General features: G+C 43.0%; 1 protein-coding gene across 2 annotated transcripts; it reads left to right on the top strand.

Moving 5' to 3' along the window:
* The first annotated feature begins 40700 nt into the window (after positions 1-40700).
* On the top strand, positions 40701-130097 carry GLRA1 (glycine receptor alpha 1). Of its 2 annotated transcripts, none has more exons than XM_061149463.1 (9): positions 40701-40756; positions 82422-82549; positions 87805-87872; positions 107462-107685; positions 110397-110479; positions 111797-111934; positions 114033-114247; positions 123097-123243; positions 129807-130097. In XM_061149463.1, exons 1-9 carry the CDS (start codon positions 40701-40703, stop codon positions 130095-130097), a joined length of 1350 nt encoding a protein of 449 aa, XP_061005446.1. The 2 variants fall into 2 exon arrangements, with proteins under 2 accessions (XP_061005446.1, XP_061005445.1); XM_061149462.1 differs by having other exon boundaries at positions 129783-130097.
* The last annotated feature ends 14082 nt before the right edge of the window (positions 130098-144179 follow it).

The following is a 144179-nucleotide window of genomic DNA, read 5'->3' as shown; positions in this document are numbered from 1 at the left end:
CAAAATAAAAAGCCTAAAGATAAATTCATACACCTATGGACACCTTATCTTTGACAAAGGAGGCAAGAATATACAATGGAGAAAAGACAATCTCTTTAATAAGTGGTGCTGAGAAAACTGTCCAACCACATGTAAAAGAATGAAACTAGAATACTTTCTAACACCATACACAAAAATAAACTCAAAATGGATTAAAGATCTAAATGTAAGACCAGAAACAACAAAATCCCTAGAGTAAAACATAGGAAAAACACTCTGTGACATAAATCACAAAGGGATCCTCTATGACCCACACCCCAGATCAATGGAAATAAAAGCAAAAATAAACAAATGGGACCTAATTAAACTTAAAAACTTTTGGACAATGAAGGAAACTATAAGCAAGATGAAAAGACAGTCTTCAGAATGGGAGAAAATAATAGCAAATGAAGCAATTGACAAAGAATTAATCTCAAAAAATATACAAGCAGCTCATGCAGCTCAATACCAGAAAAATAAATGACCCAATCAAAAAATGGGCCAAAGAACTAAACAGACATTTCTCCAAGGAAGATATACAGATAGCTAACACATGAAAAGATGCTCAACATCACTCATTATCAGAGAAATGCAAATCAAAACCACAATGAGGTACCATCTCACGCTGGTCAGAATGGTTGCAATTAAAAAGTCTACAAACAATAAATGCTGGAAAGGGTGCAGAGAGAAGGGAACCCTCTCACACTGTTGGTTGGAATGCAAACTAGTACAGCCACTATGGAGAACAGTGTGGAGATTCCTTAAAAACCTGGAAATAGAACTCCCATATGACCCAGCAATCCCACTGCTGGGCATACACACCGAGGAAACCAGAATTGAAAGAGATGTGTGTATACCCCAATGTTCATCACAGCACTGTTTACAAGAGCTAGGACATGAAAGCAACCTAGATGTCCATCAGCAGACGAATGGATAAGAAAGCTATGGTACATATACACAATGGAATATTCAGTTCAGTTCAGTTCAGTCACTCAGTCGTGTCCGACTCTTTGCGACCCCATGAATCGCAGCACACCAGGCCTCCCTGTCCATCACTAACTCCCGGAGTTTACTCAAACCCATGTCCATCGAGTCGGTGATGCCATCTAGCCATCTCATCCTCTGTAATCAGCTATTAAAGAGAATGCATTTGAATCAGTTCTAATGAGGTGGATGAAACTGGAGCCTATTGTACAGAGTGAAGTAAGTCAGAAAGAAAAACACCAATACAGTATATTAATACATATATATGGAATTTAGAAAGATGGTAATGATGACCTTATATGTGAGACAGCAAAAGAGACATAGATATAAAGAACTGACTTTTGGACTCTGTGGGAGAAGGTGAAAGTGGGATGATTTGAGAGAATAGCATTGAAACATGTATATTACCAAAGGTGAAACAGATCACCAGTCCAGGTTTGATGCATGAGACAAGGTGCTAGGGCCAGTGCACTGGGATGACCCTGAGGGATGGGATGGGGGAAGGAGGTGGGAGGGGGATTCAGGATGGGGGACACATGTATACCAGTGGCTGATTCATGTCAATTTATGACCAAAACCACTACAACATTGCAAAGTAATTAGCCTCCAATTAAAATTAATAAATAAATTTTAAAAAGAAAAGAAAAAAAACCTTTTGCTAGAAAGTATCTATCTGAGGGTCTGTTTTGCCAGTTTTCCCAGAGCACAGAGCACCTCATTCCTGACCTCTTCTCTGAACTCCTTTCAGGAGATATTGAACATTAGCAAGTGCAGTAGCCAGTGACTTGACTCTTTCAGAGCTGAATGGTGAGTAACATTCACTGGTTATCAAAAACATTCTAGAATCCTAAGGAGGGAGAGATCAAGGAACTTGTCCAAGGTCCCAAACACTGGCCATCCTTCTGAAGCTTCAGCAGCTAGTCTCTCCTCTCCTGGTCCTGGATCCAGACACAGAGGACCCCTTGTCCTGCCTTATTAATCCATGCTCTTGTTTCTGGCTGAGGCTCCCAGAGCTTGGAGGACCTCTGCAGGTCAGAAGGTTGGAGTGGGCCAAGTCACATCCCCTGCAGAGAAAACCAATCAATCTCATGTCCACCCACCTGTTCTCCACAAGAGCAGCTGATCAGCCACAGCTGATAAGAGGGAGATAATTTAAAGGTCAAATGAAGGCTGGATGTCTGTCTGCCCTTCTTTCATGACAAATGTGTCTGAGACATGAGCACAGTGAGATGGTGATATTTTAAGATGAGTAGCTTATCGGGAACACTGAATTCACCCAGTCCGTGGCAGTCCCATTTTATCAAATGTGGTGTCCAGGGGTTTCAAAAGGCAGAGCAATGGAATGAAAGCAGTGGAGCCCCAGAGGGCAGGGGAAACCCAGGACACAAAATCCTGGCATCAGCTGCTGGTCTTCAGACCTTGTTGCTTGGGCCCTTTGAATCTTGATTTGCTCATCTTTTTTTTCTTGGTCATTTCCCTTTTTTTATTGAAGTCTAGTTGATTTACAATGTTCTGTTAGTTTCAGGTATACAGCAAACTGATTCACTTATATATACATATATATGTATATATATTTATTTTCCTACATATATTCATATATATTGTTTTTCAGATTATTTTCCCTTATAGGTTATTATAAAGTATTGAGTATAGTTCCTTGTGCTGTACAGTAGCTCCTTGTTGGTTCACTGTTTTATATAGAGTGGTTTGTGCATGTTAATCCCAAACTCCCAATTTATCCTTCCCCCCTTCCCCTCACCTTACTCATCTTTAAAATGAGGTCACTGTTTGAGCTATCATCATAATAATACTGTGACAAGAACACAGAACTGCCCCCCCTGGATTTCTAATCGCATGCTGTAAAGTGCTAGAGTTGCAAAAACCTTTAGAAAGCAACTAGCAGAGTGGGTTATTAGTGGACCCTACTCTCAAAAGGACTCATGTGGAACTCCAAAACATGAAACTGATCAAATCCAAACTTCTGCTCTGGTTGTCACAGAATTGAGGGGCACAGAACAATCACCAGCACCTCTTTGAAACCTGAGTGCACCAAGGAACAGTCCAAAGACCATCCATTTAGGAGCCCATTTTACAAATGAGGAAACTGAAGCCCAGAGGAGTGAAGAAACTCAAAGTCTCAAAGTGAGTTTAGGGCAGAATCCAAACTAGAGTTCAGGACTCACAGGTTCTAGTTGAGGGCACTTCCTACTTCTACACAATAGAATGCTCAGTCTTTGCCTCTGTGTAACCATAAATGCCTGACAAAATATACAGTGCCCTAGAAAGTAGCATCTCTTACCTTGGCTTCTACCAAAGCCAGTCTTCACACCTGTTAATAGCATCAGCTAACATTTACTGAGCACTCACTCTCTATCAGGCATGATTCTAAGCATTTTCCTGTGCATCATGATCTCATTTAATATTCCCAATGAGCCTGTAAGGTAGCTGTTATTTTATTCCCATTTTAGACATGAGGAAACTGGCAGTTGGTTGAGTAACTTACTCAAAGCCATACAGCCAGCAAGGAGGTGAGCCAGAGTCAAGCCCTCAGGGCCTATACCGAGGGGCGTATACGCAGTCACTGGGGTCCTCAGCAAGCTTGATGAGTTGAGCAAGACCTTTAAGCCAGAGTGTACTGACTAGACTGCTTCTGAAATAGAACCCCAATGCCTTGGCACTTATAGATAGCCTTTGTATTCCTACCTCTTTTTGAAGAAAGGGACCATCAGCCACCTGTTACTTTTTTTCTGTTTCTTTCTTCTCAGTTTGAAAGGCCCCTGCTCTAAAATGGAGAATCAGCCCCTTGGTTCCTTTCTCCCCAAGCTCCTCACCTTGTGTCTGAGATGGGTGAGTCAGCAAAAGGGTCGACCTTTACCCAGAAATGAAGTGGACAACCTTTTGCGTGGCCACCAGGTGAGGGTCTCAGCAAACCTGTGTCCTCCGCTGACCTGACACAGACTAGTGACCTGACAGGTCTCCCACGACCACTGAGGCCACCAGCAAGTTCAGTCAGGGCTCCTCAGAGCCCAAAGCCCACAGTGGTTACTGCAGCTACCCTACCCTCCCTCATTTTACCTGTGGCATTCTCATCTGCAGTTCTGCAAGGTGGATGAGGGAGCTGCACCCTTGGTATGCACACATCATCTCTGGAGTCTCACTAGGTCATCATCAAGCCCAAACCCCAACCTCGGCTTTGAAAGAAACTACTTTCCACCAACCAATTTCTGCAACTTTCATTTGTCCCTGATCTTTTCTGCCTTGACCCCAAAAACGCCAGCTCTGCACAAGGCTGCTGAGACAAAGGCTATATATAAATGCCAGGGCATTGGCGTTCCTATTTCAGAAGCAGTCGATAGACTCCTGCTTAAAGGTCTCCCTCAACTCCTTAAGCTTGCTGGGGACAAGAGTGACTGGGTCCCACAAGAAAGGACCAAAAAGGAAATGAGAGGTAGATACCCTCTTCCCTGAAACACAAGTTAATAGGAATAGCTGGGATGGCAGAGCCCAATGCCAGCTCAGTCAGCACTTCCCCAACTCCAAAGGAACCCAGGTGTCAGCTGAATCATTCTACAATCACATAACAAAATACAGTCCCAAGAAGGATAGTGCAGGGTGATACTAAATGGCAGGGGAAAATGTTCATGACTGTCAAATGGAAAACCCTCTTCCAAGAAAATAGCACATTTTGTTTTTATGCTTTCAAAGCATATATATTTGTTCATGTACAGATAGAATATACACTTAAAAATTAAAGTGTTATTGTATGAACTGTTTTCTATCATGGTCTTCTATTTTTTACTTAATGTAGAATAAACATCTTTCTGCACGTGTGTGTGCATGAACAGCATTAGAGTACTAGTGATTTTGTTCTTTCTTATGTCCATACTTTTGGCAGACAGCTATTGATTTTGCACACTCACATTCGACTTCTCCTTTGGGGAACACCCATCCTGCCCACCCTGTTGCAGCAGAACAATCATAGTATTCCCATTCCTGCCTCCATCACCACCACTCAGCCCAGAGACTGGCACGTGACTCAGGCTAGCCAAGCAAAGTTGTCTATCCTTCTGCACAGAGTGGATAGTTCCAGGAGTGCCCTGGCCCAGTCTGAGCCTCTAAGACTTAATATCTGAATGTTGTCAAAGAGAGAACCTTACTCTTCTGCTGGAATTTCAAGCTTAAAATATAATAAACTGAGAATTGTTGGGAAATGTATTATGCTGCTTCCATTACATAGACGAAATCGTGCCTTAGAATGAAGGCAAGACAGTGTGGAAAACAGAGCCAAAAAAAATGGAGAAAAAGCCCAAATGATTGAGATTCTGGATCCAGTCATGCCTGAAGCTGAAGTGATTCTGAAATTTTCATGTGCTCCAACAGATCTCCCCTTTAAACTCATTGAGTTGGATTTCTACAACAGACCTAACACATGTGTTTTCTAAACAACAACTTCATGTATGTGTGTATTACTTTTTGTGAACAATAGTAAACAACCTCACTCTTTCTTGAAGCTATCAGTGTGTTCCTTAGAGCTCATTTCTCTCACTTTATAGCACCAATTTTCTACTCCATATTCCCACATATTGTTAATCAGTTCATTTTTCACATGTCAATTCAATTTAAAAATAGAGAACTAAATAAACGTTTCTCCAAAGAAGACATCCAAATGTCCAACAAGTACATGAAAAGTTGTTCAACATCACTAATCATCAGAGAAATACAAATTAAAACCACAATGAGATACCTCCTCAGACCTGTTATAGTGGCTATCATCAAGAAGATAAAAGATAAATTGGGGCAAGGATGTGGAAAAAAGGGAATTCTTGTGAGTTGTTACAGGGAATATAAATTGGTGTAGCACTATAGAAAGCAATATGGAGGTGCCTCAAAATATTAAAAATAAATCTATCATATGATCTAGCAATTCCACTTCTGGATACATACCCACAGGAAATGACAACAGAATATTGAGAGATCTTAAGCTTTCCCACATCTACTACAGCATTATTACAACAGCCAAGACATGGAAACAACCTATGTGTCTGTCAAACGATGCATGAGTAAAGATGCAGAGTGTGTATATGTCAATATGTGGCTTATTATGGCTTATTATGATATTTTTAGCTTGAAGTTTCAGAGGAAGGGCAAGGCTTTCTCTCTGACAACATTCAGATATTAAGTCTTAGAGGCTCAGACTGGACCAGGGCTCTCCTGGAATCATACACATATTTATATGTATATACACACACCCACACACCCTGGGATATTATTTAATCAGAAGAAAAACAGATGTCTGCCATATGCAACAACATGGATGAGCCTTGCAGATGCTATGTTCATTGAGGTAAGTCAGACAGAAAGACAAATACTGTATGATATCATATATATGTGAAATTTTAAAAAGCCAAACTCATAAAAACAGAAAGTGAAATGGTGAATACCATTGGCTGGAGGGTGGGGGAATTAGGGAGATGCTGTTTAAGGGTATAAACTTGCAAAGAGTCATTAAAAAGTCTTAGAGATTTAATGCACAATATAGTGAACATAGACAGCAATACTGTATTATAATCAAACTTACTAAAAGACTAGATCCTAATTATTCCAACCACTAAAAGCAAATGATCATTATGTGATGTGATAAAGGTACAAATTATCGTGCAGTGGCAATCATATTACAACATATAAATGTCCCAAGTCAAAGTCTTGTATACCTTACATTTTCACAATTTTATATGTCTGATGTGTTTCAATTTTTAAATAAAAGAAGCTCGCCAAATAAAAGGTGCCTTCCTTGAAAAAAGGAGCTATGTCTGCCTGACCCCATGATGCCTAGTTCTCCACACATTGTTCAGAGTAGGAACTCAGAAAACCCTGCCTTGCTACTCTCCATCAGCAGCTGTAGACATGCATTAAGTTTAGATTTCAACTTGGGGGGTAAATTGCCTTACAGCTTTCTCATTCTCATTATGTTCATAAGAAGAGCCCTGCATGGGATTTAAGTCTGTGGTCATGTATTAATATAGAAGAATCAAACCCAGAATCACTGAATGTTAGAATGCAAAGAAACTTTAGCCATCAGAGGTTTTCAAATCAACTCTACAAAGGCCTAGGATTGTGCGTGGATGTAAACAAGCAGAGTTTCAAAATCTGATGAGAGAAGCAAGTAGTTATATTGAGTGTGCTAAACCCACACCCCTGTTTCTACTAGAAAACCCCCCATTTAATCTATTTTAAAATTGAGAGTATGAAAACACTCTTGTGCTTTAAAAAAATCTTTGATTGCAGATCTAATCAATGCTCTTATTCTACACAAGGGCAAGTAAGGGCTAGGGAGGAGAACAGCCTGCCCAGTATCCCTCGGAGGTCACTGACAGAACTGGGTTAGAACTTGGTCTCCCAATATCCAGGTCAGTATGTGCTCTGCACTACTGTCTGCTTCTCCAGATGCCTTTGAGTCTCCCATCTCCCAAGGCTTATGAGAGTCCATGACAGTGACTCTCCAAGGTCCATGACCCTCATACACCAAAATCACCTGTGTGTGTGTACACACATGTGCACACACACCCAGTCGCTCAGTCATGTCCAACTCTTTGCAACCCCATGGACTTTTGCCCACCAGGCTCCTCCTTCTGTGGAATTTTCCAGGCAAGAATACTGCAGTGGGTTGTCATTTCCTACTTCAGGCGATCCTCCCAACCCAGGGATCAAACCCACGTCCCCTGCATTGGCAGGTGGATTCTTTACCACTGTGCCACCTGGGAAGTCCCCAAAATCATCTGAGTTTATTAAAAACCCTAAAGGCTGGGTTCCACCCCAGACCTACTAAAACTTACGGTCAGGTATGGGGTTCCAGGATGGGGTTTTTAACAAGCATGCACTAAAGTTCAGGAAGCACAACTCTAGAGTCCATCCAGAAATGGAGGCTCCTGTCAATCTTCTCTTGAAATCCTATTCATCCCTACCAGTTCCCTGCCTGGCTAACCCCGGCCTCCTGGGGAGTGGTAATTGAATGTCACATGTTGAGAATAATCCTAGAAAATCCTCTGTCATCATGCTCAAGTCCCAACAGCTCAGAGTAATTAGATCTAGACAGGGGAGAGGCACAAAGGAAGAGCATATTAATGCAATTTGAAGTTTCTGAGGCTCATGCAATGAGGGAGACCAGGATCAACAAAGGAAAGCATGCCATAAATCCCAAGTGAAGGGCAGCATGGGGAGCCACAGTAAATCTGGAATATCCCAAGTTCATTTCAGCCTCTGTCACCCTTGCTGTCTGTCCCCAGTCTGGTGTCCCATCAAACAAGGACATGCATACATGTTGGCAAACATGGTCCCTCGCAATGTTAAGCAGTGATGGATTTAAGAGTTTCCCTCTCCTCAACTGGCTACGTTTCAGCAACTTGGTTTCTAATAAAAACTAAGAACACTTCCTGATCCTTCTCCAGATCTATTAAGTCAGAAACCCCAAGAGTGGACTCCTCAGTTCAGTTCAGTTTCTCAGTTGTGACTGACTCTTTGCCACCCTGTGGACTGCAGCACTCCAGGCTTCCCTATCCATCACCAACTCCTGGAGCTTACTCAAACTCATGTCCATCGAGTCAGTGCTGCCATCCAACCATCTCATCCTTTGTCATCCCCTTCTCCTCCCGCTTTCAATCCTTCCCAGCATCAGGGTCTTTTCTAATGAGTCAGTTCTTCGTATCAGGTGGCCAAAGTATTGAGTTTCAGCTTCAGCATCAGTTCTTCCAATGAATATTCAGGATTGATTTCCTTTAGGATAGACTGGTTGGATCTCCTTGCAGTCCAAGGGACTCTCAAGAGTCTTCTCTAACACCACAGTTCAAAAGCATCAGTTCTTTGGTGCTCAGCTTTCTTTATAGCCCAACTCTCACATCCATACATGACTACTGGAAAAACCACAGCTGGGACTAGACAGACCCTAGGATCTGTATTTTTATAAAGATCCCCACTGATTTTTACGTAGCTAGCCCAACTCCAAATTACTGGGGACCCCCATACAGGTCCACATTTGAAAGTTGCTGGATACTATATAAAAAAAAAACATTAGGGTAGAGAATGCATTAAAAAACAGGGCCTGAAAGGATGAAAGAATTAAAAAGTTGCCATCTTTTAACTACTAATGAGAAGATGATCTAGACAAGATTGTCAGTATATGAAACCCACTAGGTGAAAAGTTGTCATGGTGGGAACCAGGCTGACATCATGGAGCTTAGGACAACTTGACATTACACACCTGGGATGTGGTAGAAAAGAAAAAACCCATTCACCATACCTGCCTATAAGGTCATCTAATTTAAAATATTGAGTCTGAATATAATCATATTCTAGACCTTATACCACTTTATAGGAAATACTGGGGCTAAAAGAACAACTTAAATAACCTAGGAAGAAGTAATCAACTAAGTTCTTAAAATGTGATCATCAACAAAAGAACCCAATTTCTCAAACAGGCCAAGGTGATATCAACAATAAACTATTCAAGGACAGCTTTGAAACAATCTGGGAAATTTAAATGTGACTGGTTATAGATGATATTAAGGGGTTATTGTAATTACTACTAACCATAATATTTTAAGTCATTATCAGTTAAGCTAGTTAGGAAGAATTTACTGCTAAAATGACATGATTCTGGCATTTACTTTTTTTTTTTTTTTTTTTTTTTTATTAGTTGGAGGCCAATCACTTCACAACATTTCAGTGGGTTTTGTCATACATTGATATGAATCAGCCATGGATTTACACGTATTCCCCATCCCGATCCCCGCTCCCACCTCCCTCTCCACCCGATTCCCCCGGGTCCTCCCAGTGCACCAGGCTGGAGCACTTGTCTCATGCATCCCACCTGGGCTGGTGATCTGTTTCACCATAGATAGTATACATGCTGTTCTTTTGAAATATCCCACCCTCACATTCTCCCACAGAGTTCAAAAGTCTGTTCTGTATTTCTGTGTCTCTTTTTCTGTTTTGCATATAGGGTTATCGTTGCCATCTTTCTAAATTCCATATATATGTGTTAGTATGCTGTAATGTTCTTTATCTTTCTGGCTTACTTCACTCTGTATAAGGGGCTCCAGCTTCATCCATCTCATTAGGACTGGTTCAAATGAATTCTTTTTAATGGCTGAGTAATATTCCATGGTGCATATGTACCACAGCTCCCTTATCCATTCATCTGCTGATGGGCATCTAGGTTGGCATTTACTTTAAAACGCTTTTCAAAAAAGGAGAGGGATAGTCAGAACAAGATTAACAAAATGTCAATAACTGCTAAAACTGGGTGTTAAGTTTGTTATATCATTCCTTACTACATGTACTTTTAAACAGCTCCAATTTTTTAAAAAATTTATATATATAAATATATATATACATATTTATATATATATATATAAATTCTAGGCACAGTTACTCATCCCTAGTAGGAAATGAGTCCTGGTAGGAAAAGGTGAGTGGGTGGATATGAATGAAAAAATGAACAAGCAAATAAAAATATAGTTTACTAAAGCATGAGGGGCTGCTCAGCATTGCCCCATATAAATAATGAGAATATCTCTTTAGACATTCATTCATTTTTGTGTCAAACCTTATTTCAGGCCTGATATTTAGATTCTGTGAGGTGAAAAGTAACTTGGAGTGGGGGTGGGGGCAGAGAAGGGGTGAAGTGAGCATGTAGTACAGTGACCAAAATTCTGAAATTAAGACAAAATATAAAGTACAGAATAATAATTAAGAAAAGCTAACTATGGGTTTCCTTCATGATCTAGTGGATAAGAATCTGCCTGCCAATGCAGAGGACATGGTTTGATTCATGGTCCAGGGAGACCCCACATGCCCCAGAACAACTAAGCCTGTGTACCACAACTACTGAAGTCCATGCGCCCTAGAGTCCTTTGTTGCTCTGCAACAAAAGAAGCTACTACAATGAGAAGCCCCATACACCACAACCAGAGAGTAGCCCCTGCACAACTAGAGAAAGCCTACACACAGCAATGAAGATCCAGCACAGTCAAAATAAATAAATCTTAAAAAAAAAAAAGTTAACTAGATTGAGCTCTTACTCTAGGAACTTAGTATTATCTTATTTAATCTCACAACACCTTTAAAGGTAGCTAACATCACCCCAATTTATAAAGAAATTGAGTCTCAATAAAGTCAGGTAACTCACCTGAAGTCATGCAGGTTATGGGGTTTTGCCAGGGGAAGTTGGGCCATCACAGGGCAAAGGGAGAACATGTGCTTGGGAAGATGGAATCAATTCTTGCTTGCTCCTCACAAAAACAACTTTAATGATGGAGAAGTCAATGTTCTTGCTCTGAACAACCGGGCAGCCTGAAGGCCCAGGGGGCATATAGAGGGTTTTATTAGTACTACCTGTTTTCTTTTGTCTCTGGAAGAAGAAGGAAGCCTGACACATTTAGGAAAGTGGCAACTTCTGCAGAGGCTCAATCCCTGAGATTATTTCCTCCATGATTTGCCTACCCTCAAAGTCACTTCCCACCAAAAGAGTCATGTCTTTGGGGATTGAGACCTTGGAGTCAAAGAGACATGGGACTTGACCTGAGCCCCATCACTTAGCAGCTGGTGACCCAGGAGGGCATATGGTTCTTTCTAGGTCCATGAGTGAAGTGGGATGACAACTGTCCCTCACTCACAGGGTGATGACAAGGTTTCCACATCACGTGTTTGACCCCAGGTGATGAATGAGTATCAGTTGCTGTTGGGATGATGAAATTTCACATTCCACTGACATTTTCCCTTCTTCCAGACCCCTTGAGCTCACTGACCAGTGATCTACAACCATAAGACACCAACATCTGGCATACAGCAGGCAGTCAATAAACATTCATGTCTCTCCCACAGGCTTCTAACATTATTGACTTGTGAACATGCTCCTCAACCAGGGCACAAGTACAGAAGGTCAGACTGGGCTTTCAATTCTGTATCCCCCATTGCATGCAGAAGAGCACTAGGGTTTCAACAAATGCTTCCTGAAAGACCTAAATGAATAGCAAAGGGTTGGCTGTGTCTATGGAACAGAGTGACCAGGGCCCCAGGCACTTTTATAGCACAGCCTCCAGTCGAGTCCATTCCTACAAGAAATACTGCAAAACCTAACCAGTCCAGTGGGAGGTGATTCAAGCCCCAGGTGACCAGAAGCAATTTCTCCCGACTCTGCAACACCCACCTCCTCTCTCCGCTCTGCCAGGCCAGGGGGTGGACACGTCCCTTCCGGTGATTTGCGATGCCTCTGCTGGGATGGAGGGAACGCAGCAGCGGTGACAGTGCCTAGCGGGGACGCATGCAGCAGGCTGTCCTGCTGGAGAGATGCAGGCTGGCCACAGAGCCGAGCACGGGCTCCCCCAGGCAGGGCGTGCTGCCGCGCTGACCACAGCAATTCATCATGCTTAAAAACCTGCCCACAGGAGGGGCCCTGCACAGAGGCTGGGGAGCCGAAGCCGCAGGTTCTCAGGGAAATTCAGGGCTGGGATCACTTTTTGGTTTTTTGTGTTTCTCTTTTTCACCAAGCCTAAAAGGAAGGTGAGAAACATCCAATCTGCAGGATCCTGGGAGGAGCACTCATTGCGGACTAAACAATCAAAACAATGTATGAAAACTCAACCTCATCCACGAGACAAACTCCCTTTTTCCTGCAAAGTATTTCCTCCTGTCCTTCTGCTTTAGACACCATTCCCTGTGCCCAAAAGAGAGCTCAGTTTCGAGACCCAGGTGGTCTAGCCCAGCCACTGTGTGACCTTGAGCAAATCACTTCTGCCCTCTTGACCTCAGCTTCCTCGTCTCTAAGAAGAAAGGGACAAGCCAGATCAGGGTTCACAAAGTTAAATGATTGGGTGGAAGCAGTTTATATCTATATCTGTATCTATATCTATACCTGTATCGCTATTGTTCTTTAGTTGCTAAGTGCTGTCCAAATCTTTGTGACCTCATGAACTGTGACCCACCAAGGCCCTCTGTCCATGGAATTCTCCAGGCAAGAATACTGGAGTGGGCTGTCATTTCCTTCTCCAGGGGATCTTCCTGACCCAGGGAAAGAACCTGCATCTACTACATTGGCAGGCAGATTCTTTACTGCTGAGCCACCAGAGAAACCTATACACACACACACACACACATATTTATTTATTTAATGAGTGGCAGATGGCAATGGTGCTAAGCTGTTTACACTGCCACTTGACTAAAACCCTGGAAAGGTGTAACAAAAAAACACAGCAAAACAAAACTCTCACAAGTCTACCTGTTTGCAACCCACATTAATTAAAGAGCTACTGAGGACTATTTCACTTCTATGCATTCTCCTCCACTTTCTTTCAAAGGTGTCTACAGTTTTCTCCCATGGCTCCATCTGCGTGGTGCCCTACCAGAGTTGGCAACAAGTGCATTCATGGGAAGTAGCACTGGAGCCCCCAAGAGATTCCTTCTCCCACAAAGTGAGTGGAGAGAAGTGAGACGGAGGGGTGGGGACCAGATGGAGAGGCATTGGGGGGATGGAGAGAGAGAAAAAGGAATCTCCTCCTTTCAGTCATTTCTCAATATTCCTACAAGGGAGAAAACTGAAACTCAAGGAGGTTACATAATTTAGCCCTAAGTACCTCTGTGTGGAGCAGAGATAGGATTTAAACCCAGGCCTGACTAAATGAGAAGACCCTGCTCTCTTCTTTCTCCCCCTCTCCCCCAAAATGGGGTCAGTGAGAGCCTGGTTCTGACTGAGCCAAACAAAAAAGCACCCACCACACACACATGTGGGATTCAGGGGCGAGAAAAAAAAATACGTTCAGCAGCTAAGCATTTCAGAGGCAGACGCCTCCCTAACGCACCTTACTCTCCCCAGGACCGCTGGTTTCTAGCACCTGCCTGCATTCTTCCCTTTGTCTAGAAATTCCCTGCCTCTGACCAGGCTCGAAGCACCAGTTAAAGACTTCCTCCTCCAGGGAGTCTTGCTGATTCATCCCTCTCTGCCAGCCCTTGAAGTTCCCCCTCTACACAGTTGACAGCCCATATTACCGGTAATAAAAATATGAATATAAGGCACAGCAGTAGTAGTTTTTATTTAATTCTAACTCTATGTCAAGCTCTGTTCTCAGTGAGTAATAGATGTAAAGTTCAATCCTTACAACAACCTGTGAGGTGAGTATTTTCACCCTCTTACTCCAGCAGTAAAGTTGGTAATTTGTCACAGGTCACAAGTTCAGAAGCCACACGGACCACAGGGACAGGATTCACACCCAGGCAAGTCCAGCCGTGGGTCATCCCTCACCATCCCCTTGCACAGCCTCATGGTCCCAAGCTTCTTTACAAACAGCCTCCTCATTTTTCATCACATGTCAGGCTCATGGCAAACTTCAATTATAAAAGGAGAGGAATCTTAAAAGAAAGCAAAAAACCTGTCCAGTTAGGAAACTTGCCAAAGGAACATACTGGGTACATGATCATTCTGAGAATCCAGGTCCCATGGACCCCCACCCCCACGACTGGACTTGTAATTAAGTCTTGCAACCAACCCTGAAATGCCTCCCAGAGGTGGCCTGGCTGGGGCCAAATCTTAGGTTCCGTTCCCATGATTCTTGGAGGGCATCAGTTCAAACCGCATAGATTTCAGGATCAGGACAATGCAGTTCAGTACTCGCTCTGCTATTTAGAGGCTGTATGAACTTGGGGCAAGTGTTCCTGACCTGTGAAGCATGGCTGACCTTCCTCTACCTCTTTGGGTTATCAGTGGGGTTGACAATTGGCAGGGGGAGAGGGGCTGTACCCTGCGAGTACACGGGTCCTCAGCAAATATTAATTCCCTCCCTCCCTCTAAGGGAGCGCAAGGAATTCCAAGATCCCCTGATCCTAAGACTCACAACATTTCTTAAAGTCTGATTACAAACAAAATAGGACAAGCAAAACATTGATATGGAAACCTTCTTTCCTCTCTCTCAAGAGCACTGAGGCAATCTCCTCAACCTTTGAGATGATGCCCATGTTGATTTTTATTTCCAAACTTGCAATTTGGCACCCTTCTCTAAGCTTTTTTTTCCCCCCTTTTCCTTCAAGTGACAGGCTGAGCTGTTACTTTAGCCAAAAAAAAAAAAACAGGCTGAAGTCTGCACCCTTCCTTCCAGAAGATAAATTATGTTGGTTTTTGCAGTGAGTGAATTGGGGCAGGAGAGAGATTTCACTAGAATAAAATGTTCTGGCTGAAGAGGTGACTTGAAGTGAATCTGCTTTGTTTGCAGAGGTTTCCAGGCCCCTTGATGTCCTAGGGTTGCTACTCATTTCCAGGCCATCTAGTGTGGCCTTGGGGTGGTGGGGTGGGGGTGTGTAGGGTGGGCAGAAGACTTGGAGCACAGATGGCCCTGGGTGGAAGGGTCCCAGCCATTGGTAAGCTTGCCTTTCTCCTCTCCCTTCTCTTGGGAACAAGCTATAAGTAGAGATAGGAAGGAATCCTATTTCTTGTTTCTTTAGGAAAATATCACACCCAAGGAGAGAGAAGGCTTCCTTTCACTGACTCAGCATTTTCCAATCAGTGCAACACCCGCTTCATGCGGTACAGGAGATGATTTTGGGCAAGATACGGACACGACGTTAAATCACATTGAGTCATTTTGTGAAAAAGTTATTTCCTTTCCAACTCTCCTTAAAACCTTCTCATTATGAAGAAGAAAGTCTCCGTTTGGTACCAGTGTGTCTTTCTAACACTCTTCTGCCACTTCTTAATCATCCTGTTCAACAAAAAAAGCAGGCCTTGGCCAAGGTCCCTTAGGCAACAATATCTGCAAGAATGTAATTACTTTTTCTATTTTTGTTATATTTACTTCCACATCGCCTACTTCTTAAAGCAAGTGGTAATGGCTTTCCATTTATCGTAGTATATAAAGATCCTTTTAAAATAAATATACATATGCTTTTTAAAGGGAATTGATTTTTTTAAATATTAAGTAAATAATATAGCTGGTTCCCCGATATGGCAGCAATCATAAAGCTAGGATACAAAACACTAAAACTGAAGAAATACTGGATTAGTGGGAAAGAAATACATGACATGCAACTTTTTCCTCCTTCTTAAATTAAATAATATATCTTGTTGCCTTGTTTTTTCCAACTGAAATGAAAACTGAGGCTAACTTCCTTTTTCCTTTGTTTTCCCAAGGCTTCCCTAGCAACAGAGGAATCTGCAGCTGAAAAGAAATATGACTGCATCATCTTCCTTTCCCTTAGATTCTAGGTGAATGCTTTGAGCAATATAAATGCTCACTATACTCATCTACTTATTCATCTATTTGATTAACATTTGCAGATGCCCACTCCTTTGAGCCCTTCACCTGATACAGCAAAGAAGAAAGCCAGGTCCCTGCCTTCCTCAGGCTTCTAGGCTTGTTGGGGAGACTGACTCTAACTACACAGGCAACTGCAATGTAATTCATGAGGACTGGAATGGGCTAAGTGCATGATGCTCGGAGCACCAAGAGGGGCTCAGAGGTAGCTTGCTGGCAAGGGTAGCTGTACAGTTGACCTTGAATTGCATGGGTCCACTAATACGCAGACTTTTTTAATAGTAAATACTACCTGTCTGTGTGCTCAGTCATGTCTGACTCTTTCAAGACCCCACAGACTGACCGCCAGGCTCCTCTGTCCATGGAATTCTCCAGGCAAGAATACTAGAGTGGGTTGCCATTTCCTTCTCCTGGGGATCTTCCAGACCCAGAGATCAAACCCACGTCTCCTGCCTTGCAGGCAGATTCTTTACCAGTGGAAAGCCCATGGAGCAAAGTAGAGGGGGAATGTTTCCATATACTGTTAATTCATTCAGTAAAGAAATACTGATAGAGATTTTATTATGTGACTTCCAGGCACATTGGAAGATAGTGGGTTTAGACTTTGTTCTCCAAGGACTACAACACTACACAATCCAGGATTGGTTGAATCCACCAATATGGAAAAATATGGAACAAAGGAAACTGGTAGATGATGAGCTATATATAATTTACACAGATTTTTTTTTTTTTTATCAGTTGGAGGCTAATTACTTTACAATATTGTAGTGGTTTTTGCCATACACTGACATGAATCAGCCATGGATTTACATGTGTTCCCCATCCTGAACCCCCTCCCACCTCCCTCCCCATCCCATCCCTCTGGGTCATCCCAGTGCACCAGCCCTGAGCACTTGTTTCCTGCATCCAAGCTGGACTGGTGATCTGTTTCACACTTGATGATATACATGTTTCGATGCTCTTCTCTCAGATCATCCCACCCTCGCCTTCTCCCATAGAGTCCAAAAGTCTGTTCTATACATCTGTGTCTCTTTTTCTGTCTTGCATATAGGGTTATTGTTACCATCTTTCTAAATTCCATATATATGCATTACTATACTGTATTGGTGTTTATCTTTCTGGCTTACTTCACTCTGTATAATGGGCTCCAGTTTTATCCATCTCATTAGAACTAATTCAAGTGTATTCTTTTTAATGGCTGAGTAATATTCCATTGTGTGTATGTACCACAGCTTTCTTATCCATTCGTCTGTTGATGGGCATCTAGGTTGCTTCCATGTCCTGGCTATTATAAACAGTGCTGTGATGAACATTGGGGTACACGTGTCTCTTTCAGTTCTGGTTTCCTTGGTGTGTATGCCCAGGAGTGGGATTGCTGGGTCATATAGCAGTTCTATTTCCAGTTTTTTAAGAAATCTCCACGCTGTTCTCCATAGTGGCTGTACTAGTTTGCATTCCCACCAACAGTGTGAGAGGGTTCCCTTTTCTCCACACCCTCTGTAGCATTTATTGCTTATAAACTTTTGGATAGCAACCATTCTGACTGGCGTTACACAGATTTTCAAACTGTGCAGAGGGTCAGCTCCCCTAACCTTCATGTTCAAGGATTAAATGTATATTGTTACTGTTAAGCCTATCAGCTCTAGAGTAATCAGACACAGACACAATTCCCAGTACCATCTCTCTCTTGCTAGGGGAGAGTGGGCAAGTGACTTCAACCTCAGTCCCAGTTTATTAAGTAGGGATAATCAAGTTATCTTCTCTTAATACTATGGAGAGGATTAAATGAGACAATGACTATAAAATCCTTTAGCATGCATCCAGCACATAGTAAATGCTCAATAAAGGCCAAATAATTTCTTACAGCATCTTTCATCCAAATACTATCTCTTACATACACACATACACACACACACACAATTTCATGCAAATATCCCTGCGTGAGCAAATTCTATGTGAAAAGGCAAAGAGAAGTTAAAAATGTTCTCAATGACTTCCCTGGCAGTGGCGTGGGTTTGACCCCTGGCTGGGGAACTAAGATCCTGCATGCTACATGGCATAGTCAGAAAAAAAGAAAATGTTCTTAGAACACACAGCAGATCTAGGACAATACTAAGGAAAAATACTTTCTTGCTTCAGATCTGATAGTATTTTCTTAAGCACAGTTTGGTCTGGAGGAAGAATCCTGGGTTTGTAGTAGAGTTGATTACCAAGGTCAGGATGAAGAAGTTCAAAAGAAAGAGGAAAGAGAGTGCTTCTCAGTTACCAGTGAGAGAGGGGAAGAAAAAAAGCACCTGAAATGGTGGTAAATAACCAGATAATAAATGTTAGAAGCAAAAAAATACAATTGAATAATCCCTCCTTAGCTTAGAAAGACCCAGATTCCACTAGAAAGCATGAGGAACTGGAATGGGTATTTATGAATGCACACTGTCTATGACAAAAGCTAGAACTATTGAGGGAAATCAAAATATCTCATTTTTATAATGCTTTCATGCTTATGAAGCAGATTCAAATGCTTCCAGTCCTTACAATGGTCCTAAGAGGTAGGTAGTATCATTAGCTCCATCCATAATAAATGGAGACCGGAAGGTGGGACAAGGGATTTGGTGTGCCCAAGGTCACCTGGAGACTAAGTAAAAATGCCAGGGGCCCACGTCAGGCCTCCTGAGTCCAGGGGTTTGTGAAGTTTTTCTACAAAGGGCCAGACAGTAACGTTAGGCATGTGGGCTGTGCCATCTTTGTCACAAATGCTCAACTCTGCCCTTGTGGCATGAAAGCAGTCATAGACCTACATAAATAAATGGAAGTAGCTGTATTTACAATAGAACTTATATTTGAATTTCACATAATTTTCATGTGTCACAAAATATTATTCTTTCAATTGTTTTTAACCTTGGTAAAAAATGTAAGAGCTGTTCCCAGCTGGCGGGCCACACAAAACCAGGCAGTGGAACAGATCTAACCTACAGAAGGTACCTTGCCAGCTCCTACCTAGAAGACCTCAGATGAATGAGACATAACCTATGCCCTCCCAGACTTGAGAGAAGAGGATGCATAATCAATTCTCCTCCTACAGAATTCATTTCAGTTAAATTTTGGTCACTGTGTATGACTTCCACGACACTTGCCTCAGCTGCAGAAAATTTCTATTACTTAATCCTTTTTGTCCATCAACTCATTTTCCTTACTCCCATAAGCTTCTGTTCTAATATTATAACATTTTTATAAACAGAAAACCCATATTACTGGCCAAAATCAGAAGATGAACCGAAATAAAAACCATGTAATTAAATGAGTGCTATTAAATTCTAGCTACCTACAACCACTCTGGGCCTGAGGCCTGCTCTGTCCCCTGCCGTTATTTCAAAATGAGAAACTGGTGAGTGACAAAAAGGTGTAAAGTCATAGCAGCACCAACAGGAGACCTTCTTGGTATAATCAGAAATACTGAAGTGGAAACAACTGGCTTACCACATACTTCACTTCCACATGTTTGGCCATGTAAAACCATATTCCCAGACACCAGGCCCATGAAGCCCAAAGTCTGGAAACTGCTCTAACACAAGCCAAGTGCCCTAGGTTTGAACAGCAAGAGAGAGCAGGACAAACTATAGAGAGGATGTGGTCTTTTTCAGCAGGACTTTGAATGATGTCTAACATTTCATTAGCATCACATTCAGAAAGAATACTTTAGATCGACTGAAAAAAAGGAGTAAAGAAAGATGGAACAAAAGAGACGTGACTTCTAAGCTATGAAGGGCCTGGAATCGCATGCCACAGGCTGTGGATACCAGCCTTCTTGTTTTCTCAGTGTTGCCCAAATCAATGGATGCTTGAGGCTATATGTTTAGGTTCTTCTCTGAGAGGCAGATAAGGAGATTGGACCAGGGTTTCTAGAGAAGACCCCTAGGATCAGAGAGAAAATGAGGACCAATGGCTCTTGACTTTTGTACCACTGAAGACCCATTTCTCATTTACCTTCATGCATATCTGGCTTCAAAATGCTTCAGTGACTTAAGTCCTGAATGATTTAAGTCTCAGTAACTGTCCTTCTGTTTGCTTAACCAATGACATACATTCTTGCTAGTTACCATGACAGATTAGTATTGACCATACTGAGTTGCTCTAGTTCCGGCCAAAGTGAAGGGAAGTAAATCGGGTGGTCTCATTTGGGTGGCTCTGTCTGGCTTCAAATTAAGTGCTCTCAATGCTCGACCCTGCTGCCCTGCACTGAGCCCACACATACCAATGGAGGGCCAGTTCTCCAAGGCCACCAAATATATTACACCACACAGAACTGGCCCAGGACTGGAACAGCACTGATGGTAATTTTTAAAGAGAAAGAAAGAAGAGGGTATCATACGCTCAATTGTTTGCTCTCACTTCCATTTGGAAACCCACACATAAATATGGGAACTGTTCTCCTTTACAGACTGCAATGTAATCACAGAGAAGCAAATGCAGTTTGCGGGAGCTGCCTCCCACCTGCAGTGCTCCCAGAGTGTTCGATAACTCGATAACCTCACAATTGGTTGGTGGAATAACACTGTAAGGTGGTGTGGCTGCAATGCAGCTGCAGAAATCAACCAGCGGGGCCTCTCCCAGGAGCCCCATGGAAGCAGCAGGACTGGCCCTCAGCAGACTCATCAGAGAGACCCAGCCCATCCTTTGCCCCCTTAGTTGTCGTCACCATGCAGAGCACACGGGGCTTTGAGGCTTGCACACAGTTCACCTTATCTCACTGCATGTGCACATTCCCCAGAGAGAGAAGGGGGACAAGACAGCTGAGACCCTGTGTCTTATGCGAGACGACTCCAAACTTCCACTCTCCTGACCCAGCCCACCTACCTGGCATTCACAGCTTCCTTTCCAGCATGGAAGATGGTCTCCAAAAAATAAAAAATGGTTCAAATTCATTGTGGCTTTCCCATGCTCTAGCAGATAATTTCTGTGTGCGAGCTCCCACATTTTCAAGTCTGTCAATTTCTAACTCAACTTGGCCCAGCTTACCTTAGCCCTCATTAAGCTGCTCTTGAACATTTGTGCAGTTCGGCCTTCACTTAGCTCTTACCCTTTATTCCCCACTGCTCTCTTCCATACCCTCTGCGGAGACCCAAAGGTCAACTCCCAAGGGAGTTCTGCCCCTACTCCTGGCCCTAGGTAAGCTTACTCTCTAGCACACCTTCCTCTCATTGGTCTACCATTCACCCATCTCCAAAGCCTGAATTCCATCTCCTCCAGGAGCTCAGACATTAAAGAATCTGCCTGTATTGAGGAAGACTCAGGTTTGATCCCTGGATTGGGGTGATTTCCCTGGAGAAGGAAATGGCAACCCACTCCAGTATTCTTGTCTGGAGAATTCCAAGGACAGAGAAGCCTGGCAGGCTATGGTCCACAGGGCTGCAAAGAGTCAGACACGACTATCAGTGGCTATCACTTTCACTTTCCAGAAGCCAACAAGTCCCTCTGGAGTGTGCTCACAGCTCTGGTGCTGCCCTCTTCATGGACCTTGTCCTCCCTTCCCATCTTACTGGAGTCCACTTCCCAACTGAGCAATCCTTTTGGGGAGGGACTGTGCCATCTTAGCCACTGTATTGCCAGGACAAGATCCAGCATCTCTCCCAGGAGAAATGTTGCGTGACTGAAGAACTCACTCCTCAAATTAGATGGTGAACACAGGTTTGGGAGGCAGATACCACCATGACTCTAGTAGTATGTCATCTGTAGAGGTCATCTTTAGACTGCATGTGACCATGAATGATGAACTCTCCAAACCTTAGCTGTAAGAGGCCCAGAATACACTCCTCGGGGGTTGTTGGAGAATTAATTGACATAAGGCACACCAAACTCTTAGCATATTCCTGGAGCAAGAAAAGCATTTAATAGGTGATACCCATTGATATCGGGGGCTTCCCTGGCGGCTCAGTGGTAAAGAACCCACCTACCAATGCAAGAGACAGGAGTTCGATACCTGGTTCAGGAAGATCCTCTGGAGAAGGAAATGGCAACCTACCCCAGTATTCTTACCTGGGAAATCCCATGGACAAAGGAGCCTGGCGGGCTACAGCCCATGGAATTACAGAGTCAGACACAACTTAGCAACTGAACACACATAAGTGAAATCTCAGACATAGACCTAGAACCTCAATTTTACGCCAGGTCCTGAAATAGGCACTGGAGATTCTGCAGTTGTTCAAAGAGTGTCTGCTTCATATCTGAATTGTTTTATGTAAGTCTTATCTACCCAGTTAATGGTGCTACCATTTATTTAGCATTTATTATAGTAATAAAATAACACATGCCTTGTGTTCAACAGTTTATATTAGTTAACTCCTATAATCTTCACAAGGTTACACTATAAATTGGACACATTTACTAGATTGGGAAACAAGGCTAGAAAGATTTAACTAACTTGCCTAAGGTCACACAGCTAATAAGGGACCACACAGTATCACACATTATCTGACTCCAAAGACTGATCTCATAACCTCAACATCAAGTTCTCTCCTCATCTCTAAGAACTTGCTATTGACGTTTTCCCATTCTCACACTGACCTCTGTTACATGGGGATTAACACTTTAGGTTACCATCAACTTAAATGTGTATCTATAAAACCCTTAGGGGTAGGACAGGTACCAGTAAATAGGTTTCAGAGAGATAAAAGGAGTGGGGGAGTGAGGGGTAGGCAGGAGAACTGGTTTTCAGGTCAACTCTTCTTCAGCAACTACCTGGCATTCAATGTGTGGACCAAATGAGTGACTAGAAAGATGAAGACCAAGGAAGCACTGGACTGGAGATCCTGAGTGGTTAAAAGAAACCTAACGACTCAAGGGATGGGGAAAGAGAGCAAAGCAAAAAATGAAGTGGAGGAGAACCAGAGCAGAACTTCACATAAGTGAGAAGAGCTGCTTTTAACCTTTCTTGCCCAATCACCCTCTTGTTTGACAAGAGGCAAACGTCCTGGCCTCAGGCCAATCATTACTAAAACAGGGTATTGAGAGTCCACCCTGCTAGGCTTGGTGGATCATGGAGAGACCCCATGAAGATTCCTCAAAGTGCTTTGAAAAAAGTTAAAGAAGGTATATTTTGAGGGTGATTTTTTAAAATTTCTTTCTTGGAGGGCTATAACTGTGATGTGATGTGATATGACAAAAAATGCAACACCTAAATGGTTTAGGCGGGGCATTTTGATAACTCCGTTGGTAAAGAATCTGCCTGCAATGCAGGAGACCCCAATTCAATTCCTGCATTGGGAAGATCCGCCTGGAGAAGGAATAGGCTACCCACTCCAGTATTCTTGGGCTTCCCTTGTGGCTCAGAGGGGAAAGAATCCACCTGCAATGTGGGAGACCTAGGTTCAATCCCTGGGTTGGGAAGATCCCCTGGAGAAGGGAAAGGCTACCCACTCCAGCATTCTGGCCTGGAGAATTCCATGGACCATATAGTCCATGGGGTCACAAAGAATAGGACACAACTGAGCAACTTTCACTTTCAGATGGTTTAGGAAGCAGTGTTTGGATCCTGTTTTGCTTCTTGAGGCTATTTTACTACTCTGAGTAAACTTCTTCACTTCCTGGAGTCTATTTGTTCCTACTTACAAATCAAGGATATGAACTTTGATGTCTTGGGTTGGCCTGAGTGATAAACATGAAGATGTACACATTAGCTCATTGTACGGATGGGTCATTATATGAGTCTGGGGTTTCTACAACTGTGTTCTGTTCATTTGCTAAATGCATTATATAAATAATAAATAATAATATAAATAATAAATCCTCCCTTACAGCCCTCCTAGTAGAAGACAGCATGATTCACCTTAAATTATCTGAATTTTGGGGGTCAGACTTAGAGTCTCAACTCTATCCCTTACTAGCTGGGTGGACTGAGTTACTGTTAACTTTTTCCTGCATATTTAAAACAGAAACTAAAACACTACTTCATTCCTCTTCTTTAAAATGGAGATATCATGTAGATAAAACATTTACTAAGCACCTACCGTATGTAATCATTTCTTATCAAAGAGCTTATATAAAAGAAAAATTATATAAGAGAGTCTTTGAGTCAATTTTTTCCACACTTGTTAAATCTCAAGAGGGTTTCCCTGGTGAATTAGACAGCAAATAATCTGCCTATAATGCAGGAGACCTGGGTTCAATCCCTGAGTCGGGAAGATCCCCTGGAGAAGGAAATGGCAACCCACTTCATTATTCTTGCCTGGAGAATCCCATGGACAGAGGAGCCTGGCAGGCTACAGTCCATGGGATTGAAAACAATTGGACATGACTTAGCAACTAAATTATTAAATCTCAAATCTCTCAGGACAGAGAATGACTCTGGGAGCAACCTTGTTCTCAATCAAAGAATGGGCTGGAAACTGGAGATCTCCTCTTGCCCTGTTCTAAATGGCCAAAGGACAAGAATGGACTTTCTGATCCCAGAGTACATGTTTTGTTGATGCACTAATAACCCAAGCACTGGAAATTCAGGTCAGGGATTTGGGGGGAAACTGAAGAAACTGCCAACAGCCTTTTGGGAGCCCAATGTTAGACATGAAGCTTTTAAAACAAAAAAGGACCCCTTGCTTCTGAAATTCAGGAGAAAACTTCCTTTGATAAGCGGCAGCAACCAGGATCCCAGGAGAGTAGAGAAATGATATTGTGTTTTTATCTTGCACTGTTGGCTTTGGAAAGTGGCTGGAGGCCTCAAAGGCTCAGATCTCCAATTGCAAAGTCAGCTGTCAGCTAACTGCTCAAAGGCAAACACTCCAGGGTCTCTGAAAGCCCCACCTGGACCTCTGAGATATTACCAAGAGGAAGGATGGACACAGCCCCCAGGAAATGCAGATCATACTCAGGCTAGGGATCATGGTGGAAGGGGAAGAGTGGTGGTAATAGCAATTATAATAATAATTGGGCACTTTCTCTATGCCAGGATATGTTTCTTTTTTGTGTGCATGACTACACAATCTCCCAATGAGGTGAGTATTGTTACCATCACCATTTTACAGATCCCGGAAACCAAGGTTCAGAGACATTAAGGAGCTTTGCCAAGGTCACACATTGGCAAGTAGCAAAACCAGAATTTAGACACTGAAGCCCACATTCTTAGTCATTGTGATCACCATCTATGTGGGTATCAACTGAGTAAGATTTACCTTTTGAGTACAAGTTTTTCTCCCTAGAGCATTCCACGACCAACCACACTGAAGATCTCTTGAACCTCGAAGCCTAACCCCTCCTAAGATGCTGGAATGTTCTCTGCACTCATCATCACCCCAAATCTGCTTTCATGCCTTCAATTACACATATTAACTACCTTATAAGGCAGATCCACCACCTTTCAAGAGCTTTGGTTACAGAAAATCCTATGTTAAGCTGAAATATGTTCCTCTGAAATGTCTACCCACTGGGCTTATTTCTTTTAGGGTGGCAAGAACAAGTTCAACCCTTCTTCCACCTAAGAGTCCTCTAGGTACTGAAGAAACAATTCTGGTCCCTTGGGATACACCTTACAGAAGTGGTCACCTCCTGCCACTCCTATAAAAAAGAAAAAAAAAATTAAGCGTGTATTTACTTGTTCACACTCTTAGTAAACATTCCCCAAATACCCAGCATAGAACAAACACTCTGCTTTCTATGTGCTGAGGGGACAAGGGAGCTTAAATTCTCAGAAAGAAGATAAAACTATACACAGATCATTATATTACAAGGTAGAAAATGATGAAAGCATAGGAATACCTAGAGGAGTGCCACACAGGTCCCGACAAGAGATCTTTTCCAGCTAGGTCATATGTGAGGACAGCCTAGAAGAGACACCATCAGAGCCTGGTCTGGAAGAATGAGAAGTATTACTGATCACCTGCTGTTCCAAAGACCTGGGTGGTCAGAGGGTGCTGGTGTGATAAGGAAATGAGAGCACTGGTCTTGGAATGGATCTGCTGTCCTGTAGCTCTCTCTCTCTCTCTCTCTGAACCCTATTTTCCTCTTCTGTAAACTGGAAGTAGTAACACTTAACCCTGACTATCCCCACATTGCCATAAGGATCAGGTGTCAGGGTTTTGAAATAAGATGACAACAAGGGGAAAATGCCCTGGGTGTGCAAGGAACTGATAAACCCTATTTTCCTGTTTGAGGATTCCTCTGACCCTTCTACAGTTTGGTGAGAGCTGGAGGAATCAGAAGTTATGTGCTTTGGTGAGAATGCCAGTGAAGGGTTTCTATTCCAGCACCAGCAAAAGGAGGAGGAAGAAAACTGAAAGGATGGAGTGAAGCAACATGGCCTAAGCATGAACACGACAACCAAATCACAGCCTCACTTCCTCGGCACCATCTCATTACAGAATAATCCTATAAGGCGTGATCAAAGAAAGGATCAGCAGCTCAAACTTATTATCAGCCACCTAAGCCTTTAGAGGAGAAGGCCTACTGAGAGATTAAGACACTTAGGACCTGTCTGAGAGGTTTCCCTGCAGTTAGAGTTTCACTAATTGACATCCAAGCATCAGCAGCCATTCCATCTGACTCATTATTACCACCACAAGAGAAAGAAGTGCCCGCCCTCACACAGAGTCATGGCCCCAGAGCAAAGAGCAGAGGGAGGCACATGGCGAGATTTTCTTCAAGGCACACAAGACACGATTCTGCCTCTAGTCAGGCTACATGGATGCACTCTTGGGTTAGGAACAAGGTGCATGTCCACATGGCCAGTCGACCATCAACAGGCATTTATGGAGAACTGCATGAATCAGGGCTCTTTCCAGTGAAAAGGGAAGAGGAGTACAGCTGAAACTGGCTTAAGCACAAAATAAATGGATTGGTCCATTTAACTGAAGGGGGCGGAGGAGGTCACGGTTTGAGGCTAGCTCGATGCAGGTGCTCAAACAGTATTATTGGGAATCCGGCTTCTCTCCAACTCTCCATTCTGATTTCTTCAGTATTGGCTTCATCTTTTTTGTTTCCTTTTAATGGGAGTGGGGAGGGGGGGTGCAGTGGGAAGAGGAGTGGGCTCTCCAATTTACATCCTCAAGGCATTAAGTCTAACTCATTATGATTGGATACATTTGAGCCATATGTTTAATCCTGAGCAAGTCACTCTTCAGGGACTGGAGCAGATTGATTATACAGTTCTGCATCAGGCTCTCCCACTCTTGGGTCTTGGGATACCTCCACCCAAACCACCTGCAGTGACAGTGGGTGAAGTGCCAGGGCATTCCTCAAGCAAAATTCAGGCACTGATACCAGGAAAGTGAAAAGATACTGGTAGGTCAAAAACAACAGACACCTATTCTCAAAACTCCTCCCGGCACAAATCTACACAGAAAGTGTGAAAGTGAGGTCGCTCAGTCATGTCCAACTCTTCGAGACCCCATGGACTGCAGCCTACCAGGCTCCTCCGTCCATGGGATTTTCCAGGCAAGAGTACTGGAGTGGGTTGCCATTGCCTTCTAAAATCTACACAACAGAGCCACATTTTTGTCATCAAGGAAACTATTATCTAGTTGAGAGGAAATTGCAACATATAAAATTAATAGAAAACCTAACTGATTATAACAAATAACCTAAACTGTACAATACAAAGCATCAGTCTAAAAAGAGATGGTGGGAGTTTAAAGTGCAGGCTTGGAACCAAACCCCAGTACCACCAATTACCTGCTATAACTGAACACTTGATCTCTCTGTGCCTTAAACACTAACCCTCTGTAACATGGGGGCAATAATAGACTATCCTCCACAATGTTATTGTGATAACTTAATGAGAGAGTTTATCAGGAGAATGAGCAGAGTGCATGTTATATAGGAAAAAATTCTTGTAGGATTTCATTCATTCATTTAATGCTTATGATGTGCCAACAGCTTATAGGCATTGGCCATATAGGAGAGAAGAAGAAAGTTCCTATTATTGTGGTGCTTACATTCTAACATGAAAAGGTAAATATGTAAATGAGCAAAAAAATTTAGATGAGGCTAAGTACTAGAAAGAAAAAAATGAGTGATAATGATGGGGGAGAGGGACTTCAGAAAGGATGGTCAGGGAAGGCTTTATTGAGAAGGTAACATTTTAACTAAGATATGAATGAGGAAAAAGCTAAGCATAGGAAGATCGGAGTTCAAAGACAAGAGGAAAAACATCCGTAGCTTGCTGAGATAAGGGGAGAGAGGCCGGAAATGTGGTCAGAGAGGGAGGTCGGGCTGACCATGATAAGTCCATGGTGAGGAATTGTATTTCATTCTAGAAGCAAATGGAATTCAGTGTGAAGATTTAATATTTTAAAGATTGCTCCACTGCTGTGTAAAGAATGGACTATGATTTGGATGTAAAAGTAGAAATAAGAGCTAGCAAAGAAAAACTGCTTGAGGGAAAAGAAGTAGAAAAGTAACAAAGGCTAATCCCTGAGGAAAGCATCAGGTGAGATAGAAAGATGGGACCAAAAGTGAGCCCATTAAAGAAGCCAGGCACATAATGCAGAGTGTTTGTGGGACACTGTCAGTGGTTCCCTATTGCCTCCTGGCTATGAAGAAGTAATTTGTATCTGACAAACACTCCTACTGAGAACAACTATAAAAACTGGATCAAAAATAAAATCAGGAGTTGGAAGGCAATGGGAAACAACAAGGCAACTGTGCCTTGAAGGGCCAGAGGAAAGGAAACATATTGAAGTGGGTCCTAAATTAGTGCTTTCTCCACTCATTGTATTTTCCGATACTCACTGCAGGACAAAAAAGGCAAAACAGAAAACAGGGGCCTAGCAGTTCCACTAGGCTGAAGGGACAAAAAAAATTAGTTACAGGCAGCCAGAAATTACAGTTACAGAAGAGCCAATATCCTAGAGAAAAAGGAGCCACAGAAAAGCGAGCTGCATATTTTGCAGTTTCTGTTGTTATTGTTCAGTCGCTGAGTCGTGTCCACCTCTGTGCAGCCCCATAGATTGCAGCACACCAGGCTTCCCTGTCCTTCACCATCTCCCGGAGTTTGTTCAAACTCATGTCCATTGAGTCGGTGATGCCATCCAACTATCTCATCCTCTGTTTCCCTTTTCTCCTCCTGACATCAATCTTTCCCAGCATCAGGGTCTCTTCCAATGAGTTGGCTCTTTGCATCAGGTGGCTCTTTGCATCAGGTGGAGCTTCAGTTTCAGCCTCGGTCCTTCCAATGAGTATACAGGGTTGACTTCCTTTAGGATTGGGTTTCTCCATGCATTTGCCAAGTTCTCAGATGCACATGTATGTGGTGAGAGTCTCAGGAACCAAGCAAATCTAGCTGATAACCTCCTCTAGGAGGTGAAGCTCATTTTCCAGTCCTTGAGTAAGAGCTGGACTTAATGACTGAGTTACTTCCAAAGAACAGAATATGAGAATGGACAAATAGTGACTCTGCAGTGCAGGAACCTGCCAGACACTACCTTGCACAAATGATCAAGGTTAACATCCACAGTGATAAATCATGGTAATATCATGTACCTGATGATATTACATGACAAGAAGGGCACTTCACCACTCTGATATTCCTCCAAAAACTCATTATTTCAGTCTAATCATGAGAATAAACTAAAATCATTCAAACTCAAATTGAGAGACATTCTCCAAAATATGTGACCAGGACTCTTCAAAACTGCTAAGGTCATGAAAAACAAAGACTGGGAATGTGTCACAATTCTGAGGAGATTAAAGAGATGTGATGACTAAATGTGATATGGTATCCTGGACTGGACCCTGAGACAGTAAACAGATGATCAGGGGAGAAAAATGAATTGGAAAAATCCAAATAAATCCTATAGTTTAGTTATTAATAATGTACCAATATTTATTCCTTAGTTCTGACAAATGTGCCATGATATGTAAAGTATTAACATTAGGGAAAACTGAATGAAGGGCATAAGGGAATTTTCCATAAATCTAAACATAAAACAAAAAGAATGATAGTGATAGGAGATACCATAGGGAAGATGGTCAGGGAAAGCTTCATTACAAAATAAAATTAAAAGACTTGTTTTGAAGAAGCACCTGCAAAGAGGCTTTAAAAAAACTGAAGCAATGATTTTAGCAGTCCCACAGATTTGGGGAAACAAAAGTTGGAATTTAGGGCCCATCAAAGGGAAAGTACTGGTTTTCAGCTGAGACCCTGATAGGTTATACCCAAGGATAAAGGGAATCAGAACAGATGCTCCTCACAAAGCCTGAAACACAGCTTCAGATCACCTCAACCCACAGCTGGATCAAGGTGAGCTGTCCAAACTCTGTCAGCCACCAGGAAATTCAATCCTTTCTAGAAGATAACATGATTCAAAGCCACTATAATTTTTCATAGGCAATTTAAGGTGTTCACTTCAAAAGTACCAGGCATGGCAGTATACAGGCACAAATGACCTAAATCCAATTTTAAAAATACCAGGCAACAGAAACAAAGTAATAGATAACCCAGATTTTAGAATTATCAGACAGGAACTATAAAATAATTATGATTAATATCTTCCAGAAAATAGGTGAAAAGATGGAGAATTTCTTCAGAGAAGTGGAATCTATTTTTAAAAAAGAAAAAAGAAGCAAGTGGAAATGCCAACCTGAATACTAAAACAATTGAAATTAATTCAATAAATAAGTGCAAAACCAGATTAAACACAGCAATGAGAAGATTAATCAAGAGGGTAGAAAACATCCAGACTGAGGTGGAGAAAGGGGAAAGAAGAATATCAAAATGTGGAAATAAGCATGAGCAACATAAGGCATATAAGGAAAAGGTCTAACCTGTGAAACTGGGATTCTAGATGGACAAGAGAAAGTAAAGAAGCAATAATTAAAGAAATACTGACTATTGATGAAATACATCAAGGCATAAATTTAAAAGACTTTGAGCTTCAAGCAGTATACTCAAAAAGAAAATCTGAAGAGATGCGGGAGGAAAGAGAGGCCTCCTACACACTTTGTGGGAATGTAAATTGGTACAGCCATGTGGAGAACAGTAAGGATATTCTTTAAAAAACTAAAAAATAGAGTTTCCATATGATTCCGCAATTCCAATACAGGGCATATATCCAGAGAAAACTGTAACTCAAAAAGATCCATGCACTGCAGTGTTCACTACAGCGCTGTTTACAATAGCCAAGGCATGGAAGCAACGTAAATGTCCACTGACAGATGAAGGAATGAAGAAGATGTGGTACATATATACAATGGAATATAACTCAGCCATAAAAAGGGAATGAAATAATGCTATTTATAGCAACATGGATGGACCTAGAGATTATCATACTAAGTGAAGTAAGTCAGAAAAAGAAAGACAAATCCATATGATATCACTTATATGTGGAATCTGAAATATGACATATATGAACTTATTTATGAACCAGAAATAGACTCACAGACACAGAAAACAAACTTATGGTTATCAAGGGGGTAAGAGGAGACAGGAAAAATTAGGAGTTTGGAATTAACATATACAAACTGCTACATATAAAACAGATAACAAGGTCCTATGGTATAACTCAGGGAACTATATTCACTATCTCATGATAAACTGTAATGGAAAAGAATATATATAACATGTCTAAATCACTTTGCTGTACACCAAAAACTAACCCAATATTGTAAATCAACTACACTTCAATTTTAAAAAGAAAGAAAGAATCCAAATGTAGGGAGCCACTGTGATGTAAGGCAGAAAGAATGAAACGATATCATTGAACAATACACTTCCAAATACCTTAAGGATTTAATATTTTAACTAGGAAATATTTTGAACTGAATAATATTGAAAATATAACAATTTGTGAGATGCATCTAAAGTAAAAATCAGGAGAGAATACAAAGTTATATATATGCATGTATATTAAATACATTGCATACATACATTATTAGAAAATAAGAAAAGTTAAAACTCAATTATATAAGCATCCATTTCAAGAAGCCAGAAAAACAAGCAAATTAACCCCCCACCAAAAAAATGAATAAGTTGAGAGGGGAAAAAAAAAGAACAGAAAACAAATTTATAATATAGAAAAAAATTAAAGCTGGCTATTTGAAGAGGCTAATAAAATTGCTAATATGCTAGAAAGAGTAATCAAGAAAAAAGAGAGAAAGTACAAACTACCACTATAACAAAGACATCACTACAGACTCTATAGACTAAAAAGATAAGATGACAGAATTTTATGCAATTAAATGTGAAAATTTACCTAAAATGGACAAATGCTCAGAGAAAAACACAACTTATTAAAACAGATAGAAGGATAAATATACAGTCTTAACAGTCCACCTATTAAATAAACTGAATCTTTAAATTAAAACCTACTAAGAAACCACTGGACCTAAATGGCTTCACCAATGAACACATCTAAACATTTAAAAAAGAAATAACACCATTCTTACACAGACATTTCTAAAGAAAAGAAAAGAGGAAACATTCACAACTCGTTGATGAAGCCACCACAATCTATACCAAAACTTGAAGAAGAAATTTTAAAAAGGAAAGTTTCAGGTCAATTCCTCTTGTAAACAAATGATTTTAATTAGACAAAAACAAGCAAATTAGAAGCAATAGAAATTAGAATAACATTAATATATTCCCTTCAGTAGATATAAACTTCCCTGGTGGCTCAGAGGGTAAAGCGTCTGCCTGCAAGGCGAGAGACCTGGGTTTGATCCCTGGGTCGGGAAGGTCCCCTGAAGGAAATGGCAACCCACTCTGGTACTCTTGCCTGGAAAATCCCATTGATGGAGAAGCCTGGTGCAGAGGCTACAGTCCGCGGGGTCGACAAAGAGTCGGACACGACTGAGCGACTTCACGTTCACTTGATAGATAATGCCTGGGAGGGGATATGAGGCAAGCAGGTTATGTTCTCTGTCATGATATGGATAGCTTACTTTTTTTCCTCAATATCTTTTTTTAAATTTATTTTTAATTTGGAGGATAACTGCTTCACAATATTGTGCTGGTTTCTGCATTACATCAGCATAAATTAGCCATAGGTATACATATATCCCTCCCTCGTCGCCCTCCCACCCACAGCCCACCCCACCCCACCCTCCAGGGTGTCACCGAGCACTGGGTGAGCTTCCTGTGTCACACAGCAAATGCTCATGGCTGTCTCTTTAACCCATGGTGGGGTATGTGTTTCCATGCTACTCTCCCAATTCATCCCACTCTTCCCTTCCCCCACTGTGTCCACAAGTCTGTTCTCTGTGTCTGCATCTCTACTGCTGCCCTGCAAATAGGCTCAACTGTTCCATTTTTCCAGATTCCATCTATATGCATTAATAAATGATATTTGCTTTTCTCTTGATAGCTTCCATTTTGTAAATAGTTTGTATATATATATGTTTTCCACATTTTAAACAGATTTTAAATATGCAGTACAAGAATCTCTTTTCATCACCTCCTCCCTTCAGGCAACACTGTGTAGGCTCTTCTTGTTTTATTGTTTGCCATAGTTTCTAGCACTGAGAAGGTACTTAAATACTTGTTAAAAACTGAATGAACAAACCTTTGGTGAAACACGTAAAACCACAGCACTGTGTCGCACACACAGCCAGTGTTCAAACTACATGTCCTTTTAAAACAAATGAATGGATCCCTGAGTGAAAACTCAGAAAAAAAGGTGCATCCTCTGCTGAACCTTGTTGATGCCAAAAGTCCTTATGGAGGCAGTAGAAAATGAGAGACCCAATAAGAGGAACAGACTGAATCAACGTGAAATCAGAGTCAAGGGCAGATTGAGAAGAAAGCAGGGGAAAAAGAGGCAGTGATAGCTTGAGGGAGAGAAGAAAATAAAGCGTGAGGGGTAATAAAAAGTCTCACATGGATGTCAAGCCGCTAGAGCCCAGGGTAGAAGTACAGACCTGGCAGTGAAAGAGAATCCAGAGTCTTCAGGCAGAAAGCCAGGGTCTGATCAACATATGAAGCTTTTGTTCTCTCTCATCCAATCTTCTCTGCTTGTGTTTTAGGTCTCTGAGTGAAGGTGTTGGGAGCCATGACTTGAGAGGCAGGAGTTTTGAGATCTAGATTCAACTTTGTGGTGGAACATTAAGTCAGTCATACCACTTTCCTGGTCCCTGGGTGACCAGGCTATAAAGTAGAAGGAAAGCTCTCTCAGTATTTTATGTATCTGCCTCCTGTGAAACCTGTATGCAGGTCAAGAAGCAATAGTTATAACCAGACATGGAACAATGGACTGGTTCCAAAGTTAGGAAAGGAGTATGTCAAGGCTGTATATTGTCACCTTGCTTACTTAACTTGTATGAAGAATACATCTTGCAAGATGCCGGGCTGGATGAAGCACAAACTGGAAACAAGATTGCTGGGAGAAATATCAATAACCTCAGATATGCAGATGACACCACCTTTACAGCAGAAAAGTGAAGAGGAGCTAAAGAGCCTCTTATGAAGGTGAAAGAAGAGAGTGAAAAAGCTGACTTAAAACTCAACATTCAAAAAACTAAGATCATGGCATCTGGTCCCATCACGTCATCACAAGTAGATGGGAAAACAATGGAAAGTGACAAGACTTTATTTTCTTGGGCTTCAAAATCACTGCTAATGGTGACTGAAGCCATGAAATTAAAAGACACTTGCTCCTTGGAAGAAAAGCTATGACCGACCTAGATAGCATATTAAAAAGCAGAGACATTACTTTGCCAACAAGGGTCTATATAGTTAAAGCTATAGTTTTTCCAGTAGTCATGTATGGATGTGAGAGTTGGACTGTGAAGAAAGCTGAGTGCCGAAAAATTGATGCTTTTGAACTGTGGTGTTGGAGAAGACTCTTGAGAGTCCCTTGGACTGCAAGGAGATCCAACCAGTCCATCCTAAAGGAGATCAACCCTGAGTATTCATTGGAAGAACTGGTGGCTGAAGCTGAAGCTCCAACACCTTGGCCACCTGATGTGAAGAGCCAACTCATTAGAAAAGACCCTGATGCTGGGAAAGATTCAAGGCAGGCGGAGAAAGGAATGACAGAGCATGAAATGGTTGGATGGCTTCACTGACTCAACGGACATGAGTTTGAGCAAGCTCTGGGAGATGGTGAAGGACAGGGAAGCCTGGTATGGGGTCACAAAGAGTTGGACGTGGGTGAGCAACTGAGCAACAACAACCACTGAGACTTCCCAAGGAGCTTTGAGTTCCCTTCTTTAAAGCACAAAGAACAGAGGACTTTCCTGGTGGTCCAGAGGCTAAGACTCCACACTCCCAATGCAGGGGTTCCAGATTTGATCCCTGGTCAGGGAACTAGATCCTATATGCTGCAGCTAAGACTTGGCACAGCCAAATAAATAAAAGATCTTTTAAACCACAAAGAACAGACTACTGCTTTGTGACTAAAAATGTTTCAAAGTAGCAAGTGCATTCTCTAAGTTGGGTTAGGAAAGGCTGGCAGCAAGCTGGCAGCTCCTTGTAGGAAAGTCTCTTCCATAGTCCCATTTTCAGACCCAAATTCATCGTAACACTTCAGCACAATTAGGCAAGCTGCTTAGTTGCTCCAAATATCCATCTCTCTTTACAAAGTATCACCAGAGCCTGTCAAAGCAGCACAGAAGTCTCCAGCACTCTCCTCTGTGAATGTCATTCTGGACAGAGGCTTGCCATTGTGTTAATTACATTAGCTGGCTCAGGACAACATAATCTCACCTGATTAACACTGTTCCTTCCTCTTCTGTTCCTCCCTTCGGGTCCTCTGCCTGAACCTTTTTGTTCTTCTTTCATTCACTCAGTCATTTATCCTTGCAAGAAATAGTTACCGAGCATTTCCTATATGCTAGGCACTGTGCCAAGTGCTGGGTATATATCAGTAACAAGCCAGGTAAAGCTCTTCCCTTGTAGATTTCCTTAGCCTTCATCTTAGTTGGAATTTTAAAAAAAAAAAAAGTGGGAAGATCCTTTAGCCAAAATTAGGGTACCTGTATTCTTATCCCAATTCTGCTAAATTTCCTCTTCAATATATAAAAGAGTGGAACAGGAACAGTAAGAATCTCACATGGATTTTTTTTTTTCAGTAGCTCCTAACTAGTCTGCAGCTTTCATTTTGCCTCTCTCCTCCCTGCACATTTATTCTAAACACAGCAGCCAAACTAGCCTTGTTAAAATGTTGTCAGATATCGTTACTGCTTTGCTCAAAACCTTCCAGTGGGTCTCACTCAAAATACAACTCAAAGTCCTTACTATGCCTTGGAGGTAGAATACAATCTAGTCCCTAACTACTTTCTAAACTCTTTTCAGGCACCCTCCCCTTCACTCACTTCACCCAGGCACACTGGTCTCCTTGCTGTTTCTTGCACACTCTAAGCATACTCCCCCCTCAGGGCCTTTGAATTTGCCTTTCTGATGCCTGGAAAGCTCTTTCTCCCCTCCCTGAAGTTCACAGGGCTCATCTCCTCACTTTCTTCAGTCATTTTTTCAAAGTTCTCCTTTTCAGAAGGCATTCCCTGATCTGCCATGCCACAGCTGCTGTCCTCCAATGCTGCTGCTTAGTCGCTCAGTTGTGTTCAACTTTCTGCAGCCACATGCACCGTAGCCCGCCAGGTTCCTCTGTCCATGGAATTTCCCAGGCAAGAATATTGGAGTGGATTGCCATTTCCTTCTCCAGGGAATCTTGGCCATCCAGGGATCAAATCCATGTCTCCTACATTGCAGGCAGATTCTTTACCACTAGCATCACCTGGGAAACCTGATCTGACCACCCTATATAAAAGACCATCTCAGTGATGGTCTCTGACCCTTTACCCTGCTTTTTTCTTTTTAATCCTTATTATTGCCTGATACATCATAATTTACTTATTTATCTTCTGTCTCCATCTGCTAGAAGATATTCTTCCATGGAAAAGGGATATTTACCTGTTTTATTCTCTGCTGTATACCCAGTGCCTACAGCAGTGCTTGACATAAAGCAAATGTTCGATAAGTGTTTGTTGAGTTAATGAAAGAATCTGTCTCCTCTAGTAATAAAATAAGGTTTCAGCACATGTCATAATTTAGTCATATTTAGAGGGGTTCAAATCTGGCTACTGGAGCCTATAATGGACAAATCAAGTACTGGACTTAGGCTACAAAGGATGTTCACCAATAGCAATGGACCATCAGCTGAAGCCAATCCATTCCATTCCATTAAGAGTTATGTTTCATAGTATGGTAGTCATCCTAAGATTAGACTGGAATGCCATTGCTTCTTTGCAGCTTCTTATGGGGAGAAGAGTGGGCATGACTATCTTTGTTTGACTTAGGCCAGAGAGGTTTGGTCATTTATCCAATGTCATCCAGGCTTTTTAAAGCCGAGAGAAAATAAGAACAAAAATCCTTGACCATGGAGGTCATGATTTTTATTTTCAAAAGTGACATACACAAGACAGGAAGATCTGGGTTTACTGTTTAAGGCATAAGAAATATGGGAGGTATGAAGTAAAACATGAGAAACTTTTACCACTGTAAATCTGAAGTGACCATATGTCCCAGAGATACAAATTACTAGTTATCTTAAGTATTATTATATCCCCAATGCTTGGCACATACTCAGGTTATGTGTGCTGGTTAAATAAAAGTAGAAGCCTCACATTAAACAGAAGCCTACTAGAAAACAGGCAATAATTACTCTCATCTCCTGCAGAGGCCACAGTCTTAGAGCCATTCACACCCATAAACAGCAACACCACACACACACACACACACACACACACACACACACACAGAGCATCTCTTAAAGGAAAAGAAAAACTAACTGTATACACTGCATCCCCACCTATCTACAGATTCATAGCCAGGTCAGGAGCAAAAACAAAGTTGCCAGCTCACAGTTTATACTTCAGTACCTCCAGGGGCACAGCAATGACACAGATAGATGCAAACATACATGCCTATGTGGACAGAAACCCATTCACAAACCCAAATGTACAAATACACATATACATTTCACATTCACTTCAGAATTAGGCAGGTGGTGTAAACCAGTTTATATCCCCAGAAATATGTGTGCTTGTCTTTCCCAAGCAAACTCACTAGTGGGCACATAAACAAGTATAGAAACACATTCACAAAGATAAAATTTGTTTCAAGGTATGACTGTAAGAAGTAAACGAGATTATGTGAAGTGCACAACAGTGCCTGGTGCATTGAAGGCATACTAATCAAGGCTAGTGATAGATAGATAGATAGGAGTAGATAGATAACAGACTGACAATATAAATTTGTATCAGACTCATGTGACTATTCACCTTTAAAGCAAAATTTCCTACTCAGTCACTAGTCAGAATTTCATGGAAGATTTAAACAACTTATCAGTGTTCTGGTGTGGGGGAGCCAATAGAAAAGGAAGTAATGAAGGGTGTGCTGTAACAGCCTGCAAAGCAGGGGGGGAAAACCCCTGCTGATAGGAGACTAGTGGACAAAGTTTTCCAGACGTCTTTGCTCAGAGAAAGCCTGAGCTTGGAGAGAAATAGGCTGTTAAGAACAATTCTAGGGAGAATTTTGGAGGCTATTCAGCCTCAAAAAACTCAAAAGAAGGAATTCCTAAAGCTACTAGATAAGAGGGAGGGGTTACCTCCTTTCAGTAGAGAGAGAGAGATCCCAATGTCCCAGCCAGTTCAAATCAGCCAGAAAATCCTGCAGAGGCTATTAATCCACTAAAGTCCGATAGCTTGGAGAAAATCTGATTAACTCCACCTCCCCAGCTGGGCTCTAGAGTGAAATGTATAGCTGGTTTCTGAGATTTAAATAAGCTGGGGAAATAGAGAAGCAGGAGGAAGAAAAAAACAGAGAATGGGAGCAGTAAGTACTGGATACCTGTATTTACAACTTGGCACTACCGTTACTTTGTAGCAAACCGCAGCTCTGAGAGGCTCTGTTTCCCAAGCTTATGAATGTAAATGAAACTGTCTCCTGCCCGGTAGAAAGAGGACATATCTTGCAGTGAGGCCAGGACTGCTCCCTCTTGACTGTGTAAACCGCTCAAGGAATTTCTTCTGTCTTTTCCTGCTGCAGTGTTCCTGGGGAGAGAGGGGGTGGGGAATCTTTCTTTATAGATCAGACTTCTTTCTGAAACCTCTCCTCCTTTCTTTTTTTTTTTTTTTTTTTTTTTTTTTTTGTCTTCTGGAGCCAAACCATACTACTTCAGAGCTCTAAAAAAACTCAGAGATCAAGTTCAATTCTTCCCTTTCAAGATGATAAACTGAGCCCAAAGGCACGTCTGAACTGGGACCCGTTGTATTTGCTTCACTAACATACAACTACATTCTCTGAAAATAAAGGCAATATTTTGAAAGACCTCGAGAGATTAACTCTATAACCTCCCCCACTCCACCACCAACCTGCAATGGAGAGGGGAGACACGGATCTCATTCAGCACTCTAAGCGTTAAACTCAACCCAGAGTCTAACACGCGATTGGCGGAACACTGGGAAAAGATCTGGTTTTGGCAGCCACGGGCCAATGAGCGCCTCTAGTGGGAGGGTTTGAAGATACTAAGGAGTTTTTCCCCCCTTTTTTTCTCTCCACCTCCTCCCTTCAGTCATCGCCCCCCCCCCCCCCCCCGCCACCACCACCAATCCCCCACGCCGCCAGTTTGTTAAATTAGTGCAGTAAGAAAGTCTGAAGACCTGAAGGAGTCCTGGCCTGAGGAAGATGGGCGAGCTCAGAAAGCCGAGATGCATCTGAAGCCTTGGGCTCCTGAGCCCCGCGGGGTCGCCATGGACCCCGGCAGCCCCTGAAACTTGCCCTGAGCTCTCTCACGTCTGCAGCCCAAGCAATGGGACACCTCTTCTGCAGCAATCATAACTTATTCGGCGGGGACCAGAGAACAGGGATCGCAAGGCGACAGCAGACGGGTACGCAGGCAGGGTAACGAGATTCCCGGACTCGGTGGTGATGCACCAGCCTGGCACATTCTCCAGGATTTAACTGAAGGCAACACCGTCAATCGCTTCCCCTCGCCCCTAACCCCCTCAGGCCAGCCCAGGGGCATAACGCCCTGATCTCCCTACCCAGGATGCTCGCCCAATCTAGCGGTCTGAGGCCAGCGCTCTGATCTCCACAGATTTTTTTTTTTCCTTTCACGGGGCTGGCCGTTTAAACAGAAAAACAGGGGTAAAAAAGAAAATATACCCACCCCCAAACGTGCCTCCCCAGCGCCGCAGGGAGCCAACAGACACGCTGGAGTTTAACAAACAGCAATACTCTCCGCGCTCCTGAAAAGCAGGGCTGGACGCTCTCCGTGGTGCTGAAACGCTTAGAGGCTGCCTCTGTCCGTGGTACCTACAGCCCCCTCGCCCCGATTTCCCCTGGGGCTCTCCCTCCGCGCCCCTGTTCCCCACCTCCCCTTAGGATTTGGATTATTTTTTTTTCAGCAGCGCTCGCAGGTTTTGTAAGTGCCAATTTGAAACATTTTTGCCCCCATAACTCGTGGACTACAAAGCACAAGGACCTGAAAAATGTACAGCTTCAATACTCTTCGACTCTACCTTTGGGAGACCATTGTATTCTTCAGGTATGCAATTTTTTACTGACCACATCGCTCTGATGGAAATGGGGGAAAGGAGCATGGAGGCTGACTCTGCCCGTGAACCCCTCATTCGGGGGGAGGAGGGTGCTGTATACCGCGGCAATCGGGTCCTTCCATCCCCTGCTCCCTCACTCCCCCTGCCCCCCCACCCCACCGCCCGCAGGGTGTCTGGCTTGTGCGTGGAGGTCTGAGACAGTGGCCGCCCTGGCAGCTGTTTGCCTGTTTCTTGCGATTTGTTTGTCCTTCTGCCTGCTACACTCCCTGCCCCATCCCTCTCCCCCAAACCCCCTGCATATCGACTCTCACTCGGCGGAAGACTTTAAGGGGAAGCTTTAGGAGTTACTCAGTTTAATTAGGACTGCATTCTCCCTAACCGCAGTGCCGAAAACCTCGGCTCTCCCGTCTGGGAGCCAAGTGACAACTAGCGGTGACGGGGAAGGTTGCACTCGAACCCACTGGACATAGAACATATTATTTTCTCTCCTTTTTTGTTGTTGTTTTGTTTTTCTGCGGTGTGGGGGTGGGGGGTTGTTGCTGAGGCTCAGTGATTGGAAACAATAGCGTTATGACCTCAGGTTGTAAAGCTCTGAACGTGGGTGCAGAGGGGAATCTACTCAGGAACAGCCTCTGGAACACATTTCTCTTTCGAAACTTTGACTCCCTCCTATCTCCCATTCATCTTTCCAAACTCTGCTTGCTAGCTGCAGATCTTGAACTGATGGACAAGTCTAATTTTTTGTTTGTTTTTTTAATTTATGTCTATCTCCAACTCAGAAATGAGTTCCCTCAGCCACCACCTCCCAGGTTAAAATTTTCTGCCCATAGGCTTAGCATTCTTACGTTAGCAGAAGTGAAAAGTGAAAAATCACCTCTTCAAGAAGCATTGAAATAAACAGTCTTTTCGTAAGTGGGTGAATCATGCCATCTTCAGAGATGGTTATGATAAATTCCATTTACATGAATTGAAAAAAATTAGTCTTCTCCCATGACCTGCAGGGATCATTAATCTTCATTTTAGATGTCTGTCTCTCATGTTTTACCATCACATTGGATTAACAGTCACTTGAAACATCCACTCTAGGTTATTTTTTAAAATAAGTAAACCAACACATATTAGTCTCTCCCATCATAAATCTGCAGCAAATATTTCTTGTTGGATTTTTTTTCATTTTTACATTATAGTGAACTCTGCATATGAATTGTTGGTTTGATTAATCCAGTAGTTGGTTTATTAAATGAATGACACCTCTGTCCAGATTGTAAGGGTCTACACGTGAGCCTCTCTTCATGCATTTCTCTTGGGATGAAGAAAAGACCTCTCTCCTTCTCTGAGATACCCATCATTAAAGCTTCTAATCTCCAGTTCAAATAATTATTTGATAGGCCATGGTTCTGCCCATAGCTCAGAATACAAATACTCAAGGAGTCAAATTTAAAAAGTGCAACAACCCAGGGCCTTGTGAAATGTAGCTACTTTATGGGCTAAAGGGCAGGAAGTATCCTCTGAATAATACCAAATTCTTTCTTTTCTACATACACAGTAGAAGTGGAAAATGCTGTGGAGGTGGGGTACTTGGTAACATTTGTATGCAAATTGATTCTGTTTGGCTTTCTGAGACAGAAATGAACCAGAGAGATTAAAGAGCAAATTAATAGGACCAAGCACATCTTCCCTTCCAACTCCTTTTTTTCTTGATGAACAGTATGTAATGCTTGATTTTTCTTCTCCCAAACATTGTCTTTCATAATAGGAAGACAGTCTGAAAGGTTAGCACTGTAATCATTTAGATAAGGTTAGGAATCCACTGTGTTAATTTTTTAAAGCATGGGTGGTGGCTTATCAGGACACATAACTCCACATCCCCTTCCCCTACCTGCGACAAGGCAGACATGAGCTACAATGGATATGGGATATAATGCCATGTGTTTATAAGGAAAGAAGAGTCATAACTATGGAGATCTGGGAAGGGAATTGCGCTATTGCACTTTCAAAATACAGAAATGGCTATGTTATTTGGGGAATAAAGGTTGTTTTAGAACATGAAACATAAAATAGGAAATATAAGAACTGAACTAGGGAAATGCCCTCAGCAATTTTTCAGAAAGATGAGAAAAATTAAAAGGTCACAAGGAGAGAAAGTACTGTCTATGTCTAATTGGCATTTCCATTACTAACTCACTCATTTTTTAAAGTTTAGGTGAAAATACAGAAGCGTTAAAATCTGGGGGCTCAAGAGAATGTAGAGGTAACTGGAGACTGGTTCTCTAGCAGATTCCATGTGAATAACCCCTTCTCCCCCAGGGGACAGGTACCGTGTTGCAATGAGCCAATCCAATCATCTCAGGCACCCAGGTAGTCCTTAGATTAAATGAAGGCCAGCTGCTTACCTTGTTGGGGAAATCTGGGGGCTAGGAAAGGAAAGGCTCTTGATGACAGAAGTGCTGCTGCATCCACACATAACCAGCAAAATGACAACAATGAAAGCAAAACAAACAAATCAACACTCAAAGTGAGTGAGGGAGAAATTTCACAGTGCCAACAAAGAGAATGAATTGAGGTCTTAGAAAAAACTGAGGGGAAAGAGATAAGAGGGTACAGGGGCACACACAGCATCGCAATGCTTACCAGTTCTGTCCCTATAAGTAAAATGAAGTGAGTTGACTGAAGTTCTTGTCCAGATATTTTAAAAAACCTGCAGTTCTAAAATTCTATGAGTGATATCCAAGTATTCAATAAATTAAATGCTGTCTCTTTGATTTTAGTTTGGGATGGGCCTTTGTATCCAGACTGGTCAAAAGCAATAAGCAAAGATATGTTTTTATTTTTGTTTTTAAATGGAAGCATATTCCTTTCAAACCTCTTTTGAAGTAGAAGGAAACTTGATTTGATTCCCAGAGCCCTTACACTGCCTTATGGCTGGGAAAGGGCTCAGGGTGATCCCCATATTTTCTCACCTTCTGAGTAACTCAAATAGAGCCATGGTATATAATCATGTTTCTCAATCTTGGCACTACTGACATTTTGAACATTTTGGAAAATTCTGTGATATGAGGGCTGAATTATGCATTATAAGATGTTTCACAGTATCTTTGGCATCAATAGCCCTCTCTCCCTTAGTCATGACAGTCAAAAATGTCTCCAGAAGTCTGGGAAGGGAGGAAGTCACAAAATTGCCCACAGTTGGGAACCACTGGTATAGAATGACCAAATATTTAACCTAAGACTCTGATGAACCAATTGTAATGAGGAGGAAAGTCCTTTCCTTAAGAAAATGCCCCCCTGGAACATAATAGGCACAAGAGTGAAGCAAACAAAGACCTAGCTTGTGCTTGAGACGGGAATAAAGGCAGAGGAGATAAACCAAGTCTAACCCACGGGTGATTTCCCCAAAAGATGATCAGCTTTCCTTTATTATCACTTCTGTCTGCCAACCCATAGGTGTTTCCTTGCACAGGGTTTTGTACTGAATATGGTACTCACTGGCTAAGAAAGGTCATCGAAACCTTGAAGGAAAGCTGTCTCTGCCTCACTGGGGTCAAAAGGAGCATGGTAAACAGATTGCTTTATATCTCAGTCCTGAAAAACCACCCAGCTGAAAGGTAAATGAGCCTTCTTCCAGGGTGGCTCTTCTGGCTTCCCGTTCTCCAAGCTTGCCAAGAGGAGCAAATGACAGCCTGGATCTTTATTCCTCCTCAAATCTGACCTGCTGCATTTTGGGCACTGCGGAAGGGTCTAGGAGCTTCTGGAGTGGGCCAAGGACTTTTTCCCAAGGAAAGATGCCCCTCGGGCAACTTTGCATTAGGGTCAATCAAAATGTCAGTCTACCCTCTTTGAGGACTCAGGAAGCTTGAGAAAGAGAAAATGTCATGTTTTTCGTTCCTGAGGGACATTTTGGAGGAGAACGTCAACCTGGTAAATGGAGTCATGAATCAGCATATAACTTCTGCATGCTTACAAAACTGGGAATGACCTATCAGGGGAAACAGAGGGAATTTGAGACCACCTTATGAAAGAGGCTGCGACCATGCGGAGCCGTGGAAAGAGCAGTTAGGCTACAATTTGAGAGACTTCCTTGGAGAGTTTGGCTCTTCTCTTATCCTGCAGCACGGCTGTGATGAATCTCTTTCCTTCATGGGGACTCAGTTCTCTTACCAATCCACTCAAACAACTAACTCCGACACCTCTAATATACCTCCCAACTCAAATAAGGTCTTCATAAAAGACAGAGGTCCATTCCCACAAAGGCTCAAGCTGAATTTACGTCAGTGATAATACTACCTTCTTTTCTATACCAGGCATTTATTTATCTTGTGTTGACGTGCCCAGTCCAAAACTAGGCACTCTGCAGGGGAGACAGAGGTAATAGATGCCACAGTCCCTGTCCTTGCAGAAACGGGAAACACTGCTCCTTTTAAAGCTCCATTAAATACTTTTTTCCTTCGTCAGAGGGCCCGCAGAGCTCCCCTCCAGACAGTCTGTGCATGCGGCCTGCGACAGCATCACATTTATGTGGGCGTCATTAACTTTATTTCCTTCATCAGCTGGCAGAAGCCAGAATGATTTTTAAGATGGATGGCACTGTCTCCTGCCTGGCCATCTTGACACTATTCTTCAGGTTCTCTGCTGCTTTAGGCAAAGTGGCCTTGGCCCCAAGGGTAGAAGACCCAGGATCCAGAATTTAGCTAGTGGCATGCCCTTGAGAGGGTTTCCTGACCTTTCCAGCCTCTGTTTCCCCAGCTATAAAATAAAGGGAATTGACAAATCACTGTCTCTAAAATTAATTTTCCCTGTCCCAATCAATGATTATCACCTCCCGATCTCCTTCACAATAGAACAGTTTTGATAGCAGGGTATTTCAATTATTATAAGAATTATATTCAGGCTCAAAGGTCTAAAAGAATTGAGGACCATACTAAATAACCTCACTCCCTGGAAAGTTATCCCAATCTGGACATGATTATTGACAGATTCCATAAATATGTCAGTTTTGCCAGAAAATGCTTTGCATGATGAGAAAATATGAAGTCTGATCACTATCCTTAGAGATCTGAAGAGAGGCCTGAGAAAGAGACCAAAGGCATCTATACTTTTGCCAGTGACTCTGTTTAGGTTTTTCCCTCCCCTATAAGGCTAAGTTTTTAAAAGTTTGTTTACCAAACCCCATCCATTGTTAACTTGTTTTCCCCGTCTTTATTAACCAAAGACAAACTGCCAGAAATACTGAACATCATGTGATAAGTAATGCCACCACAATGAGTTAACCTAAGAAAATACAAAAGGAAAGGTGTGATGCTTTCTTGTTAGTCTATAGAGCCTTGTCAGAAGTAAATATGCAATTTGATAATCTCTGAAATGTTTAAAATGGATTCTGAGTCCTCATTACTATTTCATAAACCCTCTAGGTACCTCAGGGACCCCATTTGGGAAATATTAGATTTGAATTATTCTATACGGCTCCAAGAGAAGAACTGGAATTAATAGATAAATATATTTTTAATGCACACACACAAATTCTGTTTTAAAGTAATTCAGAACCTTCTGGCAGATCTGTCAACTGTGTACCAGCTTCCTCAGTTATAGTGAGGGTCCCTGTCAGTGGAGGTATGCAAGCAGAGACTGGAAATCCACCTCCCAGGAGGGATATGGAAGGAATTCAAGCTACTTTTGTGCATTGGGATTTGTAATTTGCTGCAGAAAAGTAAATGAAATGCAGGTCAGAGACAAATCTTCACGATACTCATGCCCCCCCGCCCGCTCCTGATCCCCAAATTATCATCTGATCTCTGTAAATTTTCTGAGTCGGGCCATAAATACCCATCCACTCATGCCTTTTCCTTCTCTGAAATGGACTGGATAATAAATTGGGCAATGAACACGCACATAAACACACAAACTCATATGCGACCAAGGATTATTAAAAGGAAATCACCTTGGTTATGTAAGACTCTGGCTTTAAGAAATGAGAAGGACCTCAGAAATAAGACAATATCAGAGCCAGAAAGACCACCAGAGAATTCACTGGTTCACGGACCAGTCCTCAGGCACAGATGGTGTTCACAGGACTGAATGGCTGAAGGCCTCTCAGCCCTGAACTCCAGCTGTCTCGCCTGAACCAACTCCCTGTTCAGCCGCACACAACTGAAAACACCATCAGGCCAGCCAGGAAATTCATTCAGAAAGCACATTAGAAGGGAACAATGCCCTGAGATGCTGGGGAGAGGGGCTTATATGCACAGTGCCTATGCTTTGTAGTGCAAGCCCTTATGAGGGGTGCTGAGGCCCTGATGCTTTGGAAACTCCTTATAAAGGATCCCTTTGTGGTTTTCTGAAGTTGATATTGTCCGAGGCTAATTCAGTGCAATTAGATTACCACTCTCTACTTTTGAATTCGGCTGTTTTTCAGTGTCTGTTGCTAAATGAGTTTACCGTCTTAACAGGGAGCTGCTGACAGTCATTATCCCAGCCGTGAAATGGGCAGCGTTCTCTCTTGCCTCGTATGCTGGGCAACCCCAGGCCCCTAGAGAACAAGCCTCTGCTCCCTGGCTTGCGAGGTCCAGTCTCCATCTCCCACCCATTCACCCCCAGAGAATCATATTTTGCTAGAACCGTGGAGACTTAGGGCAGTTCTGTAATTCAACAGCTCTCACATCTAGCTATGAGGGGCTTGTCAAGCGTACAGCTTCCCACCGTCACACTAGACTAACTGAAACAGCATCTCTGCAGATGGGGACCCAGAAACCTCTAAGGGTAACAGGAGTCACTAAGTCAGAGCTTCTCAAACTTCAATGTGTGTGGATCCCCTGAGGATCTCAGTAAGATGCTGATTCAGACTCAGGCGGTCTGGGGTGGAGCCTGAGAGTCTGCATTTCTAGCCCCCAGGTGACGCTGATGCTTCTGTGGACCACAGGTTTGAGTAACAAGGCCCTAAACCATTCTGACTGTGGACTCCAGACGGACATAGAACAATCCGTTTATCTTGCAGATGGGGAGAGAACAAATGACTTCCTCAAGAGTGAACATCAGCCCGCCCGAGGCCCTACACAAAAGTGCTCATCCCCCAAACTTATTCCTCTACCACCCCTTGTGCCCTGGACTCTGCTGCTGTGCTTTCCTCCTTCGACCCTCTCACATGCTGTGCTCCCACAAAAACATAAACATGCACCTTAAGAAGGGTTCCTCAGGGAGCTATTTGCATCTCCACACCAGGGTGGGGGGTAATCCTAGTGCACCAAAAATTCTCATTCACACAGCTGGGAAGTACAATTGTGTGATGACTGGATGAAGAGAAGGGGCATCTGAGGAACTGGCTTTGAATGCTGGCTCCAAGGGGCCCTGGGGCACAGCAGTGAGAGTCCATAGGGATTGATGCAAGAGGTAGATCAAAGGTGGTCAGAAGGAGGGAATCTGTGGTTTCTTTCTCCAAGGATGATCTCACTGACAAGTCTTCTGTGGACATTGTACTATTAACTCTGCATAACTGGAGGCTTATTTAGGACTCCCCAGATCTTCAGAGACTGCTGTCTCTTCTGTCATCTGTCTGATCTCAGAACGATGTCCTTCCTTCCTTCTTCTCTCACCCTTTAACCTGTCATCCTTTCCAAAAAGCATATTAGTATCTTCCACATCTAATAGAGTGACTGTCAAGATCTTCAGCCTTTGAGAGCTGCATGTTTACTGCTCTGCGCTCAGTTCTGCAACACTCCCCAGCTCCAGAGGAATGCGGCAAGGCTGCTGCAACCCTGGCTGCCAGGAGACTTGCAGGGTTCCCTTACAAGAGCACTTCACAGTCTACAGAGTGTTTCGCACCTGCATTCCCATATGAACTTTCCAACCACCTTAAAAAAATAGATACAAGGCAGTGGCTACTATCCCCATTTTAGAGTCAAGAAAACTGAGACTTGGAAAAGTGACTTCCCTAAGACACACTGTTAATCTCAGGGTTAAGTCAGATTCAAATACAAACCTCCTTCCTCCTAGCTCACCACATTGCCTCTTTCTTCTTAAAGTTGGAATATATATATATATATATCCATATATATATGTATATATATATATCCATAACCTACAGCTGGAATATCTACATCCCTAACATGTATATACACTGCCCTCCTTAATAGGTACCCCTCTTTATATATTCCTCTCAAAGTTGCAGCCCCTATGAACTGATATGGCTATCAGGTTAATAGTCTCCACCCTCTGCCAGGGGTCCACAGGAGTCATGAGCTGGGAATTTCCCATCAGGGTTTTGGTTTGACAGAGTCATTGTCTTCAGATTCTTAGCTAGATAGGTATTTCTTTCTCTCTTCTTAACCTTTTTAAATTGTACTATATATATATATATATATGTTCTCTTTTTTAAAATGCTAATACTAGACTTAAACCTAAAATCCCCTTTGATGATGATCTCCAGGTCCCTCCTAGCTTTTGTTTCTTTAAGAGGTAACCTACTTGATAACTTTTATTCATATATATATATATATATATACACACATATATATAAATATACACACACAAAGTGATAGTATATATAGTTCAGTAATTATATATGCATATGTTGAAATATATATTGAAATCTATTGAACTATATATACTATCTACTGAACTGTATATACTATTCATTGAAATATTTATGCTATCATTTCATGGAATCAAATTGCCTATATGATTCTGCAACTTACTCTGTTCACATATCAGCATGTCTTGGAAAGCTTTATCTGTTGAGGCAAACATCTTCACCTCATTCTTTTAGCTACTGCAGAACATATGTTATGGATATCCCACTGTTTTCCAGCCACTTCCGTACTGATGGACATTTCTACTTTTTTCCAATTTTTCCACTGAAATCAGTGCTGCAATAATCACAGTGAACCTACATCTTTGTGAATGAACACAGGCCATTTTTCCAGGCAGATAACAAGAATAGAAATGGAATTGCTGGGGCACAGAGCTTGCACATCTTTCACATTAACAGATACTGCAGGCGGGCATCCCTTCCTTCCTTCCCTTATGATGCTCCATCTCAGCCTTGACTGCAACCACTCAATACCAATCGTTACTATTTATCAAGTGTTTATTGAATGCTAGATACTGTGCTAACAACATCATGTGTCTCATGTCACAAATCCTTAGACATAAGTATTATTATATTCCCATATTACAGGTGACAAAACTGAGGCATAAACAGGTTATGTAGTGTACCCAAGGTAAGGCAACTCATCAGAAGCAGAGCTAGGATTCAAAGATAAGTCTGACTGCAGAAAATATTCTCTTAACCATTGTGCTGCCACTGTTATTCCGAGAATGAACCTGGGAGGAAAAGTGGGAAGGAGACTGAACTGGAAGAGGAAGATGGAGGCAAAAAAGAGATGAGTTTGCATCTTCAAATAATCAAAGGCTCATCTCCTGCAGGTGGTTCTAGATATAAAGTTAACATACATCCATAAATGGATCTGAGTGTTTAATCTCCACCCTTCACAGAGCAGGAATATTACACTACCTTCCACCCTGGGCAGAAAGTGTGTGGTTAGAGCTCTGTCTCAGGGTAAAGTTGGATCCCTGCAGTACAGCCTTTCTTTGTCCCCTAATCACTCCACTGAAGGAGCTATCGGGGATGATGGGAGAGAATGACTGAGCAGGGAGGCAAGGAAGAAAGGCAGCATAATCTCAGGCTCATCTTTTTTTTTTTTTAATTGCCGGTCCCTGGAATTCAGACCAAAGACCTTTTCAAGCCTCATGCTGTAACATCCAAACACACAGGATTGAGAATCCCCAGTTTCCCTTCACCTTCTGTATGTAAGGTTGGAGAGGCAGCCCAATCTCCAACATCGGAGACCTCGCCACAAACTCAGGACCTGCCACTCCCAAAGCAAGACACCAAGGGCTTCTCAGAACACCTCTAGGCCAGGAAAACATACCCAGATGAGGTCAGGGAGCAGAATGGGGGGAGGCAGCAAGGACCAGGCTAGCTCTCCTTTATAAGCAGGCGCATCACTTCTAGACAAGGCCTGTGGGAAACCCAAACAACGCATCTCAGACACCTGTTCCCAGCAGCCATCTGAGTGATGCCAGAGAGAATTCTGAATGTGTCACTAGCAGGCCTGTTGCCAGTAGGAGAAAAAAACACAATAGAAATAAAGTCTTCTCATGTCAACCTCCTAATGTTAACTTTTGAAATAAACTTGCTGGTTTGTCTGTTTACATTATAAACATTACACATGTTTGCCATAAAATATTTAAACCACAAAGGGAGATATGTTTAAAAGACACGGAATTCCTACTCCCTAAGGTAAATTCAATATTCATCTTTCCAGATAATCTTAATAACATGATAATGACAAGAATGCCATTCTAAAACTTGAATATGCATTAACTCATGTAATCTTCAGAACAATCCTGTAAGGATATACTATTATTCATCCCATTGTACAGATGAAGTTACAGATGAGGAAACAGAGAATTTTAGTAATTTTCCAAGGGCTCCCCAGCTTAGCAATGGCAGTGCCAGACTGAAATCCAAGCAGTGTGACTTCAGAGTCTAACTGCTGTGTTACAATCACGAGCTGTTTCTGTTTTACAAAAATAGGGTTATACTAAATGCTATGCTCTGCAACTTCCCTTTTTTCACCCAGCAATACCTTGTCAGTACACATACAGATGGATCTCATTCATCTGTGCATTTATGCTGCCCTTCCCTGAGAACACCAGACTCTAGTATGACCCACTCTAAGCTTGCCACAAAACAGCCACCACTTCCATTTCCAGCTCCTTCACTTCACACCAACCAAATTCTACCTCAACCGAATTTCTCATTGGTCTGTTACATGCCCATTGTTCTCATCTCTGTACTTTTCTCCCAAAGGTCCCTAATATTCCTTAAATCTAGAAAAACCCCTCCCTCATTTTTTCCCTGAAAGGCACACCCACCAATTCTGGATTCAAGTTCATTTGATTTTTGAAACCTGTCTCTGTCACTTCCTAGCTGTATTATCTTGGCAGTTTGCTCAACCCTTCTGAGCCTCAAGTTCATCATCTTAAAAAATGGAGAAAACTTGGCCAATAGACAAATGCAGTCACCTTAAGCACTTTTTCTGAGCAGAGCACAAGCCCTTAGTGAATTCCCTCTCTACTTCTCTCAGATCCTATCCACACCTCAAGAGCCACCTCTAACAACACTTCCTCCATGAAGCAACCCGACTGCCACCATTCCTACCCAGAACTGGACATGGATTCTGCGTCCTAAATCTCCTTGGAAATGTAGGCATTACCTTCAGCACTCAGTTTACACACTGCGGCCTTACAAACATTAGGTGCCCTTCTACTTGTTCAGTTGGACTATAAGCCCTTCAAAGACTAGGGACTTAATGGGTTTCCTGGTTGATGTGAAAGGCCAACATGAAGAGAAGGTGCTCACCAGGGTTTTCAGCTTGCTCCATTCCCCTCATTGATAGTATTACCCCAGTGGCTCATGTATGTTAGATATTCAGATCTTGTTGAATTGAATTGTTTTGTCCCCATATACCTGCTCCCATCCTTCTCTTATTGGCTCTGCTGAAGCCCAGGACCAGAAGGCTTCCAACCAGCCAATGCAATGCACTGCTATGTCTCACAGTGACACCTTTTTGCTCCAAGAAATGAGTCACAGTGAGAGTGAGCTAGACACACAGCTCAGTCCTGGCTCGAGAGCTGTTGCAGAGTTGTTTAGCCTTATTCTTACTGTCTGGTCACGGATGTCCAAATTCTGGGCCTCTCAAAACATCTATGCCATTGCACATATGGCTGCTTCCCACTGTGGCCTAGGTCCACAGAGAAACCCCCTTCCATAAGACAAGGCAAACTTTTGAAAATGGCTTTCAGTTGTGCAGAAAACACAGACCTCACTGGAGACAGTTTTTGTGATGTGACCTAAAACATCTAGTAGAAGACAAAAACTCTCGACAGGAGCCAAGAAAAGATTGCATCATGCCCAAAGGAAAGGGTCTTGGAGGAATTCACTGAAAATGCCTTGGAATATGAAAAGCTACACCTCCTGACAAAGAGGGTGTCAGGTCCAGTAAGAGTCAACCTCCATGCCACGTCGATTGGACAGCCTAGAGATTAGAGCAGAATTTTCCTCCCTCTGAAAGCCCCGCTCTGACTTTGTAACTGAGTCTCAGTTTCTCTATCCCTAAAATAAGATTGGACTTCATAAAAATCCTAGGTCTTTCCAACTGTCATTGCATAATTCTTAAATTGACCCCAGTAGTTAAAAACTCTGCCTTGGCATCAGTCAAATATGTTCTGGAATCCTCGTTAAACCACTTGCGATGGTATGAAAGAAAAGAAAGTGAAGTCGCTCAGTCATGTCCGACTCTTTGAGACCCAATGGACTGTAGCCTACCAGGCTCCTCTATCCATGGGATTTTCCAGGCAAGAATACTGGGGTGGGTTACTGTTTCCTTCTCCAGGAGATCTTCCTGACCCAGGGATTGAACCCAGGTCAACGCTTTACCATCTGAGCCACCAGGGAAGTCCAAATGCGATGGTATACTACTCTATGACTTGGAGCAAGATTGTTTTTAAGATGTCTAAGCCTCAGTTTTCCTCATCTGTAAAATGGCAATGATAATTATCCTTCCCTGCCAAATCACCCTAAGCATTCAACAGGAAAAGACATGTAGAGTGATAGCAGTGCAGGTGCAAAGCATTGAGGGGCCATAAAGAAGAACCTGACCAGCTCTGCCTGGGGGCTTCCTTGATGGCTTACACGGTAAAGAATCTGCCTGCAATGCAGGAGACCCAGGTTCAATCCCTGGGTCAGGGATTGAAGATCCCCTGGAGAAGGAAATGGCAATCCACTCCAGTACTCTTGCCTGGAAAATCCCATGGACGAGGAGCCTGGCAGGCTATCGTCTATGGGATCACAAAGGGTTGGGCATGACTGAGCAACTAATACACACACAACTCTGCCTGGGGTGGGGGAGGGGGCACGGTGCAGTACAAAGTTGAAGACAATTTTATTTTATTTTATTTTTTTTATTCTTTGTGGAGGAATAACAATTCCACATGGCTTTTATTTTCTTTTTTTTAATTTTTTTTTTTATTAGTTGGAGGCCAATCACTTCACAATGAAGACAATGTTAATAGGAATCAAGGCACTTAAACTGGGCCATAAAGAATGACTAATTCACCAGGTGGCAAAGAGGGCCAAGAGAGGATGATGCAGCAGAGGAAAAGGGCTTACAGAAAGGGGAAACTGGAAGCTGGGGAGTTTAAGAACACTGGATGGGCCAGCCATCTACTGTGACCTAAGACTCAGCCCAGTCCTGCTCTGCCCTGGTCTCTCCCTACGGGTCTTTCATCATTCGGAAACAAGGCTAAGCATGGATAATTTCTTCATCATCTAAAAAATATTTATTGACTTCCTACCATAAACCAGTAATCTTTCTACATTTTGGGGATAGATACAGTGATGAGCAGAAGAGATGTGGTCTTTGCTCTCACACAGCTTAACCTCTAGAGGTGGTACAAACAAAGAAACAACCCGGGAAATCACAGAATTTCAGGTCACGGTCAGTGCTCCAAACCCAGTCGAACAGGAGAATGGGACAGAGGAGGGCTCATTGGAGTCCACCACAGGCTGCCTACACTTTCACATGCTCTCTCCCTTAAAGCTTATATCAAAGGGGAGTGGGAAAGGGCTGTTTCCTTTCACTGATGAGGAAACTGAAACCCTGAGAGGAGGAGTGATTCATCTACAGTCTCACAGTCAGTAAGTGCCAAAGGCAGGTGACCTCATCCCATGCAAAAAAGTCAAAAATACCGAGGAAAAAAGATTAAATGGGGGAAAGCAAGAAGCAAAACAGTATGTATAGTAGGATCCCATTTTTTATTTTTTTTAATGTTTCATTGTTCTCACATGGGAAAAAAGTCTAGAGAAATGGACCCAAAACTGTTTATAGTTGTTATTATCTATTGAGAATGAGACTACTGGGTGCTTTTATTTCTTACATTAAATATTTTAGTAATGCTTGGATGTTTTACAACAATATTTTTACTTTGGAAAGCTGGAAAGTATTTTTTTTTAAAAAAGAAAGAAAGAGGATATCAGAAAGCATGGGCACAAAAATAAACTTGGAGCTCACCTTAATAAAAAGACAACCTGCACCAGGTAGGAAAAAAAGACACGTGAAGAAGGGTGAACCTGGGCCCAGTTGCTTGGTATCTTCCAAGTAAAAACGAGCCTAGGGGCTGAGACAGTTTGGGGTTTCTGAAGGAATTTTCCAAGCAAATGGAAGTTGCTTTTCCCACGGAAGTCATTGTGCTGGAAGCAAAATGTCATTGGAAAATGGAAGCCAGAGTTACATTAGAGATTTGGGTTTTTACAAGTGATGGTTGGAATATATTTTCATCAGAGTGACTAGAGCCCTGCACAATTCTGCATGTAATTTCATAACATCCTCTAGGTCATTAAAAAAAAATTTAGGGAAAGAATTTTCTGACCCCCATTCCTTCAATTCCCAGGGGGAAACCGAGGCCAGAGGGAAAAGTCAACCATGAATTAATGTCCAGCCCAGTCAAAGACCAAGACCTCTAACTCTCTTCACATTGGGATGATTTTCCCTAAAATTTCATGATTGTCCCACTGATAGTATGCAACATAGATTTCAGTGGCTCATGATAATTTTGTAATACTTATCATGAATTTTGTTTTCCTAGGTACTAGAATTATCAATTTCATTATAATACTGAGAGTTTATTTTAAACAAAAAAAATCAAATTAAAAAGTAATTAAATCACAGTATATGAATTGGGCAAAACCTGTCAGACGATATGCAACTGATTTGGGCTTGGGGAGTACTGTACCCTATCATTCTATCTTGGACAGTGCTATTGTTTTAACTGGAAAATGCCAGTAAGACTTGTGAGATTGGGTAGGTTCTGAGCAAGGCTTAACCTGAAGTCCCAAACAGCTTCTCAGAGTGAATCATAGACATGAGCTGTTATTTGAATTCAAATGGTTGGGAAAAGATGGCATATTTGGGTAAAAAGTAGGCATATTCACCGTACAGCAGGGATGAGGTCACCAACGAGTGTCTACTGAAGCTACTTTCATAGGTTTCCATCCCCTTCTTCTGTAAGAATGACATTTGTGACTCCCAATCCTGTGCCTGACAGACAGGAATTCCCCTAAATAATATCTATAATGAATAATTTTATACAAGACATGCATTAAGAACCTACTATATGCCAGGAGCTTCTCTAAACACTCCACATACATTAACTAATATTTACAGCAATCCTCTGAAGTAAGTACTATTTTCATACCCCTTTTGTGGATGAGGAAACTGAGGCAGGGATCTTCCCAATCTGGATGCCTGTAGGCCAGCCACCTTGCCAATCCAATACAAAGTCTTCATAAGACATTGTACAAACCTCTCCAAAGATATGGTGGGGCAGGGTGGAAGGAACAGAGCCTCTGAGGAAGAAAACTGGGGCTTACTCCAAACACAGCCTTTGTCAGTGAGGAAGGGAGGTTAGGAGAACCTGACAACACACTTCCCCTCAGATCTGCTACTCAGCCCTGATTTCCTTTCCATCCATCACCATGGGGTTTATGAAGAGATGAGAGAAAATAAGGAATAGTACTGGGCAAGGAATAAAAAGAAGAGGGGGGTGACAAGAAAGGAGAGAAAAAGAGAGAGAGAAGAAGAAAGAAGAAAGAGCATTCAACTCAGGTCTACTCAGGGTGGGTTCAGCCAAGAACTCACATGGGAGTCTCTTTCCCTCCCTGGACCACAGTATTCTAAACTGTAAAATGGATGGAGGGACTGTACTAGATGACTTTTAATATCTCTCTCAGCTCTATCATTATAGGATTTAGAAACAAATGAAGGGAAAGGAAAACCTAGAAGACCAGGAGGAGAGAGAAATGTTGGTGGGAAGAAGCAAATGCTAAGAAGGAATAACGAAAGGAGGAGGAAACAAGAGGAGGAGAAAGGAAGGCATTTCCCAAAGTGGGTGACATCTGCTTATTTCATTGAAAGAGGAGAAGGAAGAACTTTCACACCAAGAATTACAATAAAAGCTTTATTCTCAGGCAGCCAACTCATGTCTCCCACTAGTGAGTCATGGCTGATGTTGGTGGGGGCCATGGCTGATGTTGGTGGGGGCCACGGCTGATGTTGGTGGGGGCCATGGCTGGTGTTGATGAGGGGCATGGTTGGTGTTGGTAAGAGGCATGGCTGGTGTTGGTGAGGGGCATGGTTGGTGTTGGTGAGGGGCATGGTTGGTGTTGGGGGCCATGACTGATGTGGGCGGGGGAGTCATGGCTGATGTTGGTGAGAGGCATGGACAATGCTGGTGAGGGGCATCACTGATGTCTGAAAAACAGGGACCTAAAAGGAGCCCTGAAAGGAGGGAGGATTGGCTTGTTCTCTGTGTCTAAAAAGGAGGACAGCCCTACCTTAACAATGAGCAACAATGATCAGTATATACCCAGGTTCTGGGAGACATCCTCAAGAAATGACTAGAGAATATGCCCAGGGGAACTACAACTGCAACATTACCACACAGTGCCTATGAGGATGCAATCCTGAGAACCATTGAACAGAGAAAATCCCAGGCCAGAAAGAAATCTTCCTAGATCATTTTTTCCAACCTCCTGCCTCCAAGCATCCCTTCCCTAGCTGCCCTGTGCCCAAGGACTCAGCACAGAATGACATTCAGTCCTATTCTTTCATCTTTTCATAGCTGTCTGAGCCAACCCACACACTGAGGCCCTGGTAGACAAAGAGAGTGCCCCCAACTGATTAGATATATGCTTAATCTACATGGCACATGCTGGGCACACAGTGGGCCCTTCACACCCATCTGATAATTAACCAATAGGGTAAAATGGTTCTAGTCTCTCTCTCAATAACATCTATATTGTTGCTTAAGATTACAGTCTAAACATACTTCATTTCATTCACTCCACTACCTACCCCTGTTCCAAAGTCCAATCTGTCATTTGCTTGAGAGGACACCTAGGTACCTGCCTCTGCAGAAGTGAGCTAGAGTAACCACTCTGCAGGTAACATCTCCAAATCTGGAAGTGACCTCCAGGAAGAAATGAACAGATAGGCTCACTCTATAAAATGAGAAGCACAGGCCCAGATAAATTTTTTAAAAACCATAGATAATTGTTCACTTAACATATAATGAACAGATTTCTGGCTAAGCAATTGATATGAAAGTTTTACTCTTCTAACAAACCTAAAATTAGAATTAAGCATTCCCAGTTTCCAGATGAAGAAACTGAAGGTCAGAGAAGATAAGCAACTTTCAAAGTCATACAATAAATAGTAAACTCATGACTCTAGCCTACTCCCTGACTGATTCATCCTTACAGTATGATACTAAGAGTTCAGCCTGTGTGTGAACACTTCCAGAGGCAAGAAACTCACCATCTCCTTAGGTTCAGTTCAGTTCAGTTCAGTCGCTCAGTTGTGTCCAATTCCTTGCGACCCCACGAATCACAGCATGCCAGGTCTCCCTGTCCATCACCAACTCCCAGAGTTTATTCAAACTCATGTCCATCGAGTCGGTAATGCCATCAAGCCATCTCATCCTCTGTCATCCCCCTCTCCTCCTGCCCCCAATCTCTCTGAGCATCAGGGTCTTTTTCAAAGAGTCAACACTTCGCATGAGGTGGCCAAAGTACTGGAGTTTCAGGTTCAGCATCAGTCCTTCCAATGAACACCCAGGACTGATCTCCTTAAGTCTGGAAGTTCACGGTAGTCTCTTCCATTACCTGATAGCTCGAATGGTTAAAATATTCTTTCCTCACATTGGGCAGCCACTTCCCACTCTGAAAGTCCCAACTGCCTTCCCTAGTCACTTGGAACAAGTCAGTAGCCTACAGAAGGTACCTAAACTGTGGAATCAGAAGGATCAGGTTCTATTCCTACCCTACCACCTACTAGCCATGTAACTTTCACCAAGTCACTTCTGCCATCTGTGCCTTGGTTGCTTCATCTGGATGGCAGGAACACAAAGATATATCTCATGTAGTGCTTTGGAGAAGAAGACATAAATAATATCTGCAGAGGGCTTGGTTTAGTGCCTGGCAAACAGTAAATATCCAAGAATATTATTTTACTAAGTTGAGTCTCTCTTCCCATGACAGTCCTTCAGAGATTTGTTAAAAAATGATCTCTCTGTCTATGTTTTCTCTGAGCCAAACACCCACAGAGTCTTTAATTATTCCTTATAGGTCAATTCCAAGTTTGTTTACCAGCCCAGTTGTTCCTTTCTGGACCTGCTCCAACCTGTTAATGTCCCTCTTAAGATGCAGGACCTGTGATGGAAAATAATAAATTAGCCAAGATGTGAAGTACAGCCCTCATCCAGTATTTCCTATCATATTGACTTCTTTTAGTCTTTAGGTTTTTCTGAAGTTCTTCAGAATTGTCAGGTGTAATCTAGACTAGCATAAGATTTTAACGAAGCATATTTGAGTCTTACCAACAAAGATTTTTATTTTTATTTGTAATAATGGCTAATATACTAAGCAGTTTTTATCCAGCATGACATCAACACCTGATTTTCTCCTTTAATTCCAACAACCCTAGGAGCACTATTATTAACACTATTTTACTGACAAAAAATTTAAAAAACAGATTTGAAGAGGTTAAGTACCTTGCCCAAGATCACACAGCTACATGGTAGAACCAGATTTGAGTTTGCCATGATATCCTACTTCCCAGTGCAAGTGTTTATGGGATACTTATTATATATAAATACTTTCAGGGATAAAAATGGAATACGACTTAGGCAAAAGACAGAAGCAGGGCAGTTTAATAGCAAATGAAATGTATTGCACCAAACTACGCTGAACTGCCAAATGACACTGTCACAAAGATCTCTCCTTCTCCCCTCCAGCACATTCCAGTGTCTAGGGCTTCTTGGGTAATATGCATTAAAACAGAAAAAGGAAAAAGAAGTGGTCACCGCTCTTCTTCAGCTTCCACTTACTCACCATTGCCTTCAGCGCTGGCCACTAGCAGACTTTCCCTTATGAGGAATTCATCTTCAGTGAGGAGCCAAGCTGCTGGTCCTGGAGTAGGGAGGGGTCCCTTGACACTGCAAGAGCCTTTCTGCCTTAGAAACATTCATACCCTTTGACTCAGCAATGTTGCTTCCAGGCCATGCACACAGCTTTGTGAGCAAGGGGGCTTTTCACAGCATAAATTATATTAGTTCAAAATTAGAAATAATACAAATGGCCATCAAAGAGGGACAGCTAAATGAATGCTGATATAGCCACACACTGGTTCATGCAGTCACTTACAATTATCTTTCTAAAGGTTTAATAACAAGAACAAATAAAATTCTCATTTAGAACCTTCAATAAAAAAGCAGGAAACAAAACTGTTTATAACCTATAGAGGAAAAAAAAACCTAGAGGAAATTTACTAATACGTTAACAGTAGGTATCTAGATAATAGGATTTCCAGGTAGGTTTTATTTTTTTGTTTCTTTGAACCTTATTGTATTTTTCTAATATGCATTCATTGCTTTTATCATCAGAGGAAAATGTTATTTTTTTAAAGGATGGAAAGAATCTGGTCTGAGGGCTGCCAGCCAGCTTGTGAAAACCAGTTTTTGCCACTGGACAGTTTCCATCTGTGCAGCAGCAATTACTACTCCATTACCATCAGATCATCTTAATCCTATTGATTGAAATGCCAAAGTAATTCTATTAATTTACTACTTAAGAGATAAATTACTAAGAACAGAGCAGAAGAATTACCAGAGAGTGCTTTAGTACTTCTCTAGGTGTGAATATGGGTGGTCCTTGTAGATTCAAGTGTAAAATGCAAAGAAGCCTCTAGAAGTTCACAAATTCACTCCCTATCATACAGCCTAGAGCAACCAATGAAAATGTAAATCAATAAAAACTGTCTTGAACATTTACAATGTGCCAGGTACCAAAGTAAGCACTGCAGAAGAACTATTTGATCTTTGTCACAACTCTGTGAGTGCCAACAATGATACCCATTTTACAGATGCAGAAACAAAGACAATAAGTAACTTGTCTGAGGCCACACAACTCATAAACAGAAGAGCATGGATTTGACAGCAGAATTTGTGTGCTTAACCCTGGACCAGCTTCTGTTTCAGTCCAGAAATGAATGAGCTCTTGTTAGTGCTGTGACTTACTGCACCCAGTAAGATTTCTTTCTTTTTTTTTTTTTTTTTTTTTTGGCCACACTGTGCAGCATGAGGGATCTCAGTTCTCTGCCCAGAGATCAAACCCATACGTCCTTCAGTGGAAGCCTGGATTCTTACCTACTGGACCACTAGTAGTGATTTATAAGTTAGGACAGGAAGGATCTACACTCTATGGATGAGGAAAGTGATGTTTCAGTATAACAAAGGATGTATTCATGATCACAGAACAAAGAATAGAAATGAGTAGTAGTCAAACTTAGGACTTCTGATCCTACACCGTTTGTTCCATTTGCCTCAGAGCCATGCAACAAGAAGCAGAGGGCAGTGGGATTTGGATTCCTATTTGGGCCTCCTATGGAGCACAGGGAGGTGACCCTGCTAGAGGATCCTGAAGGTATAGGGTGAAAGGGAGGAAACCCTCAAAAGGAAAAGACAGTCTCAGCAATGACCCTAGCCACCCTTTCACCACTAGCCCTCCTTTCTCCTAAAACCAGGAAGGGACACTAGCCATCTAGCATCATCGTCCATCTACCTTGCTTTCAGATCACTGAGGCCCTTAGGCTTCGCTGACATGTCTTCTGCTATATACTCCTCAGTAAATATTACTTGCAGAAGCTGGTACTAAACTGTAGAGGATCAGGAACTTAAAACAATGCATATTCAAGTTGAGTGAGCTGTATTAGCACATTTGAACAGCTGTTCCAAAACATATGGCAAAATTCCACCTCAATTAGAGTCACATATCAACTCAGCCACCAAATTACCTTGATTACGTAATTTAACCTTTCCAAGTCTCAATTTCCTCAAGTGAAAACTAGAGAAGAAAATGGTACCCACCTCACCAAGTGTTTGAGTGAATTCAGTCAGTTCAGTTCAGTTCAGTCACTCAGTCATGTCCGACCCTTTGCGACCCCATGAATTGCAGCATGCCAGGCCTCCCTGTCCATCACCAACTCCTGGAGTTTACTCAAACTCATGCCCATCGAGTCAGTGATGCCATCCAGTCATCTCATCCTCTGTCGTCCCCTCCTCCTCCTGCCCCAAATCCCTCCCAGCATCAGGGTCTTTTCCAATGAGTCAACTCTTTGCAAGAGGTGGCCAAAACTGGAGTTTCAGCTTCAGCATCAGTCCTTCCAATGAACACCCAGGACTGATCTCCTTTAGAATGGACTGGTTGGATCTCCTTGCAGTCCAAGGGATTCTCAAGAGACTTCTCCAACACCACAGTTCAAAAGCATCAATTTTTCAGCACTCAGATTTCTTCACAGTCCAACTCTCACATCCATACATGACCTCTGGAAAAACCATAGCCTTGACCAGATGGACCTTTGTTGGCAAAGTAATGTCTCTGCTTTTTAATATGCTATCTAGGTTGGTCATAACTTTCCTTCCAAGGAGTAAGCCTCTTTAACTTCATGGCTGCAATAACCATCTGCAGTGATTTTGGAGCCCAAAAGAATAAGTCTGACACTGTTTCCACTGTCTCCCCATCTATTTCCCATGAGGTGATGGGACCAGACGCCACGATCTTAATTTTCTGAATGTTAAGCTTTAAGCCAACTTTTTCACTCTCCTCTTTCACTTTCATCAAGAGGCTTTTTAGTTCCTCTTCACTCTCTGCCATAAGGGTGGTGTCATCAGCATATCTGAGGTTATTGATATTTCTCCCGGCAATCTCGATTCCAGCTTGTGCTTCATCCAGCCCAGCATTTCTCATGATGTACTCTGCATATAAGTTAAATAAGCAGGGTGACAATATACAGCCTTGACGTACTCCTTGTCCTATTTGGAACCAGTCTGTTGTTCCATGTCCAATTCTAACTGTTGCTTCCTGACCTACATACAGGTTTCTCAAGAGGTAGGTCAGGTGGTCTGGTATTCCCATCTCTTTCAGAATTTTCCACAGTTTATTGTGTCCACACAGTCAAAGGCTTTGGCATAGTCAATAAAGCAGAAATAGATGTTTTTCTGGAACTCTTGCTTTTTCGATGATCCAGCAGATATTGGCAATTTGATCTCTGGTTCCTCTGCCTTTTCTAAAACCAGCTTGAACATCTGGAAGTTCTTGGTTCACGTATTGCTGAAGCCTGGCTTGGAGAATTTTGAGCATTACTTTACTAGTGTGTGAGATGGGTGCAATTGTGTGGTAGTTTGAGCATTCTTTGGGATTGCCTTTCTTTGGGATTGGAATGAAAACTGACCTTTTCCAGTCCTGTGGCCACTGCTGAGTTTTCCAAATTTGCTGGCATATTGAGTGCAGCACTTTCACAGCATCATCTTTCAGGATTTGAAATAGCTCAACTGGAATTCCATCACATTCACTAGCTTTGTTCGTAGTGATGCTTTCTTTTTTTTTTTTTTTTTTTTCTTTTTTCTTTTTTTTCCCATTTATTTTTATTAGTTGGAGGCTAATTACTTTACAATATTGTAGTGGTTTCTGTCATACATTGACATGAATCAGCCATGGATTTACATGTATTCCCCATCCTGATCCCCCCTCCCACCTCCCTCTCCACCCGATTCCTCTGGGTCTTCCCAGTGCACCAGGCCCGAGCACTTGTCTCATGCATCCAACCTGGGCTGGTGATCTGTTTCACCATAGATAATATACATGTTTCAATGCTGTTCTCTCGAAACATCCCACCCTTGCCTTCTCCCACAGAGTCCAAAAGTCTGTTCTGTACATCTGTGTCTCTTTCTCTGTTTTGCATGTAGCGTTATCATTACCATCTTTCTAAATTCCATATGTATGCATTACTATACTGTATTGGTCTTTATCTTTCTGGCTTACTTCACTCTGTATAATGGGCTCCAGTTTCATCCATCTTATTAGGACTGACTCAAGTGAATTCTTTTTAATGGCTGAGTAATATTCCATGGTGTATATGTACCACAGCTTCCTTATCCATTTGTCTGCTGATGGGCATCTAGGTTGCGTCCATGTCCTGGCTATTATAAACAGTGCTGCGGTGAACATTGGGGTGCATGTGTCTCTTTCAGATCTGGTTTCCTCAGTGTGTATGCCCAGAAGTGGTATTGCTGGGTCATATGGCAGTTCTATTTCCAGTTTTTTAAGAAATCTCCACACTGTTCTCCATAGCGGCTGTACTAGTTTGCATTCCCACCAACAGTGCATAGTGATGCTTTCTAAGGCCCACTTGACTTCACATTCCAGGATGTCTGGCTCTAGGTCAGTGATCACACCATCGTGACTATCTGGGTCATGAAGATCTTTTTTGTACAGTTCTTCTGTGTATTCTTGCCACCTCTTCTTAATATCTTCTGCTTCTGTTAGGTTCATACCATTTCTGTCCTTTATCAAACCCATCTTTGCCTGAAATTTTCCCTTGATATCTCTAATTTTCTTGAAGAGATCTCTAGTCTTTCCCACTCTGTTGTTTTCCTCTATTTCTTTGCATTGATTGCTGAGGAAGCCTTTCTTATCTCTCCTGGGTATTCTTTGGAACTCTGCATTCAAATGGGAATATCTTTCCTTTTCTCCTTTGCTTTTGCTTCTCTTCTTTTCACAGCTATTTGTAAGGCCTCCTCAGACAACCATTTTGCCTTTTTGTATTTCTTTTCCATGGGGATGGTCTTGATCCCTGTCTCCTGTACAATGTCACGAACCTCCGTCCATAGTTCTTCAGGCTCTCTGTCTATCAGATCTAGTTCCCCAAATCTATTTCTCACTTCCACTGTATAGTCATAAGGGATTTGATTTAGGTCATACCTGAATGGTCTAGTGGTTTTCCCTACTTTCTTCAGTTTAAGTCTGAATTTGGCAATAAGGAGTTCATGATCTGAGCCACAGTCAGCTCCTGGTCTTTTGTTTTTGCTGACTGTATAGAGCTTCTCCATCTTTGGCTGCAAAGAATGTAATCAATCTGATTTCGGTGTTGACCATCTGGTGATGTACATGTGTAGAGTTTTCTCTTGTGTTGTTGGAAGAGGGTGTTTGCTATGACCAGTGCGTTCTCTTGGCAAAACCCTATTAGCCTTTGCCCTGCTTCATTCCATACTCCAAGGCCAAATTTGCCTGTTACTCCAGGTGTTTCGTGACTTCCTACTTTTGCATTCCAGTCCCCTATAATGAAAAGGACATCTTTTTTGGGTGTTAGTTCTAAAAGGTCTTGTAGGTCTTCATAGAACCATTCAACTTCAGCTTCTTCAGCATTACTGGTTGGGGCATAGGCTTGGATTACTGTGATATTGAATGTTTTGCCTTGGAAACGAACAGAGATCATTCTGTCATTTTTGAGATTGCATCCAGTACTGCATTACAGACTCTTTTTTTGACCATGATGGCTACTCCATTTCTTCTAAGGGATTCCTGCCCACAGTAGTAGATATAATGGTCATCTGAGTTAAATTCACCCATTCCAGTCCATTTTAGTTCGCTGATTCCTAGAATGTCGACATTCACTCTTGCCCTCTCCTGTTTGACCACTTCCAATTTGCCTTGATTCATGAGTGGATTAGAAAGCATGTATGGGAAACTTCTTAACAAGGTGGGTAGCAATTAGAAAGTGTTTGATCATTGGTAGCCACTGCGATTCTTGTTAGTTAATCTCTCAGTCAATTTCCTTGTCTATAAACAGAGATGACATTCCTTCTGACATTACAGTCACAATATATAATAATTAATTTATATAAGGTGCTCAAAAAATATCTTTTTTTTGATGCACAAGATGTCCGAGTTCCATAATTCTATGATTCTTCTACCCACTTCTTCTCCAAGACTTTAGAACCTGCTAAGTAAGACAAAGAAGTTCCACTCCACTAAGCATAGCTGCAGCTCTCTGTCTTAGAGGATTCAGGGGAATCAAGGAGGGCTATTTGAGCCTTATTAGAGATTGGGAGCATCAGTAAAACTCTGTATTTACATACAAATACCCATTTCAACTAAATCCTCTCAACTCACACCTACGTGTGCTCTTTCTGAAGACCAATCACTCAGTTTATTAATGGCAGATGCAGATTTTAATCCAAGTTTCTTTTTCTACAGTTTAAGGTCATTTTTTCCTCAGTGCCCAATGAAAACTGTTTATTATTTTCTCAACATCCTCTTTTGAATCATAGTCTCCTGGATGCCTGAAGACCACACACATCTAAGATTCACTCAGGAAAACCTATTTTCTCTGGAACAAACAGACCCATTTTGCCAATACATTTCTTAGGGGTTCATTGCAACTTGGCTTATTTTCCACACTAGGTCTGAACCAGCACAGATCTGGGAGGGGAAAGTAATATGGTTTTCTAATAGGTTCAGACAGTCAAGCACTAATTTGTCTTCACATATGTTTCCTTCTATTAATTTGGGAGTTCTTTGAATACAAGAGCTATGGCATACCTATTGTTAAGATATTTAAAAGATAAGTCTCTGGATTTTGTTGTTCAGTAGCTCAGTCATGTCCAACTATTTGGGACCCCATGGACTGCAGCATGCCAGGCCTCCCTGTCCTTCATCAACTCTCAGAGATTGCTCAAATTCATGTCAATTGAGTCAGTGATGCCATCCAATCATCTCAGCCTCTGTCATCCCCTTCTCCTCCTGCCTTCTATCTTTCCCAGCATCAGGGTCTTTCCCAAAGATTTGGCTCATTGCATAAGGTAGCCAAAGTATTGAGGCTTCAGTTTCAGCATCAGTCCTTCCAATGAATATTCAAGACTGATTTCCTTTAGGATGGACTGGTTGGATCTCCTTGCAGTCTAAGCGACTCTCAAGAGCTTTCTCCAACACTATAGTTCAAAAGCATCAATTCTTCAGTGCTCAGCCTTCTTTATGGTCCAACTCTCACATCCATACATGACTACTGGAAAAACCATAGATTTGACTAGACAGACCTTTGTTGACATAGTAATATCTCTGTTTTTTAATATACTGTCTAGATTTGTCATAGCTTTTCTTCCAAGGAGCAAGTGTCTTTTAATTTCATGACTGAAATCACTATCTGCAGTGATTTTGGAGCCCAAAAAAATAAAGTCTGACACTGTTTCCATTGTTTCCACATCTATACATAAAGCAATGGGACTGGATGCCATGATCTTAATTTTTGAAAGTTGAGTTTTAAGCCAACTTTTTCACTCTCCTCTTTCACTTTTATCAAGAGGCTCTTTAGTTCCTCTTCACTTTCTGCCATAAGGGTGGTGTTATCTGCATATCTGAGGTTATTGGTATTTCTTCCGACAATCTTGATTCCAGCTTATGATTCATCTAGCTCAGCATTTCGCATGATGTACTCTGGATATAAGTTAAATAAACAGGGTGACAATATACAGTCTTGACATACTCCTTTCCCAATTTGGAACCAGTCTGTTGTTTCATGTTTGGCTCTAACTGTTGCTTCCTGACCTGCATAGAAGTTTCTCAGGAGGCAGATAAGGTGGTCTGGTATTCCCATCTCTTTAAGAATTTTCCACAGTTTGTTGTGATCCACACACAACAACTCTGGGGTTAGGCATACCTAAATAGGGCTTCCCAGGTGTCACTAGTGGTAAAGAACCTGCCTGCCAATGCAGGAGACAAGAGATGTGGATTTGATCCCTAGGTTGGAAAGATCCTTTGGAGGAGTGCATGGCAACCACCTCCAATATTCTTGCCTGGAGAATCCCATGGACAGAAGAGACTGGCAGGCTGCAGTCCAAAGTACAGCAAAGAATCAAACATGACCACAGTGACAGCACGAATAACTTATGTAACCTCTATAAATCTCAGTTTCCTCATGAGTAAAATGGGGGTAATTAATCCAACCCAAAGGATTATTACTGAACTGACTGACTGAAAGGATTAGATTCAGGATTCACTACTGTAAATAAAGCTCTTTGTGTAAGGCCTGGTCCTTTATAACCACTCAATAAGGGCTGTTATATTTTTATTATTTATATTCAGTCACCTAGTACAACCTTTGACATACAATATGCATTTCATAATTATTTTAGATAAATAAGTAAATAAGTGAGGTAATAAATTAATGCCATCTCAAATGAGATGATAATGATCTCAAAGTACTTAGTGAATGCAAAAAGTTGACTGACCTAAGAAAGGAATTTATTCCTACAACATCTTTAAGCATCATGCCCTTTTACCACTCAAATGATACCTAAAGTTGATAAAGGAAGGTGGTATTTCAAAGATGGGTGAACTGAGACAGAGAAAAATAAAATGAAAGACAAGTTGACTACAGAGAAATTCTGAGTGACAATTTAATAAATAGTCAAGAAGGATTTGTTCACTTCCTTCCTGTCTGTTGGGTCTGGCCAAATAGTCAAGCAGAAGATGCCCCAGACACTGGTCATACTGGGGCTCTGCCATCTGAGACGCTGAGATGAGATCTTAACCTTTGAGTTGATCCTCAGTGTCATCAGCTGTACGTGGAGATACTGTCATGCGGGTGGCAGGAAGATCAAGTGAATTGGAAATGCCAAGTATACCAAAAGTGTTATTTGTGTGAAAGTGATCATCGTATTCTTCTCAACCCATAATTTCCAATTCTCAGAGCTCCATGAATTCTCACTCACAGTTCCAAAGAGTCATATAAACATTTCTATTACAAACCAGAGCAGCTCCTCAGAGGGACTCTGGAAATCTCTATCACTTGGGATAGTCAATAAAATAGTGTGGGCTTTAGAGACCAACTGACTATTGACTATAAGTGGGGTCTGCCACTTATAAGCTATATGACCTCTGCTAAATTTCAGAAAATGCAAGCATCAGTTTCCCCATCTAAAAAATGGAGGTAATGCTGTCATCATCACAGGATTGTTGAGAAGATTAAATACAATAATATATGTAAAGTGCCCAGCACATAGTAAGTACTCAGTGAATGGTAGCTATTACTATTATTAGCTAATAACACATCTTTCTGTTTTTATCATATTACTATTAGTATTTCTCCTCAATATTCATACTCCCAGAACTTTGCCACATCAAATGACCATTCCCTGCTGATCAATGCAGTCTTTTTTTCCCAAAACTTTTTGTCCAGAATCCCTAAGCTGCATTCTCTACAAAGACATACTTTTCCAGTGGGATTTATCTGATTAAAAAGAAAACTGCATTGAAGGTAATGAGAGCCATTTGCTCTCCTGTCCAACTCGTGGGATGCATGCTAATTACACAGGGCCTGCTAAGAGCTTTGACTCAAGCAAAGTAACCCTCATAGGCCTGTTCAGCATTCAAGCCTCTGAAGAATAGCCCCCCACCCGAATTCCTAACATTGTGACTCATCTAGGGGGTTACTTCCTTTGTGGAACCAGACCACTGAATGGCACTGAAATGAGAGGCACAGGAAAACTTCCTTAAGTGAGATACACGGGGACAGTCAGGGCAAACTGAGATGGTGGTTGTGGAATTATAATTAGTGACCTAGGAGGGGGAAATGAAAGGCATAGGTTTGACCTAAGACATTGATCTCAGTCATTCTGTAGGATGGCTATACATATTCCTGAAAGAAAAAGGGATGGCTTTTCCTTTTATTGTCCTGCCTTGGATTTTCCCAGAGGACATCAGGTATTTTCTCCCAGAGACTGATATCAGGGCCAGAATTCAGGGCTTTTTGACTCCAGTCAAATCACATCATTGATGTTAAGTGCCTGCACAGCTAAATTCCGCTTCCTCTGAAGTACCAGGTGTATACAAGCCATTTAACAAACACCTATTGAGCCCTGACCAGGTACCAGGCTTTGTACTTCATGAAAACCATATGGAGGAAGCTGCCAAAGTCATGTTTTTAGGGTCTTGTCTACATAACACATGACTGTCCCAATTTGGGGGAAAGGAAGGTTGGAGACATGAAGGTTGAGCTTGAACCAGAAAACACCAAGGACTGCCATGATTCTGATCCTGAAACAAACACATGAGGTAAGAAGAAGGGAGGTGAGAAGAAAGAAAACATTGGCATGGTTTAAGCAAATGCAGTGTGGTATGCCAGGGTCAGACAGTCAAGCCACAAGCTCCTTAAGCCTTAATTTTCTTACTTTAAAATGGGGGCAGACATCGCTACCTCTCAGGTTGTTTAAAGGATAAATTGTGATAAAACATTTAATGTTAGGGGATTTTTGGCCACCAAACAAGAAAAACTAAAATGAAGCTTTCTAAAAATGAAATGAGATGCTGTCAGAGGCAGACATCCATCTTTAGGTGACCACACCTGATTATCTATAGGAAACTCTACCTTTGATCGACTGGGTTTGAGGACCTAGGATGCTCTAGGAGGGCAAGGACTGGGGTAAAGCAAGTGTGGGCACAAAGTTTAAGGAGGCGCGCACTTTCAGGGTTCTGCATGTGCAGGGTTGGTGCCTACACGGCCCTCAGAGTAAGCGACTCTTTCAATTTTGCCAGGCACCTCGTTCTCACCCTACTTCATGAGGATACCTAAATAAAAGCAACAGAAGAATTAATGGAGGGAAAGCTATCTAGAAGAACAGACTGGAAACAATGATAAGGAATGTGAGATATCCCTAGAGAATCAGACTTCCCTAAGGACAGGGGAAGAACCAGATGGAATCTCAAGGTTCCTTTCAGCTTCAAGGATCCAAGGTTTTTTGTTGTTGTTGTTGTTGTTGTTTTTTAATTGTTGGCTGCACCCCCAAAGCACATGGGACCTTAGTTTCCTGACCAGTGCTCAAACCCCCATCCCTTGCATTGGAAGGCAGAGTCTCAACCACTGGACCACTGGATATGCCCCCAAGATTTCATCTCACTGCAGACAAGAATCATGTTCAAATACTTGTACTTCTTATCCAGATAATGGTTCCTTATAAGAGGCAGATCTAGCTGTGGAAGGTAAGACAGGAAAGGGAAGGGAGTCTTGCTCCATAAGACCTGGAGAAGTGGGCTCAGGGCATGCCAACTGCGCCATTCTGCTCCCTAAGGGGTGCTTAGCAGATCATGAAGTGAAACTAATAAAATGTCAGGCACTCCGGGCCAACCTAAGCCCCTTACTGCAATCAAATAAAATCGGAATTGCACAGCTGGCCAAAGCAAGCCAGCTGTTGACCTGAGGATGCAACCCAGGCAAAGCTGACAGTGACCAGCAAGGCCCATACTGCGCAACAACCCCCAAGCCCCTGGTGTCAGAGTCACAGACAGGAAACTGGTTCAGCCTACAAGGTCAGAGAGTGCCAGCCTTATTCAGCCTCATCCCTTCCTAGGACCTAGGATACCCACCCCTCACACCATCCCTCCATTCCTTTCTAAGGACAGCCCCACAGGCAGAAGAAAGCTTTCTCCCCAAAAATATACAACAAGGACATCGACAAACGTCAGGTCTTCCCAAACGTGTACAGAGGCAAAAGTTTGCAAAACTCAGAAAAATTCTGATTTCTGTCCCCACTTGCTCCCAAATACTGCCTTCTTCCTCTGAACCACCAGAGTACTCCAATTATGCTCCTTAGGCTGACGGTAACCTCTTATAGTTGTTTATATGTACCTACTCTAGTCTATCTGCTGAACTATCAACAATAAGAGGGCAAAAGCTATTAATCGACAAATGATCACTGGAAATTCCCTGGCAGTCCAGTAGTTGGGACTCTGTGCTTTCATGGCTGAGGGCTGGGTTCAATCCCCGGTCAGGGAACTAAAATCCCACAAGCTGTGCGGAGTGGACAAGAAAAAAAGAAAGAAAAGATCATTGATTGCTACTATCCTGTCAAGCACTGTAGACAGACACAAACTCAGTCCACACAGAAGGCTTCTTCTATAAACAGCAACATATTTATCTGCCTATCCTCCGCAATGCCTTATTTATGTAGTAGGTGCTTAATAAATTAGAAGGATCAGAGGACTGTAGAGCAAGAGGACCCATAGAAATCATATAAGCCCCCACTCAACAATCTAGTCCCTTGACAGAGACTGATAATCCACCCTGCTCCCCTTCCCTGCTGGGTCAGGCTCCAGACCCATCTTCCAAGCAGCTACTCAAAGTGAAGTGTTTACCATGCCTGATCTAATCCAAAACTTCCATTTCCCAGATGAAGAAACTGGGGACCATCTGAGAAAAAGAATTAGCTCAAGAATTAGACCAAGAGAAATTTAGACACAGAGCCAAAACTATATCTGAGTTTCCCAGCCCCACCTTCATATTTCTCCCTCTATTCCACAATGACTTTTATAATTGTGTATGAAGTAATAGGGAAAAGGGGAAACAGTGTCAGATTTCATTTTCTTGGGCTGCAAAATCAATACAGATGGTGACTGCAGCCACAAAATAAAAAGATGCTTGTTCCTTGGAAGAATAGCTATGACAAACCTAGACAGTGTATTGAAAAATGGAGACATCACTTTGTTGACAAAGTCAAAACTACGGTTTTTCCAGTATGTCATGTATGGATGTGAAAGTTGGACCATAAAGAAGGTTGAGTGCCAAAGAATTGATGCTTTCAAACTGTGGAGATGAAGAAGACTCTTGAGAGTCCCTTGGATAGCAAGGAGATCAAGCCAGTCAATTCTAAAGGAAATCAACCCTGAATATTCACTGGAAGGATAAAGCTGAAGCTCCAATACTTTGGCACCTGATGTGAAGAGCTGACTCATTGGAAAAGACCCTGATGCTGGGAAAGACTGAGAGGGCAAGAGGAGAAGGGGGTGACAGAGGATGAGAAGGTTGGATGGTATCACTGACTCAATGGACATGAGTTTGAGCAAACTCTGGGAGACAGTGAAAAACAGGGAAGTCTGGCATGCTGCAATTCATGGGGTTGCAAAGAGTTGGACATGACTTAGTGACTGAACAAAAACAACAACATGAAGTAAATGCTTGTGGAAACATAGACCTTCTGTCAACATCTGAAAAGTTGACTTGGTACTTTCTACAAGGAATAAACCCCAGTGCATTAGACGACCTCCCTTCCAAGGCAAAGGGGATGTCCTGGCCCAAGTCAGAGGACACATCTGCCTGGAAACCAAGTTGGACACCCACCATTTGGAGGGGTCTTTTGGAGAGCGCATTTCCCAAGTTTGGCCAGACTACAATTCAACTTAACCAGACAACAGCTGAGAAATCCAGATGGATTATTTGAGCTAACAAGGCATTGAGGAGGGACAATCTTCCTTAACTTCCAGACCCACCACAAGGACACAGAGCAGGGGGTGCAATCCTGGCTACTCCCAACCTTGAAGACTCAGTGTTCCATTCTTAATTCTTCATCCTTTCTCTTTTTCTGTGTCCCTCCCACTCTCTCTCTCTCTCTCCCCGTCATTCCCCTCCTTCACTCCCACACATGCTCACTAAACTTCTCTTTAATTCTCCAAGTCCTCTCTTACCTCTAGACTTTACTCATGCTGTTCCTTCTACCCAGAACACTCTCCTCTGTTTCTTCCAGGTCAATTCCATACTCAACCTTCATGTTTTACTGTAAAAAACACTATCTCCACAAAGCCTCTTGGAAACCACCTCCTCCCACCAGGTGCAGTTGGGTACCCATCCTCTCTACTCACTGACTTCCTCAGTTATAGCACTGGCCACACCTCAGATACCTCCACTTCCCTCTTCCTCTCTCTCTCCCGCCCCCGCTTCTCTTCTTACTCTGTGCCTCCAACTTCCTCCTCCAGCTCCCTGCATCCCTCCCTTGGCTCTCCTCAGCCTCTGAATCATTCTTCTGCCCCTCATTTTGTCCTTCCTCCCTTTTCCCCCATCCCTGACCTCCTGACTTCCCTGCCCATGATGAACTCAGGACATGGAATCTGCTGGGGTCAAGATGGAGGGACCCCCCCCCCACTGCTACCCCCCCCCCCCACCATGGTCCTTGGGCATGTGGTACCATGAAGGGTCTAATTGAAACAGTTTCTCCTCAGGCTAACTGCCAAGCCCAGCTCATTTGAAATTCAGATTGACAACTGCACATTGATTCCCTATTTCCAATTGATGCTGCAACTAGAGAATGAGAATCTGAACATTGATCTGGCCTGGCTTCCAACAAATCCCTGAGAAATGAGCTGTTCCACTAAAGAAAAATGAGGAGACTGAATGGGAAGGCAGCAAGACAAACACACTCATGCTCCCCAGAGGGGTCCAGATAAATTCAAGTCTCAAGACCAGATGTGTAAAGAAGAAAAAAATTTTTTAAAAGAGGGAATATTATAGATTACTAAAATGATGGTTTAGAACCAGAAGGACTCAGAGATTATTCTAATCCCCTCCTTTTATAGCTTGGGAAACTGAAAGCTCAAAAGGGAAGTGATTCATCAAAGGTCACAAAGCCCCCTCTTTACTCTGTCACCCTCCCTCCAATGCCACTGTAGAACAGACTCCTGGACTTTGGTTTAATCTCTGTCATTAGGAGTCAAAACTGAGGTCCTTTAAGTACCAAAGTCTCCTAATGTGACAAATGCCCTAAGAGGCGCTAGACAGTTCAAAGCTCTGTCCAGTCAGTGCAGCCATCGCCATAAGCCTTCTCAACCAGGGACAGAACGCTTGGTCCCCAGAGACCCTACGGGCATTCTGAAAATGACTATTAATCAAATCTGTCTAAACCAAGTCTGATTCACCACATTACATCTCAGTAATCCCTGAAACAATTTGCATCATTTCCAAATACGTTCATAGGGTCAGCAAATCCTAACAATCAAGTGTTTCATTTCTCGGACTCATTCCCAGCCTCTGCGTCCAGTCCCTCATTGTCTATAAGTAAAGGCTCAAGCTCACTAGAGGCAGTGGCTGCAAATGTGCATAAGGGCCCCTGGACGCCTATTTTCTCCGCACAGAGGCACAAAGAACAGATTTACTTGAGGGGGCCCTAGAAATAATTCTGTGCAAAATGTGCTGTCTAAATATAGCCAGAAATGTACAATGATCATCAAGTGGAAAGGCATGGCTATTTGACATTCAAATGGAGAATTTATCAGAAAAAGAATTAGAGAAATTTTGGACGAGGGCAGTAAGGGATGGGAGACAATTTTAGGCGGTTCAACACATAATAATAATGTAGAATCATCATTTCAGTCATTTGCATTATCCCAGGAAGAAAGTCTCCATTGGGTGTTACCATGTCTCTAACACCTTTCCAGGGCTCGCTGATCTTCTTTTGGAACTGAAGGCAGGCCTCAGGCTTGGGATGTCAGCCAGCAACAGAATTTAACTAGGATTTTAAACTCTACTCTTTCTGTTTTGTTTTCATTTTATTCACTGCTGTGGTTGTCCTCTATTACGGCAAGTAATACTGGTTTTTCATTTGTGAAGAGTGAAATACAAAGTTACTTTTTTTTTAAAGAAGTGAGATAATTCAAGGAGAACTTTTTTTCCCTAAATAACACGTATTTAAAACATATCACCTCCATATCCATTTTTAAATAAGCAGAAATATTTCAACATCTGACATTACTGTGACCCAAACTGTATGAATTTTCAAGATGATTAGAAATATACACAGAAAACAAGATAAGGCCTTTAAAACATACATGTCAATGCAATGAAAACTTTTAAGTGACTAACAGTAGAAATGATTAAAAAAAAAAAACTTGGCAAAAATTGTCAATGTTCCAAGAAACCATGATACACGGGAGGGGCTAGACTAGAGAATCTCAATATTTCCAAGAATTCTACTGTAAGTCACCTGACAAAACAGAGGATCATTAGCTAAGTCACAACTGCTTCTTCCCCAGTTTCAACTATGGCAAATTCAGAGTGTGCACGGGGATCACCAGGGGTCAGACACAGGTTTTGATTTTTCTTGGCTGTAAAAATACAACAGAGTTTCAAAACAAGTAGTAATACTACCTACTCTCATGATTTATATTCTTCCTAGTTTACAAAAGCTTTTCCTATACATCGTAGCATTTGGAAGAAGCAGGGATTGCAAATGTGAGCTCTAATCTTTTCCCTCATTCAAGTGCTGTGTGATGTGAGGCCAGTTAATCTCTCAGTCTCGATTCCCACCGGTTCAGTTCACCATACAAGGATTGTTGGTGAGTCAATGGCCAGGTGACCAGACTGCAAGTGCCTTGCTGCAGACCTGTGAGCTAAGATAATCAGAAGATGCTTCAGCTTGGGGAGGATTCAGATATTAAATGGCATATTTTGCTAATAGCAAATGGTAGGGGATAATTTGGGGCAAATTCATTTTCTCACTGTACTGCCTAATGGGATTCAGGCTTATGAAAGAGGCCTGAGGGCAAGAGAAGTCTTCTGCTATAGTAACTGCTAGGAGAGAGGACCACGTTCCCAAACCTTATTATCTGAGGGGAGGGGCTGAGAGAGAATAGGACCTTATGAAAGCTTCATAACTGCCACTCCTGGAGTGGCTCGAGAAGTGAATCATAGCAGCGATGAAATCATAAATCACCGGTTACGTGCCTGTGGTCCCCTTTGTCACGCCAGAGTCACACAGAAGCCATGGGTCTGGTGCTGAATGGAGAAAAGGCTGGGACTGTGGTAAAGTATGGCCATCGAAGGCACTCGGCAGGACTTCCCAGTCATGCAGGGGCTACAGTGCAGCTGAAAGCAGCAGTGAGACCAGGAGAAACTCCACACACGGTAATGGAAAAGCAAGACAGTAGACTGAGTGCCGGCTATGAACTGAGAACCATCTTTGACATTTTTTACCTGCGCAACCTCAGTGACTCCTCGTGCAAAACTTCTTTTGATATATCAGGCAACTGCAGTTCAGAGAAGTTAGGTAATGTTCCCATGGTCACACAGCCAGTAAATGACTGAGACAGGATTGATTCCAAATCATCTGTTCTTTTCACTCTTTATGAACCATTCTATATTACATGTGACAGTACATTTCAGTAACACACACATACAATATATACACTGAACACAAACAGCCACAAAGGCATTTGACATTGTCACACCCTGTACCCCATGTCTACACACATGCCATATGGACACACAAAAATGCCCATACTAAACATCACTCTTAACAACACACTTTGACAGGAACACAGGTCTTCATATTTTTGCATATCCAAATCTATGTAACACAGTTCAGTTCAGTTCAGTCACTCAGTCGTGTCTGACTCTGCAGCCCCACAGACTGCAGGCTGCCAGGCCTCCCTGTCCATCACCAACTCCCAGAATTTACTCAAACTCATGTCCATTGAGTCAGTGATGCCACCCAACCATCTCATCCTCTGTTGTCCCCTCCTCCTCCCTCCTTCAATCTTTCCCAGCATCAGGGTGTTTTCCAGTGAGTCAGTTCTTCACATCAGGTGGCCAAAGTATTGGAGTTTCAGCTTCAATATCAGTCCTTCCAATGAATATTCAGGACTGATTTCCTTTAGGATGGACTGGTTTGATCTCCTTGCAGTCCAAGGGATTCTCAAGAGTCTTCTCCAACACCCAACACCACAGTTCCAAAGCATCAATTCTTTGGTGCTCAGCCTTCTTTATAGTCCAACTCTTACATCCATACATGACTACTGGAAAAACCATAGTCATAACTATGTGGACCTTTGTTGGCAAAGTAATGTCTTTGCTTTTAAATATGCTGTCTAGGTTGGTCATAACTTTTCTTCCAAGGAGTAAGCGTCTTTTAATTTTGTGGCTGCAGTCACCATCTGCAGTGATTTTGAAGCCCCCCCAAAATAAAGTCTGTCACTGTTTCCACTGTTTTCCCATCTATTTGCCATGAAATGATAGGACCAGATGCCATGATCTTAGTTTTCTGAATGTTGAGCTTTAAGCCAACTTTTTCACTCTCCTCTTTCACTTTCATCAAGAGGCTCTTTAGTTCTTCTTCACTTTCTGGCATAAGGGTTGTGTCATCTGCATATCTGAAGCTATTAATATTTCTCTTGGCAATCTTGATTTCAGCTTGTGCTTCATCCAGTCCAGCGTTTCTCTGTACAGCGTTTCTATGTAACACAATCCTCTCTATATCCACAAACGCCCTCATATACACCCTAGTCCCCACACATCCACCCACATCCATTCACTTATAAACAAAACATGCATATTCATCACACCTAGAAACCTACCCACATCACACAAACTCACAAACATCCATACTCACACTTGTAAAAACAGTATAATGCATTGTCCCTTATTCTTTCCACCAAAACAAGCCCTTTACAGCCTAGATGTCCATCAACAGATGAATGGATAAAGAAGCTGTGGTACATGTATACAATGGAATACTACTCAGCCATAAAAAGGAAGGCATTTGAATCCATTCTAATGAGGTAGAAAAAGCTAGAACCTATTAAATGGAGAGAAGTAAGTCAGAAAGAGAAATGTAAATATCATATACTGACCCATATATATGGAATCTAAAGAGATGGCACTAAAAAGAAAAAAAGAGATGGCACTGATGAACTTATTTTCAGGGCAGCAATGGAGAATCAGACATAGAGAACAGACTTATGTACATGGCGGGAGGAGGGATGTACAGGGGAGATGTATGGAGGGAGAAGGGGAGATGTATGGAGACAGTAACACAGAAATTTACAAACCATATATAAAACAGACAGCCAATGGGAATTTGCTGTGTTTCTCAGGGAACTCAAACAGGGGCTCTGTGACAGGCTGAATAGTGGGATGAGGAGGGAGATGGGAGGGAGGTCCGGGGGGACTTGGGTATACCTATGGCTGATTCTTGTTGATGTATAACAGAAAACCACAAAATTCTGTAAAGCAATTATTCTTCAATTAAGAAATTTCTTTAAAAAGAGCCCTTTAGGATATGAATAAGGAATCTTCAGATTACTAAGCATGAGTGCAACCATCCTAGAAAATTTTTTGAAACTTCAAAGGAATAACTTATTATTTTCACTATTTTTCATTAGTGAGTATAATAGTCTACTTATTTTAAAATTGCCATACATGAATATTTCTGAATACTTCCTACTAAGCAAGATATTTGACTAATTAATTAAAACATTATTTCATTCATTCAGCAATTATTGAGCACCAAGTATGTGTGAGACACACCATGGTAGACACAGTAGAGGATTAAATAAACAAATAAAGGCAACCCACCACAATTGCTGGTCTCAGAACACAAACACAAGTAACTTCCAACGAGACAGCAGAATCATGACCCCTGCATGACTGGAAAGGCCCCAGTGAGTGAGGGGACGTGGCAGGAGAAGGGACACAGAGACAAGACAGTCCTGAAGCATCTGGTCCAAGAGAACGGGGAGATGTCAGTGCCACCAGGGCAACTTTGGGAAGGAAGTTTGGGAAGGAAGCTGCAGCATCTGGTTTGGAATGAACTTGAGGCATGGCTTGGCAGGACATCCAAATGGACATGTGCCCCAGGTGTCTGCAAATGAAGAAAGGGGGCCTATGGGAAGAGACAGGGTGGAGACAGAGATGTGAGGGCCATCCATTAGAGGGGATCACTTAGACAGTGACAACTCTGACATCAGGAAAGAAGTCACGGCAAAGAACACGAGAGGCAGAGCAAATCCTTGGGGAACACCACGTCCTACTTGGCCAGGTGACAGAAGCTCTCATTTTTTGCAACACACATGTACATCTCTACACATGCACCTCCTCCAGCATACAAGCCCCAGAGCACACACAGTGGGGCTGCACCAGCTTCCAGCTATCTCCTGGATGTAATCATTTCAGGTCAGGGAAGCTCAGTCACCCAAAGCAACGGAAATAATTGATTGTCAACCCTTCAGCTCCCAATCTTGACTGTTCTAGAAATGTGCATGCCTAAGAGAGTATGGCAGGGGAAGGGCCCCTGTTCTTAGACCTCAGCCATTTGTACTACATACTATGGTACAAAGGAACACCTAAAACTACTTTGTTGTGGGGGGAAGGTGACAGAAACATTGTGAAGCATCCCCAGTTTGATTTCAAATCCCCCAGTTCTGGCTACATCCAGGCAAGTGAGCACTGATTTACCTGGAACCTACATCTCCTTCACTAGCTGTGTCTCAGTTTTTTGAAAGTGTTTTGAAACTTTTTTGAGAGTGCTTTTGAGAGAGCATTTTTGAAAGTGTTTTGAGAGAGTCCCATAAGTATAGGCATCTAAGTTTGTCAAAGGTTCTGAGAAGACTCAAGATAAAGACGCCTGGTTCCATTTGTGTTCCCAAATGCATTTGATCTGGGCATCTTCTTTTTTTTTTTTTTTTTTTTTTTTTTTTTTTTTTCTTTTTTAATTTTTATTATTATTATTTTTTTTTCCCAGTGGGTTTTGTCATACATTGATATGAATCAGCCATGGATTTACATGTATTCCCAATCCCGATCCCCCCTCCCACCTCCCTCTCCACCCGATTCCTCTGGGTCTTCCCAGTGCACCAGGCCCGAGCACTTGTCTCGTGCATCCCACCTGGGCTGGTGATCTGTTTCACCATAGATAGTATACATGCTGTTCTTTTCAAATATCCCACCCTCACATTCTCCCACAAAGTTCAAAAGTCTGTTCTGTGTTTCTGTGTCTCTTTTTCTGTTCTGCATATAGGGTTATCGTTATCACCTTTCTAAATTCCATATACATGTGTCAGTATGCTGTAATGTTCTTTATCTTTCTGGCTTACTTCACTCTGTATAATGGGCTCCAGCTTCATCCATCTCATTAGGACTGGTTCAAATGAATTCTTTTTAATGGCTGAGTAATATTCCATGGTGTATATGTACCACAGCTTCCTTATCCATTCATCTGCTGATGGGCATCTAGGTTGCTTCCATGTCCTGGCTATTATAAACAGTGCTGCGATGAACATTGGGGTGCACATGTCTCTTTCAGATCTGGTTTCCTCAGTGTGTATGCCCAGAAGTGGGATTGCTGGGTCATATGGCAGTTCTATTTCCAGTTTTTTAAGAAATCTCCACACTGTTTTCCATAGCGGCTGTACTAGTTTGCATTCCCACCAACAGTGTAAGAGGGTTCCCTTTTCTCCACACCCTCTCCAGCATTTATTGCTTGTAGACTTTTGGATAGCAGCCATCCTGACTGGCGTGTAATGGTACCTCATTGTGGTTTTGATTTGCATTTCTCTAATAATGAGTGATGTTGAGCATCTTTTCATGTGTTTGTTAGCCATCTGTATGTCTTCTTTGGAGAAATGTCTGTTTAGTTCTTTGGCCCATTTTTTGATTGGGTCATTTATTTTTCTGGAATTGAGCTGCAGGAGTTGCTTGTATATTTTTGAGATTAATCCTTTGTCTGTTTCTTCATTTGCTATTATTTTCTCCCAATCTGAGGGCTGTCTTTTCACCTTACTTATAGTTTCCTTTGTAGTGCAAAAGCTTTTAAGTTTCATTAGGTCCCATTTGTTTAGTTTTGCTTTTATTTCCAATACTCTGGGAGGTGGGTCATAGAGGATCTTGCTTTGATTTATGTCAGAGAGTGTTTTGCCTGTGTTCTCCTCTAGGAGTTTTATAGTTTCTGGTCTTACATTTAGATCTTTAATCCATTTTGAGTTTATTTTTGTGTATGGTGTTAGAAAGTGTTCTAGTTTCATTCTTTTACAAGTGGTTGACCAGTTTTCCCAGCACCACTTGTTAAAGAGGTTGTCTTTTTTCCATTGTATATCCTTGCCTCCTTTGTCAAAAATAAGGTGTCCATAGGTTCGTGGATTTATCTCTGGGCTTTCTATTCTGTTCCATTGATCTATATTTCTGTCTTTGTGCCAGTACCATACTGTCTTGATGACTGTGGCTTTATTGTCAAAATGGCTATTCTACCCAAAGCAGTCTATAGATTCAATGCAATCCCTATCAAGCTACCAACGGTATTTTTCACAGAACTAGACCAAAGAATTTCACAATTTGTATGGAAATACAAAAAACCTCGAATAGCCAAAGTAATCTTGAGAAAGAAGAATGGAACTGGAGGAATCAACCTGCCTGACTTCAGACTCTACTGGGCATCTTCTTTTAAAAAAAATTGGTAGCTCATTCTGATGAGAAACTCTGGGGAAAGACTGGACTGTTGTTGTTTAATCACTCAGTCGTGCCCGACTCTTTTACAGCCCCACGGACTGTAACCCGCCAGGCTCCTGTTGTCCACGGGATTTCCCAGGCAAGAATACCGGAGTGGGTGGCCATTTCCTCCTCCAGGGGATATTCCCGAACCAGGGATCGAACCCACATCTCCTGCACTGGCAGGAAGATTCTTTACCACCGAGGAGCTAGGGAAGCCCAAAAAGGCTGGACTAGTTGATCTCCAAGATTCTTTCTGGCTGCACTGTTCCATGGACCTCTGAAAGTACAGGCACCCAAAACACAGGGCTGGGCCTTGTGGGAAGTTAACCCTTCAGTCTCCTCTCCCAGGAAAACCAGCAGTCAAGGGTGATTGCCCAAAATCTTAAGAGATGCAGCCTTAAAAGAATCAGCAGTTTCTTAGTATCAACCAGACACTCTCGGCCGCCTGCCAGGATCCCACGCAGGCTGAAACCTAGGCTGGGTAAACAAGGTAGCCTGAGCCTTACCTCATTAAGGACACATATTAGCTATTTCTCCAGTGGTTCTTAGAGCTGGGCTGAGCAAGGCTGGGATATGATCTCAGTGTGAGAAAAGCCCTCATTAACCGTCTGTCTCCTCTCTCCTTTCTTAGTCTTGCTGCTTCCAAGGAAGCTGAAGCTGCTCGGTCTGCTTCCAAGCCCATGTCGCCATCTGATTTCCTGGATAAACTCATGGGGAGGACCTCTGGATATGACGCCAGGATCAGGCCCAATTTCAAAGGTAGATAAACTTGCCTTTCAGAGCCCCAGGGATCTGCTTTCCCAGATTGTGGCAGCAAGCCCACTGAATTGTATGCAGATGGTAAATACCCGGTATGAATTCCATGACTCTCTCCTCTACCCCAGGCAGATACTGTTAGTCAATTCACCAAGGCCAAACAAAGCTTCAGAGAGTCCAACTCAATAGGATCTCTGGTTGCCTGTGTCACTATGGGAACTAAACCCACTTGCTAGCTTTACTAATGGACAAGCAATGAATGAAGAATGTGGAGAAATGGGTTCAGGTTTTGCTTCAGATACAAACTTACTCTCTGAGCTTGGATAAGCCTCTTCCTTTCTCTAGGTTTCAGTCTCCTGGCCTGGGCAGGGATGGAGCGGGCTATCTCTGTGGTTTTTAAACTGTGCCTCATGGAGTCCTGGGGCTTCTTCCCTGTGTCCCAAAAGAGAGAAACAGAGGACAAGATGAGCAAGTCCCCCACCTTGATTCTCCCCCAAGCAGCTGTACTTTTATTTGTCTTATATGAGAAGCTTCTAACTACAGTTCATCCACTGAAAGCTTCCCCGGAGTAACAAATAATTTTGGAACTCTCTCCCCTAATAAGAGCCACAATTTCAAAAGCATAGTAAGATAATAGGGAGTGGTACAGATATAGAATAATAGTGGTGCAGGCCCCTGGAAAGTAGGCAATCCTTCTGTCCCCCCAGTTCCTGGTCACCCTACAGGACTGTGGGTCTTGTGCTGCCAGACCATCCAAAAGTCCAAGGAAAGCCACAAACCAAGATTTATGAGAGACTTCCTGAAACCTAACACATGTAAATACAAACAAAACCATGTTTGGAAGCCAGATATGCCCTATGGGTAGCCCATTTATTAACCACAAATGAAGTGATCTGAGAAGCTTCTTCTGGCTCACAGTCCTCTGAGCTCTTATGTCTTACAACAAGAGGGGCCAGTTCCTCTCGTCCACTGACGCCTCAGGAGGCTGTAGCCATCTCTAGCTGCTGGGCAGGTTTCTGCGCGCGCAGACTCGAGGACCTCCTTGGGAGCCTGTGCACCCTAACCTTCCTCCCAGCACCCCTGCAAAAATCTTATTTCAAAGACCCACAGCCAACCCCCTGATCAATCCTTGATTCCAGATGCCCTTCCTTGCTGTTCCTTTTGGCTCAAGTCCAAGACCGAACAAGAGATGTGACAGCTGCTAACAGCTTCCTAGTATCAGCTCCCCCAACCCCCTACCCTCCAAGTCCACTTCTCAAAGCGCTCTGCAAATACAAAACAGGCTGGGAGGTGCACTGAGGTTTGTTTGGGGGCCCAGTTCCCACACCTGTTGATGTCGAGGTGCTCTTGCTCCCCAGCACCTCACTCCTGAGGCCATTCTCTTCCAGGATTGTTAGCACCACCTTTCTTCCCTCAAAGACAGTGAGTCGGCACCCAAGCCCTTCACCAGAGTCACAGTCTCAAACACCCAGAGGTGCCCAGCAGGTATGGCACACTAATGAAATAGGATGGGGGTAAGCGGAGAGAACCAGAAAGTACAGGCTCCACTAAGGGCGGCCAGGTCTCAGTTCCTGCCAGGTAGGAATGCAGGCCGTGGGTGGCGTGCCTTCCCAGATGAGACTTAAGTCAGGGGGTTTATGTGAAATCTTCCAAGTTGGCAGCTAAACCATATCATTGGGAAACACCATTGGCCAGATCGAACACATCAGAGAAAACCGACCACCAGTTTGCATCTGCAGCTTCGCAGTTTTCAGGAATTCCATCCCCCCGCGCCCCCTCGTGGGCTCCTTCAGAACTCCAGCCTGAGTAGAAGTGCCTTGGTCTTGTCCATCTGCTGAACGTGGGGCATCCAAGTTTCATGTGCTAGTTATCCTTTGTGCATACCCCTGTACTTGGCACACAGAAGGCCCACAGTACACCCATCATAAATGAACGCATGAGCAAATGACCCTAAAAATATGCTAGGTAGAACAATTAAGTGACTTACCCAAGTCATGCTGCCAAGACTGGGGACTTTAATCCAGCTAGCTGCTCGGACTCAATTCTGTCTAATGCTAGTGATTTATTTAGTTGCTTACTCCCTGATTCATTTATTTACTTACTTACATAGCAGTGGACATAACCACTGAATCAGGGCCCTTTCCCTCCCCACCCTGAAAACATTATTCCAAACACTCGGACCCAAAACTTATAGGACAAGACAATCCCTTGGGCCTTTCCCAACCCTGCTCTATCTCTGCCCCCTATAATCTCCTCTGACTTGGGCTCTGAGCAAAGCGCATCTTCTTAGAACCCCACCCCAGGTGAAGAGGAGCAAGATCTCTACTTTCCTTTGTGGTGAGGGCTGAAACATTGATTGTAGGGTGCCTCCTGCTTCTGAGCCCCATGGCCCCTTTCACACGTCCCAAAAGCCCCCCACAAACTACAGAGCTCCTGTAAAGGCCAGGCAGAGTAGGCCCCTATGACCCTCAAGACAACAGGAAGGGGCCTGCCTTGTTTGAGGCCCCCACAGGGTGATGAATCACTCAACAGTTTCACCTGAAGATATGGGTTCCAGGGAGAGTGGGCTCTCCAGAACACAGTGGCAGTGAAAATCGTGACACTGAAATAGAGAGCTCGAACACTGGATTCTAACCCTCCCACTACTTACCTGATGTCTGTGACCCACAGTAAATCATCTGACACTTCTGGGCCTCTGTTCCTGCAACTGTGAAATGATCCAGGAGAACCAAGCCCTGCCAGCTTTGATATTCTGTATCTTCGCTAAGACTCTGTGTATCACAATGGCTCCCAGGATCGAGGGCATAGCCCAATGCAAACATACACACAAGACCAAAATTAAACTTTAATATTTAATGAAATATATACATTACACTGCTGCCAAAGGCAGCCAGATTGTAATTTTCTTGAGGATAATTTAATTTCAGATTTATTTCAATGAACCACACCTCCCCATGAGGTCCTTTTGGCTGGCGCCCTCTCGCACACATAAATCAGGATCTAATTTATATGGGAGTCACAGCACCAGACACTGGCAGGGCCTGGGTGGGAACTCTGCGCACGTCATTTCAAGGCACAGGCAGTAACTCTTTGGGGCATCTTAATGGTATGAGGCTAAATGAAAAGAGAAACCTGGATCTGAGTCTAAATGAGGGGGGAAAAAATCCCTAATGGGCTTTTGTTCTGGTGCAAGTGACCAGGAAGCAGATTTCTGTTCAGCATAAGGAAAAAATTTTTAGCAGGCAGAGCTATCCAACTATGGAAAGTGTTGCTCGAGACGAAATGAGTTCTCCACTGCTAGAGGTGATCAAGCACTCAGCCCTGAATGAGTAGCAGTGGTTCCTAAACCCACTCTGCATGAGGATCACTCAAGCCACTCATTAAACAATAAACTCTGGGCTAATCCCTACAGATTTGGGTTCACTGGATCTGGGGTTGGGCTGAGGACTCTGTAGTTTAACAAGTTCCCCCAGGTGATTCTATGGCAGACAACCCCGTCTACACCTCAGTTTGAGAAACAGTTGGTTAGGTGATCTTTCAAAAACACTCCAGCCCTGCAATCCTATACAGTAACCTTGTAATTCAACTGAGGCGCTTCCATAAGGAAATTCCAAACCCATGGAGCTGAGAATGACTGCCCAGATCAAGATCTACTCTCCCAAGTTGATGGGGAAATTGCATCCCAGAAAAGGGAAGGGGCATGCCTCAGAGAAAAGAGCCAGTGAGAATTTGGGGCTGTGTCTCAAACACAGGGATCCTGGCAAGCCCTTGGAAGGAAAGCCTGGATTCTCACAGCAGGATTGAGTCCCTTTCTATACCCCAGGATTTCTGAAAAGAAAAGAATCTTGGCTGAGTTTGGGTGAAATGCTTCGGCTAATTTTTCAAGATGAACAGAGGAGTAGGTATGAGAAAACTTGGATTCAAGTCCTGGCTCCACCACTTGCTGGGTACAGAAGCCCAGGTGAGCTACTAAAGTTCTCTGCGCTCTACTGTGAAGCTGGGAATCTCATTGCTAGAGGAACCTAGCAACAATAATTTTGCCCTGCCTACCTCAGGACCTCATGGGGATCAACTAGAAAGTGGACCTGGAAAAAATTCACAAATGGCATGTTGCCATCTTCAAGTGAAGGATTATAACCTATTATCCAAGTCTGAACCCCCTTCAAAGTCAGCTCAAGGTCACCATCACCTTCACAAGGGCTTCCTAATGCCTCGCTCTTCAGAATCTCTCTCACACCTGGACTCTTACTGCTTATATAATTTTTACCCATGGCCTCACATTATTTCCTGGTTATTTTATGTTGGCCCTCTTGCCAGCATGAGTGGAAACCCAGTGCTTAAAATCCTGGATTTTGCCACATTATGACCTTGAGCATGCCCCTTCCTTTCTCTGAACCTCTCTCCAAAAGTATAGTCATTAAAACCACTAGCTTCAGAATTCGACCAATCTGAACTCGGGCTTGACCATTTACTAGCTGTGTGGCCGTGGACAAACAGCCTCTCTGAGCCTGCTTCCACATCATAAAATATTGGGAATAACCGTGTCTTCTCATGGAGCTACTAAGAGGATAGAATGAGATAACATTAGTAACACTCTCAGTGCAACAGCAAACCCTGCTCAGTGAATGGTAACTGATTGTACAAAACGAAGAGACTGGGCTTCAGTTGCACAGAGGTCCTGCCAGCAACGAGATTCCAAAGGGCAAATAATCCTCCTCTTCTTTCCTACCCTTGCAGTAGGATTCAAAAAGCTTGCCTGGAAAGTATTTACCAAAGACTTATGGACTTCCCTTGAGGTTCCCTCTGGATTCCTCAGCTGGTAATTCCCATCAACGCCCTTTCAGACAATCATTCTTGGTTCAGAAGTTCAAGGCAAGGAACTTGCTGTTTCTTGCAATTCCCAAGATGGCCTCCAAATGTTGTAGCTGTAAATACATTTCGGCCACAAATTAGAAGGCAGCCAGTGGGGTTTGGGGAAGGCATTTCAACCATATGGCAGGATGATGAATCATCCTGTGTTCTTGAAAGTACATCTCAGCCTCTCGTGTTCTGTACCTGGTGCTCACTTGGGGACCTGGGAAGCTGGCATAACGATGTGGCTACGAGTCCCTGCTGCCTGAGAGTGGGGTGGAGGACAAGTAAGGGTCTCCTCCACCGAAGGGGATCTATCCCCAAATTCAGCATTTCATGAATGGGTCTCATCTGGGGGGTTTTTTTCATGGCCATGTAGCTAAGCAGGAATCTCTCTTAATTGGCAGGTCCCCCAGTGAATGTCAGCTGCAATATTTTCATCAACAGCTTCGGTTCCATTGCTGAGACAACTATGGTGAGTGAGTCAAAACACAGGCTGTTACTTACTGCCTGGGAGATCTCTCCCCCTGAAATATTTACCCTCTGTACTGGTCTTGCTCAAGGAGGTGGGAAATCTGGTGTTTTTCAGGGCTTCATGGGATTTGGACATTTTTTACTGTCCTGTTCAATGTTTTGAGTGAAGACATATATCTGAAAATGGCAAGGAGCTAGGGGACTAGCACATACTAAACACTTAGGATTACAAAAGCAAAATTCTATCAAGAGGTGAAAGTTTTAGATTAAAAGAAAATATAAAGACCTGCTTGTAAGTTTAAAATTCAGCTGCGGAATAGCAAAAGACGGGTTATACAAGTTGAGATGGGTATACTTGGTTGATTCTTCTGTGTTTGTATATATTTAAAAATTCCCACAGTGAAAATTTTAAAATAAACCTGTTATAGTAGAAAAAATTCTAGAAGGAAAAAATAACCAAATGTTAATAGCAATTATCCCTGAATCATAGTCTTATGGAGGATTTCATATCCTTCAGTACTTTTATATTTTTCTAATTTCTGCAAGGAGTAAATCTTATGTTAATAATTACAAATGAATGTAATGCTACTTTAAAATATTTTTCTCAATGCTTGAAAACAAAAAATCAATTGTATTTGTTTTGAAGGGTGCAATCTAGCTTGTGAGAAAATAATTAAAACGGCCTCAAATCAACTCTCTATGAGCAGAATGAGAAGCAGTCAGTCAATCACCAAGTCCTATAGATGTTACTGCCTTCAAATCCTCTAAACCATCCATCCCTGGATGCCCACCTGCCCCTAGTCTAGCTCAGGCTGCCACGGTGCCTTGCTCACATTACTGCAAAGTGTCCCCAACTTGCATCTTGCCCCCTCCAATCTATTCTTCCTCACACTGTGGTCTTTGTAAGGTACATACCTAACCACACCGGTCCCCTGCTTTAACACCTCCCCCGTAGCCCCTCACCTTCAGCATCAAGCTTGCAAGACCCCTCTGATTCTGGTTGGCTGCATCTCTTCCCTCTCACTTCCCATTCTGGATGAATGGAATTGCTCAGCCTTCTCCACCTGGGAGGTGCTTGCTCTCTGGTTTCCAGCCTTCTCTTGATGCTGCAGAGGCCTCTGCCCAGGGCCCCCACTCCAGCTTCCTTTCCATGGCCAACCCTCAGATTCCCTTAACTCTCTGCTTAGGATGACCTCCACAGGAAGCCTTCACACTCTAACACACATGTACACATGTATAAGCTCATATGTGCACTTGACCTAATGCTAGGACGGGTTCCTTCTACCCATTCTCACGATGAGTGCTACGATCCCCACTGAACGCACTGGCCATGCCTTCTCACACTCTCACAGTCTGCCCGTGGGTCCCTCCTCTCACTGTAATGTAATTCAGTTCTCTGAGGGCCAGAATCTTGTCTCCTTTCCTGTGGTAACCTTAGCACCTGGCACAGTGATTTAATAACAGGTACTCAGTAATTTTTTTTAAATAAGTAAGCCAAATCTGATATATTGTCTGTTGATTCAAACCATGATTTGGTCTGAAATATTTATGCCAATTAGATCTAACCTTTTAGTCCCAGATTGGCAAAAATTGCTGAGTTCTGAACGTCATGGGGCAAAAAATCCAAAATCTACCCTTTTGCAGAGAAGTCTGTTTTAATATGGTCAAATCAAGCAATCAAAGTCCCTAAAACTAACAGGCCTTTTATCTCCATGTGGAGATTGTCCCGCCTATCAACTAGAACAAACATGGCTGCTTTTCACTGGACCTCCTGGTCCAAAAGCCAAGTCATTCCACCCTGTGAACGGATGCCTTCTCAGAGTTACTAGTGAACCCATCTGCTGCTCTTCTCCCTCCAGACCAGACAGGTATGGACATCTGCATCATTCATAGTGCATGTGACAAATGTTAAAACTTCCACTCTTCTTCCAAAATGGTAGAGAGTTATCAAACCAAGTCACAGTTTACATATGACCCCATTATGTAAGGAACTTGGTTATTTGAGACAGGTGTACATATCTGCACTCCAACCCCACCCCTGCTTTCCTATAACGGTCGCACAGAAATCTATTTCCTTATTACAGATTACTAATGGAGTAGTGGTTTGCCCTTGTTTTGCATGGTGGTTAAAAGCTGAGACTCTGAAGGAAACCTGGATTCACTCACTTTATGTAAGAGGCTGATTTGCTTTGTTATCTTTAAGCCTCATCTTCGTTGTCTGTAAAATCCCAGAGGTGATTAATTTCATACTACTTCACCAAGTTAATTTTTTTGCCTCCTGAAGTTATTATGGATGGAAATTATAAGCAGGAAAGCATTTCTCAGAGTAAATGCTTTGTAAGTGCTCTTAATGTTTCCAATGATGATGATGAGAACGATGGGGGCAATGATGGGGTCTCTGGGCACTGAAGCCCCAAAATCACCCCAGATTAGTTGTGTGATCCTGAGCAATTCCTTGACTTCTCCAAGCCTTAGTTTTCCCTTCTCCAGTATATCCTGTCTACCTCTTCAGACTTTATTCCTGCTACATATGCTTTCTACAGAGACAGTATAGCAATTAGGACATAGACTTCCATGCCGGGACAAAATCTGAGACTCAGCTCTGTGACCATGCATGAGGTAGCCTAAGTCAGCCTCCTCCTTTGCAGAGCAGGGGACTGAGAGCACCACCTGGGACTGTTGTGAGGATTAGGAGATAAGGCATGGAAGTGCTGAGCACAGGGTCAGACACAAAGTACGCACACAATGAATGGTAGTTATTATTTTCAGATGCCACTCCAAATTTTCAACAGCTTTCACATTCATTCTCTCACTTCATTCCTTCACCAAATACTTGCTCTGAAAACCACTCTATAAAGCAGACTTCGAATTTTTAGTTTTAAGCCAGCTTTTTAACTCTCCTCTTCCACCTTCATCAAGATGCTCTTTAGTTCCTCTTCACTTTATGCCATTAGAGTGGTATCATCTGCATATCTGAAAATGTTAGTCATTCAGTTGTGCCTGACTCTTTGTGACCCCATGGACTATAGCCTGCCAGGGAAGAATACTGAAGTGGGTTGCCATTTCCTTCTCCAGGGGATCTTTCCGACCTAGGGGTCAAACCCAGGTCTCCTGTATTGCAGGTAGATTCTTTACCATTTGAACCACTGGGGAAGCCCATATCTACATACCTGAGGTTGTTGATATTTCTCCCACCAATCTTTTTTTTTTTTTTGAGAGAGGTATTGTTTTTTTTTTCGTTTGTTTTTTTTTGTTTTGTTTTTTTACTTATTTATTTATTTTTATTAGCTGGAGGCCAATCACTTCACAACATTTCAGTGGGTTTTGTCATACATTGATATGAATCAGCCATGGATTTACACGTATTCCCCATCCCGATCCCCGCTCCCACCTCCCTCTCCACCCGATTCCCCCGGGTCCTCCCAGTGCACCAGGCTGGAGCACTTGTCTCATGCATCTCACCTGGGCTGGTGATCTGTTTCACCATAGATAGTATACATGCTGTTCTTTTGAAACATCCCACCCTCACCTTCTCCCACAGAGTTCAAAAGTCTGTTCTGTATTTCTGTGTCTCTTTTTCTGTTTTACATATAGGGTTATCGTTACCATCTTTCTAAATTCCATATATATGTGTTAGTATGCTGTAATGTTCTTTATCTTTCTGGCTTACTTCACTCTGTATAAGGGGCTCCAGCTTCATCCATCTCATTAGGACTGATTCAAATGAATTCTTTTTAATGGCTGAGTAATATTCCATGGTGTATATGTACCACAGCTTCCTTATCCATTCATCTGCTGATGGGCATCTAGGTTGCTTCCATGTCCTGGCTATTATAAACAGTGCTGCGATGAACATTGGGGTGCACATGTCTCTTTCAGATCTGGTTTCCTTGTGCTGAGTACATCATGTGAAATGCCAGACTGGATGAATCCCAAGCTGGAATCTTGGGATTCATCCAGTCTGGCATTTCACATGATGTACTCAGCACAGAAGTTAAATAAGTAGGGTTACAATATACAGCTTTGACATACCCCTTTCCCAATTTTGAACCAGTCTGTTGTTCCATGTCTGGTTCTACAGATTTCTCAGGAGGCAGATAAGGTTGTCTGGTATTCACAGCTCTTTAAGAATTTTTCACAGTTTGTTGTGATCCACACAATCAAAGGCTTTAGCGTAATCAATAAAGCAGAAGTAGATGTTTTCCTGGAATTCCCTTGTTTTCTCTACAATCTAACAAATGTTGGAAATTTGATCTCTGGTTCCTCTGCCTTTTCTAAATCCACTTGTACATCTGGAAGTTCTCAGTTCATGTATTGCTGAAGACTAGCTGGAAGGATTTTGAGCATAATCTTGCTAGCAAGTGAAATGAGTGCAATTGTGTGGTAGTTTGAACATTCTTTGACATTGCTCTTCTTTGGGATTAGAATGAAAATTGACCTTTTCCAGTCCTGTAGCCACTGCTGAGTTTTACTGATAAGAAAACTTAGGCTCAGAAAGGCTAGGTCCCTTGCATAAGGACACACAGCTAATAGGTGGCAGAAGTAGGAATTGAAGTCAGATATCACCCCAAACCCCATGTTCTCCTGAGCCAAATATAAGCACTTAATGTCTTGATATTTGGGATTATCCATCCCTTGCTTGTTTTTTCTTCATCATAAGGAAGTCAGAGCTGAAAGGGAACTTCACTGAACAGACATGCCCAGGCCCCCATACTTCCAGCCCAGGGCTCGGCCTCACCAACCATGCGATGAGCTGGTCGTGTACCCTGGGTCCATGGTAATATGGTCACAGTCCCAATGTCAGAAACTTTCCAGGCTGCGTCTGTTCTCTAAGAGCTGCAGGAGTGCAGAGCAGCTCTATAACCAGCTGGAGTCCCCAAGCCTGACTGTCTGCCTCCCAGGGCCCAGCTTTATTCACCAGAGCTGAGAGTAGGCAGGCAGCCAGCAAAGCAACAGGGATCTCCATCCATTCCTGATGGGGGAAGCGCTGAGGCTGGCTGACCTTCATTCGACCTTTGGAGTGATTCTGAGTCTGTGCAAAAAGATGAAAGTAGAAGTTGGGACAGGAAAGGAGGAAGGAGAAAGGGAAGGGGGGTGCTGGTCTACAGCAGTACCTCCAGCACTCTATAAGACAAAAATGTGGACCTAGGACCTCAACGGGACCAGGCAGCTTGTCCGACCACACATGCCTACAGGGGCGCATCAGTGCGTGCTCTGCAGCATCTGTATGTCATTGGAGGATCTGCATGTATGTGTTTATTGAGGGACCATATGTTTGTACAAATGCACACATAAGCCTGTGTACCTGTGCCCACTAGTTTGAATATGTTTAGACAGGTAGTGTTAGTCCCTCAGTTGTGTCCTGCTCTTTTTGACACCATGGACTATAGCCTGCCAGGCTCCTCTGTCGATAGAATTCTCCAGGCGAGAATACTGGAGTGGGTTGCCATTTCTTTCTCCAGGGGATCTTCCTGACCCAGGGATCAAACCCAGGTCTCCTGCATTACAGGCAGATTCTTTACTGTCTGAGCCACCAAAAAAAGCCCATATAGACAGGTAGCCTCAGAGAGAAAAGTGTCTGATGACATATGGATATGAACATAAGTAGGTACACTTCTATGGTTATAATCACACATGTGAATGTGTGTAATGGGGATGTGCATGTATCTGCATGTACATGTAATAATATGTGAAAGTGGTTAAGAGTGAAAACACAGAAGGGTATTATTTTCAGTTATGTAACTGTGTGTGGATATTTTTGAATATAGATGCATGCATTTAAATATGTATCATTGAGCCATCACTCAAATATGAATTCTGTGTGCGTGTATGTGCGAATGTATGTACACACAAAAAGATGTGAATAAATGAAAGAATATTTAAATGTGTATCTATATGTGGGTATGAGTGTGACTATACAGTGTGCACACATGGGGACACACAGACAGCTGGAATTCAAGTGTAACTCAATGTCAACAGATGTGAGAGAGATAGAATGTGCGTGTGTGGCTACTGATGTCCTTTGGGCACGAATCCCGGCATTTCCATGATAAGCCCGTGTGCTCCAGCCTCTCTTGCCAAGGGTTGGGCTAGCCTGGCATAGAGACAGGCTCACTGTGGCCAGGACCCCTGGTGATAGGTGACAACCTAGCCAACTAGAGCCCACATGCCTGGCTTTATTTGTAGATATTAGGGGAGAATTCGACAGAGCGCTGAACCAGGAAACAAAAGCCCAGTGTTTGAGCTCTAGCTCTGCCACCGTCTAATACCACTGAGACTCACTTCTCCCTTGGCACCTGGCTCTAGGAATGCAGTGTAGGAATACACAATAAATGGATATGAAAGTCCTTTATGAATGCTACGGAAATGTAACAGATTATTAACTACTAAAATAATCAGCCACAGTCACCAATACATAAGCCTAAGGGTTTTTTCCCCCCTTCTGTTCCCTATTTATTCATTTATTGTTTCCACCTCCATTTTTAAGGTCCTATACTGAATGTACTGAAGACAGCATTACATAGGCTCAAGGGATATAGATCAGCTTTACTCACATTAGGCTAGGTTTTCCTGTACCAACAAACACCACCCAAAACCCTAGAGACTTAAAACCACAAAGACTGATACATCCTTCTTCTAAAGTCTGCCACAGATGTGGGGGACCCTCCAGGACTACTGTCCTCCATGTCGTGGCTGAGCCTTGCATTTCCACGTTGACACATGGTTTCACACTTGCTGTGCAAAGAAGGCACTAAACGGTGGCACAATGGCAAGTTAATGCTTTCCACCCAGCAGTGACATCTACCACCTCTGCTCACATTTCACTCACTAAGGAAAGCCTCGTGGCCCTATCTGAAAAAGACTGTAATCCTCCCATAAGGAAACAGACACCAGACATCTGTGACCAGTAGGGCCCTGCTTTTAAGGAGTCTCCTAGAGAAAGGAAACCAGAGACAAGACCACAGTGTGGTGGGTGACATTGCAGAGGTGCGCTCAGGACACTGCTGGAACACAGAGAACGGCCGCAACCAGCAGCAAAGTTAGGGCACGCTTACTGAGCATGTACGATGTGCCAGGTGCTGTGAAAATGCTGTGGTGTGGGTTTGAGTAGCTTTTTTTTTTTTTTTTTTTTGAGTAGAAGTCTGATCATGAGCTTCTCCAAGTTAAAACCTTTCAGGAGAGAAGGGCTTAGTGGAATAACCCAAAGAGAAGGGGTTTAAAAACTGGTGAGTGTGTTCAACAGCGTTAAAAGAGGAGACATGTCAACTAAGAAAAGAGAACCATATTCAGTGGATTTGGCAATGGGATGTGAGAGGAGGGAAGCATATATGAAGGTAGGGAATGCAATTCAGGGACATGAAGAAAGCAAAAGACAAAAATATGAGAAGACACTGGGAAGATAATTCTTTCACAAAGCTCGCTGTGGAAAAAGGTGAGGTGGTGGTGGTGGTGGTCATTTATTGAGCACTTTTCTAAAAATCAGGCATCGGTGGTTAGCAAATTATGGAGATTATTTCATATAACCTAAAAATTCCACTTTATAGATGAGGAAACTGAAGCTCAGAGAGGCTTAATTCACCCAAACTTTTCCAGCCAATAAACGTCCTCACTAGTTATGGGGTAAGAGGAGAGGCTACCACGCCAAAGGGAGGAAGGGTCATGGGAAGACATGACCTTGTCCTGGTCTTCTGCACTCATATTTGGATAACAAGTAGGATTTGTGCAATTCTATCAGAACGGGTATCTCAAAAGGTCTTGGCCATCCATTCAAGATGTATGAAGACAGCTTCCATGTAAGGAGATTAAATGTCCTTATGTCTAACCATAAAAGTTAACACATTGTTTAGGAAACAGTCACTTCTCAATGCCAGCCTACTTCTGGGATCGATTGACTAAATTGAATCAACTGATTGAATTGAATTGGGATCAGTTGACTGAATGAATTGATTTTGAATCATATAAGATAAAACTTAAGTCCATCTACTTCTTTCCAACTCTGCTGCTGTCAACTCTAGTTCAACTTGGCCCCATCTCTCTCCTGCTTGACTAAAATGGCCTCTTAACTGGCCTCCCTGCCTCCTTTCTTCCCATCCTCACCACTTCCCATAGAACCAAGAGGGAGCCTTTTAAACCCTAAATCAGATCACTGCACTCTGCTTCAAATTCTACAACAGCTTCTTAATCCTTTTACTACATTCTGCTCCTTCTGTCCAGAAAAATATTTGCATGAATGACTCTCATCTTTCAGGTCTCAGCTATCTTTTCAGAGGTCCTTCCCAAATCCCTATCTAAAAATGTCCCCCATTCCAGTCACTGTCACTTCATGTTCTATTATCTTCAGAGTTATATCTAAAAAGTAACAGTTTGCTTGTTAGTTTGTGATTTTGTTTGCTTTCTTATTGAGAGTGGGGACCCTGCCTCTCTCAATCATCCCTATATTTCCAGTACCCAACATGTTGCCTGAACCAGAGGAGCTCAGTCAATATTTGGGGAGAGAACTAACCTTGAAGTTTCTCCAGTTGAACCCCCATCTGTTGTCAGAATCTCTGTCACAAACATTTTGGTTTCAGCTTGCACACGTCCAGTGATGGGAACCCCTGCACCTCCCAAGGCAGCCCATTTCATCTTGGGACACCTCTTACATCTCCGTTTGCCCAGGGCTTTCACTCTGATGCTGGGGCCACAGAGAACCAATCTATGCACCTTACAGCCCTTCCAAAAACTGAGGTCAGTCCCCTCACTCCCTCCCCACACCAGGCTCCCTCGGTCATTCTCCCTGGTTCTCAGTCTCTTTGCCTCCAGGGTGCTCTCCCAGTACAGCCAACATGTCAATTTCCATCTTGAGCCAAAAGGCCAAGAAATGAACCCAGGCCCAGAGGAATGCTCAGAGAGGAGTGCACTGGGACTGTGCCCCTCCATACTCTGGGTTAGTGGGCTTCAAAGCATCGTTTTTTAGTAGCGGCTACATACCACAGTTCATTCTTAAGCTGAATCTTTTTTTTCCCCCACATCTCTTTTTTTTTAAAGTATATAGTTGCTTTACAATGTTGTGTTAGGTTCTTCTGTATACCATGCATACATGTATTCCCTCCCTCTCGAGTCTCCCTCTCAACCCTCACCCATTCCACCCGTAGGTCATCACGAAACAATGAGCTGAGCTATCCAGCAGCCTCCCATTAGCTATCTTTGCTTTTTTGCTTGCCTGTTTTTAAGTAGTGGGCAATTTGAATAAGGGCTTCCCAGTTGGCTCAGTGGTAAAGAATCCGCCTGCCAATGCAAGAGACACAGGAGACACAGGTTCGATCCCTGGGTTGGGGAGATCAGTCCCTGGAGAAGTGAATGGCAACCACTCCAGTATTCTTGCTGAAGAATCCCATGGACAGAGGAGCCTAGTGGGCTACAGTCCACGGGGTCACAGAGTTGGACAAAACTGAGCAACTGAGCATCTGCACAATTTGAATAACATTATAAGTTCCCTCTTTTATATGTACCTCCATAACCCATTTGGAGTTTAGTTTGCTGTAAAGTAGTTGATGATGGTTTAAAACTCTATTTTTCTCTGATTAGATAATTTTCCAGCATTATTCTTAGTAGCTGTTATTTCTCCACTGATTAGAAATGCTGTATTTAAATGCCATTTCCTCCTCCAGGGGATCTTCCTGACCCAGGGATCAAACCCTCACCTCCTATGTCTCCTGCACTGCAGGTGGATTCTTTACCCACTGAGGCAACTGGGAAGCCTATATATATGGTGTGCTACAGAAACAGCTGTGTGTATAAATAGTCTCAATTTATTGTCCCATTGCTCTGCTTTATATGTCCAGGAGAAAAAAATCCTCTGTTGTTCCTCCTTTATAAGATTTTATTGTCATTTCTAGCCTATTTTCTTTTTCATATGAACTGTAGAATCCATTTGTTGATCCTATAAAAATTGCCTCAGATTTTAATTGGGATTGCAATGAATGTATAGATTCATTTGCAGAGACCTGACATCTTAACAATACTGTATGAATGTGGTATGTCTCTCCATTTATAGAGATATTCCGTTATGCCTTTCAGTAAAGTTTTAGAATCATTTTGTCACATATATATATATATATATATATATATATATATATGTATAACTTCTACATATATACACACAAGTCACACATTTCTTGTCAGGTCAGTTCTGAATATTGTGTGAGGTTGGTTAGCATTGTGGATAAGATCCTTGTTTGTTGCTTTTTCTATCACACTTTCAGTCTGTCTACACAGCCAAGGCTAGGTCACTTACACTCTGGAGTCCAGGAAATCCAAGAAAAAGTCTAATAAATGTCATCCATTTAGACACAGCTCAACACTCCACAAAACCTTGGTAAACTGAAGACTGAGAGGAAGCCAAGAGGAGAGGCCTCCCATTTGCTTTTAGAGTCTGTTCAAGGCAGAAAACAGGTTATAGCTAGTCTTGGTATGGTCTGCTGGGTGGCTGTCTCCAAGGCTCCACCAAGGGAGGCATCACGGTCTTGAATTTACAGCAGCATAGGGTTGGCATTCCATCAGGTCAGATTCAGGAAGGCTGACTAATGACAACCAAACCCATGAAAGACTGAAGTGGGTAAACAAGACCACCAAGTCATTTTAATTTATGATGGGACTTCCCATTCCAATAATAGCATGCGCGTGTCCTCCATGAAAGCACTCTCTTACCCCTCTCCCAGGACCAAGAAAGCACATCAAAAGTTGCTTTTGACATACTGAACTGGAGGAAAAGAAGGTTTTGAGGAAATTTCATCTGGGCCAGAGACAGGTCTAAGATACCATCCGTGTCTCACCACATAGAAACTCTCTTTTCAGGGACTTCCCTGGTGGTCCAGTGGTTAAGAACCTGCCTTTCAATGCAGGGGACATGGGTTTGATCCCTGGTCAGGGAACTGAGATCCCACATGCCTTGGGGCAACTAAGCCTGCATACCACAACTAGTGAGCCACATGCCACAACTAGAGAGAAGCCCATGCACTATAACAAAAGATTCCGCTACTAACAGCTGATGCAGCCAAATAAATAAATAAATATTTCTTAAAAAAATAAAAACAACTTTCTAGTGATGAAAAAATTGGTGTTCCCCCAAACAGGGTGACCCCACCCTCCAGGTGATGCTAATTTACCAATCACCAAATCCCTGATCCTCAAACTGCCCTTTCTTGTGCCACTGAATGAATATCTTCAATATGTTTATATAATAGTTCTCTAAACAAGACATGATACAATAAATTAGGGTTCCACTGATTAAATTACAAGCAGAGGCCTGTTATAAATCACTGAGATTACACATGGGTCATCGTGATTGGTGCTGAGCCTTGCCGAAGTTCTCTGCTGTGTGTTCATCTCTGCTGTTAGTTTAACTCTCAGAGGTCAACCTTATTTCCTATATTTCCAAGTTTTCTAGTGGCACAGCTCACTTTTATGCCCTGTACTGCCAATATTGGGCTTCCCTGGTGGCTCAGTGGTAAAGAATCTGCCTGATTATGCAGGAGACGCGGGTTCAATCCCTGGGTCAGGAAGATTTCTTGGAAAAGGAAATGGAAACCCACTACAATATTCTTGCCTGGGAAATGCCATGGACAAAGGAGCCTGGAGTGCTGCTGTCCATGGGGTCACAAAGAGTTGGACACAACTTCGCGACTAAACAACTGCGATATTGTCCTCTTTCCTCTTTTCAAGTGAATAGTCACCCTTCAATTTGCATCCTTTGGCAACCAGTTACGAATCCATCTCAGCTTGTATTACAATCCAAAGTTCTCCACCTGATACTGACTATGAGGATATGTATGAGCCAATCTGTCACAGGAGCTCAGTGAGGTCCAAGTACAGTATGTCTACTATGCTGCTTTCACCTCTCTATCTAGGAACTCGGTTTTCAAAGATAAAAAAAGAAAATAGACAGGCAGCATGTAATTGTCAAGAGAATATGAAATTGGGAGCCAGACATTCCTGGATTCGTATTCCTGCTCTAGCACCTACAAGCGTTTAACTTCTCTGAATTCCAGTTTCCTCCCCTGTGAAATGAGTATAATAATATCCACTGATCTAGGTAGATAAAAAGTTTAGAAACACAACGCATATAAAGTTCTAGCAAATGTTAGACACCCAATAAAAGTAGCTGCTATTAGCATTTTTATGTAATTATTAAACTCCTGCTGGGCTTTAGTGATCCCCTAAAGACAGACGAAGAGGCTCCGCTCCACTGGTCCAAACCACCTACAGCTCCTCACAACAAATGCAGTCCTGATTGTGTGTGATCCAAACGAGAATTCTCCAGGCAGGGTAATGACTTAGGAAAGGGCACCTTTCCTAAGTAGGCACCTGGAACCCAAGAGGCAATGTCAGGTATAGGGGCTCTGCCAGCTCTGAACCTGAGTGTAGAGCAGACAAAGGGTCGGACCCAAGGGGCAAACCAGGAACAAGGTAGGAGTATTATCTGCTGGACCTGGGGCAGAAGTGTTTAGAGCCTCGCCCTTTTTCAATACTTTCTGCTAATTGTGGGTCTCCACAAACCCACAGGTACATAACAACAGCCAGAGGCAGTCGCTGATGGCACTGAGGTATCACAAAACTGTGGTTCCGTACAAAACTGGGAGATCCTGGGTGGTGTGGTCTAGTGGCTAAATGCTCGGGCTCTGGCATTAACATCCTGGGTTCAAATTTCAGCTTTGCCACTTACTAGCTGTGTGATGTCAGGAAAAGCACTTTAACCTCTATGTGCCTTCATTTGTTGTTTAGTCACTCAGTCTTGTCCGACTCTTTTGCGACCCCAAGGACTGTAGCCTGCCAGGCTCCTTTGTCCATGAGATTTCCCACGCAAGAATACTGGAGTGGGTTGCCATTTTCTTCTCCAGGGAATCTTCCCAACCAGGGATTGAACTCACATCTCCTGCATTGGCAGACAGATTCTTTACCACTGAGCTACCAGAGAAGCCCATCACTAACTTTAGACAAAGCATTAAGAATTCCCAGGCTCAATTTATCCATAAAACAGTGTCCCTGTGAGAATCTGGGGAGAGGGTTCATTCAAGCACTTAGCACTGGGCCTGGCCCTCAGTCGGGACTCAGTAAACTCTGAACATGCTGGTGCGTCAGCGCCACGCTCTCGCAGGACTGTGAAGAGACTGGGGCTGACCCTCCTCACCTTTGGGGCAATGTCTATGACTCCCGTGCCACAGTGCATCTCGGAGGTCTGGAAAGCTTGAAGAGCAGCAGCAGCTCAGAATCAAGCCTGGACCCTTTCCTCTCACTGCCCCTGTTCCCCAGCTCTTAGCAGACAGGTCCAGTTCTCAGGCATCTTATCCCAAACCCAGTCAGAGTGTCTCAGAGTTTCTCTAAGAGAGCAGAGCCTGCCTGATGGCAGATTCACCTTGGTTCTCCTCCTCCTGCCCTCAAAGTTCTACAAGTGGTTAGGAAAAGCAATGGAGTAGGGCAAGATTTCTGTATGAAAGTCTCATGCTGGATTGCTGTGTGGCCCAGGAAAAGTCTCTTTCCCTCTCTGGGCCATCTGTAAAATGAAGGAGTTGAGACAGAAGTCTACATGTAATATTTGAGGAAGAAGATGACAGTGATGACAGAGAGCAATAATTCTCTCCTGTGTCCCACTCTCCATCCCTTCTATCTTAGTTTAGCTCCTCCTTCTCTTTCACTGAACTGTCACAATGGCCTCAAAGCAGGTCTCCCCGGACCTGCTTTCTCTCACCTCAACACTTCATGGTCATGCTTGCCATACTGATCTTTCTGAAGTCACACTGTGCTCTTGCTCCGCTGCTTAAAACTTCACTAGTACCCAACTGGCTACAGAATAAGATCCAAATACTTTGGTTTCATAGTTAAGGATACCCACAGTCTCAAATCAATCCATTCTACAGCCTCAACACAGCAGAGTGATTGAGAGAATGTGCTTTATATAATCAGACAAACCAGATTTCAACCTCACTATTTACTATGTGAATTTGGACTAAATACTTAATCTTCCTGAGCCTTCATCTATAAAATTAAGGTGAAAATACCTATAATGATAGGATTTTTTTAAAGATAAAGTGAGATGCAATTTGTGGCATGCTTAGCAAAATGCCTGGTACATAGTAGGTCCTCAGTAAGAGAGACATTTTATTTCTTATGCAGCTGATGGTTGAGCTAAACTGAATTGTGTAAATGCCCCTGCCTACACACCTTTGCTTATGCTATTCCTTCCACATGAAATTCCTCTGACACTCCAACTCTACAAACCATAATCCTATATACACCAAGACTGCAGCCCTCGGTCCCTCACATCGGGTCCTGCTCTGCATCTGTACTCCTCACCCCTGTCCTTCCTCCTCATACCTTACTGGCCTCCTTTCCAGCAGAAATCAAGTATTACTCTTATTTCAGAACAATATCAGATCTAGAGATGCTAACTTCAGGAGGATGGAACAACCTGATAGGGGCCATTTCAAATGCTACCTTCTCTCCAAAATCACTTCCAGATTTACCTGGCAGTAATCTTAACAACCTAAAAGCAATATCTAACAGCTGCTTATCTAATAGCAGCAATATCTAATAGAACCTTTTCTGACCATTGTCACATTCAGTTTTGTACATTAGATTTGTGTCCATTCCTTTCCTGGCTGGCTAGGTGATCTGAGCTCCATGAGGGTAGAAGCCTGAGCCTCCACGCTCATTGCTTTCCTACTGGGCCTCATAAGTGTTTACTGAGTTGCATCTCATTCAGAGAAGAGACATTCCTTTGAGAGCAGGAAGACATAAGAATCTGGTTCTTCATTCTCCTCTTGGGTAATGTCTCTGAGTTCTGATTGCAGTGGGCACATATCTTGCCCTCCATGTCCCCTTCCCACCAACACTCTCACCAGGTTTTTAGCACTTTCCCACTAAAGCACCTCATGCTTCCTATTTCACCACAATTTACAATTTTAGAGGAAGTTACTGGGAGAGGTTAGAGTGTGAAACTAGACATAACAGGGATGGGGAGAGGGGTGGCACACAGGAAGCCTTCAATAAATGTTTGTTGAATGACAGACAGATGAATGAATGAGTTAATGCTCTACCTTGGTCTCACAAGCATGCAAGCTGCCCAGTTTCCAGAAATCAGGCCATCAGGGAATCTCAGAGGCGAGACTGGAGAGTGGATGCTAGAGCCTGCTGAGCCAGAGCTCTGGTAGCCCCTCCCTCTCGGACTTAAAAGATGGGCCACCTTGAGGGTCTGAGGACTAGAAGCCAACTACAGGAGGCAGGACCTGAGATTCTTGGGTGGAGAACTCCAATGCTGCTCCTCCTGCCCATGAACCTGAACATGGACGCCCAGCATGTTGAATACCAACCAACGTGAATGTACGGCCAAGTAAGCGAGACAGCATTTAGCTCTCAGTCAATTACAACAATTACATTGATCCCTTCTGAATGGCATTTCCCACTGCTGTTTACCAACCAGGGACAAGAAAATCAATTGATGCAGAGGGGAGGAGTCAGGCCACTGGGAGGAGATGAGTTGCGTATGGGTGTCAGACAGTCTCCACATCTCTTACCCTCTCTACTTATGCAGCATTTCATAATAAAACCCTACAGTTTTTGTTTTTCTTCTTTTAGGTAATGTATGTTTATATTTTTTGATAATCAACATGCATTACCTCTGTAATAAGAAAACTAAAGTATTTTTAAATATCAGTAATAAAATGCAACTATAATAATGTCCCTCCCTACTTAGAATTCTCTGAAGACTCCACTCACTGCGTGCCTCCTCCCACTCCTGCCCTGATTCATTCATTTGCTGTTCTTTCCAAGGCACGTGCTCTTGCTTTGCTTTCAGGCCATCACAGGGGCAGTTCCAACTGCCCTAAACACTTTTCCTTTTCGACTCTGCCATACTTGGTCTCACTTTAAATATCACATCTTCCTGGCACCTTCCCTGACCCCCACATCCAAACCTAGATGGAGAGTATGAACTCTGTATCTCCCAGTGACCTGTTTTAAGCCTCAGCAGAGCCCTGTCTCCGTGTGGTGTAAGCACCACACGGTAGGCTCTGGGACACCATACACATGTCTTTCTTGTTCTCAATGAATTTTCCAGTTCCTGGAACAGTACCTGGCACTTAGACACTCAGTTAAATGTCAGCGGAAAAAATAAAAGTAATAATCATTACCCATGACATTTGGAAGGGTTCTTGGAGACCATCTAGGAGCTCCCCTGATGGCTCAAAGGGTAAAGAATCTGCCTACAATGCAGGAGACCTGGGTTCATTCCTTGGGTCAGGAAGATCCCCTGGAGGAGGCAATGGCAACCCACTCCTGTATTCTTGCCTGAAGAATGCCATAGACAGAGGAGGCTGGTGGGCTACAGTCCATGGGGTCACAAAGACTCAGACATGACTGGCTGACCTTCACTCACTCACTCACTTAGAGACCACCTAGCCTAACTTTTTTTGTGAGTGGCTGTATCACCCAGCTTGAGAGATCTTAGTTTCTCAGCCAGGGTTTGAACCCAGGCGATGGTAGTAAGAATGTGAAATCTAAACCACTGGACTGTCAGGAAATCCCCTCCTAACTCCTTTTAACAGCAGGGCCCAGAGAAGTAAATTCAGATTCTAATCCCAGGTCTTCTGTGAACTGTTGTGTGACCTTGAAAAGAGTCTCAGTCTCTCCAGCCATAAAATGTGGAAAGCTCTTCATACTCCAACTTTTTCTAGCTATGTCCCTTCTCCTCCCCCGCCAGGTACACAGACTGGGTGGGTAGGTAGGATGGTACAAGAGAATTACAAGGTCAGGTCTATTGTCTCTAATTGTTTCCCATCAAGTTAAGGAGATAAGACACAGGGAGGAAGTGCTAAATTAAACATTTCTGGTGATTTGGTTTTACCAGAAAATCAGAAAAGGAAGAAATTAGGAAAGTCTGTGGGCATTAAGACCCCTACAGGAGATAAGGCTTAGGCTAAGCAGGCTGTAGGGATGAAAGAAAATGGTCCCCAGCAAAGAACTGGCCATCCACTGCCAGGGGACATAATCAACAAGTTCTCACTAGGAGGTTGGACTGATGTGGATTCAGACTCCAGCTTTGCCACTAACTAGGCTTCCCTGGTGACTCAGACAGTAAAAAAAAAAATCTGCCTGCAATGTAGGAGACGTGGGTTTGATCCCTGGGTTGGGAAGATTCCCTGGAGAAGAGCATGGCTACCCACTCCAGTATTCTTGCCTGGAGAATCCCATGGACAGAGGAGCCTGGCGTGCTGCAGTCCATGAGGTTGCAGAGTCGGACAGGAATGAGCGACTAACACTTTCACTTTCACACTTTCTGCTGCTTGCTAGCTGTGGGCCTTGGGCAAGCCTCTCAACCTTTCCAAACCTCAGTTTCCTTAAACTCACTGTGAGAATATGAACATCTAGCTTGCAGGGGTTTCGTAAGGATTAAATGTGTGTGACAGTATCTAGAACAGTGCCTGGTGCCTAACAGGCCGTTTTAAATGCCACTTTATTTTCCTCCTTCCAGCCACATAAACCATTTGACATGTCACTGGCAAGAACATCAGAAGTGCAGCTGGGGTTTGGGGACTTGAAGGCTTTTTCTGTCCAACCATTCATAGTCTGTATACTCTGACATGACTTGCCCAGTGCCTCATCCCTCTCTCTCTGTCACACACACACACGCACGCACACACATACACACTTCATGTAAAATCCACAGGACAAAAAGAGGCCATTTCTAATCCCTGATCAGATGGAACCAGATTGGGAGCTATCTATTACTGTCAGTAGGAAAAACAAAGCATCAACTTCCAGTCTGGTCTGAAGTTTTCCCTCCACCCTGGGACTTATAAGATATGAAATTATGAGGCCAAATGCCATTTTCTATGGGCCTGGAGGGAGAGGCTTCAATTAAATTATAGAACAATCCTATAAAATACCTTGGAACATTTTATGAAGCTGTTGATATTTCTATAGGCATACAGAATGAGGCATGAGCTGAGGGGGAAGTGGCGGAGTGAAGGTGAGGGCGGGAGAAGGGCTGTTTGCTTCAGTTCGTTGGTGCTGATGACAGACCAAGAGTGATTAGGATTTAGAGGCAGCCCCCCCAAAAGAAAACAGCACAACCTCCCTTATCCTGCACCTTCAGAGAAAAAGCAATAGCAGGTGCTTATGAGTGCTTAGCAAGAGATTATTACTTGAAGGAGAACATTTAATGTTGGACTTGAACTGAGGTTATAATATTCTAGGGAACTATAAACCCTCTTGGGAATCCAATAGAGAGAGCTAGACACTTCTTCCTAGGACAACACAAATACACCCTAACTTCTACTTGTGGTGGAATATTCATGGGCTGCAAGTTTACAATGCCTGTCTAACAAAATTTAAAACTTTTCTTAATGGAAATATTTCTTAACTTCATTACCCAATTTCCCACCATGGGGACCTATCCATGCCATGAATTGCTTCTCAGGATGTGAATACAAACTACATGGATTCTTTAAGTTCCTCTAGGATCCAACAAACAAATCCTCAGCTAGCAGTCAAGGCACCCAGGCTCCAAAATGGGCTCTGCCTTGCCTTTTCAGAGAGACACTGGCCAGTCTCAATTCTTTTTTGATTTCAGTTTCCCCATCTGGAGAAAAATATAAAGATGGAGAAGTGGGTAGTTTTGACTAGAACAGCAATTTCTAACCTACATTCTGTAGAAGACAAGTAGCATGCACAACATAAGAGTTCTATGGCCAAAACGAACCAGGGAAATACTGAATAGTCCATTCCCTTCTTGGAGATACACACAACTCCTTAGTATATTAAGGTCTCTGAGAAGTCCTGCAACAAAGAAATCTGATATATTTGGTTTAATCAAACATTTCCCTACTTGGTTTGATCATAGTCTTTTTTTCAGCAGAGTAACTACACTACAGTCCCATCAGAGAGTATTTAACTTAGCACTGGGTTTAAAACTCAGTAAGGTGTGTCATCTATTACTCCTCCCCAAACAAACAAATCGACACATGTTATAGAAGGTAATAGAAGGTGGCTACTAAAACAGAGTGGTATGAATTCTAAGACCAGCAGAACACTATAAAATTCCTCCACCTAATCTTTATTCACTTCTTGGGAATTGGGCAAAATAGTGTGACTGCTCAGGCATTAGCTTTTAGTCTTTCTGTTCTTTCAATCTGTCTAGAATAGTAACTCTCTAAGCTTAGTGGTCATGAGAATTACTGCACTGATGGGGTTGATAATCAAAGGGGGACTTTAACTTTATCTGTGATGTATTATTTCTCTTATATAACAAAAACTGATGCAAACATGACAAAATGTTAACAGGATGAAAACAGGTTAGGGTTAGTATGGATTTCCCTTTTTTTTTTTTTTTTTTTAGTTTTTCAAAAGAAAAATATCTAAATAATATCAGTTCAGAGTTGAATATACTTAATAGGGCATCCAGAGAATTATGACCCCCACATGAGATGCAGCTGCACTCTGATAACATCCTCCAGAATGGGCTTTGGGGAGCACTGACTGGAAGCACCCAGGCCCTCCACCATGTGACAATCCAGGGCCTAACTCTGAGTCTGCCTCCTTATCTCCTGGCTGTAGGACTACAGGGTCAACATCTTCCTGCGGCAGCAGTGGAATGACCCCCGGCTGGCCTACAATGAATACCCCGATGACTCTCTGGACTTGGACCCATCCATGTTGGACTCCATCTGGAAACCTGACCTGTTCTTTGCTAATGAGAAGGGGGCCCATTTCCATGAGATCACCACGGACAACAAACTGCTGAGGATCTCCCGGAACGGAAATGTCCTCTACAGCATCAGGTGAGTTCTGTCAGGCTCATCACCCGCTGCATCCTCAGAACATGCCTTCTGGGAGCAGACACCAAGAGGAGAGCCGAGCAGAGGTGAACAGGCCCTGACGACCCAATGCCTTTGCAGAACAGACAGAGCCTGCTCTGCCACTTATACTCAGCAAGAAAGAATCAAACACCATGGAAGCTTCTAGAAGTCCGTGGTTCATTATAACCAGGGGGGGCACCAAGGAAGCAGCCTAGAGAGGTAGGGTTAAAGCGAAGCCCCCAAGCTTCACCAGCATTTCAATAAAACAAGATGGGAAAAGAGTATTCAAAGTCAATGCCCACCCCAGGAATGTTTGGTTACTCAAGATAAATAAGTTCCAGAGAGTTGCTGTATATCAGTGTGCCTGTATACAGCAATACTGGACTGTACACTAAAACATGTATTAAGAGGGTAGATCTCATACATCTTTTAATGTAATTTTTTACATAATTTTTTAAAAAATAGCAGGAGTAAAGGCACAAAGTCTAAAAAAACCACAGCAACTTCAACATAAATGGCCAGCCAGGTGGACAGTGCTGTTCACAGGTATAAACCAGGGATGCTCCTGATTATAAAACTTTTCTATCCTCTATTCCTTGTACTGACTTTAAAAACCTGGGACTCTCTTTCCAGGTTGGGAGGTATCCTACAAACACTAGTTGGGGTCAAACCTTCAGAATTTTCTGCCACACTCTGCACCCCCATCCCACCTAATTCCCAGTCTCCAAGGCATGGAGGGAAGAACCAATGTCCATATAATATTCTTACTATGCGTCATTCCCTGAGAAGTTACCCACTAGGCTGGGACTTTCCACGTATGATTTCTAATCCTCCCAACAACTCTATGAAGCAGGTTTTGTTATACCTATTTTGCAGATTAGACATGTGAGGATCTGAAAGTTTAAGCAACTTGCCAGAGTTCCCACAGCTATTTAGTAGCAGAATCTAGATTCTACTATGTTAGTGTGGATCTAATGCCCACTCTGAGCCTAGAAAAACATTCAACAGGCACTCAAGTATTGGATGAACATATGTCTATTTCAAAGAGCTTAAAGGAGCACTGGTCCTAAATGCCTCCCCGTCCCTAACAGTTCCTCAGGGGAATATATCTTTTTAATTCTAATAGGAGACGAGCTTTAAGTGTTCAGGCCCGTAGGAGAGGCCGCACAGGCCCTAATCCCCAAGTGTGACTTGACTCAAAGTCTCCAGAGAGCAGTCAGGGTAGGAGGGGGACTCAAGGACCTCAGGAGGGAAAGGAGGCACTGCAGGAGGGCAGACTGGGAGGAATCAGGGGCCAACATGGCCTTGCTCACTTGCTGCCCACCCCACCCCATGCACATCCAGACTGGAAGAGTGACAGGCTCAGGATGGCCACCAAGGCCCTGCTGGCTAGGGATTTGCTGCAGCCAGGCTAGTTTCACATCTCCGGGAAGCTAAGCCCCAGTGCAGCATGACAGAAGGATAAATCAGCAGAAAGTGATGTTCCAAGGTCATTCAACTTCAGGAAATTAACCCAGTGTGACAGTTGCCCCACTTTAGAGCTTTTATCTGCAGAAATTCAACTGCATGACCTTTCCCTTCCCCCTCCTCCTCCCACTCCCTCTTTTCCCTCTTCTTTCCCTCCTCACTTCTGCCTTGTGCTTAAAGGGCCCGCATCCACAGCCATGGGTAAAAGTTGGAGGGGGGCATTCACCCAGGGCTGTGTGCCTCACCATGTGGGGCCAAGGTGCCAGCAGCTAAGCCCCACGTGACCACCAGTTAGGGGTCTTTGGGCATTGAGGTTGGCTTTTCAGGACAGCAGTGCTAGAAAGCCCATCAGCAAATATATGAGTTCAAAATCCAAAGGCCAGGAGCAACAGTTTTGAATCCTGGCTGAGCCATCAGCTTGCTGTGTGAACTGACATGTGCCCCTCCCTAGCCTCCTCTGCACCCCGGTTTTCTCACCTGTCAAACGCGGGAGTTGGCCTGCTGACTGAAGTCTGTTTGGCCTCCACTGGTCTTTCTTCTCCATTCCCTGCAGCAGGGGCTCGGGAGTTGGCAGAGCCCTTCAAGCTGAAGCCTTGCATCTCAGCTGAGCTGCAGACCTTGGATTCTGCTAAGGGAACTCCCTATGCTTGAGACTGCAGCCTCTGCCAGGGTTGAAGAACCCAAAATCAACAGCTAGCCCAAAAGCCTGGGGCAACCACCGCTTCCCAGCTGAGCCCAACAGGAGCCAGCAGATGGGAATCAGCTGTGTTTGGACACTGAGCAGGCAGGGGGCCTCTTGGAAATCACCTTTGATGAGTGTGTGAAGGGAGGAGCCAAGAACCACCTACACACCTGCTCCAGATGCACCTGGGGATGCCTAAGGCCTGGTAGTGCTCAGTTTAAAAGTCAGGCTCTGTCCGTACCCAAGAGCTCTGCATAAGAGTAAGGATGTGGGCCTCCAGGCCTCAGGCAACTTGCTAAAGGCAGGTTTCTAGAAGCCAGATAGACACCAAAGAAGCCCAGAAGTTCCACTGACTCTGTGTAACTGGAGGCAACCTCCTTTCTCTCTCTGATGTGGAAACATGCATATATTACTTCAATAAACACTTAGTTCCCTGACCTCCTCGCCCTATCCTAGATAACTAATTTGCCGGTAGTAACTAGCATGGACGCACAACTTCTCTGGTCTGTGGATCCAGCATCATTCCATTGCTTTCTCTTCCCAGAATCACCCTGACATTGGCCTGCCCCATGGACTTGAAGAATTTCCCCATGGATGTCCAGACGTGCATTATGCAACTGGAAAGCTGTGAGTCCCTTGCATGAGGCCTCTATTAAAAAAAAAATCAGATCCTCCTTTACCCATGGGACCAGCAGAAATCCCCACACACCTGCTCCTAACCCCTGGACCCTGGGAGATTACTGTGCTATGTGCTGTGTTTGGTTGCTCAGTCATGTCTAGCTCTTTGCAACCCCATGGACTGTAGCCCACCAGGCCCGTCTGTCCATGGAGATTCTCCAGGCAAGAAAACAGGAGTGAGTTGCCATACTCTAACAGTCCAAAATACCAGAGGAGGGGCTTTGCTGTTGGAAAGTGCATTAGAAATATAACTTCCCTTACACTGTCTGACTCTAGAGCCAGCAGCATTCTGCAAAGAGGCACTATTCTGTGTCCTCTGTGAACATGCTCACCAGGAATAGAGAAGTAATAGCTTAAATAAGTCAGAGTCCTTAAACTCCTAGAGTCGCTCACTCCAGCAGGGGAGAGAGATGTCTGTCCACACAAATAATTCTAACGCAGAGTAGCAAGTGGTAAGTGTGTGGCTAGATGTGCAAAATGCTGTGGCCTCAAGGCAGAAAGGGCACTTCCTTCTGATTGGGAAGGAGACAGGATACAGAGAAGGCTTTATGGAGGAGATCACAGGTGAACCAAGATTTTAACCAACGGGGTAGCTCACTTACTTGATTGGAAACACAGAAACCAATCTGATGAATTTAAAGACTGGAATTAAGTGGAAGGGCATAGGGGTTCAAACTCCTCACAGATTTGAAGGAGAAGCTAAAGTACAAGAACCAGGGAAGAGTGTTTAGGCCACAGGAACTAACAGACCATTCCCTGGAGCACCACCTCTGAGGAGAGTCAGCACCAGCCAGCCCCCAACTTGCTGTCACTTTACTCAAGAGTCAAGATTCTGGGGCAGAGAGTCTGATTGGCCTAAATGAGTCACCATCTTGACTTTGTCCCCCAACTGATAGCCCCACCATGACATAACAATACATACAGTTATTCCCCAGGGGCTGGGGGGGACGTGCTTGCAAGGATGGTGCACAGGCAAAAAATAGCAGGGGTCAGCTGAACTTGACAACAGAACTGAGAGCTGGGATGCTAAGGTGGGATGCTGGGAGGAGCAAGAGAGGTAACAGGGTTGTGACGTAAACACAAGTAATTAAACCAGCTTTAACCTCCCATGGGAGGAGGAGGGTGGGAAATAAAGCAATATAGTCTCATGAGTTCCATTGAGGGTCTGATGCCTCTTTACCCCTAACCCTAAACACCCCTGACTTCAATAAGCTTCAAATAAGAGCTTCCAGGTGGTGACTTCTCCTTCTTCTGATCCCATCCCAGTTGGATACACCATGAATGACCTCATCTTTGAGTGGCAGGAGCAGGGGGCTGTGCAGGTGGCAGACGGACTAACCCTACCCCAGTTTATCCTGAAAGAGGAGAAGGACTTGAGATACTGCACCAAGCATTATAACACAGGTAGGTACAAGGGGCCACCCTCCTCAGGTCCCACCCTACTGCAGCAGGGCCAGAGCTCATCACAAACAGTCATGCCATCACTGTTTCAGTGGGTCTTGTGAGGTACCCATGGTGGGTCTAGTTCTATATTTACTACCCAAAGGTTAAGGGAATGTCCCTTGAAGCCAAAAGTGGCTCCCACAGTTTCCTCTTGAAGTCCTGGGGCAAATAACTTGAGCTTGGACCACAGCTCATGACAAGGGGAACTGGGAGATACAGTCTTTCTTCCAGGTAGCAGTGTGCTCAGCTCAGGACAGAACCTAAGGCAGAAGGGAGAGCTGGAGTGGGAGGACATCTAGCAGTGTCACAGAGGGGCTGGCATTTCTCAGAGGGCAAGAGCAGACGATGTTCCCACTAGATCTCGGGAGGGAGCTGCGAGCCGGTGCTGAGGATTAGTAAGCAGTGACGTTGGAAAGGGTCTCCTAGAGTGTGAGCTATGAGGGGAGAGGGGAGAAGCCCACTCTCTATCTCAGCTCTCTACCTTCCACGCCTAGCCCAGGCTTTGCGGGAAGATTGAACACATGAATGAACTGCAGCAGGACCAAGACTGGCTTCGCCTGCCCTGTTTCAGGCGGGGAAGGAGCTTATGGCACATTGCGGACAAAAGGCAGCCAGTCAGTATGCCCGCTGTGTGGGGGGGGCAGGGGGCCTGCCGTCTGAACGCAGCCCAGTGAAGTGGGGGCTCATGATAGGCTGTGACAGGGGCCAAGGAGAGGAGGAGAAGAGGGCGAGGAGTTGAGGGAAACCACTGTGTGTTCTGATGCAAGTGGAAGGCCCAGAAAAAAGCAGGGAGCCTGGGTTCTGCTCTGTTTAGGACAAGTATCCCTTTCCAGTGACCTTGGAGATAGATATCCTAGAAACTTCAAAAATACTCTCTTCCCTGGGAAGCTGAGACTCAGAGAGAGAGCAGGCCAGTCATCCCTCAGTCTCCAAAGGAATTTGGTTCCAGGCCCCTCAAATTACCAATATCCAGGGATGCTCAAGGCCATGGTCAGCCCTCCTCACTGGAGGACGCAGGGCCTATGGGTCCAGAGAGCCAGTGAGTCCCCAGGTATCAAATAATCACAGCCGACTCTCATACACCACAGCACTTTTCTCATTCATTATCTCAGTGGCCCTTCATTACCCACATTTAAGTAAGAGCTGAGTTCCGGGTTAGTTCTGTGGATTCAGTGAGAAAAGACTGGCAAGGCCCTAACCACACGGAAGGTGCAGTCCAGGGAACTGTACAAAATTCCCCTGGCAACTGTGTGTCAGTGGACTGGAGCCGAGACCCCACCAGGGGACGGCCCGGCCCAGTTCAAGGGACACACAGACTGGGAGATGAGCTCTCCGCAGGCTGGTGCAGAGGACAGAGAAAGAAAGAGAGAGAGGTCGACTTGCCTATTCAGTGTACTATGCCTTAAAGAATCCGATGCTCACGTGAACAGAGCTGAAGGGACATGGGGAAAAAAGAGGCGCTCTGTCTGGGGGAGATGTCACCATTAAACTGCCATACAGGAGAGGCAAGATTCCTTGGCAGGTTGTGGGGTGGAAGAAGAGCATTCCAGGCAAAGGGATTACCAGGCTCAAAAGCTCAGAAGTGTGAATGTTCAGAGGATGTTCAAGGCAAGGGCTAGAGTGTAGGGGTCATGGGTGAGGTGAAGAAAGAAGGGAAATGGGGTGGAAACAGGCTGCACTGTGAAGGGCAGACTACAGAGGCTGAACTTCTCCCTGTAGGTATTAAATAATCACATGATGAGGCTGATGGCGAGTGACATTCTGAGCACTAATGGTTTGTGAGGGCTGTGCTAAGGTCTTTTCTCATTTTACCATCTCATTTACCACTGCAGTAAACATGAGTAGCCATGTGCGGTTGGTATTATTATTATTTATCATCATCATCATCATCCCCGATTTACCATAGATGAGTAAACTGAGACACAGAAGGATTCAAACGCTCCCCCAAGGACACGGCTAGTGTGAGGCTGGACCAGGATTCCAGCCGAGGCTGTTCTGACCTCAGAGCCTTGTTCCTATCCACTAGGCCACTTTGCCTTCCCACTCTAATTTCCTGCAGGCAAATTCACCTGCATCGAAGCCCGGTTCCACCTGGAGCGACAGATGGGCTACTACCTAATCCAGATGTACATCCCCAGCCTGCTCATCGTTATCCTCTCATGGATTTCCTTCTGGATCAACATGGATGCTGCCCCTGCCCGTGTGGGCCTGGGCATCACCACTGTGCTCACCATGACCACCCAGAGCTCTGGCTCTCGAGCATCCCTGCCCAAGGTAAGTCTCACTGCCCAAGAGCACAGAACACCCGGATAGACCTGGAGGACACACGTCTCCCTTCCCTGCCTGAGATCAGGCATGCACAAGGAATTAGGCACTATTTCTTGATCCTCTAAACTCAGCAGGATCCAGCATTCAGATCCACAGAAACCTTTCCTCCAGAACATTTCCTGTATAGAACATTATGTTCTATACAGTTGCCAGATAACCACATTTTGTTCCATTCTCCACCAACACTAGACACGTATTCTGCTTCATCTGCTATTAACACTCAACTCCACTTCCTTCAGCCACTTCACAGTAGTGCTAAGGACAATGTTCCACTCCTTTCACCACCAATGGCACTTTGTGTCTGGGGTCTTCAAGACCACACCATGTACAAAGATTCATAGGACTCAGAGACTCAACAAATGGTTGAACTCACAGCTAAGATTCCTTAGAGTGATTAGGATACACATTATCCTTAATCCATAGATTAAGGATACACAGCTAGATGATAAGAGAAAAAGACACAGGCAGAGTCTAGAGGGATCCATGTGCAAGCTTCCTCACTCTCTCCATCCCAAGAGGGACCACACAGAGTTCACTCTCACCACAGCAGCAAAAACACAGCTATATGTGTGACAAGATTCTGCCCAGAGAGACAGAGAAATTGTTTTGAGATTCATTTAAGATTCAATATTAAAGGTTTTTATTAGGTGCTGGTCACACAAGTACCCTCTGCCCACCACATCCCCAAATTCCAGACTCCAAAGAGGAAAGCAGGTGCTCAGCTTAAACCACACTGTTTATACCAGTGGTCAAAACATGGTGGGGCACCCTTATCAGTTAGGGAAAGTGGAAATATGACCAAAATCCAAGTTCTAGATGTCAACCAAGGGCCAACCTTGCCAGCAGTTCCTTCATAAGATAGCAGTCCAGTGCCTGCTTTGTTGTACTCTTTTCTGCAGTACCTCAGTCTGATTCTGAAATTTTTTTTTCATTTATTTTTATTAGTTGGAGGCTAATTACTTTACAATATTGTAGTAGTTTTTGTCATACATTGACATGAATCAGCCATGGATTTACATGTATTCCCCATCCCGATCCCCCCTCCCACCTCCCTCTCTACCCGATTCCTCTGGGTCTTCCCAGTGCACCAGGCCCGAGCACTTGTCTCATGCATCCAACCTGGGCTGGTGATCTGTTTCACCATAGATAATATATATGTTTCATCACAGCACTGTTTATAATAGCCAGGACATGGAAGCAACTTAGATGCCCATCAGCAGATGAATGGATAAGGAAGCTGTGGTACATATACACCATGGAATATTACTCAGCCATTAAAAAGAATTCATTTGAATCAGTTCTAATGAGATGGATGAAGCTGGAGCCCATTATACAGAGTGAAGTAAGCCAGAAAGATAAAGACCAATACAGTATACTAACGCATATATATGGAATTTAGAAAGATGGTAATGATAACCCTATATGCAAAACAGAAAAAGAGACACAGATGTACAGAACAGACCTTTGGACTCTATGGGAGAAGGCGAGGGTGGGATGTTTTGATTCTGAAATTTCTAATGTTAAACACCACCTTCTGTTCAGTCAGTTCAGTTCAGTTCAGTCGCTCAGTCGTGTCTGACTCTTTGCAACCCCATGAATCGCAGCACACCAGGCCTCCCTGTCCATCACAAACTCCCGGAGTTTACTCAAACCCATGTCCATCGAGTCAGTGATGCCATCCAACCGTCTCATCCTCTGTCGTCCCCTTCTCCTCCTACCCCCAATCCCTCCCAGCATCAGGGTCTTTTCCAATGAGTCAACTCTTCCCATGAGGTGGCCAAAGTACTGGAGTCTCAGCTTCAGCATCAGTCCTTCCAATGAACACCCAGGACTGATCTCCTTTAGGATGGACTGGTTGGATCTCCTTGCAGTTCAAGGGACTCTCAAGAGTCTTCTCCAACACCACAGTTCAAAAGCATCAATTTTTCAGCGCTCAGCTTTCTTCACAGTCCTTACATTCTCTATTAACTCTTGAAGCATGTTCTGCTCTGTTCACTATTAACACTCAGCACCTTTCACTCCACACACTGCTAATGCCAGATACACGTTCTGCTCCACGCACTCTGTGCTAGACCCAGCATTCTGTTCCATTCTTCTCACACCAGACACAGCAATCCTCTGCATTCATACCAACACCAGACACTAATCCTCCTCCAGTCAACTTGACAATCAATGCAACACTATTCCTTTCACTGTTAACACTAGACCTCACATTCTGTTTAATTCACATTTAACACTAGATGGAGTGTCCCACGTCATTTACTATTAATGCCAGATGCCACACGCTCCTCCGCTCACCCACACTTGAGGTAAGAGCGCTCGGCTCCATTCACTACGAGCACTCGATGCCTCAATCAGCTTGACTCTCCTGTATCGAGTGCTAGGTGCTGTTTTCCACTACGTTCGCTACAGTCATTGGAGCCACTTTCCACATTCCTCAACACCAGACCCAACGTGTGTGTGTTAAGTCGCTCACTTGTGTCCAATTCTTTGCAACCCCATGGATTGTAGCCTCCCAGGCTTCTCTGTCCATAGGATTCTCCTGGGAAGGATACTGGAGAGGATTGCGTTCCCTTTTCCAGAGGATCTTCCTGAACCAGGGATCGAACTCTGGTCTCCTGCATTGAAGGCAGATTCTTTACCATTTGAGCTATAGGGAAGACCCAACATGGTGCTCTGCTATTAATGCCAGACACCAACCATACCCTGCCCCCTTCAGCCTTATGCTAAATGCAACATTCTGCACCATGTGCAATGAATACGGCACTTCACTTTCTGTTCTGATGCAGAAAAGTTGGAAGAATAAGCAACGAATACCTAGTAGCCTTCACCTCAATTCCAGTTATCATTTTCCACGTTGTCTTTATCTTTCTCTCTAGGTAAGCAGGTAGACAGATGCGATTTTTACTGAATCATTCAAAGGTTACAGACAGCATGACAGTTCACCTCTAAATAAGGACTAAGGATCACTTGATATTATCACATCTAAGAAATTAACACTAATATAACAATATTACTGAATTAGAAATAATTCCATAATTTCATCTATAAAGAATCTTTAAATATTCCCAATGGTCCAAAAACTGTCATTAGTAGACATGGTGAGGGATCCAATCAAAGATCCAATAAAGATCCACATTGCATACAGTTTACTCTTTTAATCTAGAAGAGTCTCCCCACTGTTTTTTTTTTTTTCTTGTTTTTCATGACACTGACTATTCCATTAACTTTTAATGTGAGCCACGACATTCTACTCCAATTGTCATCTATGCTAGACACCACTCTCTCCTCTATATCCTCACAAGAAAACTCAAACAATCTGCCCTTTGTACCATTAATGCTAGACTTTGCATTCTGCTACATTTACTATAAAAGCTTGAAACAAACCTTCTGTTTACTGTTACCAGCTGACAGCACATTCTGCTCTGCTCATTTGCAACAGCAGGAGGAATATCCTGCCTCCTCTTCCTTATGTTAGGCTCAACATGCTGCTCCTCTCTCTATGAATAGTCTACCCCACAGTCCCCTTCATTTATACTGACTCTAGACTCAACATTCTGTTCCATTCATTGTTTCACTGGCCTTGAGAGTGGGCTCCGTTTGCTAATAACACTCAACCTGACATTCTTGCCTCTTTCAAAGCATAAAATTCAGTGGCATTTAGTATATTTACAAAGTTGTATACCCTCTCAGCAGTGTCTAATTCCAGAACATCTTCATCACCCCACAGAGAACCCCCCATATTCATCAACAGTCACTCCTTGTTCTCCCCTCCTACCAGCCTCTGACAACCACTCATCTACTTTCCACCTCTATGAATTTGCCTATCCTAGATGTTTCACCTAAGAGGAATCACACAATATTTGTGTCTTTATGACTGGCTTCTTTCTTTCTTTCTTTTTTTTTTTTTTTTCATTTATTTTTATTAGTTGGAGGCTAATTACTTTACAATATTGTAGTGGGTTTTGTCATACATTGACATGAATCAGCCATGGATTTACATGTATTCCCCATCCCGATCCACCCTCCCACCTCCCTCTCTACCCAATCCCTCTGGGTCTTCCCAGTGCACCAGGCCCGAGCACTTGTCTCATGCATCCAACCTGGGCTGGTGATCTGTTTCACTATAGATAATATACATGTTTCGATGGCTTCTTTCATTTAGCATAATATTTTCAAGGTTTACATATGTTATAGAACGTATCACTAGTTCATTTCTTTTTATGGATGTGTGATATTCTGTTGCATGTATAGATCACAATTCGTTTATCTATTTATCAGTTGATGGACATCTGGGTTATTTCCATGTTTGCCTGTTTTTAAATAATGCTGCTGTGAACAAGCATTTCCTATGTATAAGTTTTTGTGCAGACATATATTTTCAACTCTTAAAGATATATTATTATATGGTACATTATAGGCATTATATTAATATATACTATATATTATATATAAGTTATAGGTATATTATATACTCAACTTTTCGAGGAATGCCAAATTATTTTCCAAAGTGGCTATACCACTACTGACAAGGTTCCATTTTCTCCACATCCTCATTAATGTTTGTTATTCTATCTCTTTGATTATAAATATCTCAATAGATGCGAAGTGCTATCTCATCGTAGTTTTGATTTGAGTTTTCCTAATAACTAATAATGTTTAGCATCTTTTCATGTGCTTATTCACCATTTTTATATCTTCTATGGAGAATCTATTCAAATCTTTTACCCATTCTTTAATTGGGGCATTTCTCTTTTTATTGTTGTAATAGTTCTTTGTGTATTATGGATTTTAAACTCTTAAGAACATGACTTGCATATATTTTCTCCCATTCTACAGGTTTTCAACATTGATTGAAAATGTTCCTTATGCACAAAAGTTTGTAACTTTGAGGAAATTAATTTAAATTTTCTATTGTTGTTTGTACTTTTGGTATCATACTTAAGAAACTAGTGCCTAATCCAAGATCATAAAGATTTACACATACATTTTTTCTAAGAATTTCATGCGCTGTGCTTAGTCGCTCAGTCTTGTCCAACTCTTTGCAACCCCAAGGACAGTAGCCTGCCAGGAAGCTCCTCTGTCCATGGAATTCTCCAGGCAAGAATACTGGAGTGGGACGCCATGCCCTCCTCCAGGGGTCTTCCCAACCCAGGGATCAAACACAGGTCTCCTGCATTGCAGGCATATTCTTTACCATCTGAGAGTTACACAGTTTAGCTCTAAATATAGTGTTTCAATCTATTTTGTTTATTTTTCATATGAAACGAGGGAGGGATATCATTCTTTTGTATGTGGATATCTAGTTATCCCAGCACTGTTTGTTAAAAAGATTATTCTTTCCATCCATTGAATTTATATCCGTCTCAAAAGACAACTGGCCATAGGCTTTGACTAAGTAAACCCAAAAATATGGGTTTACTTCTGGACTTTCAATTCTATCCCATTGATATATACATATATACACACACACACACAAATTTATCTTTATGTCAGCATCATACTCTTGAGTATCATAGCTTTATAGTAAGTTTAGAAGTTGAGGAGTGTGAGTCCCCCACCTTTGTTCTTTTTAAAGATTGTTTCACCCATTTTGGGTCCTTAGCATTTCCATATGAACATGAATATAAAATTTTAAGATCAGCTTGTCAATTTCTGCAGCAACAATAAAAACAAATTTTAGTTTTAAATGCATTGAGTCTGTATAGGAACTTGGGGAGTATTGACATCTTAACAATATTAGGTCTTCCAATCCATGAACACAGGACATCTTCCCATTTATTTAGATCATCTTTAATTTCACTCCACTGTTCTCTAGACCCCACGGTTTCTAACAAGAAATCAGCTGTTAATCTTATTGAGTATACCTTGTACATGATGAATTATTTCTCTTTCTTCTCTTAAGATTCTTTTTCTTTGGCTTCATACAGTTTGATTATGGTGTGTCTAGGTGTGGATCTCTTTGAGTTTATCTTGCTTGGGGTACATTTAGCTTCTTTGATGTGTACATTAGTGTTTTTAATCAAATTTGGGGAAATATTGGCTATTTGTTCAGAAATTCTTTCTGCCTTTTTCTCTCTCTCTCTCTCCTTCAGAAATACCCATCAAACACAGGTTAGTGCACTTCATGATTCCCCACATGTTTCTGAGGCTCTATTCATTGTTCTTCATTCTGTTCCTCAGACAGGATAACCTCAAGTTCACTGATTCTTTCTTCTGTCCACTCAGATATGTTCTTAATTCTCTCCAGTGGAAGTTTCAGTTCATTTATTTTACTTTTTAACTCTAGAATTTCTATTTGGTTCTTTTTTGTAGCTTCTCATGCTCTACTTAGTGAGACTTCATTCCCATACTTTTCTTTAGCTGGGTAGCCAAGGTATTTTTGGTTCTTTGAACATATTAAAAATATAACTGATTTAAAGTCTTTGTGTATTAAGTCCAATATCTGGGCACAACTTTTTTTGACAACGTTTTCTCCTTTGTATGGGCCTGACTTAATCAATTCAGGCTTCTATAACAAAGTACCATAAACGGGGTGGCTTACAAACAACGTAAGTTTGTCTCACAGTTCTGGAGGCTGGAAATCTGAGACCAGGATGCCAGGGTAGTCTGGTTCTGGTGAGGATCCTCTTCCAGTTACAAACTGCTGACTTACTGTTGTATCCTCACATGGCAGAAAGAGAGTAAGCTAGCTCTCTGGACTCTTTCTATAAAGGCACTATTCGCATTCATGAAGGCTCCACTCTCATAACCTGATTACTTCCCAGTGATCTCATCTCCAAATACCATCATATTGGGATTAGATTTCAACATATGACTTTTGGGAGGACATAAACATTCAGTACATTGCATTTGCCATGCTTTCTTATTTCTTGATAGGTCTTAAATCTTTTTGATAAAAATTATACGTTTACATAGTATAATATGGCATATCACTGAGCCAAGTGGTTTAAAACTTTGCTGTAGCCTTTACTTTCTGCTTATTCAGAGTTGACAGCTAAGAGCCTTCTCAAGTCACCCTGGACACGCACATAGGCCTAAAAATGCACATTGGTTTCCAGGAATATATCATAGTTTTATGGACAGCTCATTCCCCAAATTTTCCTTTTATTCTTTTTGATCAACCAATTGTTTGCCTCAACTGTTACCAACTGCCTGAGGCTGATGTAATGTTCAACACTTGCCAGTGATTGTTTTCAACAAATGCCCTCAAGGAAAAAGCTGCTCACAATTGGGATAGCTCCAAGTCAGGTCAAATAAAGACAGCCTTGTGAGTGGTCTCTTTCAGAGAACCATAAAACAGGTCAAATAACAATTCCCTGAGAATATAGCTTTAAAGAAGCTCCTACTCTCTTCTGCCCCATCCAGTGGCTGTCAGGATACTGGTGTTCACTGTGCCTGAAGGCTGTTGCTTTACAAGACTAGCACCGAGCCACACATGAGAGGATGGGAATAGGGCAACTTAAAACATCACAAAGGAAATAAAAACATACATCCACAGAAAAACTTAAGTTCATAGCAGCAGCATTCCTAATAAGAGCCAAAAGGTAGAAGCAATCCAGATGTCCTTAACTGATGAATGGATCAATGATATGTGTTATATCCATACAGAGTACTATTATTTGGCCATAAAAAAGTACAGATGTACAGAACAGACTTTGGGACTCTGGGAGAAGGCGAGGGTGGGATGTTCTGAGAGAATAGCATTGAAATAAGTATACTATCAAGGGTGAAACAGATCACCAGCCCAGGTTGGATGCATGAGACCAGTGCTCAGGGCTGGTGCACTGGGAAGACCCAGAGGGATGGGATGGGGAGGGAGGCGGGAGGAGAAACACATGTAAATCCATGGCTGATTCATGTCAATGTATGGCAAAAACCACTACAATATTGTAAAGTAATTAGCCTCCAACTAATAATAAATGAAAAAAATAAAATAAAAATATTAAAAAAATAAAATACTGACATATACTAGGATACAGATGAATATTGAAAACATTATGCTAAGTGAAAGGCCACATATTGTATGATTCCATTCACATAAAATGTCCATGATTGGAGGAAGAGAATTTGGGGAGTAAGGAAATGATAGATAAAAGGTAGTAGGTTTCTTTTTGAGGCGATGAAAATGTTCTAAAATTGACTATGATGATGACTATATATAATTGTGAAGATATAAAATCATTTATTTCTATACTTTAAATGTGTATGATACATGAATTATATCTCAATAAAGCTGGGTTATTTTTAATGCCATGAAGCCTGCTGTTCTTACGGGGATTCAACTGATTTTCCCAAACAAATGTTTACAGGATTGCTGTTAGACTTTGATTCATTAACAGAGTTTGGAGAAAAGTTGGTTCTGACCATTTTTTATAGAGTCCTCACTGCTTTTTTGTGGGGGGAGAGTTTTTGAAGATCTCGCTCTGCCATTCTCACTAACATCCTCCACTTACTTTTACCATTAGGTAAAAATTCTCCTATCACCTTCAGTCTGAACACCACATTGTATTCCATCAATGACAGAATGATGGACACACCAACACCAACCCCCTTCTCTTTAGGGCTCTTCTAAGCACCATGTTCTTTTTTTCTCAATATTCTGTCCAGGCTTCTTGGTGAATTTCTCATCTGTTTCCTTCTGTACCCTCCATCCTAATATTCCAGCTGAGAGGAAACAACAGAAGATGATGGGGAAGGGGGTTTCTAAGGAGCAGAAAACATTCCTCCGTACTCAATTTTTCTCTCTGTTCTCTCCTCATCTTCCTGTGTTCTTCCCCCCACCTCCACCCCAGGTATCGTACGTGAAAGCCATCGACATTTGGATGGCCGTGTGCCTGCTCTTCGTGTTCTCAGCCCTGCTTGAGTACGCCGCCGTCAACTTTGTGTCTCGGCAGCACAAAGAGCTGCTCCGATTCAGGAGGAAGCGAAGACATCACAAGGTAGGCCTTTGGCTCAGTGCTGGTGGTAAACAAAAGAGCTCTGTGCAAGCTTGTCTTATGATACTTGTTCTGCTGTACCATTCTCAGTGGATAAAGCATGCACAAAATACAGATCAAAGTCCTAGTTTCTCCTCCCATAAATAAAGCCCTGATTGGGTTTATGGGCACTCATTCTTCTAACACTAATAACACTAATTATCAGGTTACACTTGAAGACAGAATTGATGGAGCAAACACTGATGGGGCCAAGATAGAAACTAGCTATAAAACCAAAGCATGGAAGGCGGTGGGATGTTTGCTGGTGTTTTCTATAAGAGTGGGCCGCATTGTTTCAATGGGCCTGATTCCAGAAGCGATTGGTATCACAGAACATGAGATCTCAGAGTAGAATGTTGTTTCCGGGCCTTTGTTTCCTACCTTCAAGAAGAGGCAAGTTGCAAGGTCTTCCCCTGGAGTGAATTCTCTTCCCTTATGAGAGACAGAATAAAAAAATACTTGAAATTAAATATTAAAGTAGTCATTTAAAATATGCAAATAATACCAAGTTTATCTTGTCATTGCTGCTGCTGCTAAGTCGCTTCAGTCATGTCTGTGCGACCCCCATAGATGGCAGCCCACCCGGCTCCTCTGTCCCTGGGATTCTCCAGGCAAGAATACTGGAGTGGATTGCCATTTCCTTCTCCGTATCTTGTCATTAGGGTTATGAAAATAAAATAGTACATTACTATATACTTGAAAAGTTTGAGTCCTAATGAAGAAAGGCAGTTAAAAAACAAAGAAATACTTGGCAGGGACTTCTTTGCCAGTCCAGTGGCTAAGACTCCATACTTCTATTGCAGGGGGCCAGGGTTCAACACCCAGTCAGGGAACTAAGATCCCATATGCTTAAGATTCCACAAGCTGTGTGGTGCAGCAAAAAACAAAACAAAACAAAAAAACCTGGCAGACCACCTCTGAAAAGTCACCAAACTCTATTAACTCTGTGGGAGCAAAGTGGCTCCATACTCAAGTCTGTAGCCACTTCCCCAGGAGAACTTTCTCCTAGGAATCAGACGACTTGCTTTTCTCTCCAGTCTCATCTTCATGTCACTTTTTCCCTTGCTCTCTGAGCACCATCCACACTGGCTTTCTTCATAGTTCCTCAAACACACACACACAGGACTTCAGGTGTCTTGTTCTGTCCACCCAGGTTGGCTCTTCCAGTGGACTGGTGGCTCTTCCAGCGCACTTTGCTTGGTATGAACCTGCTTATTTTCCATTTCTCAGCTGTGGCATCTTTCCCTGATACCCAGGTCAAGGTGCAGGCCCTGTATTGAGGTGCTGATGCCAGGCTGTTAAGTGTGATCCGGCAGGTTGTATCCTAGGGCCCCAGCCAAGGAAGCACTCTTCTCTTAGATCCTGCCCTGGCGTGGACTGTATCAGCCAGAGAAAGTGATCCCACTTCAGACTCCCAGAGTAGGCGGTGCCACTCGTCTGACATGCACAAAGACACTTTATGTCAGCCAAGACAATACTCAGTTTCTTTCCTTCTAGACGCAAGTTATAATTACACATTCAATCAGGAGTTTGTTCCACGGGCACCATCCACTGAATGGTTAAGTTCCATCAGGTCAGGGACCATATCTACTCTTGCTCAGTACTACTGATACAGCCCTGGTGTTTACAAGACCTGATAGATAGTCAACGTGGAATAGGAATTTGCTTAACAAATGGAAAAAGGGATAAAAAAAAAAAAAAAAAAAACTAATGGAATAAAAAAAGGAGACCCTGCAGTCTGAGAGACTGCCCGGGAGCTTTTCCAGCTATAGATGAGGGCAACCAAGAACTCAAACACTGGCCACACCACACAACCAGGCCCTACCTGCTTTAGACTGACCTACTGAAAGCAGCTGTCTACCCAGTTACAAGTGCTGGGACAAAGGACTCTGCCCTTTGAGTTCTCTTTGCTATATGATTTTCAGCTAGCCTCTTCTAGGGACCAGCATTCGCGTCTGTAAAATGGACACAATGGTGGACTGGTGAAAGATGAAATCAGATCCCAACATAGCTTTAAGTTATGCTCCTGCCACACAAGTACCAGGAATTAAAATGATTCCAAAGGCACACATTTCCCTCAGTATGTTTCTTAAACATCAGCAATCTGATTCGATTAACTTCTAGCAGTTTACCACAGGCGGCAGGCAGACGTTCCGAGACAGAGGCTGTCCATGGGAGTTAGGATAAAAGCTGCACTGGAAGAGGGAAGCAAGCATTGTGGATGCAGCCAGACAGACAGGACTTTGAAAGATCCTGGTTTTAGTCTTTCCATTACTGTCCATCAGACACCTAGCCTCCGATTCTTATCAAAATCTAAGCAAGAAACTGACCAAACACAGCTATCTCTGGGATTTACTGCTATTTTCCCTTTTCCCCGACCAGGGGTTAGCAGCTTTCTGCATTTCCCTCTGCAAAAAGAATGTCAATAATTTATCACAGAGATGCTTACAGGGGAAGACTATGTCCAAAATACTTGGCTGGTACCAGGTCACTAGACTGTGCCCTGCATAGCTCCAGCAGGCATTATGTGCATGGACTAAAATGTGAATGCAGCCCCTTGCAGATATGTAACATTGTGGGACCTACAGTATTTGCAAAGGCTGCCTCCACCCTTGCCAAATGCCTACCAGTATTACCTATTAGAGAAAACGAAAACTTTGTCTCTAGCCAGGTAAAATGTGAATAAGGCCACTGTGCAGATTTGATCAGATTCCTCTGCTGGGTCCCTTCCTCATTCTCTCACAGCATGTTGGTGCTGGAAGAGCTCTCAGAGAGGGTCCCATCCACTCCTCCTGTGCAGATGATGACAAAGAGGAGGTGCAAGTGACCAGGATCTTGGAGGCACTGATGGGAAAGACACGGAGGCCTCCCAAGACCCATGGCTGATCTCAAAAAACACTGACCACACACCGCCAGCTGCTTATCTGTTCATCAGTGCCTCCATCCTGAAGCAGATAAAAATAGTCCTGCGTTTATTAGATCTTAAATAGGAACTAAGATTTACCCCAAGGCAGAGGTCAAAAACTAGTAGCTAGGTCAGATTCACCATGCAAATATCTTTAAGTTCACCAGCAGTATCTTAAAACTCTGGAATGAAGTGCCAGCATTTCAAATCACACTTCCAGCTTCACTCAAAACATCACAGCCCCTGGTCCCTCTGGATTCACATCCCACATGGTACAGGCTCACTGCAAACGCCTTTAGGTGAGGAACGCAATCCGCCACCCCAGTTCACTTCATCACTGTCTCTCCGGCCTGGCCCCTGGTTTGCATCTGAATAGTGTGACCTTGTGCCTACAGGCTCTGAACTTGGCACAGATGTCAGAAACAAGACGCAGAATCGGGCTCACCATAAAAAACCGCTTCCTTTGGAGTAAGGCCCTGTGGATGTGGCTTGTAGGCTGGCCGTATATTAGCTTGGGCTGCAGAAACCTCCCTTTAGCAGAAAGTTTGCAGAGAGGGTTTTATGCCCCAGATGGTGAGTGAAGAGGAACTAGCCACATGCCTGAGTTTCTCTGAGCCCATGATCTTGGCCGGGCTCCTCGACTCCCACCACCCTCCCATGTTACCTCATTTGCTGGGCAAAAACCATCTGGTCCTCGAATTCCCCAGCCAGCCTCATTAGTCAGATTATTAGGAAATCTCTGTGAGCCCGACTGGGCAGGCACACTACCAACCTCCCTGGCTTCGATCGGATTTCCCCTGTTCCAGTCCCGCGCAGCTCCAGATGCAGTTGGGCTTTCGTTGCCTGCCATCTGCTGGCTCGAATAGGAATAGCAGGCTTTGTCCAGTTATTTCTAGGGAATTGCCTTTCTCCTGGATACAATGTAAAATTGATCACCTTCTAACCAGATGAGGCCTCCACACACCCATCCCCTCCCCTCTCATGTTTAACTAATGAAGAAGGCAGAAAATAATTTGCCCAAAGCAAAACAGAAAGTTAATTTTGAGTCTCCGCCTGAATAACTAGAGCCCAACGAAAAAACATTTTCAAGCACACCCTCCTCCCACCCGCCCCACTGTATTGCTACAGTGAGCAGATGTATATTGATAGATGAGATTGTCAAACCCAGCCCTGCTCCCAGGCACAGGGTCCAGTCACTTGGCCAGCTTCCCCCAGTCCTCTCCTCAGTGCTGGCACAAACCCTCTACTGTTGCCCTCCCCACAGAAAAATACTGGTTGAGACCCATTTGCCAGGTACTGGAGCCCACCTTCTTATCCTCACTCCTGCAGTGAGGGTGTTGGACCAGATTCACTAATTCATGAAAGATGTCTTGAGCATTCATATGTCAAATCCTCCAGGTGCTAGGAATGCAACGCCATTTTATTTATTTATTTTTTAAGAAAACAAGATGTTTATTTATTGTATTTATCTGGAAAACAAGACACTAAAGATAAACTTATCAAAAACAAGTCTTATGAACAGGCATTTTAAATGTTTAATATTGGACTAACACAATAATAAAACACCTGTGAAATTTTGAACATTGTTGTTCTGGATACAAAAGGTCTAATTTAGTTTAAATAAGATCTGAAACACCTTTATGAAACTTATTTTGCTCAATGGGTATGATATTAAAGTTATGTATATATGGAAGTGAAGTGAAAGCTACTCAGCTGCTCTTTTTGACCCCATGAACTATAGCCCACCCGGCTCCTATATCCATGGGATTTCCCAAGCAAGAATAGAATACTGGAGTGGGTTGCTGTTTCCTTCTCCTACACCATTTTAATTTAAATTAATTTTTTAAAAAAGGAAGCTGGGACAGACTGGATAGACAAGTAAACCATTTGGTCAGCAAACATTTGCAGAGTTTTGAGCTCCTTCTCAGGAAATATATTCCTATGTCTAGTGTTGAGGGTGCAGTGAACATGATACACTTTGCCTTCGCCTTCATAGAGCTTACACTTTAATGAGAGAGACAGACATCAGTCAAGGAAAACAATGTGATAAGAGATTTTAAAAAGGAAAAGCAGGAAATCCTGATGTATGGATCACACATCAGGGACATTGAGCCTAACCTCAGGTTCAGGGAAGGTGTCTGAGTAGGAATTAGTTCAGGGAAAGAAGGGGCTGGAAGCAGGGGACGGATTGGGAGAGACAGACTCAGCAGAGAGAACCACCTGCGCAGAGTGCAAGGGGAGTGTGGCACTTCCCCATAGATGGGAACACCGCAGGGCAGCGGGAGCACAGAAAGTCAAGCGGAGCAGACACAGACGGGCCAACCAGGTCACCCAAGGCCTTGTCACCACGTAAAGCTTTTAATTATCCCCAAGTCAGTGGCAGCCTATTAAGAGAGCTCTAAGCAAAGGATGACGGATAAGATCCTTGTCATACAACCCAGAGGGGTGGCAGGGTTGGCAGAGATGGGAGGCCGAAGGGAAATGAGGCTGGAGGTCACCACAAGCCCAGATGAAGGCCCAGGCTGGGGTGGCACAGGCAGAGCTGGACACACACCAGGGACCCAGACTGTCCTGCACAGGAACAAGCAGAAGACAGAGGAGCTGCCCGCAAAACGCTCAGTCTCAAGTCTGCAGAGTGAGCCGATAAAGCCCCCCAGAGCCACACACTGAGTCAGCGGCCACCTCAGAGCTCACGAGGAAGGACCACAAAGCCAGATGTGGTGAGAGCAGGCAAGAGTGTCTCCTCGATCCAGCTGAGGAGAGGGGGAACTGAAGCAGGTCAGGCAGCAGGCACTTGGGTAGTGAGCACGCAGCCGGGAGGTGGGGACGCAGGAAGGATGGCAGAGAATGTGCAACAGGCAGGCGTGCAGAGCACAGGTAAGGGAGGCAGGGAGCCTGGAAAGGTAAGTTGGAACCAAATGATGAAGGGCTTGGGAAACTCCAGACGAAAATCTTTATAAAAGTCCAGAGCCTGTCTGAGGTCACACCTGCCAGGGATATGGGAACACGGAGGTAAGAGACAGCTGTGGTCCCTGGGCTTGCAGCCCTTGCTTGCTCCTGGTCCATTCACTCCCTCCCCAAACCCACACACAGAGGCCTGGGGGATGGGGTGGGGGAGAGGGCAAGGAGGCAACAGAGGCAAAGCAGGGGATCTTTCCAAATTGTCCTCTGGGTTTCTAACAAAACGGCATTCAGAGTATCTTCTCAGCTACAACTTCTGATGATCGAAAAGCATCTTAAAGGAGTGGAGTGAATCTTATCCCCACTTAAAGGAAAAAAATGAAATTAAAAACCCTGAGAGTCACAGGAGGATGTCTTCTGAGGAAGTGACCTGCCCAAGATCATACAGCCACAGGTGACTGAACCATGGTCATTGTGCTGGTCTCAGACTCCACACCACACACCTATCCCCTGGTTTGCATCTGTTTCGGCACTTGATGGCGCCCCTCTATAAGGCATAACTCCCCAGCCAGCCACAGAGCCTTCAGGGGCCTAGAGTGGTGCCGTCTGGGAGGCAGGGCGAGCCAGATGGGCACGGCCTGGCCCCCAGGGGAGTGCCTGCAGGGAGGGTGCCCAGCCCCTGTCTTATTTTAAGTAGAGCCCCATGTTGAATCTGTTCCAGGAGGATGAGGCTGGAGAGGGCCGCTTCAACTTCTCAGCCTACGGCATGGGCCCAGCCTGCCTTCAGGCCAAGGACGGCATCTCCGTCAAGGGCGCCAACAACAGCAACACGACCAACCCCCCTCCGGCACCATCCAAGTCCCCGGAGGAGATGCGAAAACTCTTCATCCAGCGGGCCAAGAAGATCGACAAGATCTCCCGCATCGGCTTCCCCATGGCCTTCCTCATCTTCAACATGTTCTACTGGATCATCTACAAGATCGTCCGCAGGGAGGACGTCCACAACCAGTGACGGGTCTGGGCTGGGGGTCACTGTGAGTGGGCAGAGTGGGAAGGGCACAGGAATCTGAGGGCCAGAGGAGGAGGAGGGGAAGCGAGGTGGGGGGCGCACACGCAGTGTGTGCCATCTCTCAAATGAGGCGATGCATGGCTCAGAATGTGGCACTATCTATTCAACCTCGGGTGGGGGTGGGAGGGGGAGGGAGGGGTTTTTCTAATATGGGAACTGAGGGGCCCGGGAGGAAGGGGAGGGTTTGGGGTGGGGGCAGAGGGGGAGAGTGGCGAAAACCACTTTCAAAAATTTGAGTCCATGGGCTGTGCAGTTTTCCTGTTTGGAAGGAGAATACAGTCTGCCCCAGAGCAGCGGCGAAGCCATGTAATATATATGATATATATTCATGCTTAATGTTAATGCAAAACCACAAGAACAAAAGACTTGTTTCTTAACCTATCAGCCTAGTAACTGCTTAAATTTTTAAAAGTCACAGAAGTGATGGACACTTTTTCCCAGAGTGGAAAACAGTCACAAATCAGCTTGCTCTGGTGTGTCCCACATCACACCCCTCCCAACGCCATGCCTGTCTTCAAACTGGCCCAGGTGGACTCATGCCAAAAAGCCATTCCACCTCTGCTTCAAGGGGGTCTGTGCGGCCCAGGCAAGGGTGGTGGAAATGGGGGAAGGTGGAGAGGAGAAGGGGAGTGACTAAAGAGATGGGACGATTCAGAGGCCCGAGGATGGAGAGTCATCTTCACGCCTCCAGTCTGGGGCCCTCTCTCTCAGCTGCCCCTCTCTCAGCACTCTCATTTCTGTGCTTCACCCACCCCACTTACCCTCCACAACCCAGAAATGGCCCCCATGGTTTTTCTCATCATATTGCTAATATGCAATCTTTTTTATGGTTAAAAACAAAGTAATAATCTCAAGAAATAATATGCAGATAGACTGAGTATAAACAGATGCACTTTTTCAGATGTCTATTTTTTTGGAGAGTGTCTTTGGAACTGCAAGCAGGGGTAGGTTTGGGAAGGTGGGGTTGCAGGATGAAACAGATGTATTATATTGTGGCTCTATGGAGTGGAGTTTTACGAGGTAAAAGGGCAGTAGTAAGGCTGCTGCCACTTAGATATATGGATACGGGTGGAAAGAAACAGTGATGTTTATAAAGTCTGTCCGTTATATTCTGACATTTCATATATCACAAAGAACATGGGGAGCTTGGCGGGGGGGAAGATTCCATTATATTTTTGTAAGTCTTTTTTTGGTTCCCTTTTTGGTGCTTCATTTAGCTTTAACATTTAGGAAGGTTAGACAAATTCTCTTTCCTTCTAACTCTGAAGTGCCAGAACTATCCCAAGATAGCTAGGGTACTCCGGGGGAAAGGAAGAGGGTCTAGGCAGTGGACCCCAGGGCGTGGGGGAGCCTGCTCCAGGACACGGATGTTGACAGGTAGGAGGTCTGCAAGGTGGGCCGTGGGATTAGAAGGGAGCTGTGTCTGGCAGCTGACACACCACTGCACCGGGGACGACGGCACTATTATTTGTAGCATCCTCCCTGCTATGGCCTATAACCAGAATACTGGGATTACATTTCTTTCTTTGCACTTTTGTGGATCAGAGTGGTAGGCAGCTGACAATCAGTCTGGATTCACTTGTGTCTTTGGAGCATCCCTAACTTAGGGCAGGACAGAAGTGAGACACTGGGAACCTAACCCCAACCTAAAGCACCTTCCCCAGGGGAAATGTCTCCCATTTCTCATGGTGCAATAGCTAATTCCCACAGAGGCCCAAAGAAGTGGGTCAAGACAAGGACCCAGAAGTGATTCAAGTCAAGAAAATGCACTATGCGGCCAAAAAGGATTTGGCTTTGTGGCTTTAACGAAAAAGTTGTTTGCAACCAAGTTCCAAGGTCAATAAATCATTGCCTTCCTTTCTCTTGGCCTGTATAGAGCAGAAAACGAAGCTGTATTCTAGCCTTGGAGGGTGTGGGATGGATCCTGGAATCCTTTTTTCTAAGAAGTACTAAGGGATGGGAGCCAAGTGACTAGGAGTCTCTCATGTAAGACCGCTCATTTCCCCACCACTAACAGGTGTCTGAAGGAGGAAAAGTTAAATAGAGGGATGTGAACAATTACTACCAATTCAAGACTAGAATATCAGACTTTGGACTGCTATTAGCACCTTTCATGAGCACTACATTCACTTTATTTAAGGGAGGAGGTGGGGAAAAACTTAATTCCCAAGTGGTACATGGGTCTCTAGAGAGGTTATCAGCCCCTTTCACTAGCACTTTAGTCACTTTATTTAAGGGGAAATCATTTTTAAATTAAAAAAAAAAAAAGAACCCCTTCTCTCTACTTTACACATTATTAGACTAAATTCAACATGTCTGAAGTCTAGGTGAATCAGGCAACAAAGGCACTATGCCACTATCAGCAATGAAGACAGTACCAATTATTCTAAGACATTCTGTTTCTGCTCAAATAGCAAAATCACACTGGTCTCCTTACATGATGAGGTGTCCAGAATCTCTCAGACATAGAAATCACTGGGCCATCTGCCCAACCTCTGCTGGATCCTTGAACTTCTGACACAATAGTGAATTTGTGTGCCCACTGGGTGCTGCCAGGTCTAGCTGACAGTATCCACCAGACAACAGAATTATTTCAAACACAGAGGAGACACAATTTTTTCGCAGGCCATTCTAAACATGGTATCCCTCACAGAAAATAAATGTGAGGTGATGCATGATAGCAATGAAAAGAAGAATGCAAATATTAGTCTTGCCACTAATATGCTTGGGTGACCTTGGGTAAATCACTAAGCTTTGGTTTCTTTAACTATACAATGGGGAGAGTGTCACAGGTGATTTCTAGCACTGACTGTTCTATGGGTTTGAACTGGTCTGTAGGAATTTCATGCATCAGAAAATTTAATATCATTTTGATTTCTGAACTCTCCAGGTGGCCATGAGCATACATATGCACACGTATATAGACATATAATTCTTGTTGCCTTTCTTCTTTGGACAACTGGCAGATTTGTTTTTTCCTTTTGCTCTACTTTATCAAAGGTAAACAGTGGTGATGGAAAAGACAGCAATCATTATTATAATGTCAAAAATCCCATCATGAATTAGGAATGGAGCATGCTCAAGGAGAAGACATTATCATTAATGTATAATGTAGTAAGGATTTAGCAATTAATTATATGGATCTCATCTAATTATAGAAAATCAAAGTAGGTAATTTAGGCCTTTTTTTTTTTTTAAGATGGCTCTAATAAACAGGGCAATATTTTCTTAATTTCCTTTCAATTTGCTCACAAAGGACATCATGCCCTGGGACTATGCATGCCAAGTGCTAATGTAGGGGAAACTGATTTAGGTGTAACAAGTGGTTTACTGGTTTTCAAACCCTTTACATGTATAGACCAGTATTGATGCATGGAGGAGAATAGATACTGGCATAGACCAGTGGGTGATTTCACCCGACTCCAAAACTGCAGCTATTCCTAGAAGTCAAATTTAGGAGATGTCAATTAAGCAGATAATACCAACAACTTCTCACCTATTTGTTTACAATAGATCTCATTTGTTTCAAGAGCAGTCAAACATGTATATGGAATTTAGAAAGGTGATAACGATAACCCTATATGCAGAACAGAAAAAGAGACACAGAAATACAGAACAGACTTTTGAACTTTGTGGGAGAATGTGAGGGTGGGATATTTCAAAAGAACAGCATGTATACTATCTATGGTGAAACAGATCACCAGCCCAGGTGGGATGCACGAGACAAGTGCTCCGGCCTGGTGCACTGGGAAGACCCAGAGGAATCGGGTGGAGAGGGAGGTGGGAGGGGGGATCGGGATTGGGAATACATGTAAATCCATGGCTGATTCATATCAATGTATGACAAAACCCACTGGGAAAAAAAATAATAATAATAAAAAAATAAATAAATAAATAAATAAAACAAAAAAAAAAGAGCAGTCAAAATAAATGGCTCAGCTCTGCCATCCTCTGGTCCTTTCAAGTATTCAAGAGTCCATTCTTGACAAATGCTATAGGGAGTGACCAAGGACAGACATAAATTGAAAGGAAAATGTGTGTATGAAAGAGATACCTTTAACTTAACTCTATTTTTATTTTGTCTTCAAAAAACAAAAGGTAATTTGATCCAAATTACTTCTTTAATTTAAAAAAAGGGATTCCTCTAGGAAGTTCACCAGTATATTCCATAGGCTATTTTTTCAAACTGGGGAGAAAATATATATGACAGGAGACAGTTCTTCTCTTTAGAAGTATGCACTTTTATAAGCATCATTAAAAAGAGATGAGATGGTGTTTTGTGAGGCTTCATATTAGATTGCAGAATAGATCAGTGGCCCAGCTAAGCTGGTACCATCACTGGTAAGAGCCATGAAAATTAGATTTCTTAGTTAATTGTAACACTGAAGTTGAAGGGAGCTGAGTTATCATCATGTCTGCAGTAACTGCCTCCTTAGGAGAAGCTGGCGAGCCGTGGGTACAATCTGTATCAGTTTTGGGACTGGGCTGGAGATCTGAGATGTGCAGATATCCCCCCATCTGGCTGGAAGCCCAGCCCGGGACAATCAACACCACTCTGAAAGCTACCAGACTTATTCAATGAGCACCTTCTACACATTTAAAAGGCTGCCCTCCCCACCAGCTCTGAAGAGCCAGGCAAGAATCAGGTTTCCTCTGTGAGCTATGATCTCAGATTGACTGCAATGCTTGCTCTTTGAGGGGCTGGTAAGGTCTGTTGAGAAAGTATGAGTGGATCACTACCCCCTGATTAATAAAACCAACCAGACCAAAAATTCTAGAAGCAGGATATTCTTAAAATATAATTTTTTTCTTCGACTAAGACCCTTCTCTTAGAAACCAATTCCTGAAATTTGAATGAAGAACCCTCCTATTTCCCTACAGCTCTAGGAACCAGAAGCTTATCCTGACTAGAGGAAGGAGTAAAAGACATACACTTTGTTTTGATTGAGCTGGGCTGCTCTTAACTACTTGTAACACTGTAAGGAAAAGCATATGTTGCAAAGGCTTTGGTCTCAGAGTATCATGAAATCCCAATGGATAGAAGGAACTTCTGTAGACAGGTTGAAATCCCTATAATAATTAGGAATTAAAAAAGAAAAAAAAAAAAACAAATGCCTCCCTTCCCATCCTAGCCCATGGGGTAAGAGAATGAAAGCGATGACTACTTTCTGGCTCAGGATGTCCAGGAGGACAAGAGCAAGCTGCCAATATCTCTCCCATCCTCGAGGCATCTAGAATCTTGAGGGCCCAGACTAGACGATGCCTCTACCAAGTTATTATCCTGTTGCTTCCTTAAGGATTTCTTAGGCTGTAAACAGCAATGGCAGGAGATAAGTTTGCTCATATGTGGGTGCCATTTCATGCTGTTTTGATGGAGCTGTGTGGTTATTTAAAGCAATAATTAAGGTGCTTTATCATTCTTTGAAACAACGAAATGAGTTCCGAAGTAGAAATTATTGCCCAATAATTTTTAGGATCATTAAGGCTTCTTTAGCTAGGATCCAGACCATTACTTCTCCCTCTTCTCTCTCCATCCCACATCTGCCTCCTTCCACTGTCTCCCTCCACCTCCTCTGTTTCATCAGTTTGTTCACCTTGTTTTTGAAACCCAACTCTGCCAGAAGATGTGGATGTATTTCTGAGGGGGTGGGGAATGGAGTCCTGGAGTGGGGACTAGAATGAACTAGTAGCTCCTCTCTCGTTTGCTTTAAGGCTGTGATTTCTATTCTTCCTCTAGCTCTTGCATTTTGAAAAATTCAATGCTCTGAAAAATGCTCATTGGAACACTGGGTCAAAAAGTCAGACTATAGAGAATGGCAAGCCAAAAATATACCCTTCAGAGAGCCCAATGACGAAAATTATATTCTACGTAAGGCTATTAACCAGCTATAGCGCAGAACCAGGTCACTAACCTGGGGGTTGAAAGACAGACTGGCGACAATACACTCCAAGCATGACGGGCCAACTGTCCTGCCTCCCAAGTCCCTGCATTGCCTTGTTTCAGGCCTGCCGTTCTTCAGATTCAACTGTTCTCTCACGCGACTCCAGAAACCAGTGTTCTATGTAAACACACCTGTCTCCTGAAGTGGACAGAGGTCAATGGGCATTGGGTCCTCATTCTGGCACTACCTCAGGCTCACCAAGGAAATGCAGGTAAGCTACTCCACCTTCCTCGGCCCAAACACCCCCTGTAAACAGAGGGCACTGAAGGAGACTTATCAAAGCCAAATTCTGGATATTTTGAAGGGCTGACCACGAGGATACTGTGCATTCTAAAAAGGTTCCGTTGTTTCCCCATTTCAGTGACAGGCTTGGGACCCCACCCCAGCCCTTCAGTGGGCAGGTAGGGAGAAATTAAGAAAGAGGAGAGTCTTGGTCCTCAAGGAGATTACCATCTTAATTTTCTGGCCATTAAAGTCCTAGGTATTTCACAGTATGGATAAAACTAACTTCTCACCTGAGAATCCCAGCCAACATCAGGACAACATTCTGCTCTCGTAGTTTAGCATGTATGTCCTGTGAAGGCTGCACCCCACTTCGCAGGGAAGTTGTTTGAATTCTCTATGCCAGAGACTCTGGAAGAATCAAAGAGAAACGTGTCAGATTGAACTTGTGAAATACCCCTGGGGAAATAACTGCACTGACTCCAAGTTCCCCCTAGCTTGTCACCACACATCATTTAATCAGCAAGACTTAGAAATATTTTCCTCTGTCCCTCTCTCTCTAGCTGCAGTTGCAGGCAGAAAATAAAAGGGGAAGGTGGATGCTTCATACCATTGGGAAGGTTCATCTAAATTCATACCACTAGCTAGGTTATACTAATAAAGAGAAGAACTATTATAGCAAGTATGGTGCCGTAGAGCCAGCTGTCTGCAAACCCTCCCCTCCCCCAAACAAACCTCATCTTTGCAACGATGTTCCTGAAATCATTTCCACATTCCTGTAGCTCCAACAAACACTCCTTATAATCAGAAAACACTGCTCCTGCCTTTCCCACCAGGGATGTATTTATGCTTTATAGCAATAGAATCTCTTCAAAATGCTTACAGGATGACATGACAAATAATCTTCACTCCCTTCATCTGGCCCTGAAATTAATGGGAATATTGCAGACTGAACTTTTTTCTGGTTCCAAATCTTTTAAAATTAATAGACTTTTTAAAAACTCACCATTTTAGATTTCACATAAGATAGTAAAACAGAAATGATAATGCTTCCATTAGGAAACCAACTGCTTCCTATCCCAGCTCCCCATCACCATATAGCCACTTCCTCCTTTGTCCCTAAATGATTCAAGCCAGGCATATTTTAAAAGACCTCTAGAATGGATAGATGTGTGATAAAACATATATAGTGAAATAGTAGTTTTATAGTCACTGTAAAGTTCTATCTTCCCCTCAGTTTCCCTGTCTCTAAAACAGGAGTATTGAATTAGTTGAGCATGAAGTTTTCCTAGCTGTAAAGCTTGTTGATTTTTTTTTAACACCACTTCTCCAGTTGTCTTTTAGTTGCAGAGAAAAAACAAGGACTTCCCGAGACTCTGTGATGGTCTTACTCTTCCTCTTCTCCTCTCAACTTTCCTCTCTAAACCCACTCGTGATTTTCCTAGTACAGTGGAAAAGGCACGAGCTCTGAGTTAGAAGGCTGACAAGCAAGTAGGTGAGTAATCTTGAGCAAGACCATCATCTGTCTGACTCTCAATTTCTTTCTGTATCTGGGGATAATACCCACATCACAGACCCACTGTCTCAATAAAATGACATAATGTTAACTCCACCCCCTTGCTGTAAGCTCTAGAGCATTTTCATCATCTCAGCCTCTCTGAAACGCCTTCTTTACTTCTTCCTGTTTGCCAGAAGAGGTCACCAAAAAGCTTTCTTTCACAACTGAGGCTGGTACCCAAAGGGCCAAACCCACCCACCCTCCAGAGCAGCTGATTCATGCTGGGAAATGTCATACCTAGGGAAAATTCATGCCTAGCCCCAAGCATTCTCTCACTGGTGAATTACTCTGAGCTCACTTCAGAGGCTGTACACTTCCCAAGAAACCTAAATTCTAGTACTGATTCCACTTAACAAGCACTGCATCCCTTTTTCCACAGACACCATTTGAGTACTACCTAAATATAATAGAAGCACCATATTTAGTAAACTCTGTGAATAGTGCTCAATCACATGTAGACTATTAAGAGATTGTGAATAAACACTGAATATGACAATAGTACTGTTGAGCACCTACTATATGTCAGTCTATAACTTAATTCCCACAATGGCCCTCATCCTATTTCTCCTTTTATAGATGAGGAAACTGAGGTTCAGAAACCTTATGTTACTATTACTAGCCCAAGTCCCAGCCTTGCCCAAGTTTGACATCATTATAGACAATGGGAAGCCAAGTTTTGAAACAGGCATGACATTTTTACCTCTTCCACCCATCTGTTTTTGACTTCAGCAAATTACTTCACTGTGACCTTAGTCACCTGCTTGTAAAAACCTCTTATCTTCCCAAATTGTTGAGTATAAAGTCAAGTAATTGATGTGGTAGTTTCCTTTGTCATTAAAAAACAATATATTTAAGAGACAATAGTTTAACTCAAAATGTTATCTTCTATCTTCTGATAACACACATGGTTCCTTTTGCCTAGGCACATCCCAAGATACATAAATTTAACCTCCTGTAACATTACATGCCAAGGCATACCATTTTATATTAGACTGGAAATCAAGCATCATGTAAATCAAGAACCCAACCAAAAGAATCCTTGGCCTCCCTCTTGGTAATAAACAATATAAACCAGCCCACCGTTAAAGACTGAGAGCCTACTAATCCAGTGTTTGGTACATGAAGGATTTGGAAGTGATATGGGGCCATTTTCTGGCTTTAGAACTGTAGAAGCGAGCAAAATCAGTTGACAGCAGGGCAGAGTGGGAATAAACAGCATTTGGAGGACAATGAGAACACTTGTTTGTAGTCCTGTAGGAGAGGTCACTGTGACCTGGAATGGCTTGGATTTGGCTGGACTCATGGGTATAAGAACTAGATCTTTTCTGCAAGTCTTTCCTAGGTCCCTCTAAAATACTCAACCAAGAACCTACTAAAAATAAGGCACAGGAACCAAAGATAATTACAGAACTTAATTTATGAAGTGAAATGTGATATGGACATGAATAACTAAGCCAAAAGATATGGTAACAGATGAGGCAGAGAAATCAGGAGAGGTCTCTTGGAGGATGGCTATCTGGGCTCAGACTCTTAACAAGATAGCAGTTTACTTTTTTAAGCCACCTTTCAAAGTGTTAAACCCAAGATCACCACTTCCTTCAAGTAGCTGCAGAGGTAAAGAGGGAGCAACTCTTTATATGAACATAACCCACCGCCACTCCCAAAAATTGTTAATAAGCTACTACTTGTCTCCAAGCTACTACTTGCCTCCTTACGTTTCTGGCTAAACAATCACCTAGGTAACTTGATGTGTACAAACTAGCCAGACCAGTTCATAGGAGTAGGCTTCTTACATTTCTGAGGTCCCCTCAGAATGGCCTCATCCATGACTCTACAGTTGCACCCACAAGTCTGGCCTGTGGCGTAACAGGACCATGAGCTATAAGCAGCAATGCCAGGAAATCTTGGCTACTGCTCTGAGGGCTAGAGCCGTACTTCTGTGTAGCTGTCTGGATGCTGGTGAGCAAAAATGGCACTCTGAATGGACCCTATCTAGTGACTACAAGTCAGGTTCAGCAGGTCGCCAGGCAACTGTCGAGTGCTTGCCTTTGGGTGATTTTTCAAAATATCTCAGCCTAGAGAAAGCAGTTTAGCCCTTCAAGGTTTGAGCTGGAAGCTCAAGGGGGAAGTTTCAAAAGAAAGTGTTATAGCCAGGACTAGCGTGTACATATTCTTTCCAGTTTTCCTATCAGCTTTGTTTTTAACCTCCCTACACCTGCCTGTCTTCATCTACCGGCTATTTATTCAGTCTACTGTATCAAGGCAGTTTACCATGAAAGCAGGGTATCAGAATATAACAGAGCTTCTTTTCTTACAACGTAGGAAGGGATAATAGAAGTACTGAAGTAATTACTAGTGTGGAATGCGGGAAGTATGTGACAGAGAAAGGAGGGTACCATGGACTGTGCAGAAAATAAATCATGGAATGTTTCATGGCTGACAGGCCATTTGAGAAGTAGTAACCTTAAAAAACATGTGAGATTTTGACAGATGGGAGAATATTCCGGTAGAAGGAACATAAGTAAAAATACAGAGGTAAATAACAAGGGGCACAATATAAGGCACTGTGATTATCCATTTGGCTGAAGTCTAATGAATGGTAGGTCTGTTTGGAAAGACAGATTTGGAGTACATCAGGACTACCTTAAAAGAAAAAACCAAAAGGGTATTCCCTCATGGTTTGTAAAGCAGTTCATTCTACCACCTCGCCATTAGCTGATATTAATACTTCCAACCTAATTCAAACTTACCTGTACTTTCTTGCAGGAAACTCAACTTTATCTTAGCAGCAGATATAGTGAAGTACCCACTAGAAACTCACATCATCAAGGACATCAATTCAAGTATTAAGCAGTTAGTTTGTGATAGGGAGGCACTAGAAAGAGGACAATAAAGGTACATTCAGCTCACTATTCTATAGTGATTCTGAGCAAGTTACTTTTAGAGTCTTATCATTTGTCAAATATCAAGCCAAGCCAATCTTGTACAAGGCAGGAATTTGGAAAGGAGACACTGTGCTCCTAATGTTGTTACATTTTGTTAATCTGAAATATTAAACAGAGATGACCCAGAAGACAAGTACAGTTTAGCAAACCCCCCCTTTTTTTTCAGCTTTAACTAAAATAATTCTCCCAACCCAGAGAACATCTCTCCATTCAAAGCATGAAATTATGACTATAAAGTAAAAAGTGTATGGAGGGGGAAAAAGTCAAATATGAATAGAAAAAAAAATGACAAAAGTAACTGGTTTTTAGTAAGTCATTGCCTATGGAAGTATATAAAAAGGATAGTTTCTTTCCGAATGATTTACCTTTCTTCAGAAAGAATATTTTTGGGAAAGAGAAGGTTAGTATTACCTATCCTAGTAAATGACGGACTGTCCCAAGTCTTTTTTAGAAGTGGTGCTTACATATCAAATAATCACTTTGCTAAACTCAGTTTTTCCCACATTAGATATATTTCTACCTCATCTAAAGTTATACCATGTTCAACATGCCCTTTAGCCAGACTATGTAAGAGATAGAAAAAAAAAAAAAAATTGGACATTACCACAATGCATTTCAGCATTTTTTAAATCCAGACTATTTCATATTTTGATGGTTCAATCTTCCCATACTTGATCCATTATATTTTCAGCACTAACAACAGTTAAAATGAGATGAGTAAATTAAATCCCAAAGTGTGCATCTTTGCTACTTAGTATATTGGACACAGATAAAATACCTACCCAATGTGATTTCTGCACACATTAAACAGAAGAACAACGTTCTTAAAAAAGAATTTTTTTTCAAAGCAAGTTAAATAGCCAAGTTCTACTTTCAAGACAAACATACCAACTGACTTCAGCAGTCTGAAAATAAGTTTGAAAAACAATGCAATACACATCTTCACTGTTGTAATTAGACTTGACATGTACAACATGAACCACAGAGTGTCTAAGACAAAACCCTTAATGCTTTTATGCCTGGAGGTAAGGTTGCCAAAGTTATCCCTGTCTCATTGTCTGGATCAGTCCAAACTCAGTTTATCTAGAATGATTCAAATCACTGCAAGCAATGTAAATAACTAGTGTCATTCTAGGTGAAGTGCACTTGGAAAGTACAGTGACTGCTCACTTTCTAAGTGTTCAGACATACTAAAGTGCTTCCAAACCACACATTATCTGGTCCTCTCCCAGGACAAGCCATTTCCAGAGACCTCATTCTCAAATTTGACTGACCCAGGGAACCTGGGATAAGACAAATTACCTTGCAACCAAAGCTGTGAATGCCCTGAGGCCCTACTTGGAAACTGGCCCATAGACAACTGGGGATGAACAGGACTATTTGATATCCAATTCATAGCTAAGTCAACATTAATGAAAAAGCACTGTTAGACTGATCTACAACATTCCAAAATGAGTGATAACATTATCAAATAAATGCTCAGTCACTGTACCTTATTACATAATTTATCTTAGACTTACTTTCTTTTTTCTTGTCGGGGTGGGGGGGGAGACAAGATTCATTCGCTGAGATGGGCCAATCTCAAGATTTCCCCTCAACCTTGCCAAAGTAAATGACTTCTGCATCACTGGAAGTCAGCTCCAAAGGGCTTGCCCTTCAAGCTTTCCCCATTTAACTCATGTAGATATTTGCACAAAAGATCTGCCCTTTGTCTTAAAAGTTGCCTGACTTGATGTTTAGGCAGAAGAGCAAATCCCATGTATGGTAATTTTGCAAGTAATTTTACATTTCCTTTTTTCTGAAAAGGTAACTGCCAACTTAAATGTGTGATACAGTGGAGATAAAAGTTGATTACTAAGGAAACTTCCCTGGGGGGTGTCCAGTTGCTTCCATTGCAGGTGGCATGGGCTTGATCCCTGGTAGGGAACTGAGTTTCTGCATGCCTCATGGCACCGCCAACAATAAACAAAGTTATTAACTTTCAGTGACTCTAGGGGTTGTTACCTGAAACCTCACACCCTGGTCATTACACTTTATTCATAAAGTTCTCTTTTAACTCCAAAGAATAGAAAGGCACTGTGTAGTTCTTCAGGTCACAATGCCAACGCTGACTGTAGAGTCTGTTACAGGTAAGACAAATGCAAATTACAATTCTGACTGTAATTACAATACTTTTGGGGAGATGTAAAAATTATGTTGGATTGGGCAGTGTTAGCTAAGCTGCTAAGTGCTTTATCATCCATGATGGAAGAGATTCAAAATAATTCATAGTTCCCTGTTAGAGACTGCAAGTCTCAAGCCCACACAGCAGTAACTGACAACTAGCCAAAGTAGAAGACGTTTGTCAGTAGCCTGGGGACATCTTAAACAATGAATGGGCCTGGGAAACTGGGTCAGGATTACTCACAAAGCTCCTCATCCTTTCCTGGAAGAAAATGTGATAGTATGTCTTTTATATGGAAATTTCTTTGTATATATGTATAAACTTGGTATGGCCTTAATGCTGCAGTTAAGGATTTGTTTGGCTACCACCTTAAGCAGCGTGTTAAGCAATCGCCTCCTTATTGTATATTTTTACTTCTCCCTGGACTCTTAACCTTGAACAACCAATTCCCCTTTGTCCCTTATTCAACCCTGTTTTCTGCATGAAGTCATAAATGTTATGGCACTTATTTTTTGGCTTGTAAAAAAAAAAAATCTATTTCTGCAGTTTGAAGATAGAATGTAAACTTTCTGTGATACATGTATATATAAAAATATATTTATTGAACCATCCATATACACACATCCATGCTGATTCCAATGGAAAAAAATTAAAAGTTTTCTGAAATTTTCCCTGTGGTTAACTCAGTTGTTACTACTTAACCAACTTGATATTAGGAGAACTTTTGAAATCTCGCAATTACCCGAGAGAAACCTACGTATCGTCTAGAAAACATCATTTCACTTAAGACAAGGCTTTATACTGTTCGTTCAAGATATATTTATTGATAGGTGCTATGGGATACAAAGATGACTGAAACACAGATCCTGCCCATAAGGAGCTTACAGTCTAGTAGGGAAGACAGAACACATACATGGGATACATGGTCAGAGCTAGGTTTCAGTAAGATGAATCTAATATTGTGTAGAAAGTAGACTGAAAGTAAGAAGAGGTAAAGAAAGTTGAGAGGCCACTAAAAGGAAGTGAGGAGGAAGGATGTGAAAGACTGTTGAGGTAGAACTGACAGGAATTAGCTGCAGACAGCATGTAAGGAGTAAGGAAGCAGGAAGCAGGTGACTAAGGTGACTTTGACTGGTGGCATGGGTGATGACAAACTGAGAACAGAGTAGGTTTATGATAAGAAATGAAACTTGG

Source organism: Dama dama, chromosome 9 (assembly GCF_033118175.1).
Source record: "Dama dama isolate Ldn47 chromosome 9, ASM3311817v1, whole genome shotgun sequence".
NCBI classification, from domain to species: Eukaryota; Metazoa; Chordata; class Mammalia; order Artiodactyla; family Cervidae; genus Dama; species Dama dama.
The sequence above is the reverse complement of the archived record's forward strand: the minus strand, read 5'-3'. Positions and strand labels throughout refer to the sequence as shown.

What these genes read in the sequence shown, in the direction of transcription:
- GLRA1 (XM_061149462.1), top strand. Translation starts at nt 40,701, where the DNA reads ATGTACAGCTTCAATACTCTTCGACTCTACCTTTGGGAGACCATTGTA. An exon ending in GAGACCATTGTATTCTTCAG is followed by an intron (nt 40,757 to 82,421) that starts GTATGCAATTTT and finishes CTCCTTTCTTAG; the next exon opens with TCTTGCTGCTTCCAAGGAAG. An exon ending in GATCAGGCCCAATTTCAAAG is followed by an intron (nt 82,550 to 87,804) that starts GTAGATAAACTT and finishes CTTAATTGGCAG; the next exon opens with GTCCCCCAGTGAATGTCAGC.